The following is a 144,179-nucleotide window of genomic DNA, read 5'->3' on the forward strand; positions in this document are numbered from 1 at the left end:
TCTGAGAGGCACTAGTCTGCAAACCACTATGTTATCCTGCTTAGGTCACCTTTTCTTATTTTAGAACACAAACTCTAAGTCTGGTCACTTGCCTCAGTCAGCCTAACTCAAATCAACATCCACACTCACCAAGCCCTAGGAAAAACACCAGGTGAATCCATAATCAGCCAACTCCTGTGAGTGCTGGACCTTGAGGGTCTCAAAGAAGTACAGTAGACCCCATGATCTGTGGGGAATATGCTCCCATACACCCAGTGGGTGGCTGAAACTGCAGATAGTGCCAAACCCTCTATATAGTATGTTTTTTTCCTAAACATACATACCTATAATAAAGTTTTATTTATAAATTAGGCACAGTAAGAAATCAACAAAAATTAATAAAATAGAACACTTACAACAATATACTGTAATAAAGTTATATAAATATGGTCTCTCTCTCTCTCTCTCTCAAAATATCACATTGTATTGAACTCCCCCTTCTTCGTCTTGTGATGATGTGAGTTAATAAAATACCTACATGATGAGATGAAGTGAGGTGAGTGATGTAGGCATCATGGACGTAATGTTAGGCTGCTATTAACTTCTGACAAATTGTCAGGAGGGTCATATCCTTCTGGACCACAGTATGGGTATCTGAAACCATAGAAAGCAAAACCTCCCTTAAGGGGAGACTACTGTATAAGGCTCATTCCCTGACTTCAAGGTGTTGACAGAGCTTGAGAGAGGGAATCTGGCAGCACACGAATCCGAATAAACCATTTTGAACTAAATGTGATTGAATCTCAGAGAAAAGAGAGGGCACTGCGGCCCGGGCGAACCATATATACAGAGCCACCCCCTTGACCTTTCATTTACCCGATTCTTTATAGACCAAAATTTGACATTCTCAATGGGCTTTCAGGGTGAGTTCCCACACTTGGACTCCAGATAGTTACAACTTGATCCTGTACTGGTTGGCAATAGGGAGCTGAAGTAGATCTTTCTGGGCAGTGCAGAACCATGGTAAGGGAGTTAGAATGATACAGACCTGGGTTCACGTCCTGGGTCTACTCTTTACCATCTCTGATCCTGAACTTCTTAATCTTTGAACCCAGTTTCTCCACCCATCTATTAGAACAGCAATACCTACTTCTCTTAAGGTTCTAGTGACAGAATATCTGCAACCCCTCTAGTGGGTTGTATGGAAGTGGTTTATATTGTTTTGTTGTTAGCTACAAGAAAATGCAGGCTGGGCTATCGCATTCCTTGAAAGCTTATTTCAAAAGTCATTTTCTCTGTGAAACCTCTGCAGGCTCCGGGCAAGGGTAATGCTCCCTTCCCTGCGCTCACACAGCACTTACCATGGTGTGCTGCCGTTTATCTCTTTACAGCTTTGTTTCACCACCTTGTCTTTATTCATCCCTACGTCAACACCTAGCACAGAGCTTCCCATTAAATGTTGAATGTGTTTTCTAAAGTTTCTATTTTTTGTACTGGTTCTGACTTTCAGTATACAGTAATTTGTATTAAACTTCAGGCCCTAGGGGTGCCTGGGTGGCTCAGTCGGTAAGGCATCCGACTTTGGCTCAGGTCATGATCTCGCAATTCGTGGGTTCGAGCCCTGCATCTGGCTCTGTGCTGAGAGCTCAGGGTCTGGAGCCTGCTTCGGATTCTGTCTCCTTCTCTCTCTCTCTACCCCTCCCCACCTTGTGCTCTGTCTCTCTCAAAAATAAACATTAAAATTTTTGTTTTATTTAAAAAAACTCCAAAACTTCAGCTTCTAAAATGTGAATCCTTGGGACTCCTGGGTGGCTCATTCGGATAAGCATCTGACTTCGGCTCAGGTTATGATCTCACGGTCCGTGAGTTCAAGGCCCACGCTGGGCTCTGTGCTGACAGCTCAGAGCCTGGAGCCTGCTTCGGTTTCTGTTGTCTCCCTCTCTCTCTGCCCCTCCCCCCACACACTCTGTTTCTCTCTCTCAAAAATAAATACACATTAAAAAAAATTTTTTTTAATGTGAATCCTTTAGCACATAGAGTTTATATTGAAATTATGTATTATACATATGTATCTGCTTAAACCTTGATTTTTCAATGCTGGGTTTGTTCTTGAAAACCAACCTGCTATGCTTGCTTTATTTTATATTTGATGTTAGTTGATTCTGCCTAGTAATAGTGAAAGTAAAATCTAAATTCTAAACCAAAACCACCAGCAGCGTTTTACCCAGCATTCTCTACCCACCCTATACACATCTGCTCCCCAGATCCTTTCTGAGCTGTTGTGGGAAGGTCCTGAGCTAACAGAATACTTTAAGTTTCAGCTCTTAACACTGTTGCAACCATTAGCACTTTCTGAATTAATAGCTGCCAGATAAAATCACCTTTAGCAACAGTTTTGAAATCCTTGTCTCTATGCCATTAAAAATGCTAAGACAGGAGAATAAAACCTCCCCTAGAAAATGTCGTGTGAGCAGGAAGTTGCCCAAGAGGTAATGTGGTCAAATGTGGTCTTAACCCTAAAATGGCAGTTGAAATTGTGCCAGGGGAGAGTGTGGTGGTGCTGAAGACCTAAAAATAGGATACTACACAACTTTGGGCAGAATTTTTATAAAATCAGTCTTGTTTATTTACCCCCCTGCAGCTCTCCCCAACACACACAGACGCATAAGATTGAAGCGGTTAGCCCCACTAATCTGTGATATACTTTGGAAATGGTAATAATAAATAAGCACTTACTAGGTACATATGGTGTGCTAAGTACTAGCTTTCTATTCATTGTCTGATTTTTTTTACCCTCGCTTTCCAGGCAGTATTATTTTCTCCTGTGAAGAGAAGACAACTGAGGCACATTTTATTTTATTTTATTTTATTTATTTATTTTTTTAACGTTTATTTATTTTTGAGACAGAGAGAGACAGAGCATGAACGGGGGAGGGTCAGAGAGAGGGAGACACAGAATCCGAGACAGGCTCCAGGCTCTGAGCTGTCAGCACAGAGCCCGACGCGGGGCTCGAACTCACGGACCGCGAGATCGTGACCTGAGCCGAAGTGGGCCGCTCAACCGACTGAGCCACCCAGGCACCCCCTGAGGCACATTTTAAACAAGTAACTAATCAAAGGTCATATGACCATTGAGTGGAAGAATTAGGATTTAGACCCAGGCAAGTCTAATTTCAGAGTTCTCTTGCTTAAGCACTACTCAGTCATATGGAAAATGAATATTTATTTTTAAGTTGAATCCATCAAGTATATTCAGTAAGGTCCTTTTTCAGTAGTTTTTGCAATTGCATTAGTTTGTGCTTTTCCCAATAACATGCTCACATCCCAAATGTGTCTTCATGAGGCGATTTTATAGCTTCCTCTTTAATTGAAAAGCATTTTATGACTGAAAGCAAACTTCTTAATGAAAGCTCATAAAGTGTCTGTAGCTCTGAGTTTACACAATATGAAATATACCAGAGAAACTCATTCTTAGAATTATTGTTCAGGGTGCCCGGGTAGCTCAGTTGGTTGAGTGTCCGACTTTGGCTCAGGTCATGGTCTTACGGTTTGTGAGTTCAAGTCCTGCGTCGGGCTCTGTGCTGACAGCTCAGAGCCTGGAGCCTGCTTTGGATTCTGTGTCTCCCTCTCTCTCTGCTCCTCCCCCACTCATGCTCTGTCTCTCTCTGTCTCTCAGAAATAAATAAATGTCAAAAAATTAAAAAAAAAGAATTATTGTTCATATGGGCCAATGATAAGTAACTTTCACATGCTACATATATAGCTTAAAGCAAAAAATGACTTTGACATTCTCAAGAGCGGCTTTTATTTTTTGTACCTAAATATCACTGTTATAATAATATTACTAAGTAATATTTTCCTGTCACTATTAAGCATGTACAGCCACTGCTCTAAGAACTTTATATGTGTTAAGTCATTAATTAAATCTGGAAATGACTAGCTGTAGCTATGAAGTGAATTATTCTAAAGATAATGAAACATTCTTAAGGGGCTTTATTTATTTATTTATTTTTATTTATTTATTTATTAAATTTATTAAAACAAAACAAAACATTAAGATATACCTCCTAAGGAAGGTAACTCAATTTTCCTAGGACTCAAAATTTCCAGTTTGTTAACATTGTATCTTATTATGCATATGGAATGTACCATAAAATGTTTCAGATCACAGTTTAAACATTGATTTGTTTCCAATTTCGGTGACATCAGCCTTGACAAAGCCCTTAATTTCAAGCCTACGGAATTGCTTCTTCCCTTTGACTATGAAGCTGAAGCCGCTGTCTCTCTGAGGCATGGATATCTGATGGCTCAAGAAACCCTACCAGGGAGGTGAAATTGAAGATTCTCTTGTTACTGACATGAACATGACTCTCTTTGGAAAACTGTCATGGAAGATGCTTTGTTTACTCAGAAAATGCTATAACCACGCCCAGATGATCTCTTCTTAAAGCTACCACCCATATTGATGCATGATGCATTTTCTTGAATTCATTTATTAATTCTCTGATTTTACTCATGTTGTTTATTTGTTGTTTAACAAAACAAAACAAAACAAAACACCAAGAAAGCCTGGTATCCTTCTCAGTATCAATGATAGCAGTCATCAATGGACAATTTTATTGCTATTAGTGAAAAGAGCATAAACTGGGATTAATGACACCTGGATTCCAGGTGTGGTTCTGCCACTGACTAACTTTGTGATTTGGGACAAGTCTCTTAATATCTTTGCATCATCTGTCTCATCTGCAAGAAGGGATTGGAATAGATGATTTCTTAGGACTTACTCAGTGCTAAAACTTTTCACATTGATCTTAAAACGATACATATTTATCCTCCCTAGATTTTAGTCAGTGATGAATATAATCGCCAACATCTAATAAAAGAAGCAGGAAGGTACCCATTGCTGCTATCCATAGGAAATCTGCCTAGAGCATGTCTGACCCATCAGGGAACATCTTCCCAAAGCACCTTTGTCTTTCAGCGTCCGTGGCCAGTGAGCTAGGGTCATTCCTCCACAGAGGCATTTGCAAGCAGCTTTCCTTGGAACTCTCCCCTTGGAGTATCCTGAGAAATAGGGGTCTGTGATCAAATCCCTTGAAGAATACTATATCTCTTTTGGAGATTCACAACACATGTTAACATGTTTAGAAATCTGAGAAGTCCCAAGTTAAAAAGACTTGTTGAACTTTGCTGAGCCTAGCATTTCTCTAACTTTATTTGACAATGGAACTGTTTTCCTTTGTCACAACTACCAACATTCCAGGAAGACTGTAATCTCTCATAACAGAATATTTGAATTGCTATTTTAGAGTTAAAGACTGCAGAGCCTTCATATACCCTTTTTTCTTTGGAAAGAGCAGGAAATCATCAGCCCTATTAATTCACTTAATGACTACCAAGATAAACCCTCTTGGTAGACATTTTCTGTAGCTATTTCCCTTGCAAACATCAGCTGGAATAGAGTATCTGTCATCTTTAATAGAACAAAGAGCACCCATTCTCACTGGTAATAGTGTAGCCTTATTCCTTTACACTGAGGAATATTTCCTTGCTTTTCTTTCTTTCTTTCTTTCTTTCTTTCTTTCTTTCTTTCTTTCTTTCTTTGAGAGAGTGTGATCAGGGGAGAGGGGCAAAGGAGGAAGATGAGGACAGAGAGAGAGAGAGAGAGAGAATCTTAAGCTAGCTTGACGCTCAACTTGGATCTCTATGTGGGGTTCAATCCCACGACCCTGGGATCATGACCTGAGCCAAAACTGAGTCAGACGCTCTACCTTTACATATTCCTATTAGCTTCTGGGTTCTTTGGCAACCTTTCAGAAATGTGAAACTGGTGTAAGACAAACATACATTCTGAGTACTCAAAGTGCTAGCATAAAATAATTTATTTATTAAGAACTGTTGCAAGACAATTCTCTATGGGTCTCTAGTAATTCTGCACATCTTATAAGCAAGGCACTGACTGCTTTTTCTTCCAGACTTAAATTCAAGGGTACTTGTAGAGTGAACAGCCTTTGAAGATAGAGGAAATGTCACCCTCTGGAGCAAAAGGCAAGCATACCTATTGTCCAGTATAATAAAGACACTTTCTCTTCAGAGCAAGAGGCAGGCATGCTTACACTCATTAGAAAACGTGCACATCCCCTAAGCTCATGGTTCCTCTCCTATAACACAACCTGTCATTACTATGTTAGGAACTCCAGGAACTGACACAAAAATGTGAATACTCTGGCTGCTGCTTTTGCTGAGTAATAAACTTTTATCTGATCCAGGGGTTTCCTGTCTTCTACCGCCCTCCAAGAAACCATGGCAGGCTAATTTCTTTGAGCTTACAAGGGATCAAGTCTCAGATCCTTCACAATTCTGACAATAACTGGCTTTTTCCTCCCTGTGAATTGGACATTGGCAGAATAACTTTATATCCTTAGGTGTTCTCCCTCCCTGAATCATCCCTGGTCTTGTGACTATTCTCTCCTCTGAATGCTTCTCTAAGCCTGTTGTAGCATTTACAGTTATCCATCCTTGTTTCTGAGGAACGTTCGGCAGAGGGCTATTAGAAGTGATGCGCTGTGATTATGGAATTTCAAAGAAAGGCACCATGAATTCTGTCCAGCATGAGAACATTTCATTAAAATGATTAGAAAATATTTTGCAGTCTAGCTTGTTTTTTAAAAGAAATTTAAAAGTTAATCCTCTATGAAAAGGAAATGCCATCTTATAGTAAACAATGGACATGTATCTGGGGGTGAGGTGGGGTCGGGGAAACTTCTGAGGTAATCGCACTGATTGCTCCCAAAAGCAATGTGGAAAGAGGCTTGAGTTCAGATAAGATAAATTTCTTCATGTGACCAAGGGGAGGATCGTTTTAACCACAACATGAAAACCACTGTGGCCTTATTTAGGAGACCGAAAACATCCAGATTTCTTGAACATCCCCAATATTCTTCAGCTTCTAAAATGCTTCTGACAACAGTCTGATCTGATGTCATGTCACATGAACTGTTGATTTCACTGGCTAAACCATGACTCAAAATTATGCTTTCTGTAACAATGCTTCTGATAAACTGCTTTGAAACACATAATTTCTGACTGAAAGTGTTTTTAGGGACTTTGGGAACCCAATCTGGAAATCCTACGTGGTAATCTGATAACTTGCTACAGTGATTTGAAAGCCACAAATAGGGTAGTAAATTAAGCTTTGTTGAGCACTCCATGCCAGGCATGGTTTAAGAATATCACATGTATTATTTCACTAATCCATGTGACGACACTATGAAGTAGGTACTCTCAATGTCCCCATTTCACAGATGGGGAGGCTGAGCCACAGATAGGTAATGTCACTTGCCTAAGGTCATGCTGCTGGTAAGCAGCAATAAGTAGAGCCAAGAAGGAATTCAGGGAACCCGACTCTAAAACCTATGCTCCCTTTCTGCTTTATAATAGCAGTTTTGTTTTTTTTTTAAACTGCTAGAAAATGTGATTTTTTTCTAGAATGCTTAAAAGAAATCAACATCACTTTTCTTACTTCTTTGGATTTTGATCTCTAGATTGTTATCTTCCTACTTATAATGCTCTTCATCATTTTTCTGTGAAGAATATATCTCAGGACCATTAAGGGTGAATTACGTCCATCATCAGCCCATGTCGACAGAGAAGGGAGATACAATGTAGCCCGTTTTGAGAAGGGAGATGTTGCAGTTAAGCCACCATAAGATCTTGTGTGTAAGGTTTTGATTTGTCTTGAACTCCTAACATAAGATGCATTTGAAAAATCTTCTAATAATCTAAAACAAATCCACAATAGATGTCGAGTGTTTCTCTTTATGTTTGTATCCAGAGAAGGAGGTAAAAGCAACAATATTTTGAAGTGATGTTATCAGTTCTTTGCTGGGACAAACTTAAGTCTCTCATGATCGGGAGTGGTAATACCAGCCCTCAAGTCACCCACAGTTGCCACAGTCCCCAGAGGGGCACATTGTGACCCTGTCTAGACCAACAGTCACATCACAATGCTTTTCAGACTGGTCCCTCATCCTCTCCAGTCTCCCAGGGAGCATGGGAGGTAGGAAGACAAGGGAATTTCTGAATGCTTGAAGGGGAAAGGACTATCTTTCTCAGAATGGTGAGGAAATAATTTACTATAGAGCATTTGTTGATCGCTGCCCAGGCTCTGACACCCCAAAAGATTTCTGAAAACCAGCGACAGCAAAGTTCACATAAAAGTCTCTGCAAGGTTACATCTGTTCAGTGTTCTGAAGACGAGTGATATGGTACAAATTTCAGATGCAAGAGCAAAACACACCTCTTCGTGCCCCGTCACCATTTCCACAGGCAAATGAGGGAGTCAGCATGGTCTTGGCCGAACAACTTTTGTGCAGACTGGTGAGTACTTTTCTCTCGTCCTGTTAAGGCCTTGAAGAGCCAAGAGGTGAGTGGAGATTCCTGCCTGTCTGCTCCTCACATCTAGAGTGAATCTAGAGGTTCCAGAGAAGTCAACACAAATCCATCTTCTGATCTTTCTGGGATCCCACATGGCTGCACGGAATTGTTTTAACTCCTTAACTAAAAGGATTTGGATTTACCTTCATTTTAACTGGCACTGCTCTTTAAAAAACGTATATGGTGGAATTCTTACAGACCCAACTTTTCAGGCAAAATCACTTTCCTAAATGTTGCACTTGTTGACGCTGAGGGGACCCGCAAATTTGCACATGCCTTCAGTGGCTTTACAGCTCTTTACCACCTCCTCTGTTTTGTACATATCTTTCCAGCACCTTCTCATTTCTCTCTCACTTCCCTCCAAATTACATCAGTCTTTAAATGTCCTGTCCGAACCCTTTTTCCTTAAGCTTCTCTAACACTTTCTTTTCTGAAAACTCTTATAGTAATTAACCATGTTTTTCCTGCCATAGCTGTGAAAACTTGGATAAGTTGCTTAGCCTCTCTGAGCTTCAGTTGCTTCATAAATAAGTGAGCATAACTATAGTACTTGATATGTGTTGTGAGGATTAGGCATTTTTTTTTCTTTCTTTTTTTTTTTTTTTTTTAATCTTCCAGTAGCCAGTTCTGCGCTGGGCACATTAGTCCTTGAAATAAAATCTTTCTGTTTGTTTGACTGCTGTTTGGGGTACCTAGAAGAACCTTCAGGAAAGCCACAAAACCCAAAGTTAAGGAAGACTGGAGAGAAACTTGTTTCACCCTCCTCAGCACTGACCACCCCCAACCACTTTGGGTACAGCTCCATCCTCAAATGGCTAAAAAAAACAACATAGAAATTAAATTATACTATAGTTTCTAAATATCTGTGCCTCCCCCTTAGAAACATTTGTCTATGATTTTTAATATAGAAGGGAACAGATCTAATGTAAATTCAGTCTATAATGGCAGACTCTCTGGAATCTGTGAAGAAGACATTTTTGATCCACAGAAAACATACAATGTCTTTCTAGAAGTTTCCTCAAGGACAGAAGAAAGAACGATGGAGCAGGAGTGAACTTCTACAGCAAACTGATCATTCCTCCTCCTTGTTTCCTTTCTCTCCCCGTTTCCTTTCTTGGGTCGGCCAGTCAGGCACCCCAACCCCAAGGCCTTCATCTGTCACCCAAAACAGAACAGCACCTCCTTCCCAGAGGCTGCCTTTTCTCACACGAGGGGACACAGGATCTGAAAACCATGCATTTCCTTCCCTCACTTCTACTCCCAGCCTAATTTCCTCCTCTGTCCCTCCAGTTCCAGGCTGGATTTACAGGCCTTACCTGAGGCGGGGAGGGGAGCCTACCTCAGTCCCCCAGCCTAGATCTGGAGGAGATACCACTGCATGCTGCTGCCTGGTGAGGAGCCTACAGGAAGCAGCCTGCGCCTCTTTTTTTTTTTTTTTTTTTTCATTAATTGTTTTAAATTTACATCCAAGTTAGTTAGCATGTAGTGCAATAATTATTTCAGGAGTAGAATCCAGTGATTCACCCCTTACATATAACACCCAGTGCTCATCCCAACAAGGGTCCTTCTTAATGCCTCTTGTCTAATTATCCTATCCCCCCGCTAAAAACCTTCCAGCAACCCTCAGTTTTTCTTTATTTAAGAGTCTCTGATGGTTTGTCCCGCTCCCTGTTTTTATATTATTTTTGCTTCCCTTCCATTATGCTCATCCATTTTGTATCTTAAATTCCACATGTGAGTGAACTTATATATTTGTCTTTCCCTGACTAATTTCACTTAGCATTATACACTCTAGTTCCATCCACGTTGTTGCAAATGGCAATATTTCATTTTTTTGATCACCAAGTAATACTCATATATATATATATATATATATATATATATATATATACATATATATATATATATATGACACATCTTCTTTATCCATTCATCTTTCGATGGACATTTGGGTGCTCTCCGTAGTTTGGTGATTGTCCATAGCACTGCTATCAACATTGGGGTGCACGTTCCCCTTCAAAACAGCACTCCTGTATCCTTCGGATAAATACTTAGTAGTGCAATTACTGGGTCATAGGGTAGTTCTTTTTTTAATTTTTTGAGGAACCTCCAGACTGTTTTCCAGAGGGGCTGCACCAGTTTGCATTTCCACCAGCAGTGCAAAAGGGTTCCTCTTTCCGAGGATTAGGTGATTTAATACATGTCTTAGAACTGCCTGACATATCATAAATGTGCATTGTGTCAATTTTTATTAATATTAAACAGATAATGACATCTTCTCTTTTTTTGACACTTGGAATTTTTTTGTTTCCCACATGGTTGAGGTTCAAAAATTATTTTTTAACTTAATTATTTTAATATTAAGTTAAAGGAGGAGTGTTTCCTTCAAATTAAAAAAAAATAGATAAACATGAGGAAGTGCCAGTTGCCAGTTTTCTTAAAAGTCAACATCTTGCAGCTTGATATATAATTTCTTTTAAAAAGTAAGCCTACTAAGTGCTTCTTGCAGGAATAAAGTATATATGTTCTTTTTTTACTCTTTCCTTTCTATTTCAATTTAACATATCACCCATGATACATGAAATAATCATTTCTTCCCCCAATTGAAACCCATGAAATTATTTTCTTGAGAATCTTATGTAAAATATCCAGCCTGTTGCAGAACTTCTGCTGATGTGACTGATTCAGTGTCTTAACATTATGGAAAAAAGAGTACACACAGATTTTGAAATAGTGCTTTTATTGTTTACCGAAATCTGCATGACTGAAGAAATAACCAGTTTTAACACATCAGTGTTACAGGTTCTCTCTGCCCCATGATTTATACAGGGGATCATCCCAACAGTCCCCCAGCTGCTTCATGAATTTGTGATCTACAAGGGGAGGGAGGGCCTTGTACTCAAAAGAGAACACATTTCAAAAGTCTGTTTGAAGAGTAAAAACTGACAATGTTCATTTTAAAGCAGAAATAGGTCAGCCATTCGAAGACAAGAGAAGGCAACATTTTTGTTCAGAAGAATAATAGAAATATGGCATTAAAAATCAGGACAGAGGTGCTGAAGCTTGCTCAGGAGGTAAAATATTAAGATCTTTCTGTCAGTTTTTAATGTTCAGAACACAAAGCTCTGTTCATCGCAAAGAAGCCAGTTTGTTTATCAAGATTACTTGGATTTCTTTAGCAAGTAGTTTAACTCTTCCCATAGTTTTCTCTGGTCATCATGTTGTATTTTGTAATGAAGACAAAATGGAGAGCACTGGTGGAAAGACAGACTGCTCGCAGCTTGGCCTGCCTTCTAGCCTCTCACAACCAGGATTTGCTTTCTGCTTGCGCTGGACGGAGGTACCCATGACAGAGTTATCTGAGGAGAAGACCTGTTCTGGGTGAGCCCACGTTGCCCTGGAATTACATGGCCGAGGGGTGGGCACCAGGGACCAGACCGAGATTGGGTTTCAAGCCAAGATACTGGATTCTCCTGGTTAAGATACAGAACTCTGCATGTGTAACAGTGAAAATGGCATACACTGCATTAACGTCCCATGACTTGAAGGCATGACAATTCAGAACATACATGAATTTGTGGCACATGGAAAAGTGGCACAGAACAAGGAGATGTGTGATTTTCTAAAAGTAGGAACGCATTCATTCTTTCTCACCAAACCAGGTACATTCTAAGCAGTTATCGAGGTTGAAAATCTCCAAGAATGAAAGAGACTATGTCACTGAGTTTCCAGCATAGCCCTGGTGACATAGCAGCACGTTCTATCATGGCCAGGATTGACTCTGTCACGGTTTTGGTCTTGACACACAATGGGAGGAAGCATGACTTCATTTTATCATGTTGATAAATTATAAATTATAAAATTCTTTATAATGACCTCCATGCTAGTTTATTGGTCCTGGCTTTGCCCCTTTGGGGTGGAAACTTGAAAATGCTCAAGATAGTAAAGTGTTGCCACGCACACAAGTCACGACAGTTGCATCACCACAGAAGGTGTAACAGATGTGTGATGAAATTGGACCATCACTGTCCTTGGGTCAACAACTGTTTGGTTACCAAAGTCATGCCTTGTTCACCCTGCATCTCCTTTTAACACCGCTGGGTTGCATTCATGCTGCCTTCATTTTTGTTATGACTGTGTTTACATGGCTTTACAATTGGCTCTCCTTTGGGTGGAACACGGTAAAGACTGAGGAAGGCAGCCCGGAGAGACCCCCTTCCAATTATTCCCTTTGAATTAGTGGCACTTGTAGGCAGCTTGTTTGCCTTGGGATTAGCTTTGGGAACAACCATAGCTGTTGGGATGTCGTTTTGTAGCCAGATGAAAATAATTCTCAGAAACAAAACTTCTATTGAATCACGGACTGAAGAAAAGGCTAAAACATCGAATTCAATATTACTGACTAGATGAGGTCTCTGTTTTACCATATGAAATAGGAAGTAGATGGAAGAACTTTAAACAGGTATTTACATGGTCAGGGGTCCCTGAAGGAGATGGGCTAGAGTGGCCAATAAGAGGAGGCTGTCACCAGTACAACAGAACAATTAAAACAAAAAGCAAATAAAGGAATCAGAAGGGTTCAGTGTAAAGCAATAGAAGATTATAGTGGTACCTGCTGTCTTCTGAATAAAGGAATTGAAACCTTCATGAGCCACCTGCACTGAAGAGCCTTAAATAAGGCTACAGAAAGGGGAGTTCATTTTAGCCCTGATTGTATGGAGATAAAATTCTTGATGATTCCTTTATCGAAGGTGTTTCAAGAGTAAGAATCTGGTTTTCTAGAAACTGTGTAGAGAAGAGTCCATGTGATGCTGAAACAGATCAACCCCCAGAGGACGAGAAGAGAAATAGATAGCCACAGTTAAAGTAAAATTATTCTTTAGGTCCTCTCCAATACTTGAAAATTGTACATATTACTAAAGAATTATGCAATGAACCTGCTCTGGTCAAGGTGTTCTTTTTCTCAAAGGTGCCCTAGAGCAATGATCTAAATTACCATTTTGAAATGGAGAAACCATTCTGCTTATGCCTTTGAATTCCTGCCCCTCTTTGCCCCCTCTTCCTTTCCCCAAAAGGAAAAACACTTCATCCAAGTAAGTCAATTGCATTTTCTCTAGGATTATTTTTATGTGCTGCACACTATGGACCACACCTGCAGATATAGTGATGCTTTTATCCTGTTTCCACCTCAGTTTTCCCCTCATTTCTTACATAATATTCTAGATACTATAGAACTTAATATGTCAGATTTGATATAAGCCTAAATCTTATTACCCATCTTTTAATAATGCAGATTTTGTCAAATCACATAAAGATTAATAGATGTTCTATAAAAATGAAAACAAAAAAAGTTACATGACAAGTTGAAATCTTCCTTCAAAACCTCTCTCAAATGTCCCCCAGATTTTCCATTTCCACTTGTGCTCCCCCACGTTAGCTCTCATCGCTTTATGGCTACACAAGGGTGACTGCCTCCTTCCTAGTCTCCCATTTCCTGTCTTCACTTCAGCCAGACCACCTTCCATGCAATTGTCTAAATTATCTTCCAAAAGTACAGCTCTCAGCATGTATATTATTTATGGCCCATAGTAGCTGCTCAAGAAATCACTTGATCTCCCACTGCCCAAAGGAAAAAACTTCAACTCGAAGCCCTTATGTTTTGTAAATAATCATGAGAGATTATTATATAATAAAGAATATATTTGGTCTTTGTCCCTGGTTCCTGGTACACAGAGCCCTTGGAATTTCCCAAGTGATAGAAGTGTCTTTGTTAAGCTAATGAGATGACTCATGTGGGCCTTTAGAAAGCTTCAGGATGCGGGCTGGACATCAGAAAGGCCAGCCCTGCTATTAGAGTGTTGGATTTTGGCCCAAATTGACCTGGAGGGGAGGGCAGGTTGGGGGAACTAGGAACTGGGGAGGAGAGAAATTAAGATCAATCTTGTCTTCATAATGAAACTCCAGTAAAAACAGTGACATCAAGGCTCATTGGAGCTTCCCAGTTGGTGAACTCATAGAAGTGCCCAGAGGGTAGACACAGTCTCGCCCCATGGAGAGAGGGCACAGAAGCTGAGTTCTGTCCTAAGCTCTCTTCAAAAACAACTGTAATCATAATTTTGCACTTTCTTGAGTTCTGTGAGTCATTCTTGTGAATTATCAAACCTGAGGGAGTCATGGAACCTCCAGATTTGTAGCCAGCTGGACCGATGAGTGGTTGGCCTTGGGAATCCCTGGGGGCTTGTGACTAGCATCTGAAGGGAGGGCGGTCCTGTGGAGAACTTTGCACTCAACTTGTGGAGCCTGTGCCAAGTCTAGATAGTATCAGTATCAGGACTGGGTTGGGTGGAAACAGAATAGAGACGGCATTCAGTAGCTATTACTGGAATCTACAGAAATAGAGCATGTTACCAGAGTATGATTTGGGATATCGTGGCTGTAATGGAAAGATTGATTTAAAAGCTTCCCCAGGACCACAAAATGGTACTACTGCTTCCTATGGTCTGGCTTACACAGAACCTGTTAGGTTGGCCCCGTGCTAAGAAATCATGCCTGTGAGTCATTTGAAGACAGAGGAGTCAAAATATTTTGATGAGCTTAGGGCAAGACATTTGAAATGCATTATGACCTGTGGTCTTAATTCCATGGGGTCCTACCGGTGGTTTATTTGGGCAGAAGACAACCTAAGTGTCCTCCACGTAGCCTCTCCGAGAAACATTCTACCTAAGCAAGACAGCCAAGCCTGGCTGAGCAGTTATAAGTAAATCAGTATGTGAAGAGTTGGAGACCCCTGCACTGTCGACAACCTTGGTAGCACTTCTGAGAAGAATCAAGCTGCTGGTGCTGGTGATGGTGGTTATGGCAAGAGAGAGGTCACCGTCTGCTTGTTGCTCACCAAGCTGTCTGTTTCCAATGTTGGCAGTAAAACCCAGCAACAGAGGGTAAGAAAAGAGAAGTCCCCAGGCGCTGCACAGCCCCTGCCTATCAGACCCCGTGTGAGTGCTTTTACTTGACTTAGCTGATTTTGTCCTCCCCCGTGGAGGGGGTGGAGGTATTATCATCCCACTTTACAGAGACTCAAACTGGCTACAAGTGCTGTGAGCTCTCACAGCTAGTAAGTTGGAGAAGAGGCGTGAGCATTCAGGGCTGTCTGAATCCAAATTTAAACTCTACATTCTCCATCACTGCTGATGAGCCAGCTTTGGGCCTCACCCTGACATGCCCGAGTTACACTCTGGGTTAGGAAAGCCGAGAAAGGTTATCTTTTCCCTCTCAACTTAGTATAGAGTAAGCTCCTGAACCAATTTTCCCCAGACAAGCCAGAGATTGCCAGTGGCAAGACAACATGGGACTCTTTTGCAGCCTTTTTTTCTCAGCAGTGTCTCATTTAGGCAAATTGGTGCTAATTCTGGGGCAGACGGGAACAAGTAACCATCACGGCCTCCTGGAGACTTCTTTGGTGCCGCCACCCAGGGCATACGTGGCTGTGTTTACAGAGAGCCCCTTCCACTCCCCTGAATTAGCTCCATCTAGTTGCAAGTAGGAAACAGTGACTCTTCCAGCAAGAATCCTTGATGGTGCGTCCTTCTGACCACCAGAAGATTCCCTAGAGGGTTCACCATGCGCTGAGACCACACTGGGAGGTTGAGGCTGGGGGACCTGCATTATTAAGCATCTGTTTGTCATTAGTAGGTGCCTTTTCTTGCACGGTTGGCCAGGCCCTGACACCGCAGGGCCTGGAAATACAGTGCCAGGCTGTGGTGGTGGACGTTCAAAGGACACTTGGACAAGACGTGCTGACCTTGGCAGTCTCACGCAGCCACCAGCACAGCGGGCAGCCTGGGACAGTGTCTCACCTGTAGGCTGGGGCCTGGGCTGAAGACAGAGTGCAGCCACTCACCAGGGAACGCCTTGAGCTGAACACACTCTCTCTCTCATCTCTGAAGGTTTCACAGCAGTTGATTTCCCATGGAAACAAGCAGAAATCTGTTTTAATCATCTGGCATTTTTAGTTTCCTCATTTGTATGAGAACCTGGAGATACAGACATATGGTACATTCATTACCCCAGAAAGCTACAGCTGAAAGAAAAATAGTTAAAGCCAGTCTTAAAGCTGGAAAGCTTCAGCATATACCTTCACATTACTTTCCTTAATCTCACAGATTGTCAAAAATGCTGCCAAAATAGTTGTTTCTGTTTCAGCTCAGCGCTTCCAGCAAAATCCACATTTGAACCTCAGTGTGTGCTTCTTCCAAGGCACAGCTGCCCCTCTTACCTCCTGACCCAGACGGAGAGAGTAGACTGAGCGCAGGTGGAAAATCCCAGGCCTGACCTTGCCCTCACTAATCCTGTGACCTTGGGCTACAACTGAGCTTCTCTGGGCCTCGTTTTCCTCATCTGAAAATGTCATTCAGTCACCTGGCAAGTACTTGTTGAGCATCTATTTTGTGGCAGGCACTGTTCAAAGAACTGGGAAGATAGTGATAAATAAAATAGGATCCCCACTTTTGTGGAGTTTAAATTCTTTGTGGGGGGAGATAAATGAGTAGAGGACACAGTATGGTAGTCGGCAGTAGGGTCATGGGAAAAAACAGAACAGGGAAGGGAGTATTTGTGCAGAACAATTGCAGGTGTGAAACACGCTGGTCAAGGAAGTCCTCAGTAGAGAGGAGGCAGTGGAGGAGAGGTCTGAAGGACGTTATGAAGGTGTTCTGGGTGGATGGCAGAGGAAGAGTATTTTGTGGGGAGGCCCTGAAGCTGGAGACTGCCTCTGTTTTTGAGAAATAGCAAGAAGTCCAAAAATGGCTCAAATCTGCGTGTGGGGGCTTTGAAAGCCACCAAAGAGGATTTGCCAGCGGGTGCTCTCAGAGGGTTTTGAGCAGAGGAGAAACGATCTAAGATGTGTTACGGTAACTCTGGCTGCTATGTGGAGAGCACACTGAGGGGGGACAAAGTCGGGCCGCCGTTGCCGTAACTGAAGGGAGGCCCCATGATGGATTGGACCAGGGCAATTGGCATTTGGTGGTGAGAAGTGCTTGAAGCGTAGCTATACGTTACTTTGAAGGGAGAGCTGCCAAGGCTGGCAGATTACATGTGGGTGTGAAATAGGAGAGCGAAGGCCAACTCCCCAGTTTTTTAGCCTGGCTGCCGGAAAGAGTGGAGTGTTGATCTTCTGAGACTGAGAATAGCGTAAGGGGAAACAGGTGGGGAGGGATGGCACCTCGGGAACTCAGTTTGGGGCACGTGAAGTTTGAGACACCAGTTGGAAATCCAAACAGACACAACGAAAACATGTGACTCAGCAAACAGTAGAACTTATCAGATGAACTCGATCTAAAAGAATGATAGCTTTTGTCTTCAAGAAAAATCAGAGTAACCTCTGGTGATGCCATGTGGTGAGAAACCAAGATGACTGAGAAGTAAATCATTTTGAGAAGTAAAGTTTCTGTGCTTTCCTAGCCTGGACACTATTATCATTATTATCTCCTTGCAGTTAATTACCTAATGCGGGATTGCAAAGTTCACAAATTTAAAGGTAAAGAAAGGTCTGGTCACTGGAACATACAATACAGAAAGCACACATCCACCCACCCATTTTGGGGAAAGTTACACAGCGCTATAGTCTGAATGTTTGTATCCACACCCCTCCCCAAATTGATAGGTTGAAATCTTAATCCATCAATGTGATGGTATTAGGAGGTGGGGCCTTTGGAAGGTGATTAGGTCATGAGGGTGGAGCCCTCTCACATGGGATTAATGCCCTTGTAAAAGAGATCCCAAGATGGGGCGCCTGGGTGGCTCAGTCGGTTAAGCGGCCGACTTCGGCTCAGGTCATGATCTCGCGGTCTGTGAGTTCGAGCCCCACGTCGGGCTCTGTGCTGACAGCTCAGAGCCTGGAGCCTGTTTCAGACTCTGTGTCTCCCTCTCTCTGACCCTCCCCCGTTCATGCTCTGTCTCTCTCTGTCTCAAAAATAAATAAACGTTAAAAAAAAAAAAAAGAGATCCCAAGAGCTTCCTGCTCCTTCCACCAGGTGGGAACATAGCAAGAAGTCAGGAGTCTGCAACCCAGAAGAGGGCCCTCACTAGAACCTAATCATGCTGGCACCAGATCTTGGGTTTTCCAGTCCCCACAACTGTAATAAAAAATTGTTTGGTGCGTAGAAACCACCGCGTCTATGGTATTTGGTTACAGTAGCCCCAAAAGACTGAGACATACAGGCCAGAGTTAGAAGAAGGGTATTTATGACTAAGGGTGCAGAGAAGAACTCAGTGCCTATGCTCATTTTGGTGGCAAGAAGCTTTCTGGCTCCCAGATAGAGAAGGCTGTGAAGCTGGAGTTGAGCTGAATAGTGGAAATGATAATATCTAGCTTGCAAGGTTGCCCAGGGCCTGGCTCATAGTAGGACTCAATGAATCTTAGTTCACTTGCTTTTAAGGACAAGAATTCTGTACTATGAATCTTTGTACTCTTAGCAGGTACATAATAAATGTACTTATTTCTAGATTCGAATGTAGCCACCTTCGATATTAATATGTTTATGTTATATATTACTAATAATGTATATTAATATTTCTAAGGTACTAGAGACTTAAGGCAAAGTTAAGACTTCAATCGAGAGCAGTGCTCCCAAGTACAAATATAATGCAAGCTACATAGTTAATTTTATGTTTTCTAGTATACATTTTAAAAAATGAAAAGCAATAAAATGGATTTTAATGGTATTATTTAACCCAAAGTATTATCCTTTCCACAAGTAATCCACATAAAAATATTGACGTATCTTATTCTGTTTTTAACTAATTCTTAGAAATCCAGTGTGCATCTTATACTTCAACTAAATAACTCAATTAACATCTCAATTAAAACTAGCTGCAATCCAAGAGCTTAATAGCCACACAAGGCTAGTGACTATCATACTGGACAGTGTGGTTCTGGCGGCAAAAGGGAGGTACTTTTTTCTCTTGCTTTATGTTTTTATGTGCCTGACATTCAACTACAGAAACATGGTGTGTTTTCAGTCAGTCAGGCTCAGATATTACTTGTTCCTTTGTTTTATATAGCAGGCAGTTATGTGGTCGCTATTTTTATACACAATGGAAACAGAGGATCTCAGACTGTCTATGCACTAGGAATGGAACATGGCATCTCCACTTCACCTGTTCTTATCTCCCTTGGGTAGAAACAAAACAGAAGAAAACCCACAAAGGAAAGATCCAATAGCAAAACTTGTGCTTGTGTGGGTGGTCATCCTGATGGCTGCACTTTAAAATGTTACCTTCCTCTGATTTTATGCTAAGAATCTTTATGATAGAAAAAGCATAAAAATGGTGGTGGTAGAGGGGGTCACAAATCACTTCGAACTGGTGGCAGGAGATCTTCTGAGAAATGACACTCATAGGAAATAAAAACAAAGGAAAAACTGTCTTGCTAAACGTAGAACTCTTAGTCACAGAATAACTGGGACACATTTCAGTTCATCTAAATAACTTCGTGTAGTTTTGCAGACTCAGTCGTATCTCTAACTTACAAAATTCCTCCCTGATGCCAGAATCTTAGTGTTCGTACTGAGCAGAGAGAGTTACTGCAAGCAATATTGTTCTAAGCACTTTAAATGCATTGATGTGCTCAATCCTTCTAAGTCTTATGCCCCTTATAATAAACCTGTAACAGATTTGAATCTCAGCTCTGTCACTTGCTAGCTAGGAAACTTTCTGAGATTTAGTTTTCTATTATGTAATTAGGTTTTCGTGAAAATTAACTCGAAATGTGTGAAATGTACATTGCACGGTGCTTGACACTTGGTAAGATCTCCATAAACATTGCTACCGTTATTGGTGACAAATGGTTACCTTACAAATCTTAAGGAACTTAAGGAACTTGCAAATATTCTATGGCAAGGAGTCCACAGGGTTAGAATCTCTTCTTCTGGCTATTAAGGCTATTAACAGTGGCTTTCAGTTTTAAGAGCCACAATTTCCCTTGTTCATATACTAGAAAGTTTTGGAGGGTATACTCCAAAATTGTTTGTGGGGTATGTAAATCAAGAATGTATTCCAACATCACAAATATTTTTTAAAAGGTTTTATTTCTAAGTAATTTCTCTATTACCTCATGTGGGGTTTGAACTCACAACCCCTAGATCAAGAGTTGCATGTTCCACCGACTGGGCCAGCCAGGGGCTCCCCAACATCACTAACAATTTTTAAAGTGATTTTTGAATAGCTGACATGTGGACATGATGCAAACTTAAAAGAAAATGCAAAAAGATACGCAGAGAAAAGGCACTCACAGGAAATAAAACCAAAGGAAAAACTGTCTTGACAAACGTGGAGCTCTTAGTCACAGAATAAATGGTACGTTAACTTTTTCAACCATAGATAACTTAGTCCCTCATTGCTGGGATGGACCTGTCCCAGGAAGTCATGTCTGATGTTGGGGAGAATTTTTAATCATTGATGGTTGTTTTAAGGTGTCACTGTCATTAGGATCTGGCCACATTTGAGCAACAAGCGGGCAGTCAGGAAATGGTTCTCAGGCAGTTTATTCATCTGGGGCTTTATGAAGCCACCTGGAGTTTCAGATGAATCAATTTGTGGAGTGCATAATTAGATGCTTATAGAGGTTTTAGAGTGACCTTAGCAAGATGATAAGCATAAAAAGAGCAATTAGGAAAAGTAATATTTTGTAAACATCATGGACATAAGGCATTAATCTAAGAAATTGTGAAGAATGATGGAATATTCATTAACTAAAGGTTCAGTAATTTTCAAAGTGATAGAGCAGATCTAAGGAAGTAAAACCTTACATTAATTTTGGCAAAACAGAAGCGACAGTACAGTTTCATTTTTTAACGAGATTGATTACGAAGTACAAAAATGGAGTCATTGTAGGCAACTCTTTTTATAACGTGTTCAGTTGAGCTGGTACAGATATGACTGGGGAAAGGTTGAAGCAGGTATGGGAACACCTGGTTGTAATAACCCAATAGGTAACATTTATAGGCTTGTGGGTATAATCAATAGTAGCATTTGGGATGAAAGAGAAATTAGTTATAGGCAAGACCCAGGTGTCTCTGACACGGTGAACATACCAGAGTTTTTTGGTGACAGGTCTAACAGTCAGAGAGGTTTCTTCTTTTTACAGTAGACTGAGAAATGTGGATAAGAATATCGTTTCTCTAAGAGAAAGAGGAGGGGGGAAACAAACAAATAAGGTAGAAGCAACAGTGAAAAAATGGTATACAGGCCTGGTGGGCTCATCCTGGGAAAGCTGTCTCTTTCGGCTTTCATGTGCTTCAATTCCTGGAATTTTTATTTTTAGGTCATCAGTTGGTATGTATAGGTCTGTTCAGGATTTGGTGTTTTGTTTTGTTTTTTAGATGTGAAATGTGAATCTAGGAGTCTATTTCTTGGAATTTTCTGGCACAAGGATTGGTTAAATTGTACTTGTTGGGAGTCTTGCCAATGAGACCGAATGGAGTCTTTTTGGAGATGTCTTTTCTAATAGACGAAATCTACAGGTTGTAAGGTTCGTGATGTTTAATGTTTTCATTCCCCAAGAGCACACTGTGAAAAGGTTGCTCAACTAAAGTGTTGTTATTTTTAATAGAAGCAATTAGGCCCTTACCACGGTGAAGTATATTGTCTTTTGTCAACTGTGGATCAAAGAAACAGAGGCTATGAGTATTGGGTGTCCTGTTACAAGAACAGATTCCTATTGAGCTTATGCAAATACATACCTTGTCATGACAAATAAGAATATTTAACAAGAGTTTTTGAACTCTTTTTCTCTGGGAGAAAAAGATAAATGTTTTAACCTTTGTTGTAAAGACAATGTACCAAATTGTGGTAAGTTACAGATAGCTGAAAGGAGAGGGGAAAGGGGGGTCCTTTAAACCTGGAAAACAAAACATCAAGAAATCAGTTTTTATTAGAGTTTTAGGAATTTTATATACTTTCTACAACATTTATAATATCTATTTATACAAATACAACATAAAGAAGGCTTTGTATTTCTTTTTATTTGACATGTAATTGGGCATATCAAATAATCCTAATTAATGTAATATTTTTCTTTTTATAAGGAGAGGGAACAGATCTTTTGAAAAATTTCAGACCCTCTAGAATTGTCAGTTACTTTTAGGTCAAAAAGACTTTATTTAGAATGCGATTTGGGGAAGTTTGTCAGAAAGGTTTTGAACATTTGACCAAATAGGATCATAAGATTATTGTAAAGCAATATATATTTTTTAATTTTTTAATGTTTTATTTATTTTTGAGACAGAGAGAAACAGAGCATGAGCAGGGGAGAGGCAGAGAGAGAGGGAGACACAGAATCCGAAGCAGGCTCCAGGCCCTGAGCTGTCATGTCAGCACAGAACCCAACGCAGGGCTCAAACTTACAAACTGTGAGATCATGACCTGAGCCAAAGTCGGATGCTTAACCGACTGAGCCACCCGGGCACCCCTATTGTAAAGCAATCTTTAAGTATTTTTTTGACCAAAGTGACAATAAAAGATTTCAAAGGCAAATACAAAGGATTGCATAGTTGGAAGCAAAACTTGACTCTCTTAATACCAGAAAACTTGGTTTACTTGAATAATCAAAGATCTGGTGAAGACAAAACATAGAATCTTTGTTTTGTAGATATATTACACGAAAGGTAAAGAAAGGTCTTTGTTCATAATTTTTTATTAAGGGCAGTTATTATTCCCATAATTTAAGGAAATGTTATCCTTTTTACAGAGAAAAATTGAATTCTAATGTAGCAGTGTATTTTTGATATTAACATTTTCCCTTTTTAAAATTTAAATAAATCCATTCAAATCTTAGCTTGACTATAAAATTTCCTTTTGAATATTCCTTTCTATAAGCCTTCTACAACTTTTTAGATGTATTTAGGTTTTGTCTTATTGTTTTCCTTTTTTATTTTGAAACAATCATTTTACTTTAGGACACAGTTACTTTCTTTTTTAAAATCTTTTTGGCAGTTTCAACTTTGTTAGTTTAAGTGGTTTTTTGTTTGTTTTTGTTTTGTTTTGAGAGAGTGATCTAGAGTGTGTGTGATGGGAGAGAGGGACAGAGGGAGAGAAAGAGAAAGAGAGAATCCTAATCTTAATCCTAATCTTCCATGCTGAGGTGGAGCCTGAGGTGGGGCTTGATCCCATGACCTGAGCTGAAATTAAGTCAGACTGTCAACCGACTGAGCCACCCAGGCGCCCCTCAAGTGGTTTTTTTTTTTTTTTTATTTCCAAAACTTATAAAGTTTATCTAGAAAAGAAATGATATAAGGCAGTTGTTAACAGAGTAATTGCAGACTTACTCTTAGAGGATGGTGTAATTCCTTATGCATTGCGTTAAATGAATATAAATTCCTTCTATACAGTATCATGAAAGTAATGAGAGGCCTGAGCAAATTGAAACTTAAAAGCTTAAGTTACGGGAAACTGAAACCTAACCAAGCTTAACTAGCTTGTTCCGCTTCTGTACAATTGCTTGGCGCGCCCATGTATTCCTGATCAATCATTTTTGTCTGGCACATCCGTATATTCCTGATCAACCATTGTTACTTGGCACATCCGTGTACTCCTGATCAATCATTGTTGCCTGGCACATCCGTGTATTCCTGATCAATCATTGTGATACCCGTACCCCCGGTTGTGGTCTGACCTAAAGGCAGGAACCAATCGAATACTGTTAAGTGTCCAACTTTAAACACCAACCAATCGCAGCTCTGTAACTGTGGAAAATTCCTGATTTCCCCATGACTTGTTTGTACCTGTCTATAAAAGGGGTGTAAAAACCTCTCTCAGGACCTCTCGGCGTCACCGGCAACGAGGGCGCAGAGGTCCAGGTTCAAACCTGCAATAAATGACCCTTGCTGCTTAGCTTTGACTCTGGACTCTGGTGGTTCGTTTTTGGGGGTCTCTTAGACTCTGGGCGTTTCAGTAAACCATACACTTCTAGGGAAATTACAGTGTGAGAGTTATTTGTCAGCAGACTCATCCTGCCTTTGCTCCGCTAGAATGGGAATGATAAAACAGGCAAGGACAATAGGAGCCCCATATCATTGCTGAGGAGGGTTGTTCTGAATTAGGCAGAAGAAAGATTAGAAAGGTAGGACAACTCCCTAAACTGATGGCAGAGCTGTATTTATAAGGGAAACCACCACCAGAATTCCCAGCCTTGCAAGTAGTTGTAAGAAATGGGGGAAGTTTATTAATTTTTTTAAATGTTTTTATTTTTGAGACAGAGAGAGACAGAGCATGAGCAGGAGAGGGGCAGAGAGGGAGACACAGAATCTGAAGTAGGCCCCAGGCTCCAAGCTGTAAGCACATAGCCTGACACGGGGCTCAAACTCTCAGACTGTGAGATCATGACCTGAGCTGAAGTCGGACACTTAACCCACTGAGCCACCCAGGCACCCTGGGGGAAGTTCTTTTAAACAGATTGCTGCCTGGCTGAAAATTTGAAAAGACAAGGCAACAAAGTATAAACCCATCAAAGAGTGATTACAGCTTGGTCTTGAGGAGTTACCACTATATCTATAGGATAGAAAGGTGGTTGTTTTGATATTGGCCTTTTCACCTGGCCACATAGACCTTCTGTTGCTCAATTTACCGGGATATTAAGAGCAGTGGCTTTTAAACATGTTGGATCATTTCACAGTAGGAAATATAGTGTATATTAGGTCCCAGTACATACACTTATAACACCACGAAAGTGACTAAAATAAGAGTTTAATAAATAGACACATATTTTCTATTTTCAGTCTACTCCATGCATGCATTTTTTCATTTTATGAAATTATTCTTTCTCATAATATTTTAAAATTTAAATTAAAAAGCCAAAAGCAGATCAACTCATGTTTAGCATTTGATGTTTATCTTATTTGGAAAGATGATTTAGAAAGCCAATGAATATCCATTATTTAGTTTAACTTAATATAAACTTTGATCTTATTTATAATTATTTAAATTACTTGTCTTTAGTCATTATACTTGGATTAGCTATTACACAGCTAATCATCATTTTAAGTTATTTGTTTTTTTCGCTGTTGACAAATTGTGCATGATAGAGATAAATGAGCTTATTTGATTAGTAAATCCAGGTAAAAAAAAAGTTGTTTATCTCATTATATTTAACACCGATAATTCTGAAGACAGGATTAAACCAAGAAACTTGAATTAGCTTTTGTTTAGCAAAGGTTATTTTAGATTATATGAACTTGAAAAAAAATTGCATTAGTTTTTTTTATACTTCTGAGAAATTTAAGAATACTTAATTTATAAGCACTTGACTTTTCTCAAGCCAATTAAATAGAGATCTTTTACAGACTAATTCTGGCAATACCAACCAGAGGTAGAACAATATCACACATCTCTAACATATACATATAAGCAAACAGAGGCAAAGACCTTATGCTTCTTATTTTTTTGTTTTGTTTTGAATTTTAGCCATGTCTCAGGTATGAAACTCAAAAAGAATAGTTGGATCCAAATTATGGTTTTGGCAGATGGACAAAAAACGTTAGAGTTATTGGCATAGATGGCCCAAGTCTTTTACTAAAGACTTTTGTATTATTTGTATGTTATAAGGATCCTTATAGAACTGTTTTTGAAGCCATTTGTGTCTTTTAGAAGCTTCTGTACATCAATCAAGGAGCACATTCTATTGTCTCTCAGAAGTTTGGATTCCTCTCTTCTAAGGGTCCCTTTAAGGTGAATTTATCTAAGTTAAAGTTTCCCCAGCATGGCTTTCACTTACAAGCATATGAATACGTTGGTAGAAATCAGAATAACCAGGATTGTAAATCTGAATGACCAAATTGTTATTATTTATTTTTTTAGCCAACTCTAGAGGGTCTTCAAGGGTATTAGGCAATTCTTTAGTAATAGCTCACAATTTAGCTGTAGTCCAAGGGTGATAAGAAACAGAGGGAATTCCTGATCCCCCTTCATTAGGTTTTATCTCAAAGTGTGCTTGAATGATTGGAGGATTCAGGGGCGGGCTTCAAGCTTGTTATAGGCGAGAAGCTCAGCTAAATTGGGGTATATGGGTGGGGGGTGGGGGAAAGAAGGCAGAGAAGTAGTAGTGACAGAGGTTGGTTCAGAAGCTCCAGAGAGCTTTTCTAGTTTGGATAGCCTCTGAGAAAGGTCAACCAACGAGGGAGATTCAGAGCCGGGGGGGGGGGGGGGGGGGGGGGGGGGGGGGGGGGAGGGGAGGGGGAGGGGGGAGGGGGTGCTCACCACAGGCACTCGGGCTGTGGGGAGACAACAGAGCACAGAGGGTTCAAGCAGGTACCTTGCTGGTCCAACATCAGCACAGGAGGTGAGACGCTATTACCTCAGATCCCACTTCTTCAGACACCAGAAATGCCAACCAAGAAAAGAAGCTGAGCTACAATAAAAACAAAAGCATTTATTTGGGGTTCAGAATTACAATTCAGGGGAACACAGATTTGGGCAGCAACCCAAATAGTGCCTCCCTCACCCCCCTCCCCACCTCCGCCAAAGATTTAAAAGACAAAAAGGAATGCCTGCATATATTGTTTAGAAAAATTAGAAAAATTTTTGATTGACAAAATAAAAAAAAAATTTTTTTGATTGGTGTTGGTGCATAAAACCAATCTTGGCTGAATATACCTAGTCACTAAGGCTATCACCAAGCAAAGTCTCTTACGTAGGAAGTTGCAGGTGTTCAGGCTAAGTCTTTGGAATATTTGCACTTTGGCCCAGTTCAAAAATTCAGGGTTTTACCAGGTGAAAACATGCATATGGCCCATCTCCTTAATGACCTTCTGGCTTAATTTAAAAACCCCTTGACATAACTGACCCCATTTCATTTCATCGTTCACATGATTCATGTGATCTTCTGTGAATATCCAGACTTATACACACACACACACACACACACGCTTTCAATACTCAATTAGCATCATATTCAATAGGAGTATATTGTTTTTTTTTTGTTTTTTTTGTTTTTTTTTTTTAATTTTTTTTTAACGTTTATTTATTTTTGAGACAGAGAGAGACAGAGCATGAACAGGGGAGGAGCAGAGAGAGAGGGAGACACAGAATCTGAAACAGGCTCCAGGCTCTGAGCTGTCAGCACAGAGCCCGATGCGGGGCTCGAACTCACGGACCGTGAGATCATGACCTGAGCCGAAGTCAGACGCTTAACCGACCGAGCCACCCAGGCGCCCCTGGAGTATATTGTTTTAACTGAGATACTCCAAAGTCATAGCATTTATAAGACTTGGGGCAGGAGTTTTAATTTAGAAGTTAGAAGTGTTCCCCCAGGACAGTCTCTTGCAGGCTCACCATAGCTATTGGCGCTATTAGCAATTGCCTTACCAAAGGTCCCAGGGAAATGTCAATTAAGGAGTGAGAAGTGGGTGAGAAGAGAGTTCAGAGAAAGGAAGGGGAAACTGATGACCTATCCAGTGTCAGATATGACTCTAAGAATTTTCAGGGTACTGTTTTATTTAATTTTCCCAACCACCTGGGGAGATGATTATTATTCTTTCCCATTTTGCAGATGAGAAAACTGAGATGTAGAAAACTGAGTGACTTGTCCAAAGTAAAACAGCTAGAAAGTTTTGGAGGCAAGATTCAAACTCAAGTCTGGCTGATTCAAAGTCCCAAGCCCAATGACTTCCACCCTACTGGAAAGACAAAGGCGAGCAGGTACCCAGGAGGGTGGAGAGTGGCTGAACTGCCAGTTGTTTTTAAATGCTCTAGGAAGGGTGGGAGGTGAAATCTGAAACAAACAAACAAACAACAAACAAACAAAACCCCACAAAAAATAAACAATTACAACCTCAAAACCAAACCCAATAGCAGAAACCACAGACGACAACCCTTCTCTGTCTCAGCACCTCTTCAGACATGTGGGCTCTTTACCAGGCCACATTTAAATGTTCACAGGGGTGAGGTCTAAGACAAACATACAGAATGGTGACATTTTGTTGGGAAAGTAGACCTTCTACTTTTACGCCTTAGTCCATCCCCAGAATCCTCACTTTTGTGGCTAAGCGGAAGTCAGTTGTAATCACTTAAGCATACAACTAAGATTTCTGTAAATCAAAATTCCTGAGAAAACAAAACAAAACAAAAACTAGATATGTTCTTCGGTTCTGGTAGTGTTATTGTCACAATCAGTTTGGGCTGCTTTAACAGAATACCATAGACTGAGTGGCTTAAACAATACACATTTCTCACAGTTCGAGAGGCTGGCAGCCCAAGATCAAGGTATCACCGATTTGGTTCTTGGTGAGGGCTCTCTTCCTGGCTTATAGACAGCCGACTTCTTGCCATCACAAGACACACAGAGAGAGCACTCTGGACTCTTCCTCTCATTCTGTTTCAAGTTTTTATTTATTTAAGTAATCTCTACATCCAACGTAGGACTTGAACTCACAACCCGACATCAAGGGTCACAGACTCCTCCAACTGAGTCAGTCAGGCGCCCCTCTTCCTCTTCCTATAAGGACACTGATCCCATCATGGGGGCTCCACCCTCGTGACCTCACCTAATGACCTTGCAGGTCCCCACCTCCTAATACCATCACATTGGAGGTTAGAGTTTCCACATTTGCACTGGGGGTGGGGGCACAAACATTCAGTTCATGATACTAACAATAACAAATAAGTCCATACACACAGAGTTCAGCAGCTGGCCAAGTACATGCACATAAATCACTTCATTTGCACCTCATGATTGTTACAGGTGAGTTACCTAGTCTCCCTGTTTTACAGATGAGGAAGCTGAGTTGAGAAAGATTCAGTGATTTCCCCAAGGTCACACACCTAGTAAGTGGCAGCAGTGGAGTGCAAATTCAGGGCTTCTCATTTCAAATCCCGTGTTCTTTCAGCTGCAGCAGGAACCAGGCCATTCCGCCCCTGGTATGAACAACAGTGGTAACAAAGCAGAAACAAGAACTGATGTTTATTTCGAGCCAGTCTCTTTGAAAACATTATCTCCTAGGGTAGGTATTATTACTTTCTCTATTTTACATCCCTGAAAAAACTTACAATTGTCAGGTTTAAGCCTTTTCCAGATCATACAGCTACTATGTGGCAGAACAAGTATTTGAACTGCGTCTGGCTGAATCGAGAGATTATGTTCTTAAACCTTCTGCTCTTTGAAATGCTCTCTAGAAAAACTCTTTCCCCATTTTGCAGATGAGAAATGCTCTTTGGAAAATGCTCTTTGGTATGTAAGATGAAAATCTTCTGTCAGACATACTTATTGAGATCTTAGTAGAAATGGATTTCTTGTCCTTTTAGAAGCACTAGCATCCTACAATGTACTCTATTGAAAGCCCTATTTTCTAGGCACTGCAGATGGAGGACAGATGTTTCTTTATGCTCTGAAAGGTCCACTCTATGTAGCTGACCATAATGAGATTGTATCTTGTTCTGCATGTTTCCGAAAAATGGCATTGGACAGATTATTCCAAATGAAAGCCCAATCAAAGGAGTTACTGCATAGATTTGAGGAAAATAACAGGATGTTATTCAGTGGTGTGGGTGGGAACTTTTCATGTCAGAGGTCATTCTGAACCACACACACATTTTGAGATGTGTTCTACCCTCAGATTCAGCCTGAAGTCCGAGCACTACACATATGTCTGGTTGAGATCGATGTGTGTGTGTGTCGGGGGGAGGGTCACAGGTTTGGGGACTGCTGCTGGACTTGATTTCAGTATGATACAGAATTACAGGTAGAATGAAGTCCCTAAGGCCATGGAGAGGGAGTGGAAACTTGGACTTAGGTATGACTATTCAGATAAAGATACTCTCTGTCAGTTACGTTGTTGCCTGGGTATATTTTAAAGGCCTATTTGGGAAGAATAGTTAGACCCCTAAGATAATATTTCACAGGCTTGTTGTATTATGGGATCATGATTGCAGCCCACAAGAAGGTTTTTAGGGCCAATACACCAATACGCTTGCATTTTGGCCAAGCTGATTTCCAGGCGAGAAAGTCCGTTGGATTCTATGGAGAATCATAGCAGACTGAAATTGGCCTTACAATCACCTAGCTCAATGTCTTTCATTTTATGAGGAGGAAACCAAAGTGGACCCAGAGAGGGTTAGTTACATTCTGGAGTCTAACTTAACACAGCTGAGAGAGCATTCCCCAAAGTCCTGATGGACAAAAGTTCAAGGTAGTGGTTGCAGATTTGGTTGTGTTTTTGCATAGCATCTAAGAGCACAAACTCTGTGAAGTCAGATGTGCTGAAGCCGATTCCTTTGCTTACTAGCTCTGTGTGCTTTGGTAAGACATCTAACTTCCTTGAGCCTTAGTTTTCCCATCTGTAGAATGGGCACAAGATGTTCATGCTTTAATTTCACCATACCTATTATACCTTCAGGTAATTGTACCCACTGTTCTACTCCCTCCTGCTATTTCTTTGCCCTCAAGCCTTGAATGATTCCTCTTCATTTTCATGGTCTGTCCACAAAGGTTCCCCCTTGTAGTTTCTGGCACATACACTTGCTGTTAGGCATTCTGGCTGACCCAGTGGCCCCATGACATAGTCTGCCAATGTCTGGCTTTCTGCCTTTTACTCATTCTCTCTCTGCAACATGCCGGGCACTCTGCTGGTTGAAAGGGCATAAAAAAATGAACAAGATGTGGTTTTGGTCATCAGTTTAGTGAGGAGGAAATCTATAAATAAGCTTCACTACATAGTTATTAAGAATAAAAACACCTAACTCCAACTTTGGAGAAGGAAGGTGGTCAGGGAAGGTGTTGGAGACAAAATGATACTTCATCTTAGTCTTAAAGCATGAATGGAGGTTTGACCAATACACAGATAGATGATAGGTAGAGAGATGATACATAATATTCCATATTTCTATGGAAGGAAGGAACTTCCGACTGAAAGAACAGCATGGACAAAGACATGGAAGTTTAGAAAGGCCTGGCAAAGAGGACTGCCATGCAGTTCCATATGGTGGGCTTGCTGGAATGCATGTGGGAAGTCCAGCACTGCCCAGAGGATTTGGATGCTGGCCAAAAAGCCACAAAAAAACATTGGGGTCAGGTCACATCACTGCTTTGTTAAGTCCCACAGGGCCCAAAAGGGCAAGAACATTAACATTTGCACTGAGTCACATGTAAATGACAGTGTTTGCTGTACTGAGGCTGGGGGCACCCTTCTATGCTGCGTGAGAGTGAAAAGTCAACATGGTTACATTTCTGTGACTGACATTCTGGCCATGTGGCATTGGATTTCATTTTTTCAAGATTCTTCTATTTAGTTACAAGAGATAGGCCTTTTCCTTTAAATCACACTGCCTGGCTATGGGAGGGCAGGTAAGGATGTGACTGTGGTACGAAGGAGACTGCCCTGCTCTCGGCAGCGCCCTGAGTGGTGATGGGTAAGTCTTGTTACCAATGGACAACCCTGCATGCCATCCTTTGCACTGTGACTTGGCTACCTGATTGCCTCCAGGGAGATGTAGGTGCTGCCAAGGGCCTGGCCTGTTTTTTCAGCCATCTCTTGGCTGTCCCTCCTCTCATATGAGGCCAGAAAAAGAGGGAGGAAATAAAGGGCCCCAGTGCTCTTGGTGGGCCTGGTTCTCCTTTTTCTGGTCCAGCAGACTTTTCTCATTTGGAAGAGAACATCGCCTTCACATGGCAGCCAGTTGGATGGGAAGATACTAATGGAAAATCTCAAAGCTGGGAGCTGAGACTTCCAGTGGATGTGGATGCTGTCCACACCAGTTTTACAATCGAGTCAGGCACACGGACATTAAACAAATAGTAGTTACCAAAGTGACGGATACTTCAAAGTAGAGTGCCAGTTGCCATGAGAACGCACGACAGGGGAACCTGAACGGGGACCTGGTCAGGGAGGTACTACACTGAGGAAGTGACCGTTTACCCCAAGAACTGGGATGAACAGGAGTAACTAGGCAAAGCGAGAAAGGAAGAAACTTCTAGGCAAAGAGAAATACATATGCAAGACTGAGGTGGGAAAGGGCAAGTTTTAAAAGATTTTCTACCACATTTGGAGGAAAAGTCATTAGAGCTAACCAGTAGTGAGCACCACCAGGGTCAGACAAGATGCTAAGCATTTTATACAACCTCATGGAATCCTCCTAAAACCGTATTGCCACGAGGGTGGGGCCCTGTTTGTCTCATCCCCGTCATCTCACTGTATCCTCAATACCTAAGGCAGCAGCTGGTTAGAAGCAAACACTTAATATCTGTAGGATAGAATGTAAATTTTATAGAAGAGGAAACTGAGGCTCAGAGAGATAAGGCTATTCAAGTGTTACGGTAGAGATGAGACTCCAATCCCACCTGAAGGGTGGAGCTGAGTGCCTTCCCAGTGGCTGGCACACAGTCTGGCTCTGTGTAGGGCAAAGATCTTGCTTTCTCTTCTTCTAGACACAAGAGAGCCCGAGTGTAGGGCTGGGCACCAGGGCACAGAGGAGGTGCACAGCACACAGCTCCAGGGCAGCTCACCATGTGTCAGGTGAGCCTGAAGGGCATACAGTCTGCCATGGCAGCTGGCACCCAGTTGGATTTGTACCCTAAGTGCAGGGAGAAGCGGACATGTCTCAGTCCACCTAAGACTGGGGTGTGTGTCTCTCCCACTGGAAGCCTGTTTGCCGCTCAGACACTTAGACCCAGAGCCCCAAGCAACAGAAACCTGAGAACTGAAAACTTGGAGGCATCCATCAGCCCCAAGTCAAACTCTGGGCTCAATGTCAGCGGTGATGGATCAGCTTCAGATTTCAAGGTTTGGTGTTAAAGCCCAAGGGGGTCAAGAACCTCACGGGTCACCTTTTTACCTGCACAACCTCAGGACATTTCTCATTATTGGGATCTGTAACCTGAGCACGATGAAGGCCCTCATGGGAATGTCCCATCTGCCCTGACCTAGATAGTTCCTCTTCATCATACACCCAGCTCTCCTGATGTGGAGGCATGGCAGAACAGCCCTGGAAAATAATCCCATCCTCCTCCACTTGCTATTATGCTGTAGGTTCTTTGGTGAGAAAAAGTCATAAAACTGAGTCGTTTCAAAAACTCAAAATAAATGTATGATGTGCTCGAACTCTTAAGAAAATTACTTAACATCAGCCCACTCACTGAGCATTTTATGTAGATGAGAATATTAGAATTGCAGGCGCCCTAGAGAACACCTCAGTTCACCCTCCTATTAGGCTCAGTTAGGCCAGGCCCTTGAGCATGCTGACATATGCAGATCATGCTGGAAATGACATGGCAAGGGTAGATGCTGAATTCCAGAAGTCACAAGGACCCCATACTCTCTCCCCTGATGAGCTGGCCTCTAGCATCCTGAGCACCACTAAATTCCCTGAGTCACGGCTCCCCCTGCAAGAGATGCATGTTAATTTCCTGCAGGCCTTCTAGTCACAGGCTTAGCCAGGGCCTTTGCTGCTTATCCAAGGCAGCACCCAAGCCATCTGGCTCATTTCCAGCCTTGCAAAAAAATTCTCTATGGGCACTCTTTTCTAAGCTGGAGGAATTAGACTCACCACCAGAAGAAAAAGGGAAGAGGGCCAATTTCTTTCATCTTCTAGAAGAATAGAAAAACAACGAATGCGATTGCACAAAGTTATTTGGTAAGTCATGTTCCCTTCCTCAGCAGAGCTCCGTGGTGGGTGGGGCACAGGCAGCATCCAAGAGCTGCAGTCCCACTGTGTGAATGGAGACAGCTGATCCGGGTGACTCACAGTGGGCCTGATGTGCCACTTGCCTTAAAAGGCAGGCATTTTGAAGCAAATGCCAAGGAAATCTGTGCTTCAAGGAGTGGGTTCTTCGCTTGGGTTCAGGCTTTTTCCATGCTTAACAGCGCATTCAGCCAAAAGGCAAGCCAGGGAGGGACACACCATCAGCTTGGGGTGAGGAACACAGCTTTTTATCTGGATCATGGCACGAATTCAGTAAGGGCAGCAGAACCCGCTCCTCCAAATGTCTAAATCAGCAGAATGAATTTAGAACGAATTTAGCCTGAACTGTGATTTGTAGTCTTTTTGCAAGTCTAAAATGCCTGCCAGCATTTCCCTATCATAAATCAGGACTCTCAGGGAGCTAAACTGCAGTTCTGTAGTAAAACCCAAACTCACTTCGAGCCTCATCTGTACCTCAAAACGAAAACCAAAATGTTAACAACTCTTTTTTTTCTTTTTTTTTAACAAGATGAGGGTCTTTATCCAACATCTCCCACAGGATTCAAAATTCAGAATGGTACCATAGTTTAGGTTAGGACATTTAAATAAAAACTGCATTTTCAAAAAAACCCATCAAGTTTAAAAATACATTAGCCCTTTGGATGAAATTTTGTATTTACACCAAAGGGTGTTTAAAACTGTGTTTGTGCATATGTGTGTGTCTGTGTGCAGATTACCTTTTTCCCAGAATATTCAGAGTCTGCACATCATAAAGGGCAGAAAACCGTATGAGATGCCGAATTAGCTGTCCTCACAACCCCATCACTTACTTGCCATAGGACCTTCACAGTGTGCATGATACAAGAAGTGGAGATTTAGTGCCACAGAGTCCCCAGTTCAAAACCTGGCTCTGCCACCAACCATACAGCCTCATGTATGACAAATAAGTTGTTTGACTTGCCTGGACCGATTTCTTTTTCTATAAATGGAGATAATGCCTGCCTTAATATGTTTTAAGCCTTAAAGTTTACGAAGTCTCCGGCAGACGCTCAATAATGGTAACGCTTGAGGATGTCTCTTTCAGAGCCTCGTTTTCTTATAAGTGAAATGGGGACAGGAGCCTAAAGTGCTTTGCGTCCAGTAATGCACTGTGCACAGGAGGGATTGTTCTTGAGACGTAAGATGCAGCTGAAATGAATGCGGCTCGTTAGGGAATGCACAGGACTGGGGTTAGGGAGGAGGCCTGCATGCTAATCTTGGCACTTCTACTCTTGGGTTAAATATAGATTAGCTGTGCTTCTGAGAGCCAGCCGGCGCGAGTGCAGAGAGTATTCAACAGGGGGGACATGCAGATAGGTGCCAGCTCCCTCTGACGGTGGGTCTGTGATCTTGAAAAAGCCAGTTAGGCTTTCCTCTACAGAAAAGTCTACATGGTTCCTTCCGATTGGAAAGTTCTAAAATTCTAGGATTGCATTCGGGAATGAGGGAGCAAATAAAATGGACAGGAAGTGACTCACTGGCTCAGGAGAGGACAAACTAGGACAGATATGGAGCAGGAGGAGGTACTGGGCTAAAAGCAATGGGAAGAGACCAGTGAGCTCTGAAAACCGGAGTCCTCTGTGAGTCTTCAAACTCCAAGGTGGGGGAGAGGGGAGGAAGGGCTGAGGTTAAGTATTCTTTACCTCCACCTCTGTAGAAATAGGCTTTGCAGACCTGTGAGTTGAATAGGATTCCTCTTCTGAACAGTCATGAGACCTTGGCAAATGTTACACTTTTCAAGTTGGTTTTCTCATCTGTAAAATAGGAATAGCACACCAAAAGTTGTTGGCTGGATTGAGCCGGTGCACATGAACAAGCTTGTAGAGCACCTGGCGTGTGGCAGGTGTTCAGTGACATTACTGTTGCATTCCATTATGCTATTCCCCCTTCGGTGATGGGCACCAAGCTGAAGGATCTGGGACAAATGATTAGATTTTTATCTTTTCTCAATTTGAAATCATGAATGAGGCTCCTGATGGATCATTCTGCCCAGGTATCACAAGCCCGGTAAGTTTTCCTCAAGCCTCTTCGAGCAGACTGAATCAATTCTCCTTCACTTGGCTACTTCTTCAGCCTTTCCCTTTTCACAGATCAATTGCTGGATACTGGCTCTATTATGACAAGGGTTACAGAACTGTTCTCTTCCCTCCATAATGATCTAAGTAGTTTCTCTGGGAAGCACTACTGAGACACTAAGACAAGGATGGGAATTCCAGTCCAGTTCAGGCAAAGACTAGAAGGAGGCTCCCCTCACAGGGGTGGCATTCGGTCTTCCTGGGGTTTAAATATTTGCCTGGGGCACTAATTTACATGGACCGCCAAATGTCACTGAAAGAATTAGGGGACCAGTCAACTCAGGTTTCTATTTGTAATTCTTTAGGTTCACCAGCCTAAGGGATATAAATTGGTCCTACTGCCATTCAGTATATTGAAGAAGTCTCTTATTTGGAATTTGAAATTGTGACAAGAAACCCCATTCTAGGAAGGAAGCATCTTGATAAGTGAAAGGGATTTATTTTGGTGAGTACAAGCTAAAATGTCATCCTTAGTATGACTTAATACTCTCAAAGATGGGATTTAGTAACGGGTGAGGATATGGAACTTGGGAGGACGTAATTAGGAAAATGCTAAATAGCACAAGCAGAGAGGGGTGGGGAGGGAGAGGACGGGGGCCAGGAGAGGGGATATTTCTGTACTTCCAAGGGAACAAAGAGGTGAGCCCCAGTGGCTGGCTGGTCTGCTCCCGAGTCCCGGGAGAAGAGACTCAGAGCAGCAATGCTATGAGCAGAGAGCTCTCATTTGCCAGATAGCTCCTGCCCCCAGCTGTCTCTAGCTCATTCTTGGGAGTTTTGTTTTGGGAGAAATGAATAATTAGACAGTTGAACCAAAAGTTCATGATTTTTACTAATAGGAGACCAAGTCCCCTATCTCTACCAAATGCATATTAAATAAATACTCAAAGCATATTTTTAAAGCGGGTGCCAAATTCTTACCTGCCCAGGGCACCCACATGTCTGGTCCTGGTGCCGGGTGCTACATGAGGCTTTCTGAGAACATCTCATTTGAAATGGAGTTACTGAGCTTCAATGGGGGCCATGGAATTCTCAAGATCTTGGGAGCTGCATTTGATCAAGGCAAGGCAAGGAGAAATGGAGTAACAGGGGAGGAAGTAGATGCTGGTCAACTTCTATTTGAAGTTATTTGATTTATTCTCATCTCAGCGGCAGAGGGAGGCAGAGAGTAAAAAATGGTGTGGGTCAAGCCCTACACAAACAAACAAGAGGCATGTGTAAAAAGGCATACAAAATTTAAGGTATTTATTATGAGAAAGAATTTGAAAAGCTTCTGAGTAGCACACAGGCAGTTCTCTAGAATCATTGGTATTTAGGAGGGAAGACTCATAATTCTAGTCTAGAGGATGATGAGACCACACAGGATGAAAAGACGTTTGTTATTTAAAAAAGACTACGTATTTTTTAAAAATGACTTTTTTCTGATCCTCCTTTGGCTTACAGATCTGTTTTCTTCTGTAAACATGGGGCTTGAATTCAAGGTGCAACGCTGTGCCTTTGGAGAAACCGCTTTTCTCTAGACCTCAGAGAGGAGAGGGACTGAGCCTGCAGCTCTCAGGAGAAGGGGAGAGAGCCCACAAAGGCATGGGTGGGCGCAGCCTCTCCCGTGCCATCAGGCCTTCACTGCATTCTGGAAAAACCACTCTGTAGTGTGGAAGGGAATGCCAGAGAATGTGAAGCCACACTTAAGCATGCTTGGGGGGCCTGGTCAGTGCCCAGTAGGCTGTCAGCACAGGACCCCAGCGTCCCAGGGCTCCTAGAAGTCCCTGAATGCCTGCTGACGCCTTACATCACACACTGGCTTCCTCTCCTCCGTGTCTCTCCCATTCCTCAAGCGCTTCCAGGTGGGTGAATGCCTCCCTTGAAGTACTTCATTTCCAGGGAAAAATGTGGCCATCTGGTTTCAGCAGTCATTTTCCTTCATAATCTGGTTCAGTATATGTCGAGTTCTGTCTTCCAGCAGAGGAAAGACTTTTATCAGGCATCTAATGTGTTCCTGAAAGTGTGTGCGTAGGGTGGGTGGGCCGGGGGCGGCAGGTAGGAGTTTGAGAGAAAGAGAAACAGAAAGTCTTGTATCCAAAAGGTCAAACTATCATGTGCTTATTTTACCCAAGAATTCCATTTTTCCTCTTTTACTAAACCTCAAAATTTCACCTCGCAGTTCTCTACTTTTTATTTTTCTGGTCCACTGTTCAGCGTTAGTACTAAACTAACAGTAAATGGAGAGATGAGAGCTGAGAGGGGGAGACCTGGATTGCTTTGTGAGCATGGGTCCCCAAGGATGAGCACCATTGGAAAGAGGGACCTATTTAGGATTGTGACAGATTTCACCCCTCCCTGCCTCCTGCCCCAACATATTATATTCTAGAATCAATCCGGCTCTTTTCAGGGGCTGGTTATTTTGTGAGCGTTGTAGCATATTTTGAAAACTCCTACTCTTGTTAGGAGATTCACACGTAAATCTAAAATCCATCATCTGGTGAACAATATAACAGTACAGCTGCACAGGGACAAATTAGTACAGTGAACTTCTTCCAACATTTAATCTGTTTTTATTTGCCATTTGTTATAAAAACGGAATCTTTATTTTACACAAAAGCTACTTTAAAACAGGAAAGTTTACCAAAAACCACTGAATCTCAGGCAAAGGGATTCACCACCAAAATGCAGATTTACTACATGGTAAACCTGAGGGCCAAAAACATTCAACTCACAACATGATCTTATATTTTCTAATAATTCATTACCAGAAGCGAAACCCGAGCATGTACGTGTTTGAGAAAATACGTGACAAAGATAAAATAATAAATGCTAGCTTTCACCGTGAAGCTAACCTAAGCAAAATGTTTCCACCTGAGATTGGCCCGTTATTTCACTCAGAGTGAAACATTTGAAGAGCTTTAAAAATATTTCAAACATAAATATTTAGGCTTATACACAACACATATGCACAAACATATCCATTCTAATTCTATGCCCCTTTGTATTTTTTTAAATTGCACCATCTCTGTTAGAGATAATATATAACATGCAGGAGACATTCGTAATTGTTTTTCTCAGCCATGGGGTATTCTACAAGTCAAATGCAAAGCTGAAATATGAATGAAGGTCAACTGGAAGCCATCTCAACTCAGTACGTTAACTCATATATTCTGCATTAATGCTTTAGTGTTGATGAAATTGTTCATATATATATATATATATATATATATATATATATATATATAACGTTGAAGAGAACGTAGTCCATTACCAAAGGTACTGAGGAGATAGTTCCCAGTGGATGTAGAAGTGATGGATCAGGAACAAGAGGAAACCAATTAAATAGGACCGCAGGTTTTCACTGCTTTCACATTCGACTGAACGTAAGATATAATTATATCCAGGGCATTTCCAACAGTCATTAGTTTATCCCATTTCATGTATATAATGTCTTCATAATTCAAGTGAGGATACAAAATAGCTCCTCCCCTCCCACTGGCCTTCCTCTTGTTTCCAGAAAGAAATAAACACAGATTTTGATGCAATATACAGTTCTGGGAAACCAAGTGGACTTACAGTTATATTCTCATGCTTTTGGTAGGCATGAGAGATCATTGATTGAATCAGCTCTAAATACTGCAGGGATGGGTAAAGTGGGGCTTCTATATTAGGCATCATTATAGGCCTTGGCTTCCCCCCAAATAAATACACGCTCAAGTATGACTCCAAGTTCTGTAGCACAAATATATTCTGTTATGTGCAAGTGCTGACCAAATTTAAGGAGGTGAGTGAGTGGAGAAGGACAACAACATACCTATGCAGTTAGGACAATACGAAGAGAAAATGTAAAGATGGAAGGAGGGTTTTATTGGAAATACAAGGAAATAATGCTATAAATCCACAGAACAACTGTTTGATTATTTTAATGGTTTCTGAACCCGTCAGTATGCAATATTTTAAACATACAAAATTTACATCATGAAACACATGAAGAACAGAAACAAATTATTGTCACTCTCAAACAATAAAATTATGCAGATAACTCACTGCAGCTTACCATAGCACAGTGGTAAGCTTACCACACAAACTGGAGCTACGCCACAGTGCTGAGAGCCTACGGATCTCTACTTACCCTGTTTAACACAAACATTTGTTAAGGGACAGTGAAATACGGTGACATCCCGGGAGAAAAATTAAGACTGAGGATGAAGAATGAAAACACACATCTATGTGCCACACAGACATATCCTTATGTAGGTTAGGAAAAGAACACTATACCTCACCAGGAGTGCTAAAAACTGCTCTGGTGTGTGTGTCCCTATGTGTGCACAAGCTTAGCTATGTGCGTCTGGGTAGGTCTGTAAATAAAATGAACCTATGCCATTGCTAGCATAAGCCATCGACTTTGTTCTGAATAACATCCACATTGACTTTTTGGAACATGCACTGTGCATTCTTGGAAGTCAAATGCCAACTAAAGTCTCATAATGGGACAAACTGCATTTTCCTCATTGAAAAGCCTCTGAAATGAATTTGAACACTTGCAAAATGAACACCTGTTCCAACAGTGCAGTAAAGGTGACATCAAACACCACGTCCTCATGTGTCAAGTGGTGGCTTCCCAGTTCATTCCATCAGTGCTGTGTGAATTGAAAAGCTACCTCAACACTGGTACGTAGGATTAAACAGAAATCTAAAAACTATAGCATCAAACAACAAAGCGTGCACCAGTAACTGTACCCCAGTGTTTGGAAAGCAGCTTACAATATTGATCATTGACCCTGATAGTAATGTGCTTCCAGAAATTGAAAGAAGCGATGAGGAAGATTTAGTCAATGACTTTTGCAGGAGAAGTTATATGTAGTTTGTGAGAGTGATAGCCAATCTGAAATTTGCTTCGAAAACTCTTCTTTATGGAGGAGGGTGGGATTTTTCATATTATGGCTAATTATATGGCCAAAACCATTTAGATACCTCTTTGTGTATCATATTCACAGCCAAAACTTAAGACAAATTCTATCCAACTTTGGAATTAGTACGCCTGACAATTTGAGTGTGAAACATTAAAATGGCCATTAACTTACGTTAAAAAAAAAGAAAACAAAAAACCCTAGATACAGTCAGAATCTGTTTTCTAAAGTCCTAGATGAAAGAAAGTTTCGTCAGTTAGGCCTGGGTCCCTGAGAACTTGAATGTTCTGACTAAAGGCAAGTTTTGGTAGGAATTAACATTTTTACACTGCTCTGTCTCATTCAGAATAAAAATAACCTTTTAGGCAGCTTCTGGCGTTAATAGATTTATATAATATTATTCAAATTACATTTGATGCAGACAATTCTTTTTTTCTGAGCTGCAGTTCAGGGCTGTGTGGCGGGTGAGGGGGGCTGCAGATTTTGCTACAATTTCAAGACTCATCTTCATCTTCCTGGAACAGGCAAAGCAAGACACAACATACCATACATCACAGTTCCATGTTTACAGTACTCTTTATCCATAGTGTTTTCCAGTTTTGTCTGGGTGCAGTTAGTAGGTTACTTCATCATTAACACCCCAAATGAGACAGGCATCATCATGCCTAGACCCGCTGGAGAAAAACACAGTAAAACTGTACATTTTCCCAAAAATGAGTCACTTGATTTTATTCATTTTACAATATGCATGATAATAAAAGGCTAAACACAAAGCTCTTTATAAAAAAAAGAGCAAAATGTATTCCAGGAAAGTCAGACAAAGGCATGAGATGAATTTCAGTTAAATGGATCTACTTTGTGAGCTCTGAGAGTTCTTCTTAAATACTGAATAGAGGCCGAGTGTTTTACATTATAATCATATCTAGAGATCATGCAGCTGGAGAAGAAAAGTATTTTGCTTTAAGTCTTAATTTCTCCAAGTGTTTTGAAGTCAGTTTTAAGGAGTCAAATCTGTACCTCTCCCCTCCATCACAGTTTTTGAAGTAATTAAGAATTGTACCCGTACAATAGCACAGCAACTAGGGAAGAGAGAGGTAGATGATGTGGCCATCCTCTTATAAGGAAACCCCCAAATATTTTAGGGCATGAAACACAAGGCTTTTGTTATCCAAAAGTAATGAGTTGCAGAGTACAAAAACATTCTGGAGCAGAATGCACACAAGTAGGAGACGCATAAGTAGCCCAAACCAAGCACATTAATAGTAAATTCTTAAAGAAATGCATGTGTTCTCTGTACCTTACAAAAATTATTCTCACAGATTTTGAATCCAAGATTATACAATAGAAAATATTTATATGCTTTACATTTAATATAAAAATTATTAGCAAATAAAAAAGGCTTTGATGATACACAAGAAGAAATTTTAGAGAATACATGAATTTTTAGGAGGCCCTGAGGAGGACATGCCCTAAGCACCCTGTCCTTTTCTATGCAAGGGCCAAAGGCAAGCACTTTCTCAGGGTTCACCACAGTTTTGTTTTTTGTTTTTTTTAGGGCTCACAGTTGTTGAGAGAAAACAAGATGGAGTAAGACTCGAGCAAGCTGGGACAGGAAGTAAAAATCAAGCCAAGAAGGAATTCTGCCAAGCACAATGCACACCCTGCCTAAAAATATTTAAGAATAAATCAAAGACAGTGTGGAGTGTACACCAAGGACATTTATATTGATGAATTTATGGGCGAGGTGATAAATACCAAAACAGGAAGTCAGTTAAAACAAGTGTGCAAATAAGTAAGTAATGGGGAATTGGGGAGGGAGATGAAAGAATGCTTAAGCTTCAAGGTAAAAACTGCAAGGGAGAGACTCAGGAATTTCATGTCCCCCATGCCACCCTCCAAGTGTACTTCTCACATCTTAATAAGTTAAAAGTCAATGATTCACAAAACTTTTAGTTCAGTGTTAACACTTTTTACCTGTTTAATGTAGGGCTAGACACTGAGTTGCTTTAAAGACATCTGGTTATAGTTAGTCATAATTGTTACCCATTTTTCATCGTTATAACTTAGGAAATTTTAGCTGTCGTTTAAAGCCCTGGGGCAAACATTTAAAAGGTATTTCCCCTTTTCGGTCAACATTTATCTAAGCACGTCTGCAAGCGTTCTGTTACAGGGAGAGGAAGAGTGTTGAGCAAATTCTCCTCGACAATCAGACAGCTCCGTTTTAGGGACTGACACCCTTCTAGTTCAGGAGGGAGTGTTTCCAGGTAATTACCAATGAGCTCCAGATGAGTAAGGTTCGACAGCTCACCCACGTGAGGGGACAAACTCATCAGGCTATTTTTCCCCAAAAGTAAACACTGCAGCTTTTTGCACTGAAACAGCCCATCTGGTAGCATCTCAATCTGGAAAGGGAAAAAAAGAAGCCAGTGAAACTGGTTTTCCATGGCCTATGATAATGCATTTATTTATTTATACCCCTACCTTTCCCCAGAAACACTTCTAGACATTTACAGGGATACATAGAACAATGACGATACATTCGAAGTAGATGGAAAAGATAAAGGAAAAGTAAGAACATCCTGCCATGAAGTCAGCACTGAGACCTACCGTGAACTTCCAAACCCTTGCTGTACACATGGGTGGGCAAAAGACTTGATTCTAAGCATTCTAACAAGCAGTCTCAAATAAAATCTAATTAGTCACATACTCATTGTCCCTAAGGAAAAAAAACCCAACAACAGTATTTCAGGAAAATCGTAATTATTCTTGGGGCGGAGTTACTGTGTAATGTAATGAGCAACATCCTCAAAAACATCGTGAGTACAGACACAAGGCTCTTTCTCAGGGTTTCAGACTACAGACTGAAAACTTTATTCTGTTAAAAGAAAAAAGTCAACAGAAGCAGAAACAGGAAGATATGATCATATATCATTTCATGCACATTTCTTTCCCCTCTATATACACACTCGTGAATATTTACCCTTCTTCCTGCTCTCTGGCAGTTTCAATTAAATCATGCAACACAAAGAAGTAATTTAAAATATGATAAACAGCCCGAAATTAGGTCAACTCCTACAGCTGTTCAAAGGAGCTGCTCCCCCTCGTGGTGGGTAGGTTGCACGTGAATTTCTAAGGGAGCCCCATTGCATACGTGAAAGATAGTTTATTGGAAAAGACATCCAGAGAAGAGCTGAGAGTAAGCATTCTCAATTCTTGGCATGCCAACCAGGCAGCGCTGGACAGCACACGCTGCAATCTACAATACTCCACATATTTATGTACCTGTGGATGGGGCATCTTTTCAACTATGAAGTAATGCAGGCTCCTTGGATCAGGAAGTGGCTTTGTTAGACAAGGGATGAAAGGGGCACTCAGGAGCTCAGTCTGCTCCTGTGTTGGGCTAACATAGCCCCACCAAGCCAGCCCTCTGCTGGAATTTCCAGGACCATCCAAAACTATCTCCTTAGAAGGATAAATACTCTCTACACAAACTAAAAAATGGTCAAACTGCATTCAAACCTGCTCATTATATTGGAAATTACCCTCTCTTCCATTCCCCACACATACACTCAATGCTGGATATCCTAGAAAACAGATCGAATGATCACCATTGCTAAGAATGGCATTCAATATAACTCATCATTGTATATCAAAATACTAGGTATAAGCAAAGGAAAGATATCTTCCCTCCTATTTCACTCCCCTTTCAAGAATGCAGATGTAAACCCCCACATCCGTGGATTTCAATGTAGACATGTAGCAGAGGGATAAGTGACAGGGGAAATGTAGCCCCTTTCTAATGCAACCTCTTCTGGTCTTATACCTGCAGCTCAGAAGTAGGGTCAGCGATGGATAAGTAGAGGAAACAATCTGTCCTCTGCAATGTGCTCAGAGTTGAGAGTGTCCATTGGTGTCTAAACAATGACTTAGGCAAACCAGTTGAATAGAGGGTAGGCTTGGCTCATTTGTATTCAGTAAATGCATGCAGAGATCCTCCTTTTGTGCCAGGCTCCCAGTTAGGTCTTGGGGTTAAAGTGCTGAGAAGACAGATGAGTCTTTAAGGACCTTGGTCTAATGCAGGGTTTTTCAACCTACAACATTGACAATTTGGGTGGGATAATTCCTTTTGTGGGGGGTACCCTGTGTATTATACACTGTTTAGCAGCATCCCGGGCCTCTGCCTACTAGATGCCAGGACTATGCCCCTCCTCAGCCATGATAATAAAAAATGTCTTCAGACAAAGTCTCTTGTGGGGCAAAGTGCCCCCATTTGAGCAGCACTGGACTAATAGGTAGGAAATACTAGACAACTTTGTGAATAATTAGTCTCTGCTGGGAAGGAGTGTCCTGCTCAGGGCTGTATCAGGGACTCCCCCATCTCCCTTCTTCAGTCAGCTTCCAGATCCCCAGCAAGTACCTTGTTTTGTTGGATTCCTTTCCACTGAATAAATACCCTGAAGCCATTGCCATCACTGTCCTGCCTGGCTATCAGCACACTACCATGTTCTCACCAAATCTTCTTTCAAATTTCTGAATCTGTGGGGCACCTGGGTGGCTCGGTTAAGCATTGGACTCTTCAAGACTGGCTCAGGTCATGATCTTGCTGTCGTGATCTCACAGTTGTGAGATCGAGCCTTGCGGCTGGCTCTGGGTTGAGCATGGAGCCTGCTTGGGATTTACTCTCTGTCCCTCCCCCGCTCACCCTCTCTCTCAAAAGAAACACACATTCAAATCTCTAAATTTGTCATTTTTAGTGACTTCTCAGCCCTCAAAGACTGGAGGAGGATTTCACAATGCGATGGGAGTGAGCTACTGGGCCAGGCCCTCATCAGAGGCCCCTCAGCTGTGCTGCTGTCATGAAAGTGAGTCAAGAGCTGTGGTTAGTGGTGCTGCTTCCTGAGTGCCAAGTGTCCACCTCAGGGACTTTCTCTCAGAGTCAGCGTCCAACTGAGGCACAACACCCTTATTCACCTGCCTGACTTGAATTATGTTAAAGGAGGCTGGGGAGCTGTGTTAGAGACTCAAGACTTTCTTTCAATTAAGCAATTTTATACTGAAAAAAAAAATCTACTTACAAACCTTTAAAAACAGTTTGCCCTGAAACTTACAAAAACACCAAAAATATTTTTCCTGGGCCAATTCATTTTATATAAAATGTTAGATAGCCTTTCTTTATACTGAATTCATGTAACATGCTCTTTACTAGACAATATACACAAGCCAAAAATGAAAAAATTACCCTAATGGACTACTGATTTCTTTTATAAGATCATAAGAAATGTTTTCAGGGTATCAGGGAGATGATAAACTTCATAAACAGAATGTTTTTATAGAACTATAATACACACACACACACACAGCTATGAAATCAACTGAAAAAAAGACAGAAATGAATAGCTACATCCTAGAATTCTCCAGCAACAAAGTATCTTTAACACAATGTAGTAGAGCCCCCAGAACATCCAGGGAAGGAAGGCCCTCCTCCTGTGTCTATTGTGGACACGGACAATGAGTACTCCCCTGTTTCCAGAGGCTGAGACCTTATTTCAGAATCCATCTCAATGTCAGATCCCACCCCCCCCCCCCCCCGTTTTTTTCCCTGGCCATTGACACATCATCTCAGAACATGCTAACCAAATCCATAAAATCCAATTGTTTCAGGAAACAGAAATGAAATATTTCCATTTCTAAGGAGTGATGTCAAAAAGAGTACTACCGCATAAACGATTTTCTGAAGGAATTTCTACTGCCAGCCAGAAGTCTTTGCACTAAGAAAAGACATGCATTAAATTCACAAATGTCGAAATTGGAAGACCTAGGTGTAAATTGGAGTGTTTTTTAAGATTTGAGCGAAACTATGAAGTCCTCCTTTTCCTTGCTTCTCCATCACCTTCGGTACCATCATAATGCAATCACACTTTGGCATTGGGTTAGAGGTAGACGCTGCCTCCCCTTCTCCCATCCCCCGTGCCCACACAGCACTGCTTCCCACGTAACAGCATTTGGTCTGATGCACCTGTGATGCGCCAGAGCGGGCGCTGGAACACCTGCCTTCCACCCTAGGTCCATCACTAGGAGCTTCAGACTTCAGGAACATCATCCTGAGCGTCAGTTTCAGTTTCGGTAAAATGAGGGTAGTAACTAGAGCAGAGGTTGGAGAAGTTTCTCTCTACATGAGCAGGCCAGTAAATATTTTAGGCTTTGTGTTAAAAGGCAAAACTGAAAATATAATGTAGATACTTTTACAACAAGACAGAAAAAATTTCATACATTTTTCAGTGATTAAATTCAAAATATAATAACTGAGTATAAATTTTTTGTAGTATAGGCCCCTGAATGAGAGAAATGGAACTTATTCATATGGACAAATTATATGAGATTTGCATTTCATATAATTTTCATGTGAGACAAAATGTTATTTAAAAAAAATTTCCCCCAACCATTCAAAAATTTTAAAAACCATACGTAGGTCAAGGCTATATAAAAATTCAAAAAGCAGGGGTGCGTGGGTGGCACAGCTGGTTAAGCGTCTGACTCTTTTGTTTTTTAATGTTTATTTTTGAAGGAGAGAGAGACAGAGCATGAGTGGGGGAGGGGCAGAGAAGGAGGGAGACACAGAATCCAAAACAGGGGCTCCAGGCTCTGAGCTGTCAGCACAGAGACCAAAATGGGCCTCAAACCCACAAACCATGAGATCATGACCTGAGCCAAAGTCAGCGGCTTAACTGACTGAGCCACCCAGGCACCCTGTGTCTGACTCTTGATCTTGGCTCAGGTCATGATCTCACAGTTCGTGAGTTTGAGCCCTGTGTCTGCCTTTGCGCTGATAGTGTGGAGCCTGCTAAGGATTCTGTCTCTTCTTCTCTCTGCCTCTCCCCCTGCTTGTGCTCTCTTTCTCTCTCAAAATAAATAGATAAACTTAAAAAAAAATTAAAAAGCATTCTTAGCTCAAGCGGTGGGTGGGTTTTGGTCCCAGGCTGTAATTTGCCGATTCGGTGGCCCATGGTGTTCCTCTAAGATATAAATCTTCATTTCTTGTGTTTAATTTATATTCCTACTTCTAAATCATAACTGATTAAGCCTTTTTATGGGGTTTTATTTCTTGATTGTACTCTCCCAACTCTTCTAAATGCTGCAGTCAGAGCCTCTTTTGAAGGAACTAGTTCAAGTCTGACCCCAGCTACTATCCAATGAACTCAAACTTGAACTTGACTCGCAAACTTAAAAGCATTCTCCATTCTGACGCACCTTCTAAATGCTCTCATCTCTTATTGCATCTGAGCCTGCCTGTTGTAATCCTCTGCACATGACCTCTGTCCTTTTACATTTCCCCAACCCCTCGTCCTCAGGAACACTCCTCTCAAGAGTTACTGTAAAAAAGAACATCTTGGGGCGCCTGGCTGATTCAGTCAGTAGAGCATGCACTCTTGATCTTGGGGTTGAAGTTTGAGCCCTACACTGGGTGTAGAGATTACTTCAAAATAAAATCTTGGGATGCCTGAGTGTCTCAGATGGTTAAGTATCTGACTCCTGATTTCGGCTCAGGTCATGATCTCATGGTTCACAGGTTTGAGCTGCACATTAGGCTGTGCCCTGGCCGGGTGGAGCCTACTTTGGATTCCTTTCTCTCTCTCTCTCTCTCTCTCTCTGCCTCGCCCCTGCTTGTGCTCCCTCCTTCTCTCTCAAAAGAAATAAATTAAAAAATAAAAAAAAAAACCTAAAATATTTAAGAGTATCTTGCTCAAATACGTTTGGTAAACGTTGCATGTCATGTCTCTCTTAGAGAAGCACAATGCATATTCAAATACTAAAGGCTCTGAGGAATCCTGCAGCAAAAAATATGACAAAAAGAAGTGTTTAGTGTTCTGTGTGGTAACACTGATTACTACCTTGTGGAAGAAACTCTAGAGTGCCCTCTCTGGGAATGTCTGTCATTTGGGGGATGCCCAGTATCTTCAATGTCTGGAGAATTCCCTACCTTATCTTGGTGGGAAGCAGAGTCCACTTCCCACTGGGGGGACTGACAACACCAGATTCTAGTGTTCCCAGCTCCCTTACAGCTTGAGTGTGGGTGGGCGTTCATAAGCTCTCAGACTTGGACTTTAAATTGGGGCTACTGTCACAAAGCAGCAGAAACCATGAAGAACCTATTTTGTGGGAGGGCAAGGGGTGCATTAGCAGCAGCATCTAATTTTCAGGGGCAATGCTGTGCCCAGTGCTGGTATGGTCAACGGCAGGGTATCCTCACCATTTTGCTTTTGTGCTATAATTTTGGCCTTTTGGCTATCTGACTCTATGCTTGATTGCTTTCCAAGCTCAATTATTCAGACTTTTCAGTGATAATATGACATTTCAATAAATGTCTTTTCTACTAAACCACAGAGAGTATTTGTTGCCTCCATCCATGAACCTGGTATACTCCCCAACTTTTTAGAAGAGTATTTTAAAACCTCTTCCTTCAGGAATCTTTACTAACTTCTATTCCAAATGGAGAGATCAACTACATTTCTGAGACTATGCATACCTAAATATTTATGCATCCAATTTGATGTTTTATTTTCTAATTTTAATAAATATTTTGGTCTACCTCATAGAATCTTAAGAATTTCAAAGTTAGAAGGAAACTTGAAACTGAAGCATGAATCCCTGATTCCCTTTAACAATATTCCTACCAAATAGTTGACGACCCATATCTGGACAGTTTTATTCATAAGAAAACCAGGGCACCTGGGTTGCTCAGTTGGTTAAGCATCTGAGTCTTGGTTTCAGGTCAGGTCATGACCTTATGGTTCATGAGATTGAGCCCCTCATTGGACTCTGTGCTGACAGTGCAGAGCCTGCTTGGGATTCCTTCTCTCTCTATTTCTGCTCCTCCCCCGCTCATTCTCTCTCTCTCTCTCTGTCTCTCTGTCTCTCTTAAAATAAACAAATAAACTTAGAAAAAAAGAAGAAAATAAAAATCATTTCTCCCTTCTCAAAGGTTCAATTTTTGGACAAGATTTCGGGAAACATGAGAAATCTTTTCCTGCTTGTCTTGGTTCAAACACTCATGGTTACTTGCAAGAAGATTTCTTTTCTATTAAGTGTTCCAAATATTTAAAGACCAATAGCGTGGACTATTCTTTTCCCTTCCCTCCCCAATACTTCCTATTATTAGGCTGTTCCATCAGAGAACTTTTCATCTCTCTGGCTGCTGTCTTCTGAGTGAGTTTCACTTTCTCCATATCCTGATTAAATAAGTCTCTTCAGAGTTCTGAGGACAGTGTCCTTCAACCAAAGGTGTCATCGTCATTGCTATGGCTCTGGGATGCTTAGCAATTGCTGATTATCAGACTTCTTTAAAAAAAAAAATTTTTTTTTTAAGAGAGAGAGAGAGAGAGAGTGAGTGAGTGGGGAAGGGTCAGAGAGAGAGACACAGAATCTGAAGCAGGCTCCAGGCTCTGAGCTGTCAGCACAGAGCCCAATGCGGGGCTTGAACTCATGAGATCATGACCTGAGCTAAAGTTGGATGCTTACCTGACTGAGCCACCCAGGTGCCCCTGCTTATTAGACTTCTGAGACAACCCAGCCTAAGATATCATTCTACTTTGGCCATAAACTGCCTTCACCATAGGACTTTACATGTCAACCAAGTATCCTCCCTAACTCAAAATAAAATGTGTCTGATACTCGCACCTAGTTTCTCTTTCACATATGGTCAAGAAGTCAATAAACTTGGTGTCAAAAGTACCAATGGTCTTAAGGTTTTATTACATTAAATTAGGAAAAAACATTAACCTGCCTATACATTTAAGTAATTCATGGCCAGCTAACAATTTAATCAGCTTCAACTTTCAAAAATTCATGTAGTGATATAACTATACAACAACTAGTGGAACCATTGCCTTTCAAAATAATTATTAATAATTTTTTAATTTTTGATTTAACAATGGAAAAGTATAACCAAAATATTAATATTAATCTACTGCATAATTAAACAACACTAATGATAAATCTCTAGACCTGTAGTTTTCAAAGTATGGTCACCACACCAGCAGCATCAGCTTCATCTGGGATTTTGTAGAAATGCAAACTCTTGGACCCTACACACCAAACCTGCTGAATCAGAAACTCTGGGAGTGGGGTCCAGCAATCGGTGTTTTAACAAGCCCTTCAGGTAATTCTGATGAACACTGCTAATCTAGATCAACCCTCAAGGAGTTTTACAGCCTCCTAATCCTTTAAGTCCTTAAGATTTCTCAGGGGCGCCTGGGTGGTTCAGTCAGTGGAGCATCTGACTCCTGGTTTCAGCTCAGGTTATGATCTCATGGTTCGTGAGTTCGAGCTTGCTTGGAATCCTCTCTCTCCCTCTCTCTCTGCCCCTCTCCTTCTCACTCTCTCTCTCAAAATAAACTTAAAAAAAAAAAAAAAGACCTGAAGATTTCTCATTTATTTTAGAATGGGCTCTAGCTTCTTGCATATATGAGTCAAATCAATTTTCTAAAAACTGGCATGAATTTTGCTCTCATTCCTCAACTTTTTGGTGTTTTTCCAATCCATGGTTTTTGAAAATAATGTCTGGTGATTAATATGTTTATTAGCCAACAGCATGCTCATAGCTATATTTAGCATGAAATACGAATTACAAAAAGTCTAAGAGATAGTACATTTTGGGTGGGGTAGAAGGAAGTAGTTCCCATTTTCTACTACTAGAAGACCACTTTCATCTTTTGGCAGACCTGATTTCTGAAAGATTATTTTTCTTCTTCCCATAGGGGCATTACCATCACTCTCTTGCCCTTTTGGCTAGCATGATTTTTTTTTTTTTTCTTTTTCTTCCTCCTTCACATTTTAACCTAGGAAACTAGTCATTTATTTTGTTTTTTCTTGTTTCAGTGAAGTCAAGTTTTCCTTAACTTGGCTTTACTGTTGCAAATTATGGTTCATTTTTAAAGTATGGATGCTGGAAAAAGCTTCTAAGAAGCCCTAGTGTTGCATTATAGAACCAGGCCTTTCATTTTGAATTGTCTTTCTAGACATGCATGTAGATTTCCAGTTTTTCTTACTGCATCACAAAAAGGATTTATGAATAATTCATGATCCCAGTATTTTTAACAAAAAGTTCTTCTCCTGTGACAGATTTGGAAAGCTAAAAACTTTTATGAAGCTTCCTAAATACTTAAGATCTTTCCAGAATGAAAAGTAAGCTCTGTTACAATTAGTTTAAAATACTTCAGCTGTGATGTTTATGTGAAAAATGGGGACAGAGAATAAAGAGAACATTCGTTGAGCATTACTATGTGCTAGGAACTGGTGCTTTAACTAGATAAATATAAATATAAATATAAATATAAATATAAATATAAATATGATTTTTTCTTCTATAAAATTTCCATCACAACTTATCAGTTAGATTAAAAACTGATGCTCAGTGTTTTGGTAATTTGCCCACGGTCACATATCTGGTAAGTGGCAGACAGGCCAGGCTCAGAGGATGCTTAGTATGACTACAAGTCCATTTTCTTTACCCGCATTATACGCTACAACAACAGACGCTCAAAACACCAGCTAAATGAAGGCAAGAACAGATATACTTACATTGTTGTTGGTCACAGCAAAGTACTGCAAATTACTCAGATACTGGATTTCTTCTGGAATGAAGGTCAGATGGTTATAGCTTAGATCCAAATAATGTAGTTTGGTGCATAGGAAAAGCTGTAGGGGCAGATTCTCAATATTATTATGGTTCAAAGAGAGCTGCTCTAGATTAGATAGTGCCCCAATCTGGGCAGGAATATAAGCAATGTTATTGTGCCACAACTTTAAGCAGGAAAGGTTCTGGAGATGCTGAAAGCTAATGATCTCTTCCACGGTTTTAAGGTTATTTTCTTTTAGGTCTAACTCATGCAAATTGTTCAGACTGAAAATGGAGTGTGGGATGCGTTCCAGGTCACAGCTGATAAGCTCTAGGCTTTTCAGATTGACCATCTTTTTCAAGTTGTTCAACACAACCAGCTTGCTTCCCTCATTATCAAGGGATAACTTCTGCAGAGAAGGCAGGAGGTCTGTAATGACTTGAGGGATCCGGGAGAGGCTGCTCTTCAAGTAGAGGGTCCTCAGGTTTTTTAAGTCCTGAAAGCCCTCCAATTGCATGGTACTCAACTGCTCAGGTAGAACACAGCCCGACAGATAAAGTTCTTTGAGATTCTTCAGGTGAAATACCCAGCGTGGGATCTTCCCCATTTCAGTAAATTTCAGGCGGAGGATTTTTAAATTCTCCTCCAGAAAGCCCAGCGCTGGATGGTCTACCACCAGGGACGAATGGTACACATGAAGCTCCTTGAGGTTGACCAGCTGCGAGACTGTGGAGGGCAGCTTGACCTCCGGGATAAGCTCCAGGCTGAGCACTTCGATTTCTGTCAGCTCAAAGACGTTGTCTGGAAGACCATTTAGCATAAAAAGGTGCAGTTCTACCTTGTCCTGGGAATTTTTCACAAGCTTACTTTTCAGTTTCTCAACCGTCCATTCGTTATTGAGGTTGATCTGTTTTAGTTTGTTCTCACTGACCTCCGAGAGGAATATGGAGAAGCGTTTGGAATAAAGAGGATCATATTGATCGGCCAGATGGAGGATGAAGGCGAAGTCATTCTTGACGTCAGGGATATCGCTGTAGTTGCTTTTCTCTCTCAACGCCTCAAAGGAATATTGCTTCAGAGAACTCCTCAGCATCCACCACAAGCTGTAAGAGGAGGTGAGACCGTAAAGTATAACCAAAATGACATAAAATGAAGCCAGGACCTTAAATATTTCTGCCAAGGAGTAGACACACTGGTAGCGCTTGTATCCTGTAAAAGCCTGCACGTCAATGGAACAGTCGATTTCCAGAGTGATGTAGGTTAGGAAATATGGAACATAAGTTATGATGAGGATGAACAAGATGACTTTCACTATGATCTGCTTCAGATACACTCTATAAATGATGTCCTTCTGCTCCACGTGCATGCGGAACCTTTTCACTTTTTCAAAGATGGCTTTGGCCTGTTCGCCCTCCTTCTTGTCCAGGACGCTAGAAGTTGGGCTTTCGATGCTGGCCGACTCCAAGCCAGGCTGTGGGTAGGGCAATGACTGCTTGCTGGAATCGATGTCGGCTGAACACCCTGAGGACGAAAGCAGAACCTTGGACTTGGAGAGCGTCAGGGGCCTCACTGACTGCTCGGCCACTGTTTCGGACAGGGCACGCGTGGTCCACGGGGAGTCGAAGCACTTGTGAAGGATGGCCACAAAATGCTCGAGCCTGGAACTGGTACTCGGGTAGTGAAGCCAAAAGTTGCTGCAGGCTGCAAAGATGAGTGTGTGCAAGAGCACCAGGTAAGGGAAAAACTTGGCGAACCAATGGAGCTGTTTCTCGTAACAGACAGCATCGATGTAGGAGTACTGCTGTCGGTGGAGGTCATTCTGGATTCTCAGGGGAAGCGGGAGCGGCGTCCCAGGATCAGAGGATGTGTTTGCGCTGGCTTTCAGGAGGTCCCAAGGCACGGCACAGTGATTGTCAAATTCCACCTTACATGGAAGACAGCACAGAACCCTGCTCTGTGTAAGCTGGAGAGCTCCGGCCAGCACGGCCACCAGCAGCATGATCAGGGTAATGTAATACCAGAAGACGTCCCACCATGGTTTTAGGATGTGATAAGATGACTGGGCGTCTGCTAAACATTTCAGCTCTGTTAGCGTAATCATGACTTTCCCTTGTAGGAGTACGGAAACTGGGAGAGGAAAATAAAAGAAAAACCACTGAAGCGAGTATCCAAAATAAGCATTTAACTCTAATGCTTGTAGGTACCCAAGTAGGATCTAGCTCAGGGACAAAATCTGGGAGGCAGGGCTGATCAAAGGATATAAATGTCTTCTGGTTTCATTTGAAACCTTAGGCCATCCCAACTGTGCACTATAAAGTCCTTCAGATGAGACACCATTTAGTGATAGCCAGACTGGATCTATAAAGGTATTTAGCGCAGATTGTGAAGCAACTATCTAGTTTCCTACTGGATCTTGACTCCATCCCAAGCTATTAAAAACCAGAAGCCATATTTTATGCCTTCCAAATGGTCTGAGTAAGCTCTTTTCCACATCCTGTCCCACACCTGGCGCATCAGTTACAGCCTAAGAGTTGTGTTTCAACCACCATGGGGAAGCTCTTTTGAGCAAGCACTGCTTTACGTAGTTATCCCTTAGGATTAGAGGGATCTACCAGTTCTACATTCAAAACAAACTGTAAGTTAATGCATTATCTCCTTTCCCCCCAAGCTCTTGCTTTGTAACTTAAGTTCATGTCCAACTTAGAGTATTTAAAAGCTGATGAAGCAACACTAGTGGCTGAACACGGGATAGGGAAGAAAAACTCAGAACATGCTACTATGGGAGGATTCTCACTCGTGGTTAAGTTTTGATGGCAAATAACTAATAGGATAAATAAGTAAGAGTATACTCTATTATTAAATTATTTTTTGCCTCAGAAAAACAAGAGGTAGATTTTCCATTTTCACATTAAAAAGTATTCAGGCAGTGTTCCTTACAGAAATGATTTATGTAACGTTCAACCTTATATAAATCAATTGTTTAAAAAATTGCTAATTAGTAAAATCCGGACAACCTATAAAATGGCACAGAGTACGAGAAATAAAAGGAAACATTTGGGTCTAATAACATATCTAGTAAGAAAAAAGAAGAAAAAAATCACAGCAGCATGGTTTTTTAATGGATAAAGAGAATGAACCAAATCATCTCTAAGGACACCGCCAGCCTCAAAGTTTATGGCTGAATTTGTCCCCTTAAAGGTCCTGAAAGTTAAATTCATTTAAGACATGAGACTGAAATTGCAAAAGAATATAAACACAAATAGAGATAAGGGTATTCAGACAGCGGTTATTCATTCAACAAAGAACACAAGTCAACATTGATCAAAATAAAGTACTTTAAATATTTACACTTACTGGATGAAAAAAAAAAATGAATCCAATAAGTTGACTGTGCTTCAATCAGGAGGCCGACACCTTTTGAAATTTCTTAGACACACCATCTCTGTGTTTGTCTTCATTCTGTGAGAAAGCACAGATATCTTATAATAGCTGCAGTATTTCAAACAAAATTGGAAACACTGTCTTCAGAGACCCTCTCCATCATAAGACACGATATGGCAAATAGATTTTCATAGATCAGTTTACTTTTCACACTAGAGGACATTTTGGCAAGGTATATATAGACAGGACCCCACCCATATGAGATCATACTCAGCCCCTGAATTCCTTTAGGTTACAGAGAAGTTTCCACAGAAACTTAGATGTTAATGTATTTTAAAATGCCATATTTACAACACTTAGATGAACACTTAGCTTTTCCAAGCAGCCTACATATGTTAATTTCTCTCATTCAGTCCTCATACACAGTTGGTCTTATTTGCATTTATCAGATGGCCTGTCAAACCATGTAGTTTCTGCATCCTAATTTAAAACCACACATCTCTCCAAATAAGACTCGGTGCTCTTCAAATTTAGCCTACTGATTTCATTAGAAATAATCACAAGTTAATAACTTTTGAAGACACGGCTCAGAAATTTGCTGAAATTCTCTGAAGTTATGATATTATTAAATGTAGCTACCCTTTATATTAGCTTTTTTTAAACTTGTAGGTTAATAAAAGCCATTCTTAGCATCTACTTCAAACAATCACTTGCAATAATTTAAATTACATATACATCGATCAGTTTGAAATATGAGGATATTCTAAAACATATAAAAATTTTAATTTGGTATGAAAATTGCCTATGGAACTTCTGAAGAGCTGCTGGGAATGTTTATATAGTTGCCCCAAAGATATAATCCTTTTTGGGTTTATCAAGTACTTGAAACCCAGCTCAGTGTACTAACCCCAAATTGCATTCAAGATATTTTTAGTAATACTCTTGTAATCTCGTCATTTTCAAAGATCAAAAAGTTGGGCATGTCTGAAATTTACTTTGGATTTACCAATCCATGTGCAAAGCCTACTTTATAACTGCCATCCCGTATCAAATTATTTTGCAGGCCAGAAAGCAGAGTTAGTGTGTACGACAATCTAGCTGTGACTAATTCATATTTAGATACGACCAATGGAGTATGAGTTTCTCATTCACAATTCATTTTTAAAAGGCTTACAACATATGATACACACCTGCATTTATGTGCAGCAAGCATGATAAAATATTTGAGGTGTGAAACATTTTACATATTCTTCCATTGCACTGGGTCTGTAATATATCCGGAAAGAATATATTACATAATTCCAGAGTGCTTCTCAGCCACTCCGATATTTATTATACAACACAGTTTCCTTTAAATATTGTAAACACATTTTCTACTTTAAACACAGTATTTCTATGAAACAGAGTCACAAACCTCCAACTATAGTACTATTTTAAAACACATATTTTAAAATAATCAATATGAGAAACTACTATAACTAATCCATTAGAGAACCACAACAAACTACAGGTTTACTATATTTATACTAATTTAAATTTATTAGTAAAGAATTTTTTCCTGTTTGCCTTTTTAAGAACTATAAATTTTCCCTCTAATCTCCTAACTCGGATTTTCACTGAGGGGTTCCTTGTCAATAAGAGCAAATAAAAATACACTGTTTAAAATCTAATATCTGTCTTTCTACTTTCAAAGCACTTTCATTTACGTTAATTTGTTTCATATAATAAACCATTAGATATATTATTACTCTTCACATTTTAAAACATGGAAATAAAGCAGGCCCAGAGGAGTTATCCTGTCCAAAGCGACAAAACTGGCAAGAAATAGTTCCAGTTAGAATGGAGGTCTTCAGACTCAAATCTCAAGCCTCGTCCACACTGGAAACAAGATCACATTATCATTAAATCCAATTAACTGTGCCACTCAGTTCTCTCAAAGGTTAAAGAAATCGCTAAATATTTATCTTTTCCCCAATTGCAGTAGACTAAATATTTTGTCCCCCTAAAATACATATTTTGAAATCCTAACCCCCAAAGTGATAGTATTAGGAGGTGAAGCCTTAGGTCATGAGGGTGGGATTAGTGCCTTTATAAAATGGACCCCACAGGGCTCTCTTGCCCCTTCCACCATTTGAGGACACAGCAAGAAGGTGGCGCCTATTAACTAGGAAGTAAGATCTCATTAGAATCTGCCAGTGCCTAGGTGCACCTGGATGCACCGTTGGTTAAACGGCCAACTTCAGCTCAGGTCATGATCTCACAGTCTGTGGGTTCAAGCCCTGCATCGGGCTCTGTGCTGACAGCTCAGAGCCTGGAGCTGCTCTGGATTCTGTCTCCCTTTCTCTCTGCCCCTCCCTCCCTCATGCTCTGTCTCTCTCTCTCTCTCTCAAAAATGAATAAACATTAAAAAAAACAAACAAACAAACAAAAAAAACAAAACATCTGCCAGAGCAGTGCCTTGATCTTGAACTTCCCAGTCTCTAGGAACTGAGAAATAAATATGTCTGCTGTTTAGGTCACCCAGTCCATGGTAATTTGTTGTAGCAGCCCGAACAGACTAAGACATCAATTTACCCCAACAATTGCATTGTAACTTGGTTCTATTTTAGTCTTTTGAAAAACAAAAGATATAAATGTACAGTTTCCTGCAATGTCCCCTATAACATAATATATAATCTACTTTCTCAGCTGAACTTTTTCTACCAAACATTTTCCACTGAACTAAGATTCAATGTATAAATAGATAGCATCCAAATCTAATGATGTATGAAAGGTCTCAAGCATTCCTATATATTAAATGATGTTAACTTTTTCTAACGAAAGTTTTTAACTGGAGAGCTAGAGCATAGCTGTCCTTTGTCATTACAAAATTTAATACTGTTTGTGTGTCTAGGAAATTTTTTCCAGACCATATTTTTGCAAACAATGAGGATTCAATCTAAATCAGATCTCTATTTCTAATATACAAATGCACTAAATCAGTTCAAAGACACAATGTTAAGAGTAAAGGATTTTGTGGTCCTAATCCCATTCCTTTAGCTTTTAAACCTCATTAAGAAATCATAAAAGCTTTTCAAAGCACATGAATTCATTTGACAATCTCACCCCAAAGTCTCTAGGATTGAAACAAAAACACTCAAGTTAGGCATCTTGTCTTCCCACTAGTCCTTATTTTACTTTGAAAGCTTTTCCAAAATAACCAGTGAAAAAATAAACAAATGATGATCAGATGGTATTTAGAGTCATTCTATGCAGAGAACTGGACACTACTTCAAAGATCTCTGTCTCTGACCCCAGGCAGGATATAACCAAACAATTCAAAATAGGGTTTCTCTCTGCTCTAACTGCAAATTGACTTAGAGATTGCCTTATATCCCTTCAAAATGTTTAGTACTACTTCTCAACAAGAGGTTTCTTGGGTCTAATGTATATCCAACTGAAGTTTAAATTCACCTCTTGGAGCTCTCTCTCTGGGAAATAGTGTGTCAGTACCCCTGATAATTTGTTCCATTTCTTCAGACTAAATAGCCCCTTGAACCGTTCTTCAGAGATCTGATGATTGTTCAGCATTTCTCAAGTACTTAAATGATCACTAGCAAGACACATGATATGCCAGCTTATGTCCCTTACCAGTTGCTTCAGATCTTGTCAGTGGAGTAATTTTCAAGTGACAAACACCCTTTCCAAATTTAGTTGTAGTTTTGAGACTTCCTAGAAGGAATTAAGATTTACATAGTAAAGTGTATCTTCAACATTAATGCTCATAAAAATCACTGGAGAGAGTATTAAATCGCAGAGTGGTAGGTCCCACCCTCAGAGTTTCTGATTCATTAGGTCTGAAGTAGTCCTCAAGAATGTGTCTAACAAATTTCTAGTTAATGTCGATGCTTCCAGTAGGTAGAGTAACCATTTTTTGAGAATCTAAGACAGTGGTTTTCAGTTTGGGCTTCACATTAGAACAACCTGGAGCAGTTTAAAAAACCTCAAATCCAGGGGCACTTGGGTGGCTCAGTCGGTTGAGCATCTGACTCCTGATTTCAGCTCAGGTCATGATCCCAGGGTGGTGGGATTGAGTCCTGGCGGGAGGTGGGGGGGTGGGGGGGAGTCCATTCTGAGTGTGAAGCTGGCTTGAGGTTCTGTCTCTGTCTTTCTCCCTCTGCCCTTCTCCCCCACTTGCGTGCACTCTCTCTGTAAAACAAAAACAAAAACTCAAATCCAAGCCCTTCTCCTATGATTGGTCAAGCAATTCAACTGGTCTAGCTGAGACCAGTACTTTTTGTTTGTTTGTTTTCTCCAAATTTCCCCAGGAGGAGAAAGCTCACAAGACAGACTGACAATGAAATATCTGGGGAAAGTACTGTCCTTTTAACCCTTCCTGGAAGTTTCACTAGGTATCTAGAGTGCCTCCCCCTCTCTGCAGACTACGAGTAACAGCTACCAGCAACTCCACAAACTCTTCAGAGACCTGAGACCCCAGGTGTGCGAAGCAGTAGGTCAGAGAGTCATTGAGCTATAGAGATTTGCAGGGTGGATTTGAAGAGGAAGCAGAAAGAACAAAACCCAGCCAAAAGGTATTTAAATTGCGTAGGCTGGAAGCAATGAGGGAAAATTTTGCAATGCACTGGAAAGAAAGCAATGAATGAAATAGTCACTGTAAATGAAAATTCAACACCATTTAGTAACATCAAACAGAGGGGTCCATGGAGAAGCAGGAGTCAAATGGATTCACATTTTGAGTCTATGGTATTACAGTATCCTCCACAGTTTCTAGCATGTGGTGTACGACAAATATTTGTACAATAAAAAATTGAACATATCAGAAGGCAGGAAATAATATGGTCAGATGTTAGGCAGGGTATATCTAAGGTAATTGGGCATTTCCTGAGACAGACTAGAACACAGCCACATGTAGACAGGAAGGATTTGGGCTAACTCTTCTGCATATTCTAAAGCCAAACAGCTTAAAAAAACAATAGTGTTTTATTTCTCATGATTCTGTGGGTGGTTCTTTCACTTCATGGTACTGGCTGGCACAAAGTGGCTGGAAGGTCCAGAATGTTCTCATTCATCAGGCGGGTAGCTGGAGCTGCCTGCTGGCTGGCACTTCCAGTGAGACTCCTCATGGCTGTTTCAGGGTCCTCACATAGACGGTGGTTGGGTTCCAAGATGGCGCATCCCAAGCACAAAGGTGAAAAATTGCAGTTCTTTTATGGCCTGGCTCTCAAAGCTACGGTGTCACATCCACTCCATTCTATCAGCCAAAGGAGCCATAGATCCAGCCCAGATTCCAGGGAATGGGAAACGTCACTTCTCAATGGGAGGGGTGGCAAAGGATGGGCAGCTCTGCTTAACCTTCCCTGGTCTCTCTGCCCACAAACGTTGTGAAGTCCTCCTACATGCAAAGCACACTCACCCTCTTCCAAGCCCCTAAAAATTTCGTCCAACTCTGGTATCGAGTTCAGGCTTGAAGTCCAGGATCTTGTCGTCTAAATTAAGTAGAGGAGGCTGTGGGACAACATTCTTAAGGTCCTTGGAAGCCCTGTTATCTAGTTAAGAAGCCCCAGGAGGCACAGACTTACATCTTTTTGAAGTCATAATATAGGGTCTTGCCGCTATGCCTTTGCTTTCATTTGTACCTTGAGATTAAGTTTTATTGGCAGTATTGCTCTGGATCTGTTCTTTCCACCTGAGGCCATTTCTTACTTTGAGTACCTTTTCATTGAGTCGAGAAGCAGGGAATGAGAAACAGTTTTATTTACAACCCTAGAAAATTCTGGATTGGAAACACATCCTCTAAAGTCTACTTAAAATCTGGACAGTTTCTTCTTTAATTCATCTCTCTTTTGCAATACTTTGGTCATGAGTGGTTAAAAAAGTCATTTGACGCTTCCAACATTCTGCTAGAAAATCCCCTAAGCTGGATATACAAATCCATTGGGTTCATTTTCCATCTTCCGTGTTATTGGACATACAAGTCTTGTCAGTTTTCCTGTCAGTATGAAACAAGGGTACTGTTTTATATCCTCAAAAAGCGATTTCTTCATCGCCCTACCAGCTACCATTAATAGTTGTCTTACTTCCCTTCAGACCTTCACTGTCACCTGGTCTCAAAGCTAATGCCAGATGTTTTGTTACGGCAGCACCTCACTTCTGGGTACAAATTTTTGTTTTAGTTCTTTACTGCTATGCCAAAAAAAAAAAAAAAAAAAAAAATCCGAAACTTCGTGGCTAAAACAACCATTTATCATTTCTCATGATTCTGTGGGATGATGAAGCAGTTCTGTTCACAAGGTGTTGACTGGAATGCTGGGAGGGCTGTAAGTTCTAAAACACCTCAGTCACAGGACTGGCATTTGGGTTGTCTGCTGGTCTACAGCTCAGCTTAGGCTAATGACCAGAGGCCCGGCCACTACTCCATATGGCTGTTCAGGCTGTCCCACAGCAAGGCAGCTAAGTTCTAAGGAACACTGCAAGCACACAATAGCAGAAGCTACACACTTCCTTAAATTCCAGCCTTAGAAATAACTCCACACCATCTCTGCTATGTTTGAGTGCTCAAAAAGGGTAACAGGACCAGCCCAGATTTTTAAAGGGAAGGGTAACAGACCCCAACTGGAACATTTACAGACATCTTTAATTCACCATAGGAACTCGAGAATATTTAAGTAGTAGATACGCCATAGAAGTGAATTAACTCTTTGAGAGAAAGAATTGAATGAATGAAGAACAAAATCTCTTTCCTAGATAATAAATCCCATGAGGAAGAACTCTCAGACCAAGAGGAACAAAGGGGGAGAAAGAAGCTGGGTCAGTGAGATAAAAGAAACGCGGTGTTTCTGGAGCACAGAAATTCAAGGAAAGAGTCTGACAACATGGTTGATAACAAAGAGAAACCAAAGGAAAAATGTGCTGCGTAACTAGCATTCTGCAGCTTCTTACCAAAAGCTGTACAGTGGCAATGGGTCTCTGAAACAATCGTAAATAATATTCTAAATCCTAGGAAAATTAATCATCTGAAGCCCCAGAAGACACTTGCTGAATATGACAACACCATGGTAATAACTCTAGAACTCCTTATTAAATCTGAGTTGTTCTGAACTTAAAAAACAAGTAACAATAACAATAAATAATAACTAACAACAATAAACAAAAAACAGTAACTCTAGAACTCCTTATTAAATCTGAGTTGTTCTGAACTTAAAAAAGTAAAACGTGGTTTTACTTTTCCTTGTTTCTAACAGTTACAGAACACACAATTCATTTAACGTAGATGGCGACTGTCCTTTCAGGAAAAGACATCTCAATTCTTTGATGAGTTCAGTAAGCTACCAAATTCTCTAGAATCCATTTAAAATGAAAGAAGTTGCAGTCACATTATAATATTAACACTAGCACATAAGCCACCAGTGGCTACATAATTCTTAGGATGTGTAAACAGAAGGCAACCTCAGACCTTTCTCCACCATCTTCATTGTTAATAAAAATGTCTTCTTGCCTCCCCCTCCCACCACCCACAGTAAACAAGCAATTTGGCTCTTGTGAATCTACACGCTCTCCTTCCGAATGTCTGGCTGATAGCTGAGATCACCATTACAATTGCTTCTCCACTGGTTACTTACTTTCACAAGAGCAGAGTCACATGGGCTATTTAATCCAGGAGGAAACCATGGAGATCAGAGTGCAACTCTTTACACATAAGAAACCTAAAGTTTAGAGGTGTTTAAGTTGCTTCTCCAGGGCATGGAATTATGGTCACATTTCCTAATTTCAAAAGAGCTGGGAGGTTGAGAGCATTGATTCTGGCCACCTGTCCTAATTAATAATAGGCTCTTCCTAACAAAATAAACAGGGTTTCATAACATGAATTTGCAAATGGAGTCCAGAATTTCTTTGTTATATATATATTTTTAACTATAAATCAAAATGATTTTTTTTTTTTTTTTTGCTTTGGGACAAACCAGTATGCTCTAGAAATGCTAAAAATATGATTAAGCCACTAGTCTTAACCCTTTCTCTAAATTTAACATTTATATGCACTCAATTATGGAGGCTAGGACTACAAAAGCATACCGAGAAAATATGAGACCTTGTTTCTGCTTTCATGGGATTTACAGTCCTATTGTGGACAGAAGACACGCATAGTTGAAAGTCAGCACCACCATGTCATGCTGTCACCAGTATCAAATGGGTGGGATGACGGCTAAACCTAGTACGTACTACATCTGATTCTATATAAAGAAAATACCCAAAGAGAATGGGTGAAATATCTTAACAGCAGCATTTCTCAAAGAGAGGTCAGGATTTTAGTCTGTAGAATGCCTATTATGTGTCCAGGGGAGTTCAGAGGGTTCAGGAAATATAGATATGCAAGACAGAAAGATCCCTGCTCTCAGAGACCTTACTGAGGAAAAAGGGAGGAGAGGCAACCAAACAGACAACCATAATAAAATCAGAAATGCCATGAAGAATATAGAACTCCTTTATTTATTTTTAAAGCATTTTTAAATGTTTGTTTATTTTTGAGAGACAGAGAGAGACAGAGGATATGAAGGGGGCTCTGCGCTGACAGCAGTGAACCCGAGCCCGATGTGGGGCTCAAACTCATGAACCGTGAGATTGTGACCTGAGGGTCATGACGTTGGACGCTCAACTGACTGAGCTGCCCAGGTGCTCCTAGAGCTCCTTTAGAGTGGGCAGACAGGGAAGGCCTCTTTAGACCTGAATGGAGCCAGCCATGCAATGATATTGGGGAAGATCATTTATTGGGGAAGATCATTCCAAGTAGAAGGAGGAAGAAGCTTATGAATGGGTGATCAGAAAGGAGGCCCCAGGCTGGAATGTCAGGAACCTGGGGAAAGCAGAAGAGTGAGAGGGCCTGCAAACAATACACAGAGTTTGGATAAGAAACAGCCCAGGAGTGATGGGAAAGACACTGAAGAGCCTTAAGTAGAGAAGTAGCTGATCTCATGTTAGCTTTTAAAAATTCACAGTCAACTCAGCGGATCAGCAGGGCTATGTGGATATACTGAAGACATCAAAGGATCTATACCTTCATCTATAAAAAGAAGGGTGTTCACAATACATTGGAGGACAGAGGCACTGTCCTCACCACTCCTTAACCTAGATTATATATGTTCAGAGCTGGGCAATACACTTTTCAAGATATCTGTCATATTCACAATACTAGAGAGTCATGCTACTTAATACAGTGTACAAATTCATCGGTCATTACGTCAAAGTCAAAACCTCTGCCACAGAACTAATTTAAGATTAATTTGCCACAATTATAAAAGATAAGTGATGTTTCTAGGAAGGAACAGAGAATAGGACTTTTTTATTTTTGACTTACGTAATTTGGGAAAGCATGGCTATCGTTTACTTATGGAAACATGGCAAATTGATTCCATGCATAAAAAACACTACCTTGAACAAAACCTAGAAAACTATAGACATGGAGTTACAGAGTCTAAGCCTGTCATTGACATTAAATTCCTCAGATCTTTAAGGTTTAAAAAAATGACAAATATCAAACATACACACATATATTTTGCAACATACAAGACCAATGAAGGATAGCAAGATGACATTTTACCAAAATGTACAGAGATTTAATTGTTTATTAACTGGCTGAAAAACGTAAAAAAGATTTTATTCAAAATGTCGGTCGAAATAACAATCTCTTTTTACATACTAAGTATTCAGTATTTGCCCCAAGCTACCAATGTTAAGAGTAATTATCTTTACCACGTGTTCACAATTCAGAACGTTAGTCTTACCCTATGAATGGTGGTCAACTGGAAACTCTGCAATTAGTTTCTATTTGAAAAATTCCTAAAGAGAAATCATAAACATATTGTTACATTTTACCCATCAGACTGCAAGACAAGTTATCCGCTCATGCAGCTCTAAGATTTCCAACATCTATAATAACTTTATGAAACATACAAAAAGTAACTAAAAAAGTGAGCGTTGTTAAAGAGATCACCTTCTGATCTCTTGCAAAGGTTATCAACTAATACCCAGGGAGTGACCCAGGGACTAGCACAAGTTACAATTTAATGTCATCACCACAGCAATTTACAAGGCATAAAATATGAACATTAAATGTTTACTTGAGAATGAGATAAGCATTATATCTCAGGTACCACTCACTTTATAAATAATAGAAAAATCCCATTGAAAAAACCCATTGAAAATATCCATGTTTCTTATAGAAAAAAGAGGAAACATGGTGGGGTGGGGGGAGCCAATATTTGGGATAGTTTCTCCAGTTTTTGTTGCCACCGTTTTTGTTTTTTTGTTGTTGTTTGCTGGCCTGCTAGTTTTACACAAACTATGCCATTGTAAAATTCAATGGCACAACATTTTTGCCTCCTATTATTTATCATAGGCTTTCTCAGTGTTGTCACAGTTTCTCTAAACAGCATTTTAAAAAAAGATTTTATTTTGAAGTCATCTCTATTCTCAATGTGGGGCTTGATCTCACAACCCCAAGATCAAGAGTCACATGCTCTTACCGAATGAGCCAGGCATGTCCCTGAACATCATTTTTGTTTTTGCTTTTATAATAAAGTTTATTTATTTATAAATTTTTAAGCTTATTCATTTATTTTGAGAAAGTGTGAGTGGAGGAAGGGCAGAGAGAGAGAGAGAGAGAGAGAAGGAGAGAGAGAAGAGAGAATCCCAAGCAGGCTGCACAGAGCCTGATGCAGGGCTTAAACCCATGAACCGTGAGATCATTCATGACCTGAGCTGAAGTCAGACACCCAACAGACTGAGCCACGCAGGTGGCCCCTATTTATTTTGAGAGACAGACAGCATTCAGGGGAGAAGCAGAGAGAGAGAGAGGTCTGTGGTGACAGGGAGACTCAATCTTAATCTCACGAACCTTGAGATCATGACCTGAGCCAAAATCAAGAGTCAGACACTTAACTGACTGAACCACCCAAGGAGCCCAACATCATTTTTCTTAGGAGTGTAATAGTACCTATGTATGTCATAGTTAAAAAAAATATTTCCTTACTGAATCTTGGATTTTCCCTTTTTCCCCCTTTACTAATAATACTGCAAATATCCCTGTACTCTGTTCATATAATTTCCTTTGCATAGATCTCTAAAAGTGAGAGTAATGGGCCAGAGGGCATAAACATTTTAAGGCTTCTGATATATAACAACAAATTGTTTCTCAAGAAATACACTGATTTTCTTTTCTATAAACAATATATGAGTAGCACCCTCACCAGATGTGGTCATCATCATTAAAAAAACAAAAACAAAAAAACCAAAAACACAAAACTGTGCTAATTCCATTCTAAGTTATTTTATTGTTTCTTTATTTTGCATTTCTTGACGGAGTGGAGGTGAATGCTTTTCAACATGTTTTATTAACAAATTTCATTAACATTTATTTACCTACACCAGAGGAGTATTTTGCTGAGAAGACGGAAATGGAATGACAGCTCTTACAATGACAGCTTGTCATCTCCGAGTGAAGTCACTGCAGCCAAGTAAAAAAACAACAGAATGTAGCTCCGTTTCTGTACCCAGGCTAAAACCAAATCACTCAAACTAATTTTAGAAACTACAGCAAAAGTTATCGCCTTTCTTCCTCCTCAGCCCCAAACAAAAGCACCAGTTAGAAAAATGAAATGTGAAAATACTAAATGACAATGCTTGTTCTAACAGAATAAATAGTCCACATTAGGCAGCTTAAAAACAGGCAGGACTCTGATTGCCAGAGTAACGCTGACCGACCCGTGCTGACATGGGCTGTGGGGTCAGTGGCTCCTCCAGCTTGCGAGGCTAATGGGTGTTATAAAACTGGCATCACCTACCCCCTCAAAAACATTTTCTCTCCCCAGTGGCAGGACACGAGACGTGTTCACTTTCACTTACAAAGGCAATTCCAAAATAATCTCAAAACACGTATTCTGGAAGATTAGGAGAGGACACACAACACTAAGAATTGCCTTTCTCAAATAAGAGCTCCCTCTGGGAGGTTCCTAGTGAGGGACATATAAGGGAATACCCGCCCCTCCCCCCCAAGGACTGGAGATTAAAGAACAATAGGGGACAATCAACTATGACAGAAAAACAGGAGGCCCCCAGCCTTTTACTTTGAAAGCAGAGAAGTCTGGATGCTCTGATTTCCTTCTGGTCACTAGAGATAGGGGAGACTGACAAAACGAACTCCTTTGTAGTTAAGCAAAGAACGGTTATAAAACTTTGGGATCTGAAAATTGGCTTTCCATTTGGGCACATTTGTGTTTTAGGTATGGCTAAATAAAATCTTTCCCTTTAAGGTTTAGCAAGAAGTCAAAAATCTCTGCATAGTAACCCGATCTCATTTTGTAAGTCAGATATGGCAAGAGTCACTGCAATATCACACTTATTCATCCTGCCTTGGGCCATTCCGTAAGTTTAAGGCTTTAGGTTATATAATAGCCTATTTCATCAGTTTGAAAAGTTCAAACTATGAATACCAGATGTACTTAAAAGAGGGACATTTCCTTTCACCATCTGTCCTATCCTGATCACCTCCATGAATCACTTCCATGAGCCACCTTGACCTCCATCTGTGTTCCTATGACACTAACAGTTCTCTCCCACTGTTTTATCGTATACAATAAGCTATTGCCTCAAGTTCCTTGAGTGCTGGGACAGCATCTTATTATCTATATCTCCAGGACTGCTCTCGGTATCTCTTTTCAGTGCTAGATTAAAAGCCTGCATGTTACGGCAGCTTGCATGTACAGATTCATCAGCAGGGTGTTGAAAACATCTCTGGAAACTTAACTAGATTAAATAAGAATAGTATCCACCAGAACTTTTCTCAGGGATTGTACAGAGTGTGGTTGCAAGGAAAAAGAAGGGGTCTGCTATTTTACTTCTGGTCAGTTGAGATCCTAGGAACTTGAGGGGTTCTTTGGCTACCCTTTCCCTCTCACACAGGGCTTGGCTTTTCCTCTTAAAAAATGTTGTGAATAAATATATAAAGAATAACAGTCTGAAGTGGCATCAAATCATTAGCCTGCCCAGGGTAACAAATTATTAGCTTATCTCTTGTTACCCCATGTTTCAGTCTTGCCCCTATTCCCACCATAAATATTTAGTATATAATTACTGAGTGAACAAATAATACTAGGCCAGGTCTTACCACCCAGTTAGGAACCAAGTACAGAGGAAGAGGCCCAGCTCTGTGAATGGTCCGTGAACCCAACCACACACACGATGAGTCTCAAAGGGTGAGAAAGCAAAGCAGAGGGAGGGGACAGACCTCTGGCATTTCCATCACCCCATGATACATCCAGAGATTCAGAAGCAGAGGCTAAGCCTTCACTCTTCAGGAAGAAAGGAAAAAAATTTACACCTGCCAATTTCACCACCAAACATGACATCTCACAAACCTGAACGGAGAACCGCTGTCAATTTACCATGACTGGCTGCATTATAATGATGGTGAGTCATTTTGAATCAGTGATGGGTCACTGGATAAATGCCACAGCATTCCTAAATGGCTTTAATATCTTATCAAATTATGATTTCACAATTCTTTTATACAAATGAAAAGTACAATGCAACAGGAATAATACCAAGACCAGTGGAAGTATCGAGTTTTCACCCCAACAAGGATGGCGTGTATCATGCTGTTTTGTGCCTACCTGCCCTTCCCACCCATCCCCAAGACCATAGGCCCTGGGAAGGCAAGAATATTTCTCATCTCCTCAGGGTCTGCCAGATCTTAGATGCTCTGTAAGTATTGTAATTCCACAATTCCTGTGAGCTATGACCAAGCTCAAAATACTGTATGTCTTTTGGATGGTTTCAGTCTCATAAAATTGGTAACTTCTCATAGGGATCACTGTAAAGAATGTTACATCCATTACCACATATTCTTAACCCAATGATAAATATCAATTGCCATGCACTGCAAATCACCCTGGTATTTAGATCAAATTCACTTCTGACCCTAAAATTAATCCTAAAAGGGTTAATGTTCACCAAGTACTAAATGACCGTTAAACACAAAAGATGTTTAAAATGAATGCTGCTATCCACTCTCCCCCCACTCAGAAAAGTACTCAAAACATTCCTCAGGCTTCTTCAGCATTTAGGGAGTACTGATAGTTCTATTACACTGCCATTAAACTGCATCACAAAGAGCTGGTTAGATGCCTTTCAGCCTCTCCCTTTGAGCTTTTTGAAGAGTGCAGTGTCCTGGGCAGGACCTAACACACGAGAGATTCTTAGTAATAACTAGCTGTTGAATTAAGAGGTAGGAAATGGAAAAGGGGAGGCTACCATTACCGTGTATTCAGTGAGGGAGGTATTATGATCTTAGCTCTAAAGGTGAGAAAGTTGAGGACTGGAGAAATGAAGAAACTTGCTCAAGCTCACACAGCGAACCCCAAATTCACACCAACCAGCGCTATGAGCCATCTGCTACACCGCCTCTCCAATGAACTATATAAAAAGGAGTTTTATATAGAACGTGGCATCTCTCTGTAAAAAAAAAAAAAAAAATCGCAATCTATCTTTTAGAGGAACCAAAAGACACAATCTAAAAATCCGATCTCTGCAGGTTTCCCAGCTCATTACTCAGTACTCCATCCCCATACAGAATCAACAAACGCTCCCTCCATCCTGCCTGCCTCTATTATGTAATTAATTAAGACTGACATGCCAGATAGCCAGAGCAAGGGTGCACCCTGCAGGCACAGCTTCTTACAAAGAAACATTCCCCCATCAATTTTATGACAAGAGGAATAACTAACTGAAGTTGAATCTGTATTTAAATGATATTTTATGAGGCTTTTCTTCCTGGCTTTCCTATTAAAATGCAGTTCCAAGAAATTAATACCATATCCCCTACAGATGACATTCCTTCTGAATTACTTAATAAAGAAGTATCACATGCCTTCAGTATGTTTGTTACTTTCTAGTATGTTAGTGCCTTTGTTAGGCCTAATTCTTATTATAAAACTCTCATGAATGTTTGAGAGACCTGGAAGGGAGCTGCAGCAGAATGGTTAAGGTCAGATCCATCTTTGACTTGGTCATTTACCACCTGCTTGATCTTAGATAAGCTAAGTATCAATTTTCTCATCTATAAAATAGGGACAATGGAGTTATTTTAAGAATTAAATGAGATAACCATAAATCAAATGCTTAGCACAGCAGCAGGTACAAAGTAAGCACTCAAAAGTGGTAATTTATTAACAGTGTAGCAGCTTTATCCAAAATTAATCTTTTAAAGATTGGCTTTAAAGTCTTATCCTGTAAAGAGAAACCAGACTGGATGTTAGGGGGTTTCGTTCTCCACCTAAATGAGTGATTTGCATGTTGGATTTTGCAATATATCACATGACTCCAGTTATTAGAAAGTGTTGTGAAATATAAATGTAACTTACCTCAATTATTTAATATATGGCCCAGAGGGAAGACAAAACAATACATGCTGATACAAAAGTAAGTTAGCCTGGGCAAGGAACCCCCACTTTTTGATGCAGTGCCTGTCTTTCGAGTCAAGATTCATGCTGCAGGCAAGTCAGATAGAGCCAGTGTCACCCAAGCAAAGGCCATGTTTTAAAATCCATAGTTGCACAACAATGTGCATGAACTTACTGTCACAGAACTATACACTTAAAAATGGTTAACAATGTACATCTTATGTCATGTATATTTTACCACAAAGAACCTATAACCATGTAAAACATAAAAACTGTTCTGACTGCTTTAAATTAACAAAATGGATTATGCAAATTAAATATAGTGGGGGGGGGGGCGCCTGGGTGGCACAGTCGGTTAAGCGTCCGACTTCAGCCAGGTCACGATCTTGCGGTCCGTGAGTCCGTGAGTTCGAGCCCCGCGTCAGGCTCTGGGCTGATGGCTCGGAGCCTGGAGCCTGTTTCCGATTCTGTGTCTCCCTCTCTCTCTGCCCCTCCCCCGCTCATGCTGTGTCTCTCTCTGTCCCAAAAATAAATAAAAAAATAAATAAATAAATATAGTGTGGGCCCCAATGTCCTAGAAGGCACACCAATACAAAGTGTCTACTGTGTCAAATTTGCTTTAGCCATAATCCATAGATTATAATAAATACTATTTAATTATCAATTTTGTTTGTTACCTTGAATTAGGATTTGGCTGTGTGAGAGAATATGATCCTACTAATTTGTCCAGAAAAGGCATAGATTTTCTTTTATCCTAGATAAATAGCCATATATGAAGCTAACACATTCAAAAATCTTCCAGTGACTATCTAGGTAAGCATGCCTATGAGATCTTTTTTCCCCCTAAACTAATCATTGAAGCACCCATATGTTTACAAAAATCACCAATAACTTTAGATGGGTTTGAAAAGTACTTGAGCCTCTTATTAATCTTCTTTTATTAAGAGGTCAATCTAGCAGAAGGTGTCAACAAGGATAGCCTAATGTGAAGGAGGGCTGGGGAGAGAGGCAGATGGGGGTTTGGAGGGTCAGGGTGGGAGTTGGGGTGGAGGGAGAGGTTGGTGGTAATGTGGAGAGACTGTATCTGTGTTGGGAAGTAGTTAAAGAAGAGTAATCATAACAATTTGCTTTAGTGATAGCAGACATATGTACTGGGCACTTACACTCATCAATCAATCAGTTCCTGAGACTCTCATAATTATGAACTCATTTTTGTACAGTTGCCTTGTTACTTCCTTGGGCTCTGGATATGTGGGATGGAAATGACCATCTAAGGCCCAAGAGGACAGAGGTAATGATCCATATCAAATGAGAGCTAATTTAATAAGAGAAATCATTGCTCTGCCTCTCTGTATGGGGTATACTGCAGGAGGATGAGGGAATGCAGGAATGAGACTGGATATTTAAATAAAGGAAAGTAACCATCACAGTGGCATAGGGAAGAATCAAGACCACAAGGCAGTATGGCTTATCAGAAAACCCCTGACTAGGTGTCAGGAGACCCAGTTTCTACTTCCTGCTTTCCATTGATCTGACAGTATAAGTTAAGTAAGTTACTTTACCTCATTTGACCTGACTTTACTTACTTGTCACGTTGGAGGAAAACCCAAATGATAGATAGACCCTCCACTTCCAGTATTCCACTGTCCTCTGAGTTAATTAATTGCAGTCAGAGTTGGGGGACACCTAATCTGAAAAGACGCCTCTGGAGTGGTGAAAACTGAGGTCTTTAAAAGAAAACAGTGACAGCACCAGAGAAAACATGAACTCAAAGACCAACAGTGTAGGTTTTCTTAGAAAGAGAGCAATGAATGGTCTACAATTGGCAACTAATAAATCAGTCTTGCTAAAAAGAGAGTAAAAGTGGTTCATAGCAAGAAAAGAAAGTCATTGGGTCAAGCATATTAATAAAAGCACTGATTTTAATTGAAGGTAGAGAGGTAACTGGAAACCATGCAAGGGTCCTAATACAACCCCTTCCCTTAAGCACCGGAGTTCACCATGATTTGGTCCTTGTGCCATATATGTGTTCCTCGGGTGACATCCCCTGCTTGAAAGCATCATCTACCACCTCTGTATATGTGACCCCCAAAACCATATGGTGAACCCTGCTTCCTAGCTCAGAGCCTAAAAATCATCTCCCTAACACCTTCCTGGCTATTCACTGAGATGTGTGGGAACAACTCGCACTCAACACATCCCAAACTAAATCCACCATTTCTGCTCACACCCACACCAAACCTGCTCTTCTTGGATCCCTGAATATTGGTAGCAACATTCAGCCTGACAGGTGAATGATGCTGAAGGTTGGTAGTAATATCAAGAGCTCAGGAATCTACCCCAAAACCTTCTTTCCCTCTATTGCCTCAAATCTACAAGTTCTTTTCTTAAACTAGCCCCTTCTGCATTCCTGCTACCACTGTCTTGGGTAAAGCCCATCGAATCTTTGGTGAAGACAACTGAATGTCTTCCTCTCTTGACCTCCTTGGTCCCATTTCCAAATTGCAGCCAAAGAGCTCTTTCTAAAACATATCACCTCCTGATTTTTTTTTGTTATTATAAAGATAAAATAATATCACAAGGAGGGGTTGGGAGGCCTGACAATGGAATGTGATGGGAACAAGTGTTATCCAGCTTCTCTTGGTGTTTTATTGGCTCTTGCTGTTTCCTTCCCAGGAATGCCAGGGCTTGACTCCAAAAGACTGGGCAGACTGGGTCACATATTCGGTGATCATCACTCATTTGAGAATAGCTGGACTCGGAAGAAAGGGTGCTTCACCCTGTGGCTCACTGTGGGCACTCACTCAACCTGACAAGTTAGCTATGGCTCTCCTAACTCCAGCTCACGCTGCCTGTGTCGAGGATTCTGATACACTTTGGACTAGCGCTGTGAGGAGAAGGGATTTTTAAAGCTTCTAGCTCTGTTCCTATCTACATGTTACCGGTGTCTATGCTCCCAGATACTGAGCATTTTTACAGAAGTTTGCTTCTCCCTGGACAGCAGCAGTCATTGCCATGGTAGTCAATTCTGGGAATACAGAGTGATTGCTCCCTCTGTACGTTTTCTGGAGCAGCTTTACGTAAGTGCAAACTGTCCAACTTTTGTTTATTTTTATACCTCTTGTTGCCCCAACCCTGGGACCTTGTTGCTGATCAAGTGAAACCTCACTTCTCCATTCCCACCACAAGCAAGAATGAGAGGCAGGGGCTGTTTTGCATGGCTGTAGTGTGGAAAGTGTGCACTATGAGTCCCTGGCCTGCCTCCACCACCATCTACATGGGCTTAGCAAATCAACGCACCCAATCTGGCCTTCCAGGCCTCCCTTGTACAGTATGGACAATCATACAGGCCCCATGGGTCAATGCTGGTGTTAAAATAAGTATTGTGGAAGTACTTTGGAGTCATTAAAGTGGTACATAAATGTAAAGGTGAACTCTTACAAAGAAAGCCAGTGGTTTTTTTTTGTCGGTAAGATATTTAAAAGAGGATGCCTTTGGCCTTGGAATATTATCTTAAATTGAAACAAAACAACCCATGAAGTGAACTTTTCTTATACCACTTTGGTTCCAAGGAAACAAAACAATGAGAATTACAAGGTCACTGACACCTCCTAACATTGAAGTCCCACTACCAAAGTCAAAGGAATATTTCCGAAAGGCCCAGGGGTCCAGGTAGAAATTTGTGGCCCAAACACAGAATTGCACAGTGAGAAGACAACAAGTAGAAAATTCTTTCCCAAGGCAACCTTGCAAAAATGGACTGATAATGGACCATTTATATTCTGTCAGTTGGAGAAAGAAGACAACGTTAACACCCACAACCTCTGGCTCACAATGCCAATGAAGTGCAGCCATGCCTACCTACGTATAACCCAGAGAAGGCCTTTTACAACATTCCAGTCAGCTGACACTGCTTATCTCTTCCCTGGAAGAAGGTGTGGAAGACTGAAGCATCCAGCAAGGGCATTAACAGAGAGAGAGGTCAGTTTTGAAAGAACAAGCCCTCCTGGTGTCTATGTTTCAGGTAAAAAGTCCACTTTCACCTTGGTGTTAAATTAATGCTTCATGTGTGCAACTTGGATAATGGCTGCTGGTAGTCAAAATCACTGGTTTCCACTTGATCCTCTGCCAGAGCAGAAAAATGTCTGGTTCACATTTAGAGTAAACATGGCGAGATGTCTTTTTTCTGACATTGTATGGGTGTCCTACTGTGCGGTCCTATTCTGACACTACCTCGAGATAGCGTGAGACTGTACAGGTTTAAGGGTTCAGTCCCACAAGACTGCCCCCATGTCAGACCCAGTCACAAGTCCCAGGACCCAGACAACCCACACTTCTGTCTGACTTTGTAATAGATCCAAGGGTTCCCGTAACCTGCTCCTTAAGTTTGGCAATTCATTTGAACGACTCACAGAAATCAGGAAAACACAAAGCAGTAGGTTTATTACTAAAGGATACAACTCAGGAACATCAAATGGAAGAGATGCACACCGCATGGTATTTGGTGGTAGTCTCGGTGGGGGAAGGGGAGGTGGTGGGTGTGGAGCTTCTATGTCCAATCTGAAGTGCCACCCTCCCAAGCACCAATCGGGAAGCTCCCCAAACCCTGTCATTTAGGGGTGTTTATGGACGTTTCGTTACGTAGACATGGTTGACCTGTGTAAATCACTGGTCACTGGCAATGAAACATCTCCAACCCCTCTCCCCTCCCTGCTCCCCCAAGGTCGGATTTAAAGTTCCAATCCTTGGGGCTCCAGGGTGGCTCAGTCAGTGTATGACTTTGGCTCAGGTCATGACCTTGTCGCTCTGGAGTTCGAGCCCCACATCGGGCTCTGTGCTGACAGCTCAGAGCCTGGAGCCTGCTTGAGATTCTGTGTCTCCCTCTCTCTCTGCCCCTCCCCTGCTCGTGCTCTGTCTCCCTCTCCCTCTCAAAAAAACAAAAAACAAAAAACAAAAAACAAAACGTTAAAAAAAAAAGTTCCAACCCTCTAATCACAAGGCTGGTTCCCCTGGTGACCAGCCCCCAACCTGAAATTCTCCAGGGACCCAGAGTCACCTCATTAGCATAAACTCAGGTATGGCTAAGAAGGGCTCATTATGAGTAACAAAAGGCGCTCCTATCAGGAAATTTCAAGGGTTTTAGCTCTGTGCCAGGAGCAAAGACCAAATACATATGGTACCACTGGTAGCACAGCACTGCCTAAGAACAGTGTCACAGGAGGGCTAATTCCTATTCAAAATAGTTGCAATTTGGAAGAGTGCAAAGCAGCACACTTAGAAGGTCAAATTCACCTTCAAGGCCCAAATAGCAGTCATTAAGCCACGGACTTCCTGAGTCAATGACTTACAGACTTTCTTCCTAAGGGAAGCCTTCCCTGCTCACTCTGACCAGGCCTGTCACAACGAGCTCTTTTAGTTTTCTCTCCCTTGCTTTCATAGTGCTGGTCACACATCTTCATGCAATTGTTCAAATAAAATTGTTCAAAATAAAAAGTTTATTTCTCTCCCACTAAACTATAAGGTCTATGAGGTCTGGTCTACATGTATCATGCTCATCACTGTATGGCCCTGTATTCGTACAGGCAGAAGCTGCTATTAAACATTAAGTGAACGGAGAAAAGAGTTAAAATTAGACCTCCTTGCTTGGAGCAAAGACCACAACAACTTCCTACAACCACCGCATCATCTTCAATTCTCCAAATTCCACTTGACATGCAGAAGCCCCTGAGACATTTAGCAGATTCAAGACCTATCGGCAGAGAAGAGAGGTTTAGCTCAGCCATGGCATTAAGTATAATTTCAGGCAGCTCAGGGCATACTGAAGTGATAAAGCAAGGTCAGGCTTCTAAAGGAACCCACAAATAACTACTAGGAATCAGGGAGAATGCCCCACATTGCAAAGGTGACAGGCGGAGTTTCTGCACACAGGTTTGGCTTTGGGCTTCAGAGGCCAGCAGGATTCTGAGGCTTCATTTGATGTTAGCAAAGGAGAGGAACCTGGGAATTTTAGAGTTTTGATGGCTTCTCAGGAGACAGAAGTCACATTCCCCATCTGGAAGTTTAACACATGACTTCTAAATCAGGGTGGGGCTTTGTCTGGCTCAGTGACAAATTCAGCTGCACAAGAAGCATAATCTCCGGGTTAGTGACCTAAATTTCTCCTTTGTACACAGCAAATGAATCTTCGGTCATTTCTTAGCAACCAAACTTGAAAGGCAGAAAGACTGTGCCAAGAAAGCTAATGGTGTGTTTTTTTTCCCGTGTCCTTTTTTTCCCCCCTTACCACCCACAAGAAATAATATTTTTCCGTTTATATTTGACAACACCATCTGTTTTGATTGTGGAAAGTCTTACCCATTCAAGGAAGCCAGCAACTTAGCTGCTGCTAGCTGAACAGATGTAGAAGTAAAGAGGACCCTATATACCACCAACTTGTGTCATGGCCAGAGATGGGACCTTAACAGAGAGTGTGATAGGATGCCCTATCCTGCATCCACTCTTACACTAGGTGTCCTCAACAATCGTGACCTATTTTCGACAAAGGTGCAAAGCATCAGCCCAAATGTTGAAGGGAATAGAAGGGTGTCGAACACAGACCTGACCTTTGAGAGGAGCTCATGCTTTAGTGAAATAAAGCATGAATACAAGAAAGCTCAACTGGATTACATCTTAGGGCATCTTAGTGGCATCTTAGGGTAATATACACCAAAGGAATAATACTTACGGCAGAGGAGTTATGAGTGGATCACGAAAGATGCATAGGATTTATGTATGCATAAATCTTATCCTTCGGGATAAGAGGTAGAAGGGGTAAGAATAATAGAGCACATATTTTATATGGAGGAATGAAGGAACAAATAAAGAAGGTAGGAGGATTCTGAGGTGAATTTTAGGAGTTAGTGAAGAGACATATACAGATGGAATAGAATTTTTGAGACAGAAATAACAGACATAAGTAGATTAGGGTCAAATAGTAAAGAAAGTCTCCAATGTCAGGCTAAGAACTTTTCAAGACACAGCTCAGGCCTGAGAAATTATTGTTTTAGGGTCACTTTTATTAGTTTAATTTTACTTTTAGAATTAATAACAAAATATTTTTATGAGAGCAGAAAGTAATTTGCATTTGATCATATAACCAGTAGGGAACCCTTGATGGTGTCTGAATAGGGGAATGATGGAAAAAATACATTTAAGGGCATGTTAGTATATATTAGAGAAATTAATCTGAAAGCATCAGGAGAATTCATTGCAGGGGGTTTGACAACAAGAGCAGGAGCCCTAATTCTATATTAAGGTATATATCAGATCACCTCATTAAACATAAATGAGCTGCAAAACTAAAATCTCAAGCAGAAAAATAGTTATGCTTAAAAAAATTAAATTTTCAGATTAGCCAGTCAAATGGTACACCTGGACAGAACAATTAGATTTTGAGGGAGCAGCCTTTTCTGCTTAATTGGTGTTTTCAAAAGAGAAATTGATTTGATTAGTTTTTTGTTTTGTTTTGTTTTACACTAGACAGTACCTGAATACTTTGATGAAATCAGAAGTTTTGGGGTAAAAATATCACTTTTAGAATTAATAGCCCACCACTTGATGCAATGCTGTAACACACACAGCCTTTTTAAAAACACAACACAAAATGGTGCCAGATGGACCAGTGGCCATGTTTAACATGCCATAAGCAGGCCATCAGTTTAAGAATATACCAGACTCTTCTTCTGGAAAAATCCTTAGGCATTATGTCACTCACGACGCAATCAAGCCTCTGCTTAAAATCAAGTTACAATTACTCTAATTATGGGCCAACATTTCATTTGTTTCTCAACTGGTGCCTAATCAAACAGTTCTGTAGACGACTTCACCACAAGGTAACTTAATTAACTTCAGCACCAAAGGTTTTTCTTTTTTCTTTTTTTTTTTTTTTCCTACAGTTTTCTTTGGGCAACCGATTTACCAGTTCAGGCGTCAGAAATCTTGGTTCTAAAAAACTACTACATGAACTAAATCAAAATCAAACCCAAATGCTTTCATCCATTGCAAAACAATATGCTTCTCCCATAAACGCTTTATTTAAATATTTCCCAGCAACAACAGACTGGTGTGGACAAACCAGGAAGTGAAACCAAGTATGATCACATTGTGAAAGCTGAGTAAAATGAAAGAATATACTGGAATTAGCTGAGGCACTATTAAAATTTCATTTAAAAGTCCATCCCTCTGGAAACTTCAATTTAATTAAAGCAGTAATAAGAGGAATTTCAAAAGCATAAGTCTTCATTTTGTTGTTTGGCAATTTTCCCAAACTGCTATGCAAATGTCTTGTCCTGTAGCCAGGCTAGATCATCTGAAATGTGAGCACTCACTCAGCCCGCCTGGTGAGTGGAGAACACGGTTAAGCTAGCATTTTCCATGTCACTAAATCTACTCTGAAACAAAACAATCACAAATCCTTAATGACTTGCTTTGGAGAAATGTGCCATTTGGTTCTAATGTGACAAGCAAATCGCACTTCTAATTGTTTTGCTGGGGTCACTATCGTTCCCTTTATCCTACTGTAAATTAGGAATTCCCTGAAAATAGGGACTATATTTTACTGTTTGATTCATTTTCTTTTTAGTTTAAAACATTTTTTAATTTAGAAAGAGAGAGAGCATGTGAGGAAGGGAGAGAGGTAGGGAGAGAGAGAGAATCTCAGGCAAGTTCCATTCTCAGCGTGGAGCCTGACACGGAACTCAATCTCACGACCCTGGGATCACAACCTGTCAAAATCAAGAGTCAGGTGTTCAACAGACTGAGCCACCCAGGCACCCCTTGATCAGTTTGTTTTTTTAAATGAGTACTAAGACTCAGTGACCCAGACATAGTAAGAGTATAAGTATCTAATGGTTCTTCTTATTGTCCAAGGATAGTGTTTTCCAACAAGAGTTGTCACGGTTTGTATTTTTCTTCGAGTGGTGGACACTAAGCAGAATCATAACTCCTCGCACGACTACCGTATCTCTTGTTCTTAGGAAATTGCCTGTGGGAGATGGGTTAGAAGATAGCCATGCAAAAATGAATTCTGGTTTGCTGATTATTATTTATTCTTATTAATTTTAAGTAGGATTTGAGTAAATGATAATATTATAATGCAATATTATTATGGACACTTTTTAGCGATTTAAATACATCAGGTAGTTCCTGGAAATACCTATGACTTTATCAAGTGATCAGGCACCCCCATCACCACACAAACACCTTTCAAATGTACCAGTGCTACTCTGCAGACAAAGCAGACACACTCCTGCTACATGTCAGAATGAAATTTAAAAGGAAAGAAAAATGTGGATAATTACAAGCAGTAACAGACAAATCCACTGGCATGTATATGTGGGCATATAAACATACTGTGTGTGTATACATGCATAACAGTAGGAAAATTATGTGCATGGTGAACTCAATAAACATTTGACAGCCTACTCTGTGCAAGAACTGTTATTCTTAAGAAAGTGAGGCAACTCTAACTATTAGGTATTTACCCAAAGAATATAGAAATACTAATTCAAAGGGATCCAAGCACCTCAATACTTAGAGCGGCATTATCTACAATAGCAAAATTATGGAAACAGCCCAAGTGTCCATCAACTGATGGACATGTTTTTTATGGATTCATGAAAAAGAATTAAATCTTGCCATTTGGAACCGTGAATAGAGCTAGAGACTATATGCTAAGTGAAATAAGTCAGTCTGAGAAAGACAAATACCATATGATTTCACTCATACGTGGAACTGAAGAAATAAAACTAACAGTCATAGGGGGAAAAAAGAGAAAGGCAAACCAAGAAAGCCACTCTTAACTATAGAGAACAAATTGATGGTTACAAGAAGGGAGGTGGTTGGGGGGATTGGTTAAATAGGTGATGGAAATTAAGGAGTGCACTTGTTGTGATGAACACTGGGTGATGTACAGAATTGATGACTCACTATACTGTACACTTGAAACTAATATTACACTGTATGTTAACTGGAATTTAAATAAAAACTTTAGAAAGTGGGAAAAAAAGAAAGCGAGGCAATTCTACTGTTGTGGTATGAAAAGGTTGCAGAGACTGCCTGGGAGTTGAATCCTGAGTTTGTCAGTGGGCCCATGAAAGAAGTCAGTATTGAAGCAGGCCAGTTCCCTAGATGGGCTCTTTCTCTCAGGTCACCTTGTTTTCTTCCTGTTACTCTCTCATTCCCTGTATCAAATACTATTCTTTCCTTTAGCACCTGGAACTTTACACTTTTATTCAGCGGATTCTCCCGACACGGGAAATTTTACTAAACATTTGCTGTGGTGTGAGACAAACAAGACAAAAAGGAATAATAATTCTGTCAATGAGAATTCATTTTATTTTGTATTTCATCTTATATCTACCCTTAAAACACGCATAAAAGTTAGGAAGATGGGAAATATACACTAAGTGATCAGGCAACAAGAAAATATATTATCAAGAATTAAACAATACAGTTGAAACACAGTATGATTGAAATGAGATACAGCTGCATAATGCTTTAAAGTTTAGGGAGCATTTTTTCCCCATAAGTCATTCAAATCATTTGCTTGGCTTTATAGCAGCCCAGAGAGGAAAAAACAAGCAGCCTAAGCCACATTTTGTGAACAAGAGCTTGATCCCATAACTGATACCAAACATCGTGTTCTTCTCACCATCCAAAGCTTGTACAAAGCTTTGCCTTGTACCAAGGTCAACAAAGTCATAGTTCAGGGACTAAAGAAAGCAGCCTGGGCCTGTAGGGATATGCAGGAGCTGGATCAGAAAGCACTCTAGTCACAGTAGAGCAAGAACAGAAAGGTCTTGAGATAAGAAGAGCAATGAGGTAGCAGGTCCCCTGAGGAGAGACTATTCCTAGTCAGAGGGAGATGACTTCACAAATAAGTGACCTAGTGAGACTTTTAGTGTTAAGATTCCAGAATGAAGAGGATGGCTTCACTCGACTCACAAAAGAGAACCATGAGAGATTCTAAAACAGAATGCCAGCCATGTTTCAGGAAGACTAACCTGGTGGGGCATGGGAGATAAATGGGGCAGGAGAAGAGAGACGGAATGAAGGCAAGAGAACCAGGTAGGATCCTACAGTAGTAATTAAAAAAAATTTTTTTTAATGTTTATTTATTTTTGACAGAGAGAGAGAGAGAGAGAGAGAGACAGAGCATGAGCGGGGGAGGGGCAGAGAGAGTGGGAGACACAGAATCCGAAGCAGGCTCCAGGCTCTGAGCTGTTAGCACAGAGCCCAAGGCGGCGTCGAACTCACAGACCGGGAGATCATGACCTGAGCTGAAGTTGGACACTCAACCGACTGAGCCACCCAGGCTCCCCCTACAGTAGTAATTTAATAATTAAGTAGCAAAGACCCAAATAGGAGAGTGTCAGTGAAAATGACCAGGGATGAGGCAATTTAAGTAGCATTATGAGGGAAAACCTGGTAAGTACTGGCTGTTGGGAGAGATGGGGAAAAGAAAGAAGAATAAAGCTCGACTGCTAAAAGGCTTTATCATAAAGTGTTAGTTAATATGCCAACATTCACTGGAAGACCAGTGAGCAATCTCGTGAATTTTGCTCTTTAGCTTTAAATCAAGGATAATTTGTTAACCTAGGGTTTCATACCTTTATAAAGGGTTTGGCATAGCTAAGTTTTGACTCAGTATTGCTCTCAAGAGTGAACCCAGTAGGAAAGCTGATGAAGGTGAGATGAAGGACATAAAGAGGCTGGGCACCATCAAAGCCTCATTGTTGGAGGCGTTCCATTGTCTTCCTGATGATGAACTACTAACTCTCTCACAAAATATGTAAGTGTATCTATTTCATTTTACTTTAGTTTAAAAAAAAAAAAAGCTGCTACTCTACCATGGTACTTCAACTCTCATTTGTGCTTTAAACTTACTGGTTGTAAAACAGTGAATACATTTGGTTTATCAACAGAATTAATAGTAACATGAAGGAATTTCAGATGTGCTGTGTTTTGTATTTTTATAACTCTCAATCTTCTCTTTGCTAGCTTTGATAGAGTTGGAAAATGTATCCTTGGGGAATCTAATTCTGGAGAATATTTCCTGTTTGTTTTTCTCTAATTTATCTCTGTTTGATGTGCTATATAATTATTTAGTCTATTGTCTGGATCTACCCACTAGGCAGTAAGCTCTGAGAACACAGGGCTTTTACCTGTAGGGTGCACCGATGTATGCCCAGCACTTAGCACAGATAGTAGAGCTTAATAAATAATAGCTGAGTGAATCAGTCATAGTCCTGTGATAGTGATACTTCAAGAATTTAACATGTGTTTTTCCTTAGTAATCATGTCTCATCTGCATGCTTCAACTTAATCTTGAACCATGGTTTCCATTTATAGACTCTGAAGAAATTCTTTCAGGACCTATACTGTGATGGGACCACGCAGGGCACGGAACGTTATGGTTGCAAAGGAATTAACATGGGGAAAATTGCAGCCAGGTCTCAGTTTCTCCCAGGTTCTCCTGGGATTCCTCTGTCTAGCTCCGTCTTAGGAGGGTGAGTCCTGATTCTTGTTCTACCCGTGCAACTCTCACTTCTGGTTTCCTGCTCTCGATTCCTGTTTCAGTCTAGGTTTCCTTCTGGTATTCTGACCCAGGTTACCTGAGTTTGACATCTGTTGTTTTCATTGCTTGACACTTTGATTTTTTTTTTTTTTTTTTGTGGTTAAACCTACAGAACAGTCTAAGTTTGTATTTCTACACAGACCAGACTCACATAAGTTAAAATTACAAAATAGATATTATAGACTACATTCTCAAGGTTCTTACTGTCCTTTCCTGTCCCCATTATAAAGCCAAATAATATCCTCAACATGCTGATGATGGGACAATCAAAGTGACTACTTGCATTCCCTTATTCAACATAATTTTTTTTTTTTTTCTGGGCAACTGGATTTAGTTAGGATGAATTATTACACAAAGACAAGAAGAAACTATCACCATAATCTAAGTTCCTATTAAGAATGAAATGGGGGGGGGGGCGCCTCAGTGGCTCAGTCAGTTATGTGCCCAACTTCAGCCCGGATCATGATTTCGCAGTTCATGGGTGTGAGTCCCACATCGGGCTCTGTGCTGACGGCATGGAGCTTGCTTCAGATTCTGTGCCTCCCTCTCTCTCTGCCCCTCCCCTGCTTGCATTCTGTCTTTCTCTCTCAAAAATAAACAAAGAATGAAAATGAAAAAAGAATGAAATGAAAGGGACTTCAAACATAGGGAAAGAGAGATCTATTCTATGTAATTTGTGCTATACATTTTCCATTTGGTGTCTAGATACGTGTTAGGAAAAAATACCGTGTTTGTGTACTCTTCGTGAAATGCAGTCAGTACATAACCTACACTCTGCTTCTTAAGCCACTGGATTGGATCTAATTTAATTCATAGGCCAACAATTCTAAACACATCACATGTATCAGCAAGGCAATGTTTAGAAAGGCTCTTGTCATCTGCACAGAAGACAATTCACTTGACAGCACTCCTTTCTTGAGCAATGACTCAAATCAGCTAGACTGAAAATAAATCTAAAGGGTACACAGCTGTCATGTAATCTCAAGTAGCCCTCTGAGCAATAACTTGATTCATTTTTTCCCTATTTGTACAACTGGTTCTGCAAACAGGATTGCAATCCGACAAATGCATTTTTCTCCCACTTTGAAGAGAGAGCTTTTCAGTGTCCTAGGGAGGGTTCTTCTGGATTCCTCCATCCTTATGGGTATGGCAAACTGCACATAGTGATCTCTTGATTTTATTTAACAAGAAACAGACATTTAAAGTCAATGGTGTAAGGGTGCTTGGGTGGCTCAGTGGGTTAAGCTTCTGACTTCAACTCAGGTCATAATCTCACGGTTGGTGAGTTTGAGCCCTGTATTGGGCCCTGTGCTGACAGCTCAGAGCCTGGAGCCTGCTTCGGATTCTGGGTCTTCCTCTCTCTCTGCTCTTCTCCCGCTTGTGCTCTGTCTCTCTCTGTCTCTCAAAAATAAATAAACATTAAACAAAAAAAAGTCAATGGTCTATGTGAACCGGTTACAAATAGGGCTCTATAGAGTATAATACTTTATTAAAGAGATGTTGGCATCAAAGTTTGAAGTACCGACAGGTACTAGACTATCTACTGGGTATAGGCAACTTATTTATATTCATTGTAGCATTCCTTAATGGTTAACTTTTTGTTATGGGAAATTTTAAACATACATAAAAGAAAGAGAGGAGTGTAAGGAAGCCCATGTGCCCATCACTCTGATACAACAATCAAAATACCCAGCCCCACTGGATTACCTAAAATAAATTCTAGATATCATATTTTATCTGACTTATTTTAGAACATATCTCTAAAAGGTTTAAAGTCTTTAAAAATCTTTAAAACACAGAACCAAAATACTATAATCATACCCAATGGTGTGCAGGTAGATATTCAACAACCAGTTCTCTGAGGAGGGAAAAAAGGTCCTGATTTACAGTCTTTGCTAACTTGCATGGCAAAACTGTTTCCACCATGGCCAATTTCAACCTACTAACATGATGGCGCTGAACGTGGGACTGAGAAGAAATGTGTAGCCACCGTTATATAGTACTTCCACTATGCAGACACCTGACACATAAGTAACCTTAGGAGCATGGATAACAGCAAATTATAGTAAAATAATTAGGAAGTGATCAGTTTTGAGTATCACTTTTATTTTAATACTTTAAGTTTGTATAATTTAATTATTTAATGGATGTGTTTAACAGTTGGCTTGGAAAGTTCCTGAAAATACAACAATCAGCTCTTGTCCACTCTAGCATGCCAGTGAATCACATCCAAATAATTAACAATTCCTTAATATTACCAACTATCCAAATTTCTATGATATGTCCTTCCTCTTTTTCCTCAGCAGTAGAGTAATATTTTAAACAGGAGGAAGGAGGAACTTTGCTTCAGAAAGCTAACTAAAGTGTCTGGATTTCCAAATGGTTCAGAGCCACTGTGTATAACCCACTTGGCTGTTAAAGTCTATTTCCAGGAGATTAAGTTAGTTTCTGTCACACACAAGTCCCTTCATATTACTGGGGAATCATGGTAACGATTTTATTTCCCTTCAACTGCCCATTCTTAGGCCCACAAGAGACAGAGTTTGGGAAGGAGGAGAGGGACTTGGCAGAAGGGAAAGTAAGTCCCTAACCAGGTAGACAACCTTAAGTTAATGAAGTGTTCTGCCAGGAAGATTCCCAAGAAGATGTGAGATGCTTTTCTGCACCTGAGACGACCCACCATGGAAACTTGGGTTTGTAAAAAGTCCTCTTTAAATGTGCTTCCCAGAACGCAATATGCCACATCAGATGTGGTGGGGCCTACCCGGATGTAAGTGCGGTTGTGGCCATCCTTCCATCTTTGATAAGGATGCCAGACTGCACTCCAACTCTGCCTTAGCCTCACGGTAAGTAAGACTCTAGTCCAGTCAATGAACCAGTGTCTACCAGTACTCACCCAGGCTCTACAGGGTACAGTCTCCAACACCCTCTCTTAACCAAATCTCATCCCCACCTCCTTTCCAACAACATTTCACACTATGCCTTTGAACAAACCCTTTTATTCCAGGAGCACAATTCCAAACACACACAAAAGTATAAATAATAGTATATGGAAGCTCCATGTATCCTTCACCCAGCTTCAACAATTCTCAATTCATGTCACACTCACGCTCAGGATTATCTTGAGGCATCCTGGACATACCCTTTCATCCACAATTATTTCAGAATTACATGCATTCTTTCCTGCACACCTCTGCTCAGACATTTCCTCCCCACCCATCTTTCTAAATTCTATGTCATCCTGCAAGGCTCAGCTCAGGTCTCACCTCCTACGTTGCTTCCACTGAACTTGTCACTTAGTCATGTCACCTTGGGACATCGCTCTTACTGCTATCCTGTTGTTCCTTATTAAATGGTTCACTTACAATGTCCTTAGCCTGGGAAGCAGGAAGCTTCTCTCACTACACATATAGAGCAATAATAAATGCTTAGTAGGGAAAGAACTAAAGAATAATATTTTGGTTTTATAAAGGGTGTGAAAATGTGGCCCAACAATTTTACATAGTATATTGACCAAATTCCTTACATGAGAAATGTGTCATGCACAGACCAGGGTATGTTGGCACAGTATGACAGGGCAGAAATAACACTGGACATGGTGTTAAAAGGCCCGAGTCCTTGTCCTTGCCCTTCTGTTTGTGTGTTATTTTGGGTTTGAGTGATTTTCAGAGCCCATCCATATAATAGGAATTAACTGCAGCCAATCTCCCCTTTTCCCTCACCAGATTGTCAGAATCAGATGCTATTACACATGTAAAAAATACCTTTGTAATTGATAGAGCATGTTGTTGATACATATCATTACCTGTAGATACAGAAATGTTTGGCCATATGACCCAACAACAAGGAAAACTATTGCTTCACATCCTGAATGCAGGAGGAAAATTTACACTCCAAACAGGGAAAGTGAGAATATGATAGCATAGAGATCAGATGGGATTCAGAACCAACAAAATTAACCCTGGGAGGAATATAAGAGCATATCTTTTCTTTCTGAGACTTCAGAAACCACTGCCTTGCAATTAAACCACAAAAACTGAAGGAGCCCTAGAAACAGATTGCAAAGGAAGCAAGATATATTGTCAACTATTAAAAAAAAATCCTGTTACATGAAATAATTAAATGGAAAGGCAAAATTCACCATCTGATTCCCTCCAAACAAAACTGTAGAATTATCCAACAAAGTTGTTGTCATTCTAAGCTTATGCTCTCCGAGGACATTTTCAAAGCCTCTGGCTTCTCAATTTTGTAGTCTGCTTTGCCAAAGAATAACCATTAATATCAAACTGCAAGCATTTATCATATCACACCAAAGACTACTTAAATTACAGTGGAACTGAGGTCTTGTGTTCTCCCAGAAGAAAAGAGGATAGATGGCTTTATCAAGAAAACACTGTTCTACACACCACACTACAAGCTGCACTAGTGTCCTGGGAGAGATGTGCAGCCTAGCTGAGCTGTCCATTGGAATTTTAATATTGTAAGTTTTCTTGCAAATACATGAAAATTACAATGGTTGGGGAAAAGGCTTAGATTTTATAAAACTAAATAATTTGGGCCAAGGTAGGAAAAAAAAAGAGTTTTTCAATTTGAGACATTAATGCAATTTAGCAATAGTCAGTGAAAACAACAGCTGCTAAACCTGGTAAATCCAAATGAAATTATTAGGTTAAGATCACAGAATTACGCAGCGGGCATTTCAAAATTCCTAGCACATGGACGACAAGGGCACCAAAGCAGAATCGCATTAGGAAAGGAAACATTTTGTTTAAAGAGAAGTTTTTATAAGACTTCACCATGTGTAATATCTCTGAGGACTTCACTAGAGAGGAAAAACACAAGAATCAAAAGGGGAAACCAGAACACAAGAACTTTCTTCTCCTGCTCCTTCTCCCCCTGCACATATCAGGTAACCCTTGTGTATCCTTACATCTCACTCTCCATAAACACACACACTCCAAGAGATTATTCAAATGATGGTCTGTTTTCCAAAAACAAGATTATTAGAATAAACTTTCTCGCATATAGGAAACTACCAATCACTGATTCCGTTACCTTCATGCACAAGAGGAAAAAAAAAAAAAAAACCCTACAAAGGAATTTTAGGACCTCTAACAAAGATTTTTATAACATCTAGACTCGTGTTACTTCGAGTAACTCGTGTTACTATGATGATCAATTTGCATGAAAGATTTTTCAAGGTTAAAAAGTCTACCTATTTCCAAATAGCCATTAAAAATGTGAGACCATAGTTTTTTTGTTTTGTTTTTTTTTTTTTTTTTTTTTTTTTGGCTTGTCCATTTGCTGAATAATTCAAGATTGAATTTTGGACAATGTTAAGATTGAAGAAGTCTCAGGCTATAACAAAAACTCAGAGGCTTTTCTGATCTGGTCCTGGGACAGCTCTACTTTCTCCTAATTTGTCTACAGTGTGCCTCTTCAATCCATAATTATACAAGCCTAATTTGTCAGCATTAAGCAATATGACTGCACTTTAAAAATGACCAGGAAAAAGTCCATTTAGGCCTAGTTAACTGAAATGACAAATTATAAATTATCCAAAGAATCAGGCAGAACTCGCCCTGCTAGTTCCTCCGAGGCATGTAAGACAAAGCAAGCCCAGTGTGGGAATACATTGGCCCTAAGGAACCGATGTGAGGCTGAAGCAGTTGAATGTGTGCAGTTTATTATAAGAGTCACGGAAGCCGGTGCTCATCAGAACACAATCATATGCTAAATCTTCTTCTAAACCCTTTATGTCAATTATTTAATGCTTCCAACGACTCCGTGAGATGATCTTTACTGCACAGATGAGGCAACTGAGGCAGTTGTGATTTACCTAAGTCTGCACAACTGGTAAACTCTTAGAAGCAAAACTAGCATGAATGGGAGTAATCTTCCAAGAGACCTGTGAAAGGAAAAGCAGCTTACCCCAGTGGCCCGAACAAAAGATGAAACGTGCATTCGTTCATGCACTCCTTCATTCGGTACTAAGTGTAGTAGTAAGAGTCTGAGCAAAACAAATGAGCAGAGTGAACTCGAATCCTGCCCACCATCTGCCTGGACTGTAGCCAAGCTACACAATCTGTCAGAATGCCAGCTTCTTAATTGCCAAAATAGAAATCACTCTACCTGGCCTACTTTCTACCTTCACATTGATGATACCATCAAAAGCAATGGAAACTCCCTCTGCCTCAGAGGTATCAGAGAACAGTCTCCCACAAAGGAGTAAACTCCTTACAAAGACAAGCTCTGTTCTCCCCAGGCCATGAAACACACCTAGTGTGCCCAGGTTTTTCTGGCCCTCTGGAAGACGAGGAGGTGTCCCGCGCGGAATGATCGCTTGGTGTCAGAGGACCTCTCCTGTGCCCAGAGTCATGATTCTTCCCACAGAACAAACGTTACTTCCTTCTCCCAAGTCTCATTTCCAGTCACAGGATATCCATGCTATCTTAGTCCATTGGGGCTGCTATCACAAACTACCATAGATGGGGGTGGGAGGGGCTTCGTCAACAAACATTGATTTCTCACACTTCTAGAGGCTGAGAAGTCCAATATCAAGATGCCAGAAGATTCGGTGCATGGTAAGAACTCACTCTTGGTTCACAGACAAATATGTTCTCTATCATGACCTCTCCACCATGTCCTCATGATAGGAGTGGCAAGGCAGCTCTCTGGATTCTCTTATGAGGGCTCCACCCTCATGGCCTCATCACCTCCCAAAGGCCCCACTTCCTAACACCATCCCCTTGGGGGGGTTAGATTTCAACATATGAATTTGGGTGTGGGGGGCACAAGTGATCCTATAGCAGAGGTTATGATTTTTAAAGTTCTGCTAATATAATGTATATTCACCAGTAATCTGAAATTTGAGGATTTGGGGGACCCAGTAAGTAATCAGGAGAGAACTTAATCCATTCCTTCTATGAAAAATGGTTGAAACATTAGGAGTAGTAAGTCAAACTAGTAAAACTTCAGTAACCACAACTTGTCTTAAGTAATTGCCAAAGGATCCTTGTGACAAAAGGAAATGGGACCATTTAATCTTATGACTTCTTTCTCAAATTTCTTTGCTATTAGTCTCCTCTCTTCCATTCTACTGCTCTACTTGGTCTCCCAAGATGATCTCTCTAACACATCCTCCATACAGCTGCTGGCATTACTTCTCTAAACAAATCTGATGTCACCTTTGGTTTCAAACCCTTGTGTCTCCTCCTGATTAAGCTGTGTCATGACTAAGCTGTGTGCTCTTTACAGGGTTAAAAGTGCATCTTCAAGCCGACCCCAGGCAGAGGCTGAGCCAGAGTCAGCACTGAGTGTCCCAACTCCCACTCCAGGGCTGTCTTCAATTCCACAAAGGGGGAAAGCTGGCTTTGGTGGGGAGGGGTACACTGTGTAGGTATTTAAGAAACTCATAGAGCCTGAGGTGCCTCTCAGCATATTTTCACATCAGCACAAAAGCCCTTATGGCAGGTGACAAAATAGGAAAAATACAGGTCTATAAGGGAGAAAAAAAAAAAAAAAAAAAAAAAAAAAAAAGGAGTCACACAGCCAAAGAAATAAGAAGTTGCAGCTAGAAGGAACTTCAGGCCACAGTGCCGTAGGTACGGTGAACACTGAACTTCCTTAGCTCCAAAAATGTGTTCATGTCCAGGGACTCTATATGTAAAACACTGTGCTAAATGATTTTACCCTGTACATGTCCCTTAAATATAAAAATGCTAGAAAAGAAAAACTTAAAAAATAACAATAAACTTAAAAATAATTGTCCAGGAGGCCTGTGTTAAGCATCCGACTCTTGATTTTGGCTCAGGTCATGATCTCACAGCTCGTAGGATCAAGCCCTGCATCAGGCTCCATGCTAACAGTGCAGAGCCTGCTTAGAATTCATTCTCTCCTGCTCTCTGCCCCTCCCCTGTTCATGCTCTCTCTCTTAAACATTAAAAGAATAAAAAATAAAAATAATTGTCCAGAAGATGGAATTGAGTAACTGGAATATTTTATTTAATCTTTGGGTAATTCATTAAGGCATCTAAGAATATGATACTTAAGATGTAATATGTAAAAGAATAAACATCCATGTAGAAGGTTAAAAAATACCTATGGGGAGGCACCTGGCTGGCTCAGTCGTACAGTGTGTGACTCTTGATCCTCATGGTTGTGAGTTTGAGGCACATAGGTTACTTTTAAAAAATGTAAAAAATACCTATGGGCATCTTCTCCAAGATCTTAAGGGAAACATTCATTTATACAATATCTAGAACATATTTAATTGTAATTCTAAAGCAAGCACACAATAAGCACACATTAGTAGTTTAACCACTTATTTTAAAGAAAGTCAATGGATGGGATCAAACACTGCAAGCTGTTGGTAGTAATCTAGATGGTAATTTAAAATAAAAAAAACCAAAAACTAAGTACTTTGAAGGGAGGAAAATCTAAACTGGCAGATCTTCTCTACTGAAATATTCAGTTGAACAATGAAAAATCAAGCAATAGGATTAATGACTGGTTAACCTTAAAACCAGCTCAAGATTCCCTCTCATGTAATACGCTTTGGCAGAAATATTTGTCTTTTGCAGTGGATTGAGTCTGTGGCACTAATTTCTATACTGCACTAATTTCTGTACTGCATCTTCTCTGCAGGCCTCCATTTCTCTTCCTGCACTTTGAAGACTCAAAGAAGGTCTGGTGAAGTATTGAAGACTCATGGAAGGTCTGGTGAAGTACAGAACAACAGGAATATGGGAGCCTAAATCAGCTGTAACCCCAGGTATCCGCCCCCCCCCCCCAATTGAGCTGGTCCAGTTCTGCCAACAATAAAGAACAAGCCATGTCTGAAAAAACCTAGATCCCTTTTTAGCATTGTAAACCATGTAGGAGATGCTTATTACATCTGTTTTGTTCTCTATTTCTATGGTGCCTATCACCATAGTAACAAGGCACACAGATGGAAAAGTAGGCTAGGCATACCCAAAAATGGGGGTGGGGATGGGAAAAAGGGGGAAAGGGCCTTTCACTGATTAAGAGAGAAAAGGCTCAAGTTTCTTCTATCTGGGCTGTCAGTACAATATTAATGGGCAAGCTAACTGAAAAAAAGTAGGTTTTGTCTTTAAGAGAGTCACAGTAGAAAACAGCCTAACAATTTAATAAGTACCAATATTTACAGGAGATAGACTTGCTAGGCTTCTGAGGTTTTAAAATCAGATACATTTTATTAGAAAATCTTATGTGCAAATCAAAGTTTTTATCAGTCTCCAATTTTGGAAATCATGTGCTCATTTCACAGAGCGGATGATTACTATTAAAATCTTTTGGTTATTTTGTAATACTAAAAGTTGAGACATCTGTTAAGGAAGTGTGGCTGAGAAGATAAGTTGATACAATGAATACTTTCCTGAAAGTGACAAGTGTATCTTCCAAGTTTTTGTATAAAATGTCCCAAAAGGAAATCACTGGGTGGGGAGTAGGGGTGACTGTTGTTTCATCTTAGGGACTCACTGCCCCTGTTGAAATTGGCACAAGGCCTTTCCCATATGCAGCCCTCCTGCTTTCTGCAGGTTCAGAGACCTTCAAAGGCATTATCTGTGCCTATATGCTCTTTAAAGCCATGATGAGCCAAAGTTTCATCTGTAAGAAAACTTCCTATTCTAAGATCTTTTTCCTTTCCTGCTGCCAGTTTGAGTCCTTCCTAGGACACATTTGAGATACTTAAGATGTTATTTATGTTGTTATTGGTCAGGAAATAAGAAAAGAAGCCACACTAGCTACATAAATTACTTGTTTTACTACAAAGGTTTTTTAGTACATAGGTTTTACTCTATGTAAAAAAAAAAATGGTGCATATACAAAAAAAAAAGGGCAGGAGATGTTTTATAGACTATGATTGTTTTAGAAAATTTAACACTCTAGCAACACAGATTTTAGTGGAAAAAGCAACATGCAACTTTGTGGGAATCTTAGGTCCTTGACTCAGCCACTAACTGTGACACTGTGGACAATTTTTACTTTGCTTTTCTTAGACTAAATGTCTTATTAGTAAAAAAAGAAAGGACTAAAGTAGACCAGGGATATGAACTTGAGGGGAATCTAAGGATGATCTCAAGGCATGTTAAAATGTTATGCATGAGTGTGTGTGTATTATTCTGGGAAAGAGCCTCAAGGATATCTATAACATAAAATTAAAAACCAATAGATACTCTGTAAGGTCTTTTCCACGTGACTCTAGAATACCATGACTTGAGTCAACCCACCCAAATGAAGTCAAGGCTTTGAACTCAGACTCAGGTGAGCACAATGTTCAGGTCTTCTCAAGTCCCCACCCAGGGATCACCCTATCTAAACCCCACACCAACCACCCCTTTGCCCTTTACAATTGCTTTATTTTTCTCATAGCATTTAGCACATGACATTTTATCTTGCATCTGCTTATTATCTATACTCCCTCCTCTAGGATGTATGCTCCATGAAAAAGGGTTTTTTCTCTTTTCACTGTTGGATTTATTCCCAGTGCCTGGCACAATGCCTAGCAACTATTAAGTGCTCAGAAAAAAAAAAAAAAAAAAAAAAAAAAAAACCCAAATGAATTATTATTTTTTTAATCCATAAAATAAAGTATGTCAGAAAAAAACCTCAAATATATTCTTTTTCTCTTTTTTAAGTCTGGGGGCCTGCTAAGAGCCATGCACTCTACCAAGTATGTTGCAAGCATATCTATTTTACTTCATCGTTAAGGCAAGTCTTCCAATCCTTAGAGCCTTTTATAAAGTAACACATCTGGGAAAAGGAGCCAGGCGCTATATTTGTGGAAAAAGCTGCCTCATCAGGTACGAGATATGCCACTAACTTGTGGGATTTGTTTAGACAAGCGACTATTCCCTAACGAACTCCGTTTCTACATTTATAATATGCAGATGATATCTGCCCCACCTACTGCAAGTCAGCAGGAGAATAAATGCTTTAGTGTGTGAAAAGTGAGGTACACACATATATATAATAAGTAATGTGGTGGGGGTTCCTGTAAAGTGCTTCAGCAGAGATCTGCTATAAGCTTTTGGGTAAGAGAGCAGGGGATACCCTGTAAAGGAAAAAAAAAATGTCCCAAATGTAGCCTGGGACCAATATTTTTTGCATGCTATAATTCACAACCTCCTCCTGGGAAGAAATTTACATGCTTGATAAAACTCTGAAAACCACTTTTTCTCCACAAAGAGATTGAGACTTATTCTTAGGATTGAGGCACCCACTGACCCAGCTCACTACCAGCCAAGTGTCTCGTGATTTTTTGTAATTTCTACTTTTTAGTCTAACAATGGGTCTAAAAAATTATGTTCTGGGAGAGTTTGTGTATTCTTAGAATGAATGATGGCGATTAAGTCACTTTGGTATCAAATTAGCTTCCATCAGATATATAGAAAGCAGTAATGTGCTCTAACCATTCTGTTTCCCTATTGAATGTTCCTGCCCACCACAAGGAAATCTTTAGATTGGCCTATTAGGGACCCTTTAATTTGAATGAAAAGTTTCCTGTAGCACCCAGTTGATCTTTAAAGAGGGCATGAGGTTTGGGAGTCCTTATTTTTGGAGAGAGGGGTACTCTGGTAGATTCTATTTCTAGATCATCAATTAATCCTTGTCTAAAAGTATGTGCTTCAAAACACCAGATGTCCTCTTGATTCTTTCCAGCCATCTCCTTTTTTTCCTTTTCACATTTATCTTTTCCCACATTCTAAAAGAAAGGCAAATCTTTCACTTTCCAGGAGTCTGCTTACAGTCCATTCCTGTGGGATGTAAAAATCTGTAGGACCCAAGCAGATTTGGAACTACCTGTAAGATTACAGATACTATGAAAGTGAAGGACTTTCATGACTGAAAAACAAGTCCTTTTGGAGTTAAGGGAAAGTTCCCATTTCTTTGCTTCAAATGCAAGACCAAGACCTAATCAATAGACAGTAGAAACTGAATGCAATAGAATAGAAAAACCAAAAATCATTTTTTGTGACCAATCACTGGATAACTTTTGGCATGTAACTCAGGAGTTTAAAAAATAGAGTAGAATTATACTGCCTTCACCCCAATACACTTATTTATGTAGCAATATTTCTTAAATACCACATCAAAAAAAGAAATACTTGATTTGATTATACAGGTTATCTTACTCTGACAATAAGTAATATTTATGTATAAACTATTTTTAAAACCATGCAACTCATTGAGAGATAATTTTCCCCAAATTTTACCTATACCTAAAACTGAGTCATCAACATTCTACTTGTTCTGATCAATTGTGTACTAGTAAAAATATAACAATTCAATCCGAAACAAATTATATTAAACAGAGCCTATTGCCACAAGAACTTAAAAAAAAAAAAAAAGATATATAAAGCCACCTGGGTGGCTAAGTCAGTTGAGTGTCTGAATCCTGTTTTTAAATGTTTGTTTATTTTAAGAGACAGTGAGTGAGTACAAGCAGGGCAGAGGGGCAGAGAAAGGGAGAGAGAGAATCCCAAGCAGGCTCCACACTCAGCATGGAGCCCAATGCTCCCATGGATCCCACAACTCTGGGATCATAACCTGAGCTGAAATTAAGAGTCAGACACTCAACTGACTGAGCCACGCAGGCACCCCAAGCTTCCAACTCTTGATTTCAGCTCAGGTCATGATCTCACGGTTCGTGAGATGGAGCCCTGCATCGGGCTCTACGCTGTGTGGAGCCTGCTTAGGATTCTCTCTTTCCAACCTTCCCCCAACCTTCTCTCAAAAATAAAGAAACATTTAAAAAAGAACAACAACAACAAAAGATATATAGTATGTGTATGTGTGCGTCACAAGAGTTTGAAAAGTAATCAGTGGAAGATTTCCAACATAAGAATTTTAATTGTGATTAGGTTATATAGGAAAAGAGAAATGAAATGAGTTCCATGAGGGAAACAACTATGTAAAATTCCTGACACCTGGAAGAGCTTGTTGGTATGTTTTTTAAATGGATGTTATAGTAGATATGAAATCACATTGGCATTTAATTTAGCTTCCATTAGGTACATTACAAAGAATATTTTTTTAAAGAAATCAATACTTATAATATCAGAAATGTCATCTTTCACAGCTATTTAAAATTATGATAGGGTGCCTGGGTGGCTCAGTCGGTTAAGCATCCGACTTCACCTCAAGTCACGATCTCGCGGTCTGTGAGTTCAAGTTCCATGCTGGGCTCTGTGCTGACAGCTCAGAGCCTGGAGCCTGCTTCAGATTTCTATCTCCTTCTCTCTCTGCCCCTCCCCTGCTCATGCTCTATCTCTCTCTGTCTCTCAAAAATAAGTAAAACATTAAAAAAATTTTTCTTTAATTAAAAAAATTTAAAAGTGATAAAAAAATTTTAGATATTAACTTAAAGTTTTAAGGTGTATGAGGAAAGCACATAGTTTTTCAAAATCCTCTTAGGGGTACCAGAAAAAATACATTCAGAGACACTACTCTAAACTGCCTCTAAGCCAAGAGCTTGTGTTGACTAAAATTTTGACTTCTAATAGAAAGACAAAACCAGGATTATTTCAGAAAAGTGCAAAATCTGTCTCAAGCATCCACTGCAAATTACCAAATCCGTTAACTCTGAATATAGTAAATATTCAATAAACACTAGCTCATTGGCAAAATATTCTGGCCATTAAACTGATACCTATTAACAGCATATATACAATATTTATATATGTATATACATATATGTATATATATGTATATACAATAGGTATATATACAATACCTTCAAGGAGATCTTTCAAATTTGGGTCAAATACTATTCAAAAGTATGCTACCCAAACAAATCCCAGGACTAAGTAATAAGCACATGGAGTTTTATTCCTAACTCTTTTCTGGACATCCATTTACATGCCAAGTGTGATGTCTAGCCCAGGAAATAAGCAAAATAATCCTTATAAAGGAGCACCTGGAAGGTGACATAAGTATTCTCTGGCTTAAGTATCATAACAGGGGTACAAGACTCAGAGGCAGCAGAGAGGAGGGGAATGTGGAGCTCTCATGAGTGGCAGGCAGACAGAGAGTGTCTGGAATGGTCTTTCAGAACAGGTATGCTTGAACTGATCCTTGAAAGATGGGCAAGTGTTTGACAAGAGGATACCAGCACCCCAGGTAAAGGGAAGGAACAAAGACACGGAGTACAGCCATCTGGCTACCTCATGCCTTCCTCCCTACACTGCAAATAGTTTGGGATGGCTGGTATGGGAGTGTGACTGTGCACACCGTCCATGGTGCATGCACTGGTGATTTAGAAACGACAGGGTAGCCAGAGGTGAAGCTGGAAAGCTATGGAAGCAGACAAAGGAAGACTTTATTATATGGTTCACCAAGGCACTTGGACTTGATCCTGTGGCAAAGCAAGTCATTAAAGGGTTATTAAATTGGGCAGTCATGGTGTGAGATTTGCCTTTCAGAATGATTACTTTCCTGCAGAGTGGACAACAAATTTGCGGGGTGGAGGATACAGAAGACTAGAAACTGAACTACCAGTTGGAAGACAATTAGCAGTTGTCCTGGAAAAGACTCAAGGCAATAAGGGGGCCGTGGAAGAAGGTACAAATGGGAAAAACCTGAAAGACGTACGTGTCCCTTGGACAAACTGACTACAAATGGTACAAAGAGCAGTTGAAGGGAATGAGGCAAGGAGAAGCCCAGAATGACCTCTAGGTTTCTGCGGGTTATGTAATTGGGTAAATAGTATTGCTATTTACAAAAATATGGACTCTAAAGACAGATAACAAGTTTTGGGGGAAAAGAAAGTATCTTCAGTACACTGACTCAGGTCCCTCATTTGTTCTATGAGGCAGGCAGCACAGGCACTATTATCCCCAATCTATGCTCAAAGGGGTAAAATATTTTGCCCCATATCACATGCAGCAGTTTGGAAAGCTTACTGTATACTAGGCTCAAGAGCCGGTAAACAAGGGAGACAAGACCCATACTTTCAACAGAACTTGTATTCTTTTGGGGGTGAGGGGAGTAGAAGACAAATAAGCAAGCAAACAATAAACCAAGATCTGAAAGACTATTATGGGGTAGGTGTGGGGGGCATGGGTACTCGATCTGAGGGGGCCAGGGAAAGTATCTCTGAAGTCCCATTGGAGCTGACCTTTCATTGAGGAGAAGTATTCATACAAATCATAAGTATTCAGACAAATCATAAGGGAAGAACATTTCCAGACAGAGAACAGCAATTGAGAAGTCCCTGAGGTAGGAGCGTGGTTGGTGGGCCACTGAGGGAGGAATTCCAAATACGAGGGCAAGTGTGGAGTGAGAGGAAGTCCCAGTTCCAAGGGTATTCCTGGGAGGGTGAAGGTGAAAGGCATGTGGCCCCTTAGGGCAGCACTGGCGTAGCATACCCTCTCTCAGGGAAGCCTGCAAACCTGACCACTGTGCACAACACTGGCGTCTGAGAAACTGCATCATGACTCAAATGCTTTTGGAAGACAAGTCATTCCTCAGTGAGGACTGCCTATTTCGGCATTGAAATGGGGCCAGGAACAAACTCATTTAGTTTTGCCTAGAGAGATGAGCTTTAAAAATCTTTAGACAAGCAGAATTCATCTTATATTTATCCACTCAGAGTGAGAAACAATGTGCAGTACAACGGCAGGTGGCTCTGCCCCCAAGGCTCGGTCATGCCATAACACACTACACGGAAGCAGAGCCTCCCTGCTCACCCTCCAAGGTTGTCAGTGGGATTGGAAAGGCAACATTTCCCCTAAAGAATCCCCAATTAGCTCAGCTGGAGGGCAAAGAAAAGTGGTGCCCCCACTGCCAATGTGCTGAGCTGGGTTGTCGTGTACATAAACCTAAAAGCCTTGGAGGTACTGGATGTTGGGGTTGCCTACTGGTCCAGAGATAGGCCACCCTAGGCACAGCAGTCTAGCCAGCTCTCTGGAACACTCTGCCCATGCCTCCCATCCTGTGGTCATTTTCCACTGCTGCTTCATGGGCTAACTAGTCCTCTGCCAAGTCTTTCTAATCGCCCCCATTCAGCCAAATGGCTTTAAATTCCACTTGCTAAGGGTGATGCAGATCAACCCTCTGACCCTCTCTGAAAAGATCCTCCTTTATAGCCAACTTTCTCAGATGCATCTGCTTGGTGTATCCAAAAAAGTATCTGTATTTAAAGTTTGCCAACATAGCATGAATAAATTATAGAAGAACTAAATTATTTCTGAATTATGTAGCCCCTTTCAGGGTATCACATTGAGAAATTATATATTATACGCGCTTATTTGAAAGATGGCTCCACGCATTATGAAATGCCTTCTTTGGAGTGGTGTTGGAAACCTGTGACACATTATGACCCACGCCTAGGGGATGGTGACAGATCATCATCTCATGTCTGCACTCATTTCCAACCACACTCCCACACCATCTCTTTACTTCAGATCCCTGGCCAATTTTTTTCTTCCTAAAGTCACCATTCAACCTCTGACCATAGAACATGTGCTTCCGTATAGCACCTGTACTTCTCCTTAACGGCTTTTGTAGTGGCAATTTTTAAAAATTTAATTGTAGCAATAGATTCATCTGTCCCCCCCAGTAACCCCTCTATGGGGGCAGAGGCCATGTCCATTTTTCTTACCTTCTGTCCCCAGAACACGGCACAGTGTCTGGCACACAGAAGCTGTTTGTTAAATAGTTGCTGAAAAAAAAAATACTATGAAATGAACTCATTGGTGGATACGTTTCAGCTTCTGAGAGCAGATCAGCCAAAAATCATTCAAATCAAAGTTGAAGAAGCTTAAGGCTGAGCTATTCTGTTTTTGATAAAAAAAATACAGGAAAGACTTTGCTATTTGGATTTAAACTGATTTTGGAGACAGTTCTCAAAAAGTCTGAGTAACAATTTAACAACACGTATTTGGATATGTAGGAAGATGAACAATTTTAAACTGGTTTATGTTTTTAAATAACGAATAAGAGTTCATTTTCAGAAAGGTTCCCCAGATTAGGTCAAATTTTTTAAAAAGTTAGACTTACTTTATCAGGCAGTTTTTTAGGCACTCTAATTTTTTTTTTTTTTAACGTTTATTTATTTTTGAGACAGAGAGAGACAGAGCATGAACAGGGAAGGGTCAGAGAGAGAGGAGGACACAGAAGCTGAAATAAGCTCCAGGCTCTGAGCTGTCAGCACAGAGCCCGACGCGTGGCTCAAACTCACAGACCACGAGATCATGACCTGAGCCAAAGTCGGACGCTTAACCAACTGAGCCACCCAGGTGCCCCATAGGCACTCTAATCCTCCTATCTGATTCTTACCCCCGGATGAGGAAATTGAAGGTGCAAGAGGCTAAGGTTGCATACAGAGTAAGTGGCAGAGACAGGATTCACATCCAGGTCTATTTGATTACAAGAGCTATGTTTTCAATCTAAGCCATGGGCTAAGCTAAGAAGTAAATGCTGACACTAAATAATAATGCATTGCACCCTCCCATGACAAGGTAAGAGAGTGTGGTCTGATACTACCAACTGGGGCAAATACTTACATATTTTAAAAAAATAGGATTTGGATGCCAATGATGTGGTCACAGGGAAACTAGACAGTTCATGACTCCAAAGGAATAAGGAGAATTATGAACTATCATTTACTGAATGCTTGTTTTATGCCAGATACTGTATTAGATGCTTTAACACTAGTATTTCCTTTAATTCTAAGAATCCTACAAAATGGGTAATAGCCAAGAAAAAAAGAGATGTAGAATAACTGTGATGTTTGGCTACCGTAATGTTCCTTCCCTCCTTCTTCCTAAGGATGTGAACCTCCCACATTAAAAAAAAAAAAATTTAACGTTTATTTATTTTTGAGAGACAGAGACAGAGCACAAGCAAGGGAGGGGCAGAGAGAGAGAGGGAAACATGGAATCTGAAGCAGGCTCCAAGGTCTGAGAGCCTGACACAGGGCTCTAACCCATGAACCACAAGATCATGACCTGAGTTGAAGTCGGATGCTTAACCGAATGAGCTACCCAGGCACCTCGAACCTCCTCCATTTTAGTGGGGCACAAGGTTGTCAGGAATAAGGATGATATTCTCCAGTCTCTGTTCCAGATTGGTGAGGTCATGTCACTGAGTTCTGGCCAGTAAGCTGTAACAAGAAGTGAATGACAGCTTCCAGGAAATTTCTGTAAGAGACCATCGTCTCTTGCCTTTCCCCTGTTTTCCTACCTTCCTTCTTTCCTCCTTTCTGCTACTTGGAATCTGCACATGATGGCTGAGGTTTCATCTAGGACCATGAGGTTGAGGGCCTCTCCTGATGTATGCTAGATCTACAAGGTGGAACCAGCCTATGTCTCAGGCAACTGTAAAAACATTATACCAGCCCTGGATTGTCTCTTCATAAAGTTCTGTGTTTGTTTAAAATGTTTTTAAAGAGAAACATTTTGTTTAAACAACTGCTCTTTTCAGTCTCTGTAACTGGTAGTTAATCTAATCCAGCAACTGGTTCATCAGGCCCCTCAGTCTGCAAAGTCCATGCTCTTAGGTAGAAGTTGAAGAATTCCTATTTATAATTTGCAATAGATTTGAGAAGGGGGGGCAGTGTAAAAATGCTGAGAGGGAATTTGACAGAAGAAAAGAAATAAGGTTCAAATACGCTCTCAAATCTACACAACTGAGACATGATCAAAAGGAATATGCTACTCAATAATATAGAATTTAGTCTCCTTTAGAGACGGGCGGAGGGAGTGCTCAGTCACCTGCACAGAGCTAGAAATAGAAGAGAAATAGAGGCTGTGCAGCTGGTAGCTTCTGAGAAAGATGCTGTCGGCTAAGGAGTAAGCAGTGTAGAATGGAGCCCTGGACATGGCCACAGGATGAGACAGACAAGAAGAAAGAATACAAGCAACTCTGAAACTGAAGAAGCAGGAGATGAAGCTTGAAGATACACAGTCTGGAAAGGGATAAGCAGAATCATATGACCCATATCAAAGACAGCAGAAAGGCTAAAAAGGCAAAAGGAAAGGTCAAGGATGAAACTCTGACAACTCATTTTTATTCATTTCTTTTACACAGGTTCACAACAGCATTGAAGAAATGAATTTAACTTGTGTTGCAATTGAGTAGAATCCTAAATGTGAGGACCTCATAGAATAGGGAGTTTGCTATTACTCTTTGCTCAGTTTCTAAGTGAAGAGCAGTGGTAAGAACTCAGCAGATAGATTCAATGATTGGAGTTAGGCTTCATTTTATTTAAGATCAATCTTCATGATTTAGAAAAGAAAAATAAGTGGTTATGTCGGCCAAAGTCATTATATTAAACATCAGAAAAAAAAAAAAAAAACAACCCTAACTCGTTATAAAGGTATGTAGGAAGTTTAGAGAATATAGATGGGACGTGGCACCTGGATGGCTCAGTCGGTTAAGCATCCGACTTCAGCTCAGGTCATGATCTCACAGTTCATGAGTTTGAGCCCCACGTCAAGTCTGTGCTGACAGCTCAGAGCCTGGAGCCTGCTTCAGATTCTTTGTCTCCCTGTCTCTCTGCCCCTCCCCCATTTGTGCTCTGTCTCTCTCAAAAATAAACAAACATTAAAAAAAAAAAAAAAAAAAAGAGGGGCGCCTGGGTGGCTCAGTCGGTTGAGTGTCCGACTTCGGCTCAGGTCATGATCTCACGGTCCGTGAGTTTGAGCCCCGCGTCGGGCTCTGTGCTGACAGCTCAGAGCCTGGAGCCTGTTTCAGATTCTGTGTCTCCCTCTCTCTCTGCTCCTGCCCTGTTCATGCTGTCTCTCTCTGTCTCAAAAATAAATAAACGTTAAAAAAAATAAAGAAAACAAAAGAAAATATAGATGGGAAATAAAATGAAAGTAGCCAATAACAATTAAAAAAAAGGCAAGAATAGGAAAACACACACAACAGAAATTAGAATGCATTTTACAACTGCTCGAAAAAATTCTATGATATAACTTGATCTCCCAAATTCCTTTTGAGTGGTCACAGGTCTGAATTGCTTCGCAGCATTCAGGATTCTCTAAGTGGGGAAACAGGGAGGGACATGCTTTGCAGAAGGCAACGCAAAACATTCCACCAAGTCTGGAGTAACATGACAGGTTCAGCATGCATTCATTTCTGATAATATCAGTGTATGCTAGACGGGTGGTAGAAAGGAGAAACAAAAGTAAAATTTGGAAATTCAACTTGAGAGACACCAAATGAAAATCAAGGATTAGATTAAACTGGCTATTTTTGATATGGGTGGTAAAAAAAAATTAGAAAGGCACATAAAAATACTCAGATACCATTAATAAGAATTTGAAAAAAATTTTAAAGTTGTTTACAAATGAAGATTTTGGCTAAAGCAAGAATATTTAATATTTTTATGTTTTTGTTTTGTTTTGTTTTGTTTTAAATAGGCTCCACACCCAATGTGGGGCTTGAACTCGCAACCCTGAGATCAAGAGTTGCTTGCTCTACCAATTGAGCCAGGCAGGTACCCCAAGAACCTTTTAAATATTAAAATATTTGCCCTTTTCAACTTTGAGAGGATAAAACATAGTATCACAAGTTTCAGGCCACTGCAAGAAAATACCCACCCAGTCTAAAAAAACTTGGAGGGGGGTGTCTGGGTGGCTCAGTCAGTTAGACATCGGACTTTGGCTCAGGTCTCGATTTCGTGGTTTGTTAGTTCGGGCCCTGCATCAGGCTCTACTGACAGCTGATTGCCCAGAGCCTGCTTTGGATCCTCTCTCTCCCTCTCTCTGCCCCTCCCCCTGCCTCAAAAAATAAACATTAAAATAAATAAATAAATAAAAAACCCCTAGAGGGATAGTGTACTACTATTTAGTGCTAAAAAGAAATGAGCTGTCAAGCCATGAAAAGATCTGGAGGATGCTTAAATCCATAATACTAAGTGCAAGAAGCCAATCTGAAATGGCTACAGACTGTATGATTCCAATTATGACATTCTGGAAAAGGCAAAAAAAAAACTCCAGAGACAGTAAAAATGTCAGTGGTTGTTAGCAGAGGAGGGAGGGATGAATAGGTGGGGCACAGAGGATTTTTAGGGCAGTGCTGTTGTGACACAGTATCATAGTCTGATATTATAGTCGTGGATACATGTTACTGAACACTAATGTAAACTATGGACTTTGGGTGATAATGATGTGTCAGTGTAGCCTCACTGATTATAACAAATGTACCTCTGGTGGGGGATGTCCACAATGTAGCAGGCTATGCATGAGTGGGGGGAAGGGAGTTTAAGGGAAACCTCTGCACTTTACTCTCAATTTTGCTATGAACCTAAAACTGCTCTAAAAAATAAAGTCTATTAAAAAAAAAAAAACTTGGAGGATCTGGTATCTGTTCCAAGTTACGTTGATTAGGGCCCTTTCCATTTTAATTAATATTGGTGCTTTCACTCTAAGAATCCTTAGAAGCAGTGGGGAACCATCTTAGAAAAACAAATCTTGACAAGTAGTCAAATGAAATCACTCCAAATGTGAAAATATACATGTGAGGCTGGACATGTTGGAACACCTTTCCAGTTGAAGAAAAAACAAGTTTTGGTAATTTTAGTAAATTTTTTGACAAGTTTAGTAAATTTAATTCTAACATGTACATTTTAATTTGTTTTCTGCTATAATAAAAACATTTTAAGGGGAGAGTAGGTATAAGAAAAGTGCCATGACTCAACTGTACAATCAGTGACAAACTTTGCCCCGTTTATTACCTGAACTGAAAGTAATATCAGACATGTTAGGGCTTACATTCTTAGATCACACAGGCCCAATTACTTGGGGGATTAGCTGTCATTTTACATTCTCTTCAAGAGTGGAGCTGCTGACTAGGAAAGCCAGGGGAAAAAGAAAGTCACCTTGGCACCCACAACTCAAAGGAGCATTCTGGGTTCTCAGGAGGTGACACCTGAACACATGGAGGGTACTGGAATCGTTAAATAATTCTACTGCAGTGTGACTTCTCTCGTGTGCTTACACCCTACACTTAGGTTTAAGAGACATGCCATTTAATCTTCTCCTAGAAAGCAGGGAACAAATTGACTATTTCAAGCTGGCTACATATTTGCCATTTAAAATCGTCATACTGTTATCTTCTCACAGAGCTTTACAAACAGTTTTTAGGCAAGGCAAATGTATTCAAGAAAGTTCGGGCATAGGTTTTTGTTTTAAATTTAGGTTTGTCTTTTTCTTGGGAAGGGAAAGGGAGCTGCAGAGAGAGACTTGCTATCACAAAGAAAAGTCTTCCACAAATGTCATCTGACTCAAGGCAACCTATGGACTTTGGGAAGTCAGCTGGGAACACAGAGTAATGAGCGAACACCGAGCCTCCTGCGTCTGACCTCTCAGCACCTGCTCCACTGTAGCCTAGAAAAAGGAAACTCTTGGCTTTTCCACATGGGTAGAGGTTGCCCCCACCCCCACCCCCGCCCCCTTCAAGCAAACGGACACCAACACCAGCATCAAACTGTAGGCGAACAATGAGTATCCAACGAGTTTGTCAAAAAACAGCGCCAGGGCAAGGGGGCAAAGGAGAGCGACCAGACGCGGGGTGCTCACTCAGGACGCCCTCGGGAGAGGTCTGTTCACTCCAGCCTGGGAAACCAGAACCCTGTTCCCGCACCACCCCGAGGACTTACACTCAGGTGCGGCGCCGACACCGCCGCGGTGGAGAGGGGACCGCCTCGTCGTGGCCGCCCACTCCTCTTGCCCCGAATGACCCCGGCACCCGGGAGAGGTTGTCTCGGGGGGTTCGCTCCCTTTTTCCCGGAAACATGGGAGCAGCGGAGCGGCCACTGGTGTGTGGCCGCGCCACCTGCCTGCAGGCCCGGCTCGCAGGTGAGGCGCGGGCAGGTAACCGCACCTGCTCGACAACCCCACCTGCTGCGTCCCCTCGCCCCCGTCCTCCGCCTCCACCAGCGGGGTGGGCTCGGCTCCTCCTCCGGGAGCGGGGGGCGCCCCGCTCCGACCTACCTGCGCGACCCCGGCCCCCGGCGCCCGCGCTCCGCGCCGCGTGCGCCCCGCGCCGCTCCGGGCGCGCCGGCGGCGGCCCCGCGCCGGCACTTTCTCGGCTGACGGCTGCTGCGGGCTCAGCGGGAAGCCCCAGCGCTGCCGGGCTCGCCGCCTCCGAGCGGCTCCATTGTGACGCGGCGCGTTCCGCCGGCCAATCGGCGCGCGGCGGCGCGAACCGCTGACTAAGTTCGCGTGTGGAGGAGGAGGGGACTGGGCGGAGGCGGGAGGCGGAGGCGGCGGCCGCGGCGCTGCGCGGCGGCGGTGGTGGCCGAGGCGGAGGGGGAAGAGGTGGCGAGGGGGAAGAGGCAGCGGCCGCTCCCGGAGCTGCCCCTGCCGTGAAATGTGCAGCAGCCTTGGCCCGAGCGTGTGCCGGGCTTCGGGACCGCGGGGGCCGGTGGCTCGCCGCTCGCCGGTGGAAACAAAGCGCGGCTGCCGTCGCCCGGAGCGCGCCATGTGGCCGCCCCGGGCCGCTGGCCACTGCCTCCGGCCGGCCGGCAGCAGCACCCCGCCCCTCCCCCAGCTACACGACTCGCGGGGGGCTGGACAGAGCGGGGACTCTTTTCCAGACACGCGAGGGACAGGGGCTTAGGGCCGTCTGCGGGGCGCGCCGTGCAAGACTTTGGAAGTACAGTATTTATGTAGCGCCCCCCCCCCCCCGCCGCCCTGCCTTTTCACGTGGGCACCCTGAGTAACTTGTTATTTACATAATGTGTCGGGCCCTGAGGGAAGGCTCAGGTGGACCACGTGGAACCTATCTCTGACACACACAAGTCCCTTTACTTTTCTTTACTCTAAGGGCTTAGGCCACAGGCCCGAGCCCCTGTGCCAAACCAAGCGGCTTAAATTAGGATTCTGGGACTCCAATACCATCCCCCTCTCTCAGAGGTCCTTATCCTGGGGGCGAAGAGGCAACTGGGTGGAGGGGCCGCACTTTACTCATCACCAGCGTCTTGCCGCTAATAAACCGCAGGACCACCCCATCTACTGCCCTACTCGGGTCCCTCTGCAGTTGGGGCCCCGCGTTTGAAAAGTGACAATGTGCCTTACAGGACAAACAAAAAATCCAAACCCAGGAATCCAAGGGACGTGATAACGTTGTCATCTTCACTCAGCCCCCACTCTCATCCCCACCCCAGATTCATCTCAGTCCATTTGCACAGACTAACCTCTTCAACACAATGATTCAATTACATTAGGCAGCATTTATATCCCTGAGTTGCCATGGCAACCACATTCTCATTAAAAAAAAAAAAATGTTTGTAGAGGGACCTCCCAAAGGAATAAAATGAAGACTGTAAAAGACTCAGCATCTGGGGGCATATCTGATGGGTTTGGGTAAGTAAGAATGAAGAAATGGCACAACCGAGTTCTAGGAGAGCACGTTGTGTTCCACAGACTGTTCAGGTTAGGACTACAATTCAAATTACTCTGAAAGGGATTAAGAGGGCTGTCTTTCGGGCACTGTGCTATTCTTTCCTTGTCCATTCCATTCTGGGTTGGCATCCGTGTTTCTTCTTGGGTCTTGGAGGAAAGGTTGAAAGAGCATTCCTGCATTTGGTCATTCATTTTATTGAGTCTATGGGTGAGATACTGTGTATGTACAGATCAATTAAGCCAGTTAGGTTTAGGTTTGCTGCTCAAACAGCTTACTATCTTCAGAAGAAGATTAAAAAAATATACAGAATTAAATATGAAACAAGGAAAAAAGTGAGTGCTGTAAGCGATACTGATGATAAAACCATGAGATAAAAATTGAAAATGTCTGTGGCACCTGGGTGGCTCAGGTGGTTAAGCATCCGTCTCTTGATTTTGGCTCAGGCCGTGATCTCACAGTTAGTGGGATTGAGCCCCACGTTGGGCTCTTGCACTAACACCACTGAGCCTGCTTGGGATTCTCTCTTCCTCCCTCTGCCCCTCCCCCACTCTCATGCACAACCTCTTGTGTTCGCACACCCATGCACACTCTCAAAATAAACTTAAATATTGAAAATGTCTAATTTTCCATGTGTTTCTTTGAATGTTTGGAAAGGAATATTCTCTTCCCGTGCAAATCCATGGACAAATAATCCATCTTCTATTACAGCAATATCACTACCTGTGTGGACTGGGAGTAATTGCTTAACATCCTTGGGAGTCAGTCTCTTCAGGTATAAAATAAAAGATTGTAAACTAGATGATGTGTTAAGATTCCAATTCCAATGATAGGATGAATAAAAAAAGTGACCTCATGCTTGGTAACCCAAGGTACCATTAGCAAGAAGTTAAAGTGATCAAGTGTATTAAGACTGCATTAGCCCTGGATTAATCTCTGATATGTAGCTTATAAATATGTTTATTTTAATCTAATTCTCATGAACAAAGCCACCCTCCATGATGACAACATTTATTACTGAATAATGGGCTTCCGAATTTGTGATATTGCTTCTAGAAATCCTTTTCTGAAACTGTAGCAATCAATGAATGTTTCTTTTGTTTCTTCTTCCTCCTGTGATGCTTCATATAAGCTCCTGCTTGCATTACAGCTAGAAGAAAGATGAATAACTTCTAATGCTGTTTTCAGAGAACTTTAATGCTATGTACATTCTATGAGACCATAAAGAAGAGAAAGTATTTAGTAACTGGAAACTATTGGCATCCCAGGGTAGGCTTTATAATGAGAAACACAAATACTGTTTGGCTTTTTATGCCTATACCCACTTTTACCACTACATTGTAATCTCTTTCAAAACAGGACCTGTGGAGTCTTAGAATAGTTCAGTCCTTACAGGATTATAGGAGTATCTGAAATTCTCTAAGGGACACTCTAAGTTATTTTGATAAAAAAAAAATTAAAAGACAGTGACTATTTCCACAGCCAGATTAATCGAGGTCTAAAATATTGGCAGGTCACTTCACGGCTGATTCTCTGAAAAAAAAAAAAAAAAAAAATCTCTGAGTAACATCAGCGTAAGCTATGCTCCATGTGGCTGCCTTGATAAGAGTTTCATTTCTCTGAGTCTTGAGAAAATTTTTATGATTAATGGAAGAAAGAATATTATCCAATATTAACAGTTCTTTTCCAATTCTGTATTCTAAAAATTATTTATGATAATGAAAAATCCTCTTTCTCTAAATTAATTAAACATTGAATGTCTAGAGTGTAAAAAAGAAAGCACTGGGGATTTGACAGAGGTGAGGAGGGATATCAAGATAAATATAATTAGTCATTTTCTTAAAGATATGTACTAAAGTGTGGAAGGTATATCCAGATAGTATACAGCATCTTAAAGAGGAGGGTTGGTGGGCCATGTAGGGTTGAGGGAGAATCACACTGAACATGGGTCTCAGGAAGTTCGGCTAGCTTTAAAATTCTAAACTGGATTATTACTTTTAAATATTGTCTCAGCATCATAGTTCAAGTTTTTTAGTTCTACCGAGATGTCAGTTCAGAAGAAAAGAACAGAAATTAGAAGTCATTCACAGTTTTGCATTCTCAGAAAGTTTGTCAGAATCCCCCTGGCTCAGCTATATATGGTTGAGCACGTTGTCATTGATCAAGAATTTTTATTTTTGGCCAACACTTCACCATGTTTTCCTGACCTTTTCAATCTACTGGTTTCAGAGCTTTCACATGAGTTTTCCTTGGGCCTGGGGAAAATTCTGAGAATAACCCCTGAGGATGAGCTCAGTGGTAGGGATTCTGAGGACAGGATGAGTAGGACATTGCGCCTGTGTTTAGAATAAAGTAGCTTGATCTAGAAATCCAAACTGCAATTGTGCAAGGCTGCTGTGCACTTCAGTGTGAGTTGATCCCTTATCACAGTCCCAGTCTAGAATATTCATGACCAGTTACTTTGTTTTCCACCCACCATGCTGATTGCCCCCTCTGCCACCCCTTCCTTATGAGAAAGGTGCCATGAAGGTGACCTCCTAGCTTCTTCTCTGAAGGAAAAACACCAATTCCTGCAGCAGGATGCCCGGCATCCCCAGCTGATCTGTCTTCTGGGAAGTTGTCCAAATATTTCTTTGAAAGTTTCTCATGCATCCCATTTAAAGAATATATACTGTCATCTGGGTCACATATTGGAATCCACCATAGAGCAGCCAGCCAGTTATTGACTTTGTCCCTTTCTTATCCATAAAAAGGAGGTGACTTCTAAGAAAATATTTGCAAATGAAGCCAGGCTGGAAGCCTAGAATTAAAGCAGAGCTGGTACTCCTCAGCTCCTGCAAAGTGGTCTTCAAAAGCTCTGATGAATTCTGCTAGTGACTGAGACAGTGCTTGCTAGGATCCCTACAACGATTCAATATGTGATCCATGAACCATGTTGGAATCTGAACAAGAGGTATCCTGGTAGTGTTAAAGTGGCTGGTTTCTAAGGTTCCCCATAGTAAGCCCTTCCATTTATTTGGTGGGGAGTAACCCAAGTCTAACAGCAGCCACACCCTGATTTCTCCCCTTATTTACCCCTCAGCAGCTGTGTGTACGTGTGTGTGTATGCATGCAGGCATGTGCATTTCTTGGCCTAATATTAGGTCATCTGTTAATTATAATATACATTGAGTACTGCAACTTTAAGGGTAGGGACTAATATAGTTCTGTGGTTTATCAATGATAAAAAAAATTACTTATAAAAGAACAGGATTCAGAACATTTTAGAGCTGGAGAAGAAAGAAATATGTGCCAGAAAGAACACAGGACTTGGAGTCTCGGGTTCTATTGGTGGCTCTTATGGCCATGTGACCTAGGTCACACCCCTAACAGTCTAGGGAGGAGTTTCTATTTTACAAGGTGTTTAATATATCTATCCTGGACTATATAAGAAAAGAAGTCTCATACTTCATTTCACTCACTCATTTATCATCCAACAAACATTTATTCTATGCAAAATAGTGTACCTGCTTCTGGGGATACACTGGTCCATATGATGGATGTGACTTTTTTCTTCCTGAGATCCACATTCTCTAGTCCTTCCTCCAGAGAATCTTAGGCTGAGTGTAATAAATCAATGAGGACTAACTAACCAAACTCCAGTCTGTCCCCACAACACCCTTCTCTTTGGCTTTGTCTCCTGAATCCTGCATATCTAAATGCAAACACACTTTCCAATTACCTACTTAGTCTTCTGCTGACATATCTTGGCAAACCTCTTTGCATCCAATTCACTCTCTCCACCAAACTATAATAGTTTTCAGAGCATGTAAAAGCAAAAGGACACTTGAGAAATGTAAAGTTTTTAAAACAAACAAACAAAAAAATAGAGGCGAGTATGTAGCCAGATATGTGAGCAAACCACAGGGCCCGGTAGACCCTCCTAACACAGGATTTTGACCTGGCTCAGAACCTATGACTCAATTATCCCGTATAGTAGCCGAATATAACTTGGCTACCTTATGAAAAAGGACAGCAAAATAATAAACCGGATGTTCTTTTTTCATTACAAAACCAAGGGGCCAAGGTAGTAGGGCTTACACTGATAGAGGGGAAGGCAGGTTAAAGTAGGAAAAACTTCTCAGAGAAATTAAGACTGATGAGTGACTTAAAGCACTCAGGGCTTCAAAGGAAACCTGTTGTTTTAGTGAGTAGAATAGCTTCTAGCAGCTGACAAAGGCCTGTGTAGGTGGAAGAGTTACACACAGCTTGAATTCAAGTAGAAATGAGAGGGGAGCATCCTGAAGGATGAAAACAGGTATATAGGTGGGTGGAAATTTTACAATTTTATCTTTATCTTTGAATGAACTTGACTGTCGAACAAAATTCCTGGACTTATTTATCAATTGGATAAACAGATATAATCTTTTGCTCTTCAGGGTCTTCTAGGACAAAAAGATGTGTGCATTCTGAGTAAATAACAATCATAATGCAAATAGTTTCTATTCGTAAACTACTTTAGAGTTCATGCAAATCACCCAATGTATTATAGTCATTTCTAAACAATATGCTTTTTACCTCTATACTCTGTATACCTAATAGTGCTATCATCTATTAACAGTTCCTAGCCTTGCTGAGTTACTCTGCTAAACTTCCTGCAGCCCAGCCACCATTCAGAGGCCCAGTGGGTTGAAAGATGACAATGGCTTAAAGGCAGATCCCTAACATCCTCTGAAGGAAGACTGTGACACTGTGGACCTCAGGAGGATGAGGGCCCCATCCATCACATGTACTAGTGTATCCCCAGAAACTGGTACAGTGTTTTGCACGTGGTAGGCACAGAATAAATATTTGTCAAATGATAAATGAAGAGATGCAATAATATGCAATCTGAGATTTCTGAAATGCACATATTGTCTGTCCTGTATATTTCAGGGTTATCTCAGGATTTAACCCCTAGCTCTGTTTCCTTCATGTCCCACAGTTTAACATGTTCTTACTAGACTGAAGAATCAACAAATTTAAAGACTGGGATTGAGAAGTGCAAAGGAATACATGGGGATGATTTGACAAGACAAGTGAATACTGTACAAGTAGCAACATTTGTTGAAGTTAGCTAAAAATTGCTTATTACAAGATCACTTATATTCTCATGGCTGTGGATGTCTTCAGTTCCTCTTTCTTGATAACATATACATCCACACTGGCATTGGGCCATTTTTTTCTAACTTGAGTGTCTTGCGGTGTTGAAATTTAATAATATCTTGAGATTTCTTTGATAATTTTTGACCAGAGGATTGGGTTTGGAGATGCCAGAAACTATGATGATTAGCATAAAAGACAGCATATAAGATATATGACTCATGTAAAAACATGAGTCAGCAAATCATGACTACTTTTACAAATAGCTACCTAAATTTAACATAGTGACTAAAAGCATGGATTCTGTAGCAAGGCTACTTGGATTCAAATGTTGGTTGGCTTTGCCCTTATGAGCTGTTTGAGTTTTGTTATTACTTAATTTCTCTGTTCCTTAGTTTTCTACTTGAAAAATGGGTTGTGGTAAGGTTTAAATGAATAATATGGTAGAATAGTTCCAGAAACATATTAATTTACCTCTTATCATGATCTTTGGCAAGTCACTTACCCATTTTGAGCTAAGAGTTTCCGTGCACAAAATGAGAGGTCTTGAGTAGATTATCCCTAATGCCCTGAATCTATTGTTTTCAAATAAGACAGCTAGTCTATGTGTTTTTCTACATATATCTGTGTGGTTAGAGATGAAGTGAGTAGTTAGTAAATGCTTTCCTTGATTGATGGAAGAAGTGGTTACTGGGAGATTGGGCCAAGCTTCTTCACTGTTCTCTAAATTCCTTGAAAGAGGAAATATATTGTTTCTTCTTTGGTATCCCGAGGCCTAACATGGTACCTGGGGATAGTGGGCACTCAATAAACTGCTAATTAATGTGGAAGAAATGCCCTTGTGTTTTATGTTCCCAGATGTGTGGGAAACAGAAATGGTGGTAACTGTTTCCTAAGACTTTTCGCATTTTTTAACACTACTTACACAAAGTATTCAAATGCCATGAGTGCTCTCCACTGGATATATTCATAGTGCAAGGATTCAGTTGATAAGTTTTTGAAGCAGATACTGATTTGAGTTCAGAAGTCCTGGATTTTAGACTTAGGATATGGCAGATAGACATATTTTGCTGTTTCAAGTACATATTTGGTGTTATGGCACTAAGGATGATATGATATGATTAGCACTCTAATTTCTTTGCTTTCTGTTTCTGACCTTTCTTCAGAGCATTTGTATCTATACATTTGTACGAATTTTGTATTCTTTCTCATTCATTGTAAATAAAAAGAGAGGGACAGCAGTAATTAAAATATCAATGTTGAGAAAGCAAAAAGACAACCCAGAGAATGGTAGAAAATATTTATAAATCATATATCTGATAAGGGACTTGTAAAAAATACAAGAAACCCAATTTTAAAATGAGCAAAATATTTGAATTGACATTTCTAAAAAAAAATACACGAATGGACAATAAGCAAATGAAAAGATACTCAACATCATTAGTCATTAGAAAAATGCAAATCAAAACCACAAGGAGATACTACTTTGAATGCATTAGGATGATTCAAATAAAAAGAGTGACAAGTCTCAGTGAGGATGTGGAGATATTGGAACCCTTATAACATTGCTGATGGGATTGTAAAATGGTATGCAAACCTTGGAAGACAGCCTGAAAGCTTCTCAAAATGTTGAGCATAGAATAACTAGCAATTCTACTCCTAGGAATATCCTCAAGATAATTGAAAACATATCACCACACAAAAACCTATACATGGATGTTCATAGCTATATTATTCATAATAACCAAAAGGTAGAAAGAGCCCAAAATATCCATCATCTGATGAATGGATAAAGAAATTATGGTGTATCCATATAATTGAATATTTCTTAGCCATAAAAAGTAATGAAGTATTGATATGTGCTACAACATAGTTGAACCTCAGAAACACTCCCAGTGAAAGGAACCAGTCACAAAAGACCACATATCACATGATTCCATTTATATGAAATATCCAGAATAGGCAAATCCATACACACTAAAGAAGTGTGTCAGGGGTTCGGGAGAAGGGTCGGAAAACAACTGCTAATGGGTACAGGGTTTATTTTGGGGTGATGAAATGTACTAATACTAGATAGTGATAATGATTACACAACTCTGCATAATACTAAACGACACCTTAAAAAGGTGAATTTTGTGGTGAACCTCAATATAATTGCTATTAAACAAAATCAATGTCCTCTAAATACATCCAGTTGCAATAACCATAGGATAAAATTTCAGGCTTTCTTGGATTTTTTTAAACCTGTACTTTGCCATATAAAGATCTCCTAGAGAGCTAAGCCTGTCAAGTGATTTCTGTTTTGTTTTGTTTTGTTTTCAACTAAAGAATAAACTGAAGTTGTGTTTGTATAATGCCAAAATTACTGATTAAGAAGAAAAAAAAAGCAATTCAGTTATTTTGGTTTGATTGAATTTAAACTTTTTACCTTCTAGTTTGCAAACTATCCGGTGTGTTCATTTTTTTAAATAAAATGTATAAAAGAATGAATTCTGTATCAAGTACTCCCCAAACTGTGCATTTGGACTTATAATAAATGCTGGCTAGGGCTTAAAAAATGATATGGAATGTTTTATGTATATATATTTCTCTCTTTATTTTTGTCAGTTTTATTTTATTATTTTTTTAGCGTTTATTTGCGTACTTTTGAGAGAGAGAGAGAGCACAAGTGGGGGAGGGACAAGAGAGAGAGGGAGACCCAGAAACTGAAGAAGGCTCCAGGCTCTGAGCTGTCAGCACAGAGCCTGATGCGGGGCTTGAACTCATAAACTATGAGATCGTGACTTGAGCTGAAGTTGGACGCTTAACCAGCTGAGACATCCAGGTGCCCCTTCATTTTTGTCAGTTTTAATTTCATATCTTTGATATTGTTGTTAGGTGCATATATGTTTATAATTGTTATATCTTCCTGAAGGATTAATAGTTTCACCATTCTAAAATGTCCCTCCAGGTTTATTGTTATTTGCATGATGTATCTTTTTTTCATCCTTTTACTTTCAACCTATTCATAATTTGGCAACAAACTGTATCTCCTGTAGACAGTATGTAGTTGAGTCCTGTTGTTTTTTGTTTTTTATTTAAACCCAGTCTGACAATCTCTGCCTTCAATGGAATTATTTGGTCAATTCACATTTGTTATTAATATAGTTGGATACACTTGCCATGTTGTTTTCCATATGCCTCAAGTCTTGTTTATTTATTTCTCCTTTACTGCTTACTTTTGCATTAACTGAACGCTTCCTAATGTTGCATTTTAATTTCTTTAACGATTTTATTGCTATATAGTTATTTCCTTAGTAATTGCTTTACGGCTTACCATATACATCTTAATATATTAAAAACAGCTCAGAATTATATTAACAATTCCAGCGAGATGTAGAAGCATCATTCCCATATAGTTCTGTTCTCTTTGCTATGTTGTTGTGGTATCATTATATAATAATATACTTTATGTATATATACATATATACATATATATGTATATATACATATATATAACATATACATGTTATAAACCCAATAATAAATTGTTATAATTATTACATTTATGGCTTTTAAAGAAGCTGAGAGAAGAAAGAACAAGTATATAATTTATAGCTTCTGTTATATTAACCATCTTATTTATCATTTTAGGTTTTCTATATTTGTTCCTGTGTACTCAAGATAATATTTTGAGTCAATTTGTAGCCCAATACAGCTTTGTTCCCCCCACCTCCTTGTCCTCCTTGTTATGGGCAAATACATTACGTTTCTGAAAGTTACAGGCCCAACAATACAATTACAGACATATTGCTTTATGCTCTTTAAATCAGTTAAGAGAATAATGGATAAGAACTAAGCATTTATCCTCTGATAGTTGCATAATGACCTTTACCAGTGTTCTTTGCTTCTGTTGTATGTGGATTCAGATTACTTTCTGGTGTTACTTGCTTTCAACCTGTTGAATTTGCTTTAGTACTTCTTGTAAGGCAGATCTGCTAGCAATAGGTTCTCTTGGTTTTCATTCATCCAAATGTCTTTCGTTTCACCTTCATTTTTGAATAACAGTTTTGCTAGATATAGGATTCTTGGTTGACAGTTTTTTAAATTTGAGGACTTTGAATATGTTATACCATTGCCTTCAGACATCCATTGTTTCTGACAAGAAGTTGACTCTTAATTAAGAATTTCCTTATAAGTGAGTAATCCTTTTTCTCTTGCTGTTCTCAAGGTTTTCTTTGGCCTTTCTACTCTGATGTATCTATTTATAGATCTCTTTGAGTTTATCTTTCTTACAGCTTTTTGTACTCCCCAGATGTGTAGATTTGTATTTTTCAGTAAATTTGGGAAGTTTTCAGCCATTAATTTTTCAATTTTTTCTGCTTCATTCTGTCTCTGTTCTCCTTCCAGTACTGCCATAACATATATTTTGGTGTGCTTAATACTATCCTACATTTCTCTGAAGCTCTGTTCATTTTTATTCATCCTTTTTTTCTCTCTGTTCTTTGGACTGTGTAATTTCTATTGATTATTTTTGAGTTCTCTACTTCTTTCTTCTGCCAGTTCAAATTTTCTATTCAGTGTGTCTAGTGAATTTTAAAATTTCAGTTATTGCATTTTTCAACTTCAGAATTTCCATTTGGTTCTTTTCATAATTTCTATCTCTTCATTAATGTTTTCTACATGATGTTACATTGTCGTCATACTTTCTTTCTAAAAGCATGGTTCCCTTTAGTTCTTTAAACATATTTATAATGGCTTCTTTCAGGTCTTTGTGGTAAATCTGACATCTGGTCTCTCTCTTCTTTTTATTATTTAAAATTCAAGTTAGTTAACATATAGTGTAGTATCGGTTTCAAGAGTAGAATTTCGTGATTCATCACTTACATATGACATGCAGTGCTCACCTCCACATGCCCTCCCTAATGCCCATCACCCATTTTGCCCATTCTTTCACCTACCTCCCCTCCAGTGACCCTCAGTTTGTTTCTATATAAACAATGTCTTATGGTTTGCCTCTCTCTCTGTTTTTATTTTATTTTTTCTTCCCTTCCCCAATATTCGTGTGTTTTGTTTCTTAAATTCCACATATGAGTGAGATTATATATTTGTCTTTCTCTGACTGACTTATTTCACTTAGCATAATACACTCTAGTTCCATACATGTTGTTGCAAATGGCAAGATTTCATTCTTTGTGATTGTTGAGTAATATTCCAGTGTGTGTGTGTGTGTGTGTGTGTGTGTGTGTGTGTAGCACATCTTCTTCTTTTTTTTTTTTTAACGTTTATTTATTTTTGAGACAGAGGGAGACAGAGCATGAACAGGGGAGGGTCAGAGAGAGAGAGGGAGACACAGAATCTGAAACAGGCTCCAGGCTCTGAGCTGTCAGCACAGAGCCCGACGCGGGGCTTGAACTCATGAACCGCGAGACCATGCCCTGAGCCGAAGTCGGACACTTAACCGACTGAGCCACCCAGGTGCCCCATAGCACATCTTCTTTATTCATTCATCAGTCAATGGAAATTTGGACTCTTTCCATAATTTGGCTATTGTTTATAGTGCTGCTATAGATATTGGGGTGCATGTACCCATTTGAATCAGCATTTTTGTATTCTTTGGATAAATACTTAGTAGTGTAATTGCTGGGTCATAGGGTAGTTCTATTCTTAACTTTTTGAGGAAATTCCATTCTGTTTTCCAGAGTGGCTGCACCAGTTTGCATTTCCACCAGCAGTGCAAAAGTATTCTCCTTTTGGGGCACCTCAGTCCTTAGTTGGTTGAGGACTTTGGTTCAGGTCATGATCTCATGGTTTGTGAGTTCGAGCCCCACATTGGGCTCTTTGCTGTCAGCACAGAGCCTGCTTCAGATCCTCTGTCCCCCCCACCTCTTTCTGACCCTCCTCTGCTTGTACTCTCTCTCTCAAAAGCAAATAAACATTAAGAAGAACGTATTCTCCTTTCTTTACATCCTCACAAACACCTGTTGTTTCTTGTGTTGTTAACTTTAGCCATTCTGACAAGTGTGAGGTAGTATCTCCTTGTGGTTTTGATTTGCATTTCCCTGCTGATGGGTGATGTTGAGCATCTTTTCATCTATGTTTTCCTGTTTATTTTGTATGTCTCATACTTTTTGGAAACAGAATATTTTAGATCATGTATTATAGCAACTTTGCATACTGGCTTCACCTCTCCCCTCCTCTGGGATTTGTTGTTGTTGGCTGGTTGACTTGATTAGAGACTGGTTAGATTACTTTAATGAAGTCTCTTCCCCACCTCTCCCCTCCACCCTGTTACACACACACACACACACACACACACACACATCCATGCACGCACGCACGCACGAGCACACACACACAAACACACACACACACACACACACACAATGAAGCCTCTGATGTTTGACATGGGTCCATCCTTGGATATGCTCACAGTCACTGTGGGAGGACAGTAGTATTGGGAGGCTCTCTGTCTGGTTACCTGCCCATGTAGCTCCACTAATTGCTGGTTGATTGCTGCATTGTTTGTAATAATGCTCAGGGGAATACATTGCCTCACACATTAATATAATCAAATGTGGGCTCCTTTGAAGGGATAGTTCCTGACATCAGTGTTTGAGGTTTATTCAGACTTGAGGAAATCTCTTCCAACTGTTTATTTTTCTCCAGCAACTCTTTGGTTCACTGTGTAGCCTGTATCTTTCACGAATCTCTCAATCTCCCCCCAATTGTCTTTCACCAAAACCTCTACTGTTTTTGAAAGCACCCTTAGGCTTGAACTTCATATCCTGTTGCAAATGAAATTGGTTTCTTTAGGGAGAGATCTTGAGCTTTTGGTTCTATGGCCTGCTTTTCCTCCCCGGCAAAATTTTTGAACCACACCTCTGATGCTGAGAGAAGAAACAATATCTCACTTCTCCCTAAGGGAAACCCCAGCTTAAAGAATTGAGAACTCAGTGGATGTAGGGGCAACAGCCCCAGTGTCCCTGGCTTGTCTCCTGTGGCATGGTACCCCCTGCCCTATGAGTTGAGGCAAGGGCACCTGGGACCTCAGTGTTCTACTGTACCCAAGATAGAGACTTTATCCCATGAGTGGGAGCTGGGTGGAAGGATGGAGTCTCCTCCTCTTGGCTGCATTTGCCCAGAACTTTGCCTCAGCAACTAGTTAGAAGTAGCAACCAGTAGTTAGTAGTTAATACTGGTGTCTTATCCCTCCCAGGGAAATGGCCTTCCAATTAGAAGCTGGGGGAATTCAGAGCCTTGTGTTCTTGTCCGTACTAGTCCAGAGTGGAGTTCTCGTCTCAGGAACTGGAAATAAGGAGGGAGGGTATGGAGTTTGGTTCAAATACCACAGGCTCTTGAAGCTTTATGGAGTTTCAGTAAATAGTCTTGAGTAAATGTTTCCTCATTTGCTGTATGCCCATAGGACCATTTCCATTTTTATATGCCCATGGAGTTAAGCATTTTTTAAATTGTTATTTTAAAAATAATTTCATTAGTTATGCTGAGGAGTGACCCTGAGCTGCATGCTGTCATGCCAGAAGTGGAACCAAGAAAGGGACTCTTTGATCCAGTATAGATTAGCATTGTCTTTAGCTGAGTGCTTGAAATATCTTTGGTTGCTAGTGAAAGGCCTAAGATCTATTTGCATTAATGATAATAATAATAATAATTGCTTAGGCTAGTATTTCAGAAGCAAGGCCTAAGATGGGCATTCCTGTAGGTGGTTTGTTGAGGGAGTCCTCTTAGAAGAAAACATTTAAAGAAGTGGTGACATGGGGGTACATAAGTCCCCAAGCATCTCTTGAGGGAGATGCTGTAACCCTATACCAGCCAATATGCATTGCATCTAGGGATGTCCTAGTAAAGAGATTCAGAGTGCAGTTCAACAGTGGTAAAGAAGAGTTCAAGAAGTGGACAAAATAGAAATTGTTGGAGAAGTGAATAAAGTATGCCAAAGATGGCCAATGGGGCTAAAACAGACTCTGGTCTCTAGCTTAGAGACCCTTCCTCCGGGTTCTTCTTCCTTTGTTTGCTGTGCACGCAAAAACCCCCACAGATATGGAAGCTGATGACTATAAATTACCCTCCCCACTTGCATTCTGGGCTCAGACCTTTGGATAAACAGTCTCCTCTGAGCTCTCCGGTGTAAAATAAATCTCCAATCCACCAAGATCTGTGAGTGCTGCTTGGTTTTTCCGCCAGCATTCCAGCCTGGTTCCATAACATACTTGGTTCCCTGACCGGGAAACCCAACCACTCTGGCCCATTGTTGCCACCTGTTTGGGAGAACAGCGAAGCAGTGACTGAGCGAGGGATCGCAAGGGAGAAGGCACGCCCTGCCTGAATTTTGGCAGTCTCCTTCTCGGTTGCCTCAGGCTGGCCCTGCTCCGTGTTCCCACTGGACTCAAAGAGACCTGGTAGGTGAAGACCTGGACCCGACGTTGGAACCGGTAAGGCTGGGGCCCCAAAGAAGTCAGGCCCACCCAAAAGGGTGGAAGGGGGACCTGATCAATCCCTGGAGGCCTTAATAGGTCTCACAGGTAGAAAATTTTGTAGGAGGGAATGTAATAGACTCTGGTGTGTGTGTGTGTGTGTGTGTGTGTGTGTGTGTGTGTGAATGTGTGGCTCAGCCAGGCTTGCCAGTCGAATTTGAGTTTGTGGCTCCATGGACGGGCACCTTTAAGGTCACCAAAAGTCTACAGAGTCTGAATGGGCTCTCCTCTGTCATAATGAGAGTATAAGGTCTAGGCCGGTATCCGATCAGATTCTGATCTCAAGTCACAAAGCTGAGTCCACTACGGCCAAACCTCACCTAAAATTTCCCTCGGGAATGCGACCAGAGGAGTATCTGATTGGTCCTTTCATCCGAGAGGATACCCTCCCTTTGTCTGTCTTTGCCACACTGAACATGACAAAGAAATTAATAATGGGATCAAAACAGAGTAAGCTTATGATTTTAGAAGTCATGCTCAAAATTTTAAAAAGGGATTTTCAGGCGATTACAGGATGAAAATGACACCCAGGAAGTTAAGGACCTTTTGGGAACTAGAATGGCCCGTATTCTATGTAAGATGGCCCCTTAGATGGTCAAATGGTGCAGCAGGTTTGGCTAATAGTCACTGGGAACCCAGGCCACCCTGATCAATTTCCATACATCGACTCCTGGCTTGAAATTGCCCGAAATCCCCTGCCTCGGGTGCAATTCATCATTAGCAAACAGAGCCAGGCAAAGGTTTCAGCCACTTTATCCAGAGGCTCATCCAGGGAGCCAAAGAAGCAACCCACTGCTCCTCTAAGATTTAAAGGAGATGTGGAGGAAGATATTGTCTTTCCACCTCTTTATGACTTGCCAAGCTCCCTCCCCACTGCCCCTGAAACTCCTCCCCGCTGCTCCTGAAACTCCTCCCCCATCTGTCTCTCTGGCGTGGCCAAAGTAGGTGCTGTAATTGGTGCCGCCCATCTTCCCAGCCCTCTCGGACCGGAGAACCCTCCCCACAGGGGCCAGCAGCCAGACTGAGCCCCAGACTCAGACATAACACTCTCCAAATGCCTGTAAAGGAGACGAGAGAGCCTGAAAGACAGAATGAGGATGGAATAGTCCAGCCCAGCCATTCCATGATGTATTATCAACCTTTCTCTACAACTGACCTCCTCAGTTGGAAACACAACACTCCATCATACTCTGAAAAGCCACAAGCAATGGTCAACCTGATGGAGTCCCTCTTCCAGACCCACTGACTGACTTGGGAAGATTGTCAACAGTTACTCCGTACTCTGTTTAATACAGAAGAAAAAGAAGAAGAATGAGAGAAACACGACAGTACCTAGAAGATCACTCACCTCCAGGGATTAATGACTCTGCTGTCTAGGCTCAAGCTGCCATGCCTGAAGAACGCCCAACATGGGATTTCACCACAGAAGAAGGACAGGCCCACATCTGATGATACCAGGAAGCCCTCCTTCAGGGAGTCTGAGCTGGAACCAAAAAGCCCATGAACATGACTAAAATATCATCAGTCACGCAGCACCCTGGGGAGTCTCTTGGAGATTACTATGAAAGATTATGTGAAGCATACCATGTATATACCCTGTTTGAGCCTGAAGCACCAGAAAGTCAACAGATGGTAAATACCTCTTTTGTGGCACAGGCTGCCCCAGTTATCAGAAGAAAACTCCAGAAGTTGGAGGGCTTTGCTGGGATGAATATCACTCAGCTGATTGAGGTCGCCAATAGTTTCATGAACAGAGAAGTCACAGACTAAAAAAGAAGGCCACCCTTCTCGCAGCAGCACTAAAAGAAACAGACGCTGCAAAGACGGGAAGACCCCAACTACCCAAAGGGGGGAAAGCCCAGAGTCCCCTTAGCAAGGGAGCAATGTGCATACTGCAAAGAGAAGGGACACTGGAAGAATGAATGTCCAAATTGGAAGGGGCCCTCAAAACCCAGCCGATATCAGGAGGAACCTCGAGGTGAGAACCTTGTTGGTCTGGCTGGGGTAGAATTGGACTGAGGGGGACCGGGCTCTTTCTCTCTTTGCCCCCATGAGCCCACAGTCGAAATGAAGGTAGGGAGCTGAACAATAACTTTAATGGTTGACATTGGGGCTGAATACTCCATGTTACTTCCTGGTGGGCACCCTTAAGCCAAAAGACGGCAACCATACTTGGGACTACTGGGACATGGGCAATGCAGCAGCCCTTCTGTCAAGCTCGACAATATGAACTTAGGGGCCACAATATGAACTTGGGGGTCTGGCATGAGTTCCTCTACTTACATGACTGCCTGATTCCTCTCTTGGGCCTGGATCTGCTCTCCAAACTTGGGGCCCAGATAACCTTTGAACCCACTGGACATACTAGCCTCCAATTAAACCCAAGGCAGAAGGAAACCCTGGTCTTGGCGATTACCCTGCCAAGGGAAGAAGAATGGAGACTGTTCTGTGCCCAGGCCTTACCCTGTAGCCCGTCAGCATTCAGTCTTACATTCCCCTCCATATGGGCTGAAGATAACCCACCTGGACTAGCTTGGAGTCGGGCCCCCATCATTGTTGACCTGATCCCTGGAGCCCAACCTCAGAGACAAGGCAGTAACCCCTTCCACTCGAGGCTAGAATGGGTATACAAGAGCATCTGACCAAGCTCAGAGAAGCAGGTATTCTAATTGAATGCCAATGGGCTTGGAATACCCCACTCTTGCCAGTCAAGAAGCCAGGAGGAGGATACCGACCAGTACAGGATTTGAGGCCCATTAACAAAGTGACTGTTTCCTTACACCCGGTGGTTCCAAACCCATATACTCTCCTCAGCCAAATTCTGGGGTCAGCCAGATGGTTTACATGCCTCGACCTAAAGGCTGCTTTCTTCTGCCTCCGCCTGGCTCCTCAAAGTCAACCATTGTTTGCCTTTGAATGGACTGAGCCCATTATAGGGCACCAGATGCAGCTGACCTGGACATGACTTCCCCAAGGTTTCAAGAACTCGCCCACTCTTTTTGGGGAAGCACTAGCTACAGACCTCACCGACTTTCTGAGGGAAACCACAGGGTGTGTCCTCCTCCAATATGTAGATGACCTTCTCCTTGCCAGCGACACCCAAGAAGACTGTATGAAAAGTACCAAGGCCCTTCTGCAGCTCCTGTCCTACTCGGGGTACCGGGCCTCTTGGAAAAAGGCACAGATTTGTTAGCAGCAGGTCTGATACTTAGGCTTCCTCCTCACAAAAGGAAAAAGAGAACTAGGACCGGAAAGGAAGAAAGTTATCACCACACTGCCACAGCCCCAAACAAAACAAGGCTTGTGTGAAGTTTTAGGGGCCACAGGATTCTGTCGCATTTGGGTTCCCAGATTCTCAGCCATAGTGATGCCCCTCTATGACCTGTTGGGAGGGCCAGACCGGGAGCCCTTGCATGGACTAAGGAGGCAAGGGCCGCTTTCACAGAAATAAAGTTGGCTCTGGGACGAGCCCCAGCCCTGGGTTTGCCTGACATAGAAAGGCCCTTTAAGCTCTTCGTACATGAAAAGGACAAAATAGCCCTTGGAGTGCTCACTCAAAGCATGGGGCCTTGGCAATGGCCAGTGGCCTACCTGTCAAAAAAAACTTGATCATGTGGCTTCAGGATGGCCACTGTGCCTCAGAGCGCTGGCAGCCACAGTCCTGCTCATCAAGGAGGCAGACAAACTCACGCCGGGACAAACACTTAATGTTAAGGTCCCACACGCGGTCATGTCCCTCGTGGGCACCCAAGGACATCATTTCCTCTCCAATTCTTCGCTGACACAATACCAAGGCCTTATCTATGAAAACCCAAGGGTCACTCTTGAAACAGTAAGAACACTAAACCCGGCCACCTTCCTTCCCATGGAGGAGGGAGAACCCGACCATGACTGTTCCAAAGTAGTGGATGAAGTCCACACCAGCCACCTGGACCTCCAAGACCAGCCTATAACAAGCCAGGAGATCACCCTGTTCAGCAATGGGAGCAGCTATTTACAAGAGGACAGTGGAAGAGCAGGATACATGCTAACCACAACTTCCAAAGTTCTAGAAGCCAAGGCTTTGCCGGAAGGATGGTCGGCACAACGAGCTGAACTGTATGCCTTAACCCGAGCCCTCATCCTTGGCAAAAGTAAACAAGTTACCATCTACACTGATTCCCAGTATGCCTTCGCTACTGTGCATGTACACAGGGCCATCCATAAAGAAAGACGCCTCCTTACTGCTGCAGGGAAAACTATCAAAAACAAGAAAGAAATACTAAAGCTTCTTGAGGCCATGTGGCTGCCAAACAAGGTAGCTATCCTACACTGTAAGGGACATCAGAAAGGAGACGACCCCATAACTCAAGGAAATCACCTGGCCAACAAAACAGCCAGAGTGGCCGCCTGTGGTGACCCAGGCAAAACTCCTACCTACACTATGACTCTTGTGCCCCAGAGGGAAGCCTCCCCGCCCCTGTACACAAACAAAGAAAGAAGTTGGGCCTCGACAGAAGGGGGCACACTAAGCAAAGAGGGATGGTGGGTCATGCCAAATGGGCACATCTTTGTCCCATCGTCTATGGGAAAACACCTAGTGAAGGAATATCACCAACTCACGCACCTAGGGAAAACTGCACTAGTTTGCCAGCTGCCGGCATTATGCCAAGCTGTCAGTGAACAAAGTGTAACGTGTGCCAAAAATAATGCTTAGTCTGCCCCACGGTCCCCGCCTGGTATGCAAAGGATGGGGGCCGCCCCTTTCGAAGACTTAGAGGTGGACTTTACTGACATACAACCAAATAAAGGATTCAGGTGCCTTCTTGTAATAATCTGCACATATTCGGGGTGGATCAGAGCATTCCCAACCAGAACGGAACGAAGTCTCGAGGTGGCCAAAGCTCTTCTATGGGAGATTGTGCCTCAGTTTGGTCTACTCTTAACCATACACAGTGCTAACAGACCTGCATTTGTGGCAGACATTATATAAACCCTGACAAAGTCCCTCAACATTACCTGGAAATTGCACACTTCTTACCAACCCAGAGCTCAGGGAAAGGAGAGTGGTTGAATCGCACCCTCAAGGAAACCCTGGCTAAGTTCCACCAGGAGACAAATCTCCCATGGCCAGATTTACTACTGCTGGCCCTCCTGTGTGTCCGATGCATGCCTGGGGCACTGGGATTCTCCCCTTTTGAGTTATTATACGGGCAACCCTCCTGCCCCATGTTTAGGAAAACTCCCAGGAGACCTACACCAGATTGGAGACAAGGGAATAAGAGAACAGCTCCAGACCTTGGGGCAGTCCTAAATAAGTTACAGAGATACACCACAGAAAGGGCCCCAATTTCCTTAGGGATCTCCATTCACCCTTTCAGCCAGGAGACTCTGTGTGGGTCAAAGATTGGAAGAAGGAACCCCTTAGACCACAGTGGACTGGGCCTCATACTGTTATTCTAACAACTCCTACAGCCCCTAAAGTTTCAGGTATCACCCCATGGGTCCATCACTCCAGAGTTAAGAAGGCCAACTCTGAAGAACCCACAACCTGGCAAAATGATCCAGATCCAGTCAACCCACTTAAACTGACCCCCAAAAGGGAAACTGGTCCCTGAGAAACTGGTCCCTGGACCAGGGAAACAGGTCCAGCCCTGCTCCAGCCACACCTTGGAAGCTGGCTGGCCTGTGCATGGCAGAAGCTTGAGGAATCAACGTGTGAGCCTAGCCCAGGGGTTTGGATGCAACTCTGCCAGCCCTTGCCCCTTACTGGTGCCATAGCCCTGACCTTACTTCTTACTGTTGGGCTGATAGAGACTGCACCAACAAGCTGGACATGGGACAAAAGATGCATGCTGGGTCTCACATACCTCCCATGGATGGGAGGATTATTAAGTATTGCCTATATATTATGATAACCTCTCTCACCCTCACAACTGCTGCTTACCCACTTTGCCCCCAGTATTGTTATATGACACTAAGGGGGTCAAGGGCGTTCAGCGCCTTCACCTCCCTCCACAAAGATTGCTACAAGGGAAAAACACCCACTCTCTGTCAGTCACTCGGTGCCCCAAGGACTAAGTATTGGACCATAGAGATAACCCAAAATGTCAGGAACCCATGTCAAAACAAGGGCCTCCAGAGGGAAGCGAGCTTGCTACACTTACCTTCCTCAATGGGGGATCTCGGACGGGGGAGGGGTGCAAGACAGGGCCCTTCAAAAAGTTATAATGGATACCCAGGATAGGGTAATACAAGCCATAAAGGTGACCACTCCCCCGGCAGCCTACCAAGGTTTGAACCTTTCAGCCCTCAATCAGATGCTTACCAATTCCCCACTCCGGCGTTGGGCCACACTACTCTACAAGTCCTCTATAAAATAGATAATCACACCCAAACCTACTGGATGTGCCTGCCCCTCAGCCAGAGAGCTTACTTAGCCACTCCCATCCCTTTGGCCTGGGAAGCTCCTGAAAATCTCAAAACCAACACCTCTGTCTTAATTGGACACCTGGGCACTGGGGTCTGTCTCACAAATGCCGACAATCTAATCTGTACAGTCCCTGAGGGTATGAACGGTGCCTCTCTATGCAGAAGAAATATAACCTTAAAGAGGAATGCAACCCTGTGTTCAACCCCTGGGGTGTTCTATTGTGTTCTAATTTAGAACTTAGAGGTCCAGTTGGCCTCTAAGCATCAGTAGGCCAACTGGACTCAGATATGTTATTCCATCTTCTTAACCCCAGAGATATCCGTATACACTGAAGATGAGCTCCTAACAGTCTTTAGCCCCAAGTCCTGGGCTAAACGGGCAGTCCTGCTATCTGTTCTGATAGGAGCGGGAATTGTGACTGGAATAGGAACTGGAATAGGGGGCACAGGTTCATCCGTAGGACTATACCATAGACTATTTCAAGAGATAAATGAAGACATGGAACAGGTGGCAGGTTCTCTGGTAACCTTACAAAACCAAACAAACTCTCTGGCGGCAGTGACCCTCCAAAATAGGCGAGCCCTCGACCTCCTCACTTCAGAAGAAGGGGGGACTTGCATCTTTCTGGGGGAGGAATGGTGCTATTTTGTAAACTAGTCAGGAATAGTTACAATTAAGGTTAAGGAACTCAAGGAAAGAATTCAATGTAGACAACAGGAAAGTATCAATCAATGGAAAGGATGGGATCTCTCCGATTGGGCATCCTGGCTTCCTGCCCTGGTGGGGGCCCCTCCTCTCCATAATTTTTCTTGTATCCATCAGCCCCTGTATACTGAATGCCGTGGTACCTTTTATTGAAAACACTGTTGCTCGCCAAACTACTGCACGTATCTTAGCCGTCCGGGAGTATCAACCTGTAAAACTGAAAGGTGATGCCTACCAAAAAAATTTTTTTAAAGGCATCAAAGGGGGGAATGTTGGAGAAGAGAATAAAGTATGCCAAAGATGGCCGATGGGGCTAAAACAGACTCTGGTCTCTAGCTTAGAGACCTCTCTGTGTTCTTCTTCCTTTGTTTGCTGTGCACGCGAAAACCCCACAGATATGGAAGCTGACAACTATAAATTTCCCTTCCCACTTGTATTCTGGGCTCAGACCTTTGGAGAAACAGTCTCCTCTGAGCCCGCCAGCATCAAATAAATCTCCGATCCACCAAGATCTCCGAATGCCACTTGGTTTTTCCACCAGCATTCCAGCCTGGTTCCATAACAAAATGACAGAATAAAATAAAGAAAATAGAGAGAAGAATAAAAAAAAGCAAAAAAGCAGGGGTATGCATGGGAGTGTCAGGGCAGGACCCACAATTTCCCCAGTGATCATTCAGGAGTACAAAGGCCCTCGGCTTTGGCCTGAGCCTTCTGAGGTCAGCCTTGTCAGAGCCCAACAATGTTGTAATCTCTTAGTTAATATCATCGAAGGAGTGACAATTTGGGGAACCTTGCCCATGGACCCATTTTCCACTCAATATGCTTACATCATTTGGTTTAGCAAGGAGTAGAGCTATTTCTCTAAAGCAAGAGCCCTGCATGGCAAATATTTTCTTCAGGTTCATTGGCAGTGGAGAGACTTCAAGAGGTACTACATGCTTTGCCCCACCACCAAGCCCCATTGTAGTTCAAGTGCTAAATAGTTAGGTGCTGTATGAACATCAATTTAGATAGCACCCTGCAGCAATCTCTTCAGAAGCTGCTATAGTTTTGTAAATACAGTATGCATGAACCTGGTCTCTCTTTAGTAAGTGACCATGTGATATTTCTTAATAAGAACAAAGTGAAGGAGGGTTGACAGACTAAACCTACTCATTGTTAGGTGTGATAAATGCTATCTTCCTCTACTGAAGATGTTTAATGAAGTAGATTATAGAAACCATTTCAAACCTTTTTTTTTTTTTTTTTTTTTTTTAAGATTAGGTGAAAGAGAAATTACCATCCAGTAAGAATAAAATTCCAATGAAATGGTAAGTTAGGTATCTAACTAAACCCATGTATGTCAGGGAACATGTAGTGGGGAGTTAGAAATCACTTTTTCTTGTCTTGTTATTTTAAAATACATTAGCAGGGGCACCTGGGTGGCTCAGTTGGTTAAGCCTCCTACTCTTGATTTCACCTCAGTGCATTATCTCATGGTTCATGAGATTGAGCCCCACATGTGGCTCTGTGCTGACAGCGTGAAACCTGCTTGGGGTTCTCTGTCTCCCTCTATCTGCCCCTCCCCCATATCAAAAATAAATAAATAAACATTAAAAAAGTAAAATACATTAGCAGATAAGTAACCCTCTCCATAGCACTCATGACTCCAAATAGTGTGCCATTCGAATACCACAGATATATTTAAAAATGGTGATTTTAATCACAAAACAGCAACTGTCCTATTCTCCTAAAACAGATGTTATGATTTCAGACCCAGAAAAACCAGTGCAATCTGACAAGTTAATAACTCCAATAACAAAATCACAAAGACCTCATTGACATATGAATATTGGGGGAGTTATAACAAAGACATTTGGGAGAAATTTAGATATATTCAAATGGAATATTTTTTAAACTTTCCTTTAACATATTACCAAGATTGGTAATATGATTGAATCATATTTTGAGTATCTTGGGTTTCACATTGTTTAAATTTGTCATGCCAGAATATTTGTTTAGCAGATGGCATTTCAATGTTTTTTTAAGGTTGCTTACAGCAGTTTCTAGTAGAACTTAAAACTAAATTGTCCTTAGGAAATGATTCCTTATCTCTACCCATTGGAATAAAATCAGAACTCATAGCTGGATTAAACAGAACCTGTGAAGCAATGCTACAAATGATTGATATGTGTTGCTAAATGACCATTACTAATGTTTAGTTCCTTACAAAATCAGACTGATCCATCATTCACTGTTATTTTTGTTATCATTTTGATTTTATTCTGTAATTAGAACAATGGGCAGCATGTTAAGACCATAACAATATATTAAGACAATAATCTATACTTTGCCTACATCATTTTTCAGTATTTCTGTTATGTCTTAATTGTGTTCCATGGCAGTGAATTTTTATCTTCAGGGGCTCTTTAATGCCCACAACTCCAAAGTCAACTGTGACTGGAGGGGATAAGACCCTCTCCACGCCTTCAATCTTATTTTTCCTCTTGCTAACCCTTGGGATTCTGCTCCATTAAATCAATTCAAGAAGTGTCACTGGTTGATAATAGCTTAATATTCGCTAAAGTCAACAACCACAAAAAGTCATTAAACATCTACTATATCCTAGATGGAGTCTGTGCTTATATTTCATGTTATAACACACACACACACACACACACACACACACACACCCCAGGCAATTCTCCATGGAAGACTGAAATGTAACAATAACCTCATGATTCTGAATAAACCAAATATTACTAGCTTCCTGATGACACTATATTTTTATCTAGGAAATATAATAAACATTATACTCTTTTTCAAAGTCTACTGACATTGATGAATAAATATGTAATTATTGCCTTACAAAGAACTAAGAAGAGCTGTATCCCATTTTAGGCCAGGTATTCATAGAGGAGACAGAAACCCAGAATTATAAAACAGACTGATTAGGGGTGGTTATTTATTCTAAGCAAGGATACTTTACAGCATTCTTTTAAAGTGTAAACTCTGATTTAAACATTATTTTTATTTTTTAAATATTTATTTATTTTTCAGAGAGAGAGAGACAGACAGACAGAGCATGAGTGGGGAAGGGGCAGAGAGAGAGGGAGACACAGAATCCAAAGCAGGCTCCAGGCTCTGAGCTGTCAACACAGAGCCCAACGTGGGGCTCAAACCCACGAATTGTGAGATCATGACCTGAGCTGAAGTCGGAGGCTTAACTGACTGATCCACCCAGGTGCCCCTTAAACATTATTTTTAATAATTACATTTGAAAAATTCAATTTGTGTACTAACTTTAGGGATATACCTGTTAGCATTACAGCTACAAAGATTTAAATGTTTGAGCTACTTCCTGAAAAATACATCCATTTGGACTGAGTGCTAAATGTAGGTCAAATTACTTTTAAATTTTTTTTTATTTTAGAGAGAGAAAGAGAGCATGAAAGTGAGAGAGAGGGGCAGAGGGGGATGGAGGGGGAGAGACAGAGAGAGAGAATGAGAGAGAGAGAATATCTTAAGCAGGCTTCATGCTGAGTGCAGAGCTGCCACGGGGCTTGATCCCTTGACCCTGGGATCACGACCTGAGATGCAACCAAGAGTCAGATTATACTTTTTAAAATTACTTTTTAAAATTTAAAAACATTGTATTTGATTCTCTTGGAACATTGGGCATAGAGAAGAAGAAAGCAAAGGTAACTAATATTTATTTAATACTCTATTTTTCTAGATTTTATTAAAAAATTTTTTTTAAGTTTATTTATTTTTGAAAGAGAGAGAGAGAGAGAGAGAGGGCATGAGCAGGGAAGGGCAGAAAGAGAGGGAGAGAGAGAATCCTAAGTAGACTGACCATGCAGAGCCCTATGTAGGTCTGGAACACACTAACCACAGGATCATGACCTGAGCCCAAACCAAGCTTAACCAACTGAGTCGCCCAAGTGCTCCAATGTTTCCAGGCTGTTGCTGAGTGCTCTCTCTCTCTCTCTGTCCCATTTAGCATCAGAACAGTTGAGGTGAGTGTTCCTATCCTTATTGTGTAGATCAGGAAGAGACCCACAAATAACCATGGTTATACAGCTAGTAAGGACTGGAAAGAAATTTACAGTCAGGTCCACTGGACTTCAAGGTGCATGCCTCTTTAAAAAAAAAGAAAAAAAAACATTTTGTAAACAATAAAAAATACAACTGAGAACCCCCCCCCCCTTGATTTTGAAAAGAAATAATAAGTATTTTTTGAGTATCAAGGGCCAGATTGTTACACTCCAACTACATGTAAAACAACTTTTCTAGTTAGCTAGCATTAAGCCCTTGCAAATTATGGGTTTAGCCGCTTGAAAAAACAATGAAAATTTACCATGCATGAAGAAAACAATTCATTGGACCAATTATAGCCTACTGGCATATTAAATGCTCAGTTTTTATGAGTAAGCCATGCCAAATATAGGATCATTTTAGCTGTTGAAATCTGTCTTTATGTAAATAGATATCTGCTCTCATTGGTGCCATACCCAGCAATACAGATGGGCTATTTGTTGCACGGTGCCAGCCTGTAGAAAGATCTTAGAGTATCACAGATTGGTCTGCTGTTTGAGTTGGAATTGAACCAACCAGCATATGATGATTCCAGTCATCTATGATGATAGTCAGTTCTCTTCACGAGCATTCATTTTTGCTTTGGGGATTCAGCTCTCACACAAAGGGTGGGGATTCAGCCGTCACACAAAGGGTGCATCCCTGAAAGTATCTGGTTTCCCTTTTCCATATCACTGGCCTTGGGTATTTTATTAATGGGCGTCATTTACTAGTTTACTAGTTTCAGATATTCTTAAATGCCATCAGTATACATAATTCTTTGTTCCTTCTTTATAAAAAGATCACAGGATTGGGGCGTCTGGGTGGCTCAGTCTGTTGGGCGGCCGACTTCGGCTCAGGTCACGATCTCGCGGTCCATGAGTTCGAGCCCTGCGTCAGGCTCTGTGCTGACAGCTCAGAGCCTGGAGCCTGTTTCAGATTCTGTGTCTCCCTCTCGCTGACCCTCCCCTGTTCATGCTCTGTCTCTCTCTGCCTCAAAAATAAATAAAACGTTAAACAAAAAAATTAAAAAGATCACAGGATTAAAAGTCTTTAGCTTATTATGATGTTGTAGTTTATTTCATTCTTTGTATGGAGTGAGCACAGCCAATCTCTCAGAATGTGATGAAAACGGTTTGCTGTGTGACTAAGCATTTTTCTTGTATGACTTGATTCTATAGTGACTTTCCTTTAATCCACCCTGCCTACTCTGGGAACTCACTCTGGTGTTTCTCTCAGAATTTTCAAATCTTTTGGAAGTAACAGATGTCACATCTATGCCACTTCAGAACTTCCATGTGTCCATATTCAAGTTAGGCTGTTTGCTACCCTTTTACCACTATGTGAATATGGACCATGAGGTTACTCAAGCAACTGAGGAACCTAGGCTATGAAATTACCAGTTTATCCTTTTCTTCACCCACCCTACCTCCAGGGAAAAGCTTGGAAAAATACTCATTAGACATTTGGAAGTTCTGAAATGGAACAGATGTGACGTGTTACTCTGAATGGGTCCTATACGCTAAAGAAAAGCAGAACATTCTATATGACATCCCGGTGTGGCAGCAGTACTGGACTCCTCCTCAGATCCTGCAAAATCTAGAAGCCCCAATGAGACACAGAGGATGATACAACTTTGGGGGGGCACTTCAGATATCACCACATATGCTGCCCTCTTTTATATAAGCAACTATATTCTGGGTCTTGACATGGAGTCACTAGGATTTATTTATTCCTCGTTTTACTCCTTCATTCACTCAACAAATATTTATCGCTTACCTGTTGTGTGCCAGGAGCTATGCATATAGCTTAGAATCCTCTTCTCGGCATCATGGTGGTTTTTCCCCTCCTCTCTCCACACATCATCAAGGCATCATTCAGTATTTGCCAAGCATTTGTGTTGTGCTAGGCACTGTGGTGGTTATTTTCATAAATACCTCTCATCAACATCTTAATCTTGCATGATCGATGCTAATATTCCCATTTTATAACTGAGGAAACAGAAACTCAGAAAATAATAGTTGATCTTCTCAAAGTCTGAGGTGGAGCCTGGCTGCTGGGGGCCTTAGTTCTCTTCAGCTCCAAACTCAGCCATGCCACACATTCTTTCTCATTAGGTTGTAGAAAACCCTCCTGGACAGTGAGTTATAACGTGCTTGACGTGCCAGACCAACAGCTTCCTGGAGCACTTTGGACAATTCCAGCGCTTGTCCAAGCAGGGCTAAGGCCGGGCTTCCTTCCCTCTCCAGGGTTTTGGGAACTCGAGGTTCTTCTTTTTCTCTTGTGTCTCCTGACAAATGTTGTCCAGTAGCAGACTCAATTTTTTTTTTTCTTTATAGCTTTTTTTACCTGTGTGAGAAAATTTGTTCTCACTTGTCTTTCCTCTTCCCAAAATGCACTTAGCCTTCTTCTATTCAAGGTTTAAATTTCTCCGTGTCATTGCCTGGATCACTTGGATGCCTTCTTTCCCTGTTGAATATGTATGCATTAAATTATCAATTTTCCTAGAAACTTCTACATGATTGAGTCCAGTCTGGCTTTTTCTGCTTAAGGGCAATTAATATTGGGCAATTTACCTAACCAGTATGTGCCTCAGTTTCCTCATTTGTAAAAGACAATAGTACCTGCTTCATAGAGTGTTGTAAGAACCAAATAAAAAATACAGTAGTCACACAGTGACTAGAACTTAATAAGATATTAATAGATGTTAGCTCATTCTTATCAAGATTCAGTAGAGCATGTCAATTACTTCCATTGGAAACAGGCTCATTTGAACAGATAGAACCAGACAGTAAACCCACCCATGGGGGAGCTGGACCCTGATGAATATGCTTAGCCACATGTTTAGGTTTTTGGGGAAGTACACTTTCCAAAAACTACAGCTGGGTTCAGTTAGGCCAATAGTTGGCGACAGAACCAACATCGAAGTAGCAGGGAGTCCTGGGATTTGAGCAAGATACAACAATGAAGACTTGAGGAAGATTTATCAAGGGCTATAAAGGCTCACCTCCCTGGGCTGCTTTCTAGGACAGACCTTCAATCCTTCAGACACGAGCTTTAGAAGAAGTCCTGGAAAAGAAAAGGAATATGGGCAAGGAATGAAGATGGGCAGAAGTCAACTGTAAGCCCAGGAGGTAGATGCCAGAACCTGGGAAATCAGTGAGGGCTCAGATATCAGAGGTGGTACCTACCACCAGAGTCAGATTCAGAACACAAGGAGCAACATGTAGCTCTCGGATGCGGGGCTGGAGTTGTCCTGGACCAAGCCTAGGGACCCACGTAGCCAGGGGAGACCTGGATCCAGATTCAGTGATTCTGGGTGGGGAGAAATATAGAAGTGAGGGACCAGGCTGAGCTGGATCCTTTATAAGTCTATTATATTAGTCTATACTAGATTTATAAACTCTGAGAGTTTAGATACTTATGCATATGTAGGTGTCTGGATGTGGTGCTTAATTAATATCTTATTCTGCTACTACTATGAAGGGTTGTAGAGATAATGAAAAATAGACATGAAGATGATTTTTAAGCCATTTTAAAAAAAAGGTTTTTAAATGTAAGGCATTGTGGCCATTATTTATAATCACACTTTTTTATGATAGCAATGCAATTTTCCATTAAAATTTCTTTCATAATTCAGCCTGAATAATATTTCCATTATAGTAAATATAACAGGTATATCGAATAAGCATGGTTTGAGGAATGTAATAAGAAAAGCAATTTTATTTTTGTCTCCTGCTGTCACTTCAAAATATATTCAATGAGATAAGTGTTTTCCCTGCTGCTAGATGAAAGCTCAAGGGGGCTTAATGACAGAAGGTCCCATCGTTGCTTTAACTTTCAAAACAGAGCTTGATTCAGAAATTAGTATGTCTGGTCCAAATTTTAGTTTTCATTTAAAGGTAAGACTTCCTCGCCCTCTCCCTCCCCCTTCTTTCCCTAGCTGCTTCCTAGCCACCTTGGCAGGGAGGGACTGTAGATTGCTTTTCCCACCTAGGCAGCCTCAGGTCTCCCCTGAACATTACACTATAAAGCACAGAGGGAGAGACAAGGCAAAAGGGACCAGAAAATTCCTACTTCACAGGTACGTTCGTTCTGTCTTTTTCCTCTCTGCGTGGCTGATGTTTTCATCAGAGAGGAAAAGTCACCTGCTGAGCCCATCTGACCTCAACTCCCATGGGGTGCAATGCTCCTCATTCTGCTGGTGACAGGCACTCCTTCTTAGTTTCTAGATCTCCAGCAGCCCAGCCCAAGCACAGACTCTGTGAGGACCTCTTGCCCTCTGGCCAAAGTCATGGTTGAACAGGCAATATCCCCCTAAAAACATTGCCGGGATGGGCTCTCATTCATTCTCTGTTGATGAGCCAACAGCAGCAAATCTAGTAGTGTTCCCTGTCCTGACCGTCAGGCCAGTGGCCACTGCATCCCACCATAGTGTCAGGCTTGGGTCCCATGCCAGCCCGGCGAGCATGGGTTAGGTCTCTCAGGGGCTCCATATAAACATTTCCTCACCTGATTTGAAGAAGGACAAAAATCTTTTCTTTTTTTTTTTTAAAGTTTATTTATTTATTTTGAGAGAGAGAGAGAGTGAGCGAGCACGAGCCAGGGAGGGGCAGACAGAGAGAGGGAGAAAGACAGTCACAAGCAGGCTGTGCACTGTCAGCGCAGAGCCTGACATGGGGCTCGAACTCAGGAACTGTGGGATCATGACCTCAGCTGAAATCAAGAGTCAGATGCTTAACCAACTAAGCTACCCAGGAGTCCCCAAAACTCTTTTCAATAGGTGAAATTTGTTTATGATTCCACCCTTCCAGTCTACCCTCAACATTCTGTATCATCCAATTAGGTGAGGGGTTTTAAAAGTGCTGTAACTGGTTCTCCTGATTTTATTTGAAAATGTATATATGGTCTGACATCTCATTTTGGCATCACATATCTATTGTAAAAGGTGTTTAAGTAACACTACTTCAACTTCCTGTCAGCCCTCACCCCCTGCCTTATCAAGACTCTGAGGCATCCATTAATAGCTACTTCAAGGCACTTTGGGCTCGTTGTTCTCCTCAGTGCCCACTGTCCAGGTCCTAAGCCACTCTCACATTTTAGATTTTTGTTCTGGCAGCACCCCACTTCCAGATACCAAGACCTATAGTAGTTATCTACTGTGTAATAAGTGACTCCCCAATATAACAATTTTAAACAACAAATATTGGGGGACCTGGTGGTTCAGTCAGTTGATTGTTGGACTCCTGGTTTTGGCTCAGGTCATGATCTCATGGTTTGTGAGTTTGGGCCCCGAATCGGGTTCTGTGCTGACAGCATGGAGCCTGCTTGGGATTTTCTCTCTCCCTCTCTCTCTGCCCCTCCCCTTCTTGCTCTCTCTTTCAAAATAAATAAATAAACGTAAGAAATTTTAAAACAACAAATATTGATTGTCTTACAGTTTCTGAGGGTCAGGAAACTTGGAGCTGGTGGTTCTTTTTGAGGATTTCTCACATAGTTGTACTGAATTGTCAGCTGGGCTGCAGGCTATGGAGGCTTGGCTGGGTTGGGGTTCCATTTCTAAGCTCGCTCCCCTGGATGCTGGCAAGAAGCTTGAGTTCCTCCTTACATGGGCCTCTCCACAGGGCTGTACGTGACGTGGTTTCTCCGCAAGTCAGTGAGCCAGGACAGAAGAAGCACATTCCCAATGAGAAAGCTGCAGATTTTTTACACTCGAATCTCAGAAGTGAATACCTTCACATCTGTTCTACCCAAATCATTAGACATTAGTCCTTAAAATTAACATACACTCAAGGGGAAAGGAATTAAGCTTTACTTCTTGAAGGGAGGAGATTCAAAGAACTTGCAGGCATATGTTCAAAACCACTGCAGGCAACATGCTGACTGAAGAAGACAGTTTTAGATAGTTTTAACTTCTTTGTTTCCCCGTTGTCTGATTTAAGATGTAAAACATCTAACCCCACCCTCTAAAAAAAAAGACTTAATATTAGTTATATGAAGGCATTAAAGAAATTGATTACTAAATGTCACAATCTAGCTTAGGCAAAGAGAAAAGGAAAAAGAAATCTTGTGTGTGCGGTTTAGAAAGCATTGACATCAGTGAATTGAGTACATTCTTGCATCAGCAGTGAAAATGGACAACTCCTACTGCTAGCTTTATCTGGTAGCTTCTTTCTTTCATATTTGTGGCTAAATAATATGTGGTCAAAGGGTTTTCATCACCTGCCTTGTCATTATAAGTACTTCCTCTTTGTTGACTTCTAGTTAACTTTGAACTATCAATGCATTACAACCTGAATACGTTTTCTATAGACAAATTCTATGAATTTGAAAAAGATATAAAAATTATATAAAAACTATAATTAAATATTATTACAGATATGGTGTAGAGATGGTATATTTGTTCATTCCTTAGAGAGGTACAGAATTGTTATAGAACCTTGTCAGTTGTAATTTTCATTTGCATTTTTTATTCTCTTACATAGATGCAGAGCAGGGTAGTGTTAATCCAATAAATAGGTAACATTTAATGGCCAAAAAGGTTGGAATGGTTCTAGAACAGTTCTGTTGTCAAACATTGTTTTGGTAAGAACTGGAATTCACTAGAATTGAGGATAGGAGAAAGGAACGTATTCCAGTATTCTCTAAGATATTCACATGGGCTGTTTAAAATGCATACTCAACATCGGGTCCCAAAAAAGGAAGAGGGCTATTTATCAAGTAGAGTCAACAAACAGGAAGAGTACTGTCATTGATTGCTTATTTTTCTTTTTTAAAAACATGTTTGTTTATTTATTTATTTTGAGAGAGAGAGTGAGCAGAGGGAGGGGCAAACAGAAAGGAGAAGAGAGAATCCCAAGCTGTCAGTGCAGAACTTGATGTGGGGCTCAATCTCACAAACCACAAGATCACGACCTGAGCTGAAATCAAGAGCTGGATGCTTAATTGAGTGAGCCACCCAGGGGCTCCGATTACCTATTTTCCTTTATTTACCCTCCTCGGTCCAGGACAGCAAATGGTACAGGATTTGTAATGGTTGCAGCTAGTGATGAGATGATGTTAGTATTTCTCTTATAGTTTATGGCCACAGATTTCAACGCCTGGGAATGAGCTATTCTGCACCTCACAACGCCCTCTTGTGGCCAAAATTCAATCATCTTAAAGAATTTCTCTGCTTCTCAAAGATCCTTCTTCCAAGTTACACCAGAAATAAAAGATTGTTTCTCACTGTTACTCCTACAACCAACTCATTAGAAGTGGGAACCTAGTTATTATAGGTTCACATGCTTTATGTGTTCAACAGTTGTAGGACTCAAGACATTGTTGTCATCATTGACTGGTTGTATTGTTAGTATTGTTTTCTTGTACCTGGATTTCATAAAAGAAATCAAGCTTTATTCTCTTTTTTTCCTTAATTGATGATACTTATAAGCAGAAATTTAAGAAATCACTATATATGTATGTTGACAAAATCATAATCTTATAAGAAATAATAACATTAACAAAAATCTCAATAGTTGTCACGAATCATTCCATTATCACGATATTTTGATATATATGGAACAACCTACAGCTATCAGAAGTAAATAATGTCATTAGAAAAGTAATGATGTCCGATGGTGATTTGAAATAGTAAAGAGGAATTTCCTAAGTGTCAAAGTTAAAATTCTGTAATGTGCTCATTTACTAAGAAGTTTCTATGATCATCATAGAAAATGTTATATGTCATTAACATTTTGTCAAATAAAAATTTTTTATCAAGCCATACTTTCACTGAAGAATTATAATAAATAAAAATAAAGGAATACTTTGTCTCATATTTTCCCATATTTCCAGCTTTTAATTAAAGAAGGTAGAATTAAGTATTGACTTAATTCAGAAAAGTGAACAAACTATAAGGTTCAACTCAATAAACTATCACAAAATAAACTCAGCTGTGTAATTACCATCCAGGTCAAAAAAACAGAGTATTATCTTCATTTGCTTCCAGTCAATGCTTCCTTCCTTCCTTCCTTCCCAGGAATATACATTATCCTGACTTCTAGCATCACTTTTGCTGTTTGATGACTTTATATGAAAGGAGTCACACAGCATGTACTCTTTAGTGTTTGGCTTCTTTTGTTCAATATTGTATTTGCATGAGTCATCTATATTGGGATGAGCTACAGTTCTTCAGTTAAAATTTTTTTTAATGTTTATTTTTTTCTGAGACAGAGAGAGACAGAGCATGAGTGGGGGAGAGGCAGAGAGAGAGGGAGACACAGAATCAGAAGCTGAGCTGTCAGCACAGAGCCTGACGCGGGGCTCGAACTCACAAACTGTGAGATCATGACCTGGGCTGAAGTCGGTCGTTCAACTGACTGAGCCACCCAGGCACCCCCAGTTCTTCAATTTTAATTGCTATATATATATATATATATATATATATATATATATATATATATAGTATGTCATTTTATGACAATATTTATTATAGTTGTTCACTTAATGCTGGTAGATATTTGAATTATTTCCAGTTTAGGGTTAGTAGAAACAAGGATGTTATGAATACTCTTGAGCATGTATTTTGGTACACATACACATGCATTTCCATTGCCTACAAATCTGGGGGCAGATTGCTGGGCAGAGCTGGCTTCATGGGCATGCAATTTGTCCACTCCCATGGTGTGCTGTGCTTGCTCCTAAGGATTCTGCACTTGGTTTAAGGCTCTTGTTACTATCTTGAAATTCTTAATAATTTTACCTTGAAACTTGGGTTTTGTCACTGAAGTTTGTTGAGATAATGAGCATGGGCATAAGCAGAGGAGAAGGGCACAATATGGGTGCTCCCAGCTCTGGGTGCCTTCATTGGCATATGGCCAACGCCCCACAAGCCTGGAATTCTGGGGAGTGATATTCATGGGGTTCAACAAGACTCAAAACGAGTCTAAGGTAAGTATGTTACATCTATAAACTATGAGCGGGGCACTGACAGCCTTGAGAGGCCGTGCTTTCTTTCGAATGAGAACTTGTATCAGATGCAGAAAGAAGGCAATGTCTTCTAAGAAACACAACTTCCCTTTATTAGCCACTTCACTCTGAAAATGCTGACAGAGAAGGAAAGGGAAAGACAGGGCAAACTCTAGTTTCTTTTCCTCTTAGTCTTTCCATGGTGGTCAGTAAGCCAAAGGTAGAGAATGTGAGTGTATGGAGAAAGTGAATAGAAACGGCAGGGTTAGTTTTATGCAGTATCCACTGTTTTTGGTAGAATAAAATGCATGTGCTTGTATGGGCTATAAGATACAAGTTGGGAAATTTTGGTGATTGCACATCAGGGTTAAATGTCTTATACTTGTGCTTAAAACTGGCATCGCACAATAAGTTCAATGATGAAAGTCATGCTAATCATTTAAAATTTTATTTTTTCTTCACTTAAAATGGCACTAAAAAGAAAATAAACAACACCATGACATGCCAGACAGAATGTGGAAGAAAGGAAACATTTTTATGTTTTTTCCTCCTGTTATTTGAGCAACGCCTTGTATTTTTTATTCTGCATTAGACCCACAAATTATGTAGCCAGCCTTGCTTCATAGGGTCATTAGGGTATGCATGACTATTTTAGCAAATGGTTTTTCAAAGTGGTTGTACTAATTTACATCACACTTGAAAGAGATAAAAGTTCCTATTGTGTCATAAGCTTGTCAGCACTTGATACTGTTGTCAGTGTTTTTAATTTTAGATATTCTGATGTGTGTGTTGCATTTCCCAGATGATCAATGAGACTGAGAACTTTTACTATGTTCATTGGCCATTGGATATTTTTTCTTGGGAAGAGTCTATTTAAGAAAACCATTGTTTAACGTTTATGTATCTGAGAGAGAAAGAAAGACAGAGTGAGTGGGGAAGGGTCAGAGAAAGAGGAAGAGAACGAGAATCCTCATCAGGCTCCCCTTTGTCAGTGCAGAGCCCAATACAGGGCTTGAACCCACAAACTGTGAGATCATGACCTGAGTCGAAATCGAGAATCGGATGCTCAACCAACTGAGCCATCCAGGCGCCCCAAGAGAACCATTTTTTAATTGATTTATCTGTCTTTTCTTATCAGTTAGGGTCTTCATATATTCTGGATGTGCACTCATATTTCCTGGGTTGAAAATATCTTCTACTTTTTTATTACCTTAACAGAGTCTTTTTATGAACTTAAATTCATCATTTCAATAGAGTCCAATTCATTAATCTTTTCCCTTTTGGGTTTTGCTTTTGGGGGCCTCTTGAAGATGTTTTTCCCTATTCTCAAATCCTGGTATTTTCTCATGCTCTCTTCTGGAACCTTTTTTACCTTTCACATATAAGTCTACAATTGACTGTAAAATTGATTGATTTTTGTTTATGGTGTGAGGCAGAGGTAATGGTTCAGTGTTTTCCACATTACTATTGACTTAATCCTTCACCAGCCTTTCTCATATGCTCTGCAGTGCTACTTTCAAAAAAAAAATTTTTTTATTGAAGAATTGACATACAATATTGTATTAGTTCCAGGTGTACAACATAGTGATTTAATATTTATATACATCGCAATATGGTCACCACAATAAGTCTAGTTACCATCTGTCAGCATCCAAAGTTGTTACAGTATTATTAACTATATTTCCTATGCTGTACATGACATCCCAAAGTCTTAATTCATTTTGTAAGTGAACGTTTTGCCTTTTAATCCCCTTCACCTATTTTGTCCAAATGGGCAGTGCTACCTTTTGAACAAACCAAGGGTCTATGTATATGTGAGTCTGCTTTCTGTGCCCTCTGATTTGGTCCATTGTTCTTTCTATTCTTTTTTTTTTTTTAATGTTTATTTATTTTGAGAGAGAGAGTGAGGGGGGTAGAGACAGAACAGGGGAGGGACAGAGATAGAG

The 144,179-nt window shown here is 40.9% G+C and overlaps 1 protein-coding gene, 2 long non-coding RNA genes and 1 pseudogene across 8 annotated transcripts; 2 read left to right on the forward strand and 2 right to left on the reverse strand.

Moving 5' to 3' along the window:
* The first annotated feature begins 7,564 nt into the window (after window positions 1–7,564).
* On the forward strand, window positions 7,565–42,738 carry LOC109246247 (uncharacterized). Its single transcript, XR_008418730.1, has 7 exons — window positions 7,565–8,358; window positions 26,053–26,133; window positions 27,953–28,101; window positions 29,289–29,402; window positions 36,494–36,633; window positions 37,629–38,029; window positions 42,633–42,738. It is a non-coding gene; the product is annotated as an uncharacterized LOC109246247 (long non-coding RNA).
* LRRC8B (leucine rich repeat containing 8 VRAC subunit B) lies at window positions 11,139–65,885 on the reverse strand. Of its 6 annotated transcripts, XR_008418728.1 has the most exons (11): window positions 59,704–59,732; window positions 57,264–57,339; window positions 56,047–56,151; window positions 52,655–54,819; window positions 43,350–43,479; window positions 37,107–37,232; window positions 35,757–35,867; window positions 29,224–29,316; window positions 26,662–26,812; window positions 16,313–16,445; window positions 11,139–12,691 (listed from the first exon to the last, which is right to left on the reverse strand). XR_008418728.1 is itself a non-coding variant. In XM_053892782.1 (6 exons), the coding sequence occupies exons 4-6, from the start codon at window positions 54,791–54,793 to the stop codon at window positions 37,331–37,333; spliced, it is 2,316 nt and encodes a 771-aa protein (XP_053748757.1). In that variant the 5' UTR covers window positions 54,794–54,819; window positions 56,047–56,151; window positions 57,264–57,339; window positions 59,704–59,731; the 3' UTR covers window positions 37,252–37,330. The 6 variants fall into 6 exon arrangements, 4 of the variants coding, with proteins under 4 accessions (XP_053748757.1, XP_019269640.2, XP_053748751.1 ...); XR_008418729.1 differs by lacking the exons at window positions 11,139–12,691; window positions 35,757–35,867; window positions 37,107–37,232 and having other exon boundaries at window positions 16,260–16,445; window positions 26,717–26,812; window positions 59,704–59,730; XM_053892782.1 differs by lacking the exons at window positions 11,139–12,691; window positions 16,313–16,445; window positions 26,662–26,812; ... (1 more) ...; window positions 35,757–35,867; window positions 37,107–37,232 and adding an exon at window positions 37,252–37,377 and having other exon boundaries at window positions 59,704–59,731.
* Window positions 11,966–13,351, forward strand: LOC109246246 (palmitoyltransferase ZDHHC6-like; annotated as a pseudogene).
* Window positions 65,886–109,473: 43,588 nt separating the features above from the next.
* Window positions 109,474–139,495, reverse strand: LOC109246244 (uncharacterized). Its single transcript, XR_002071276.2, has 3 exons — window positions 138,723–139,495; window positions 136,292–136,353; window positions 109,474–110,049 (listed from the first exon to the last, which is right to left on the reverse strand). It is a non-coding gene; the product is annotated as an uncharacterized LOC109246244 (long non-coding RNA).
* Between the last annotated feature and the right edge of the window lie 4,684 nt (window positions 139,496–144,179).

Source organism: Panthera pardus, unplaced genomic scaffold, assembly GCF_024362965.1.
Source record: "Panthera pardus isolate Hobbes unplaced genomic scaffold, ASM2436296v1 HiC_scaffold_11, whole genome shotgun sequence".
In the NCBI taxonomy this organism is placed as follows: Eukaryota; Metazoa; Chordata; class Mammalia; order Carnivora; family Felidae; genus Panthera; species Panthera pardus.

What these genes read in the sequence shown, in the direction of transcription:
- LRRC8B (XM_053892776.1), bottom strand. Translation starts at nt 54,793, where the DNA reads ATGATTACGCTAACAGAGCTGAAATGTTTAGCAGACGCCCAGTCATCT. An exon ending in TTGCTGTGACCAACAACAAT is followed by an intron (nt 47,247 to 52,654) that starts GTAAGTATATCT and finishes CTGCTCATGTAG; the next exon opens with AGAGAAACTTCTCCAACCTC.